The sequence below is a fragment of the Oryza brachyantha genome, chromosome 4 (assembly GCF_000231095.2).
Source record: "Oryza brachyantha chromosome 4, ObraRS2, whole genome shotgun sequence".
NCBI classification, from domain to species: domain Eukaryota; kingdom Viridiplantae; phylum Streptophyta; class Magnoliopsida; order Poales; family Poaceae; genus Oryza; species Oryza brachyantha.
Genome location: NC_023166.2, coordinates 9080776 through 9202035, shown reverse-complemented (window position 1 = coordinate 9202035; position 121260 = coordinate 9080776). Strand labels below are relative to the sequence as shown.

Sequence of the window (121260 nt, the reverse complement as noted above, 5' to 3'; positions counted from 1 at the left end):
AAGATCCGGTTGCTTCATGGTAAAAATGCCAAACATTTGTTGTCCCTCCCCCTTCCCAACAAGCTTGGCAATAAGCTTACTGTCCAAAGCCACCCAGAGTGCCATCGGGTTATGCCACCCCGACCAACGTAGATGGCCGCCACCACCCAATATGCGTCGTTCGCTGCTGCCACGACTGACGCTGCCCCGAGCACGGTCGGCTGCCGTACCGATCGGCTCTGTCCCACGGATGAAGTGAAGTAAAGTGTTACGTAGAATGAGTCTTGTACAAATATTATATTACTTTATTATTGGTAGGATTTTACTGTAAAAGTTTGGACTTGTATGGAGATGAAAATAATGTGAGGACATAAATATAAAAGATATGGGCTGAAATAAAAAGTTAGGACACTCACGGGACCACTACATTATGGTAGATTTTTCTAAGACATGTTGTTTTATGTTTAGATAGCAGCCATGTGGCACTTCATACTACTCGATGAGACAATTTATATTTTTCATGTTATGAGCACCATGTCAGTGCCACGTAGGATAAAGTCCTTGGGGGCTTTGTTATGCCCTGTCACATCAATGCTCGTTTAGCCCTATATAGCACCTAGCACAAGTTTGGAACCATAAAAAAAAAAAGATCGTTTCGAGAGTTTGGAGAACTGAACGGTACAAACGATTAACTTTAGAGATTGTCCATGCACTTTTCTTGATAATTAATTGTACTGAACTAAAAATTGCAATAACGCGTCCCACATTCCACTACCCTTAGCCATAGCTAGTTCGATTATTCCATGAAATTAAGGCAGTTCCTTTGGTACCTATACACATATATTAAACATTAAGATATAAACATATGGATCGACGGCGCTAAACCTTTTCCATCACTCCATGGAAAATAAACAGCCGCGATAACGAGGTCATCTTGTCGTCTTTTAACATAAAAAAACCAAACGACATATTTACAAACGAAAAATAATATGCAAACAAACTTTTATATACATATTATAGCGATATAAAAGACAATGCTGAAAAATAAACTATAACAAAAACCCTCAAAATTAACTCTAAATTTAATGTTAAAAATTTAATCTTTGCCTTATAATCCTGAGCAAAAGTTAAAAGATTAGGACGAATAATTGCGGCATGCACATACAAGAACGCTGAGACGTAGCCACGTACTTAGGCAGAGATTAGGCCAATCTCAATGGAAGCTTTATGGGTAATAAATAGGGTAACATGTAGACATTTTTGATGATATGACAAATTATTAATAAAGAGAGAGATGAAATGGGTTTTATGGAGATAAAACCTTCTGTGCACTGTTACCTAGATAATTTGTATTTTGCATGTAACCTAGCAAACAACAATAGATGAAACTATAGATGAAACTATATATTGAGAGTGGGGTGTTTTATTCTAGTTTCAAATTTTTTAGGTGACATGTCACTAGTTAATCGCGTAGTGTCGATGACATTGAGAATACATTCACTCATGGTCGAGCTAGCCAATGCGGCTCCAAAAGGCAAAGGTAAAGAAGATTCCATTAACATGCTTAATTGCTTATGCAAAGTGTGTATGTTTTTTAAGGTGCATGCACTGAGATGATGTCAACTAATACGACAAGTGCATGCATTCTCTAGATGGACCGATACATGCATGCATGCGTGTATGTGAGTTAAGCTGCATGCCTTTTGCATCCAATCGATCGGCGCCGTGACCTAAAAAAGCTCATGCAAAAAGAAACCGGAGAGAGAGATATATATATTCTTGGGTCACTAGCTTGATAGCTTCCCCTTTGGTTCTTTGTTTCTAGCTTATTGAGAATGTGTGTTTTGAATCCTTGTCCTATTGCTAATATGGGTAAAGTGTGGTAGTAGCAGGATATGGGGAGCGCCTTTGGTACAATATATATATGGGAGTTTTATTCTATAACTAGCAACTCTCTCCCTTTAATATAAGACACTTCGTGTTTGTCACTTGTCAGGAGAGAAGTAGAACAAAATATAGAGGATGCCACTTACTTGCTTTCTAGTATTTCCAACTGAGTTTAGAGGGGCAACTAAGTTTGTACTGAGAGGGGGCGCATATATGGTGAGAATACATGAACTCTAACTTAAAAAATTTTTTAGTCCGTGTGTCTGGAACCCCTTCATCACTTAGCTCTGCCTTAGTGTAATAATATTTAAATAAACAGGAGTGGTTGTTTGACTTTTTATGTAAGAAGACAAATAACACATTTGAAAACCAAAAATAAATTATGATAAAAATTTTATATATGTATTCTTAATGACCTAAAAGTCAATACTAAAAAATAAACTTTAAACCCTAAATTTAAGGTTGAAAATTCAAATTTTGGTTTATAAGTATAAGCATAAGCGAAAACACGGGATGACAATTAAATACTACATTTATTCCAGAATATAAACATTCCTAGTTTATTTTGTAGGAATAGGGCCAGATGAAAAGCTCGTGGCTGGCTGACTCAACTCGTTTCAATTTCTTAACGAGCAAAGCCATAGTTTCAGTTCATTTGGATTAACGAGCCATCTCGAGCTAGACAAGCTGCATAAAAGGAACTTTCTAAATTGCTTTATATTTGGGTTAAAATATATGCAGTCTTGATCATGAAATTATAAAGGAATGGAATTAAATTTAAATTGTATTTTTTTATCTTTATACTTCCATGAGCATATCTTTATACTTCCATGGACATTACAAATTTACACTACAAAAGATCCAACTAAATGGCAGTGATTTGCAAGCCTAACAAACTAACTCAACCTGGCTAACGAGTGGAGCCGAGCTCGGTAGCCTAACGAGATATAACAAGCCGAGTCGGCTCGATATCTTGCCATATTTTAAGGTTAAGATGAAAAAAATATATATCTACTAATAAATAATTAATGGATGATGGTAAAGCGTAGTTGGAAATAAAACAAAAGGCAATCGATAAGATAATTAATAGTTTACCAATAATTACATAAATATTTATATTTCTTTTACTAGATTTAATTTCCAAAAATAATTCTAGAATGCTGTGAACTGTTTCGTCGACGCATATCCTAGCACTAAAACTGTGGTAAATAAATAAAGCACACAAGTTAGGACACATTCCCAATGTGTACTTCATTAATGTTTGCAAACTACGATGCACAAGCTGCCTAGCTCATCACCCAGTTTCAACGAAACAGAAGCTTTCCCTTCCGTGTCAAACAACTTTTGAGAAAGAAATAAGGAGAAAAAAAAGGGGCCACCTCGTGGACAGCCATTGTCCAGCACGGCTCGACGATGACAAAACTCAAAAAAAAAAAGTTTATATAGATGGAGCAATTAATTAGCAGCTCCAGAAAATGCAGCAATCAACAGCATTTGGAAGTACTTACTGAATATAATTGGGATCGACAAGAATAATCCAAAACTAAAGGAAGGAACAATATCCTTTGAAAAAGGGCTGATGTGGATCGGAGTTTTAGTTCTACGAGGGGGAACCTCTAAAATGCTCCTACATATCTCTCTGATGATCTGCACTAGCTGCTGTTGGATGCACAAGGTGCCGGTGGTAAAGTGAATAGTACTGCATATTTACAAATAAAAAATAATTTATAAATAACATTTATATTTATATACTCTCTCCATATTTTTATATATGAGACTTTTAAGATTACGTTTGACCATTCGTCTTATTCAAAATTTATATTTAAATATGCAAAATTATAATACATATTTAAAGTTCCTATAATAATAAATCATATTATAACAAAATAATTAATAGTTATATATTTTTTTTAATAAGACGAATGGTCAAACGTGGACCTAAAAGTCAACGGCGTCATATAAAAAAATATAGAGGGAGTATATTCTTAGTGATGTAAAAGTCAACTCTGGAAAATAAATTTTGGTGGAAAATAATCTAAAACCAACTCTAAATTTAAGATTAAAAATTCAGATTTTGGCTTATAAGCATAAGCGGAGAAACGGGGTGAAGTATTCGTCGTTAGGATAAGTCAAAATACATGGTGTATTTTGGTTTCATTAGGATAAGAGTCTGATCAAAGATTACTCTGTTAATATATTATTTTCGACATAAAAGTATAATCATAAAAATGTTTTCCAATGCAAATCTAACTATATTAATTGTGTGTCATGAAACCTTCCAGATTTCCAGTAGAGTAATATTTGGTTAAATTCGTATCAAGTTTGAACTGTATTTTAAAATAGAGAGTATCCTATTAATTATAGCTTGATCATGAAAAACAATTCGTGCATGCATGGCATCTATATATATATATATATATATATATATATATATATATATATATATATATATATATATATATATATATATATATATATATATATATATATATATATATATATATATATAGCCAATTAAGTGCATCGTCCCTCTCTAGCTTGGTGAGACAGAGAAAGAGACATATTAGGTATCTTTAATTCCGTTGGAAGGAGGAATAAAGCACAGGACATATCATCCTTTGTCACTTGAAGAAAAGTATCCGCTTTAATTAATTTCAGTGATCGCGGAACAAGATAGCTACCTGGTTCAGCCATTGCCGGCTACAAAATTCGTGACAGAATGTCTAGAGATTAATTTAGTAGATGTTTGGTATATATCAGCTCAGTTCGGAAAAAAAAAGAGACTTAATTTTACCGAAGAATATGACGAGCGGTCAAAAGTATGATAAAAGGTTAACACCGTCATCTGCTGTACCGCAGGTAACGCGAATTAATTAACCATTGAGATTAATTATATTCCAATTAAGGGAACGAAGAACGTGCTCTCTTCCAATCCAATGTGAATCGTTGTGCAAGAATTTGCAGCCGCAAACGTTGACGAGGACCACATAAGGCATAAATATGGTGATGCCCCACCCGGCCGGAAGCTTTGAACCCAAAATTACACTGGCTAGGCTAGCTACCCTCTGTTTCATATTACACATCGTTTTGATTTTGAATTATTTTAAGTCAATTCTTTATAGGTTTGACCAATTTTATAGAAAATATAAAACAAGATTTTCTACATAAAATGGATATAAAACGAGAGTATATTCAATTACGTATTTAATGAAACATATTAGGTGTTATAGATGTTAGTCTGTTTTTTTTAATAAATTTGGTCAAATTTAATAATATTTGACTTAACTCAAAACCAAACCAACCAACGTGACTTGTAAAATAATATGTACGGACGGTGAGTGAGTATGTATAAGAACACGTACGAAGAACGGCTAGCCAATCTCGAATCAAAGGTGAAAAATGGTGCCAAGATGAGGACAGGACGTGCGGCAATGTCGCCGGCCGCCGGCCGGCGAGCCGAAAACTTTGAATGGAGCTCGGCGCCCGCCGGCTTCATTTTGACTTGTTTTTAGCTGCCACTGGATTTGACGACAATACCGATCGAGTACTATGAAAACTAGGAGGAGAAGAGTAATTTGTATGGCATGAAAATTAGCAGCGTATGATCGATCGGTGATCAGATGTACCTCGACTCGATATATCTCCCTGTCGATGTACGTACATGAACATGAACCTTGATCGTTTGGTTGGTTAGAGATAGTGAGGGCTCTGTCTTCGCATTTATACTATAGTAAAAAAAAAAGACAAAGCGTCTCATATATATTAATTAATGAAAAGTATTATTGTTGCGTGGATAAGAGGGCAAAGAGATAAAAACTTCTCTAGATTAATGAATGGCTGCATATATTCGAGTGGATGTAGAGGCCGGGTAAAAATACCCTTCTCTAAAAAAATAAAAAAAAATCAATGACACATATGAGTATATAAATTAGTATAATTTCAAAAAAATAACTCTACATGAACCGATCTATTTTAGACCAAGTTAGTAATTAAGTTCTAAAATTGAATGGCTGAAACAACCAACGGCCTCATATTTTCGATTTGTTCATGCTTATAAGTAGAGATTTAAATTTTTAACCTTAAATTTAATGTTTTATTATAGTTTATTTTTAGACTTGTATTTTACTTAGTAGATGCTAAGTAGAAATTTTATTAACAAATTAGCATTTGTCTACAAACATGCCGCCCTAGCCATATCTAGCTACAATGACAAGAAGACGACAGTTGCATGACCTCAATTTCTGTGTAAAGAATCACCTCTGCGTCCTTTTCTTTTTCTTTTTTTTTTCTATACTACTCCGTCCAAAAAACAATTTCTACGGTTTTCTAGATTTAGCGTTTGATATCTGTGTTATTTAAAAAATTTATTAAAAAAATCAAAAAATTAATAATATGTAAAGTAATATTCATGTTTTATCACGTAGTAGCAATAAAAATATTAATTATAAAAAATTTTCAAATAAAACGAAGAGTTAAAAATTCTATCAAAAACTCAGAATTTGTTTATTTTGGGATGGGGATGCAGCTAGTTTGTGCCTTTTTTTCAAGGCAACTGCAGATCAAAGGTCGATTTCTCCAGGAATCCTGCGTGCAGACGGCCGGGGCGAACCTTAATTTTACTTCGACTTTCGAGCACAGAGTTTGGCCTGCAAAGAGAGAAAAAGGAAGAGCTAGGCAGATGTGGTCATGTGCATATGCTTGCTTGCCACTGGGAACAAATTTAAATGGAATAAAATTAAAGCCTACTAAATGGCTATATATGCTCACTGTCGAATAGAGAACTCATGCATGCATCTACATGCACGTACCTTATTTAAGTTGAGGTAATTGCACAGGAGTGAATATGATTAAATTAAAGGCCTGCTTTAATTTTGACTCAGTGTGTGTGTGTTTATATATAATTGTTGTGCTGTGCTTGTATTATTTTAAGTTCCTGTAAAAATTAAATTTATAACAACTATAATTTGTTTATCAGATCAAATTATGATTAAATAAAATATGTTGTCGAAAACCTCTTATCTCTCCAAATTATTTTTATATTTTTAGAGCATAATAATATTCACGTAGATTACAAGAAAAAGAAACTAGGTCTTAGAAATGACGACGTTGGGGGCAAATTAGAAATTATTACGTTGGATAAAAATAAAATTTTTGATAAAGGGTAAAATCATACTATAATGACTAAATTAAAACCTTTAGTATGCTCCATCCCATTCCAAAGTGGGGCAGACCGTGGATTGAGTTCAGAAAAGCAAGGATAAAAATAAAAATCCTAAATAGGATAAAATTAATGTTAGATATCGACAAGAAATTGTCCCTGTTAAACAATAAAGTTATTATTAGAGGAATATGATCATAATTTAGGACAGGGGAAGTTGTAACTATTAGACTTCGAACAACTTGAAAGATAAAGATTTTTCTAATTTTTGTAACTGTTTATGATATAAAAATAAAATTAACTGATATAAAAATAAAATTAACTGAAGTTTAAAAATATTGTAAAATATAATGTGACAAATTTTAATATATATATATTTTAAATATAAGCTTAAGATCTGAGAGGAAAAAAGAAAAGACAAAAAGCTAGCGCAAAGAAGACATCCGGACACTATTCACATGCCCATTGTCAAGCATCGGTGTGCGTTGCGTAGCTAGGTTCGATTCATCCGCTGCACGCTCACACTCGGGCTCATCTTTTCATTTCTGATTACTCCGTATGGTTTAAATTAAAAATATTAAATTGTTAATCTTAAATTAAGGTTGATTTTAGATATTCCTTTTACAAAAGCTTATGTTCTAAGCTTAGTTATTAGATCGCTAAAAATACAATAGTTTATTATTAAAATGATTTTTTTATTTACCAATACTTGATCGCTAGATAGAGCGCTAACGTCATGTTTAGTTTCCAAAATTTTTTTTTAAAAAACATCAAATCGAATCTTTAGATATATAAATAAAACATTAGATATATATGAACATTAAAATTAATTATACAGTTATGAAGAAATTGTGAGACGAATCTTTCGAACCTAATTAGTACATAATTAATAATAAGTGCTACACTAACTAATATATGCTAATGATAAATTACTTATACTCAAAAGATTCGGTTTGGGAAACGAGTTGAGAAATCCGCGGCGGGCGGGCGATGTCACGACCGCAGGAGCACGTGGGCTGGGCTGGGCGCTACTCTGCTCCACTCCAGTACACGGTTTCACGTGCCTGCCACGACCGGGCCCACCCGCAAGGAGAGTGGGCCCGCCTGAGGCTAGGCCGTGTGAGGCTAGGTGGTCGGTCCTGCACGCTGGCCCCACCTCGCTGAATTTCCGTTTCCAATATTTAAAATTTATTTTACTTGAAAAAATTATTTTAAAAAAAGATAGTCACACTTAAGTTACTTTATCATCCATCCAGTAATAACGAAAATAGTAATTACCAAACATTTTTTAAATAAAATAAACGATCAAACGTTAAAACATACACTCTTTCTCGACGAGGGTAGAAAGACGAGGGTAATATAAGACATAAGTATATAGAGTTTATTTACATAAAGTAATTAAGAATATATTAAAATATTTGATTTTAGTTATTTTAATGGTTAATTTTTGAATATCATATTCTATTTCTAAACATCTAACTGATTTTGAAACTATTAAAATAATTAAATCATAAGAACATGTATAGAAGTGTATCTACAAAATTTAGATCCTACGAATACGTATATTCTAAGCCCATTACTGGATAGGTACAGGGTGATTATTTAGTTTTTTTAAAAGCCAAACGATATATTTGCAAACGAGTTGCAAAATTTGTGAAGCACACGAGTACCCAGTCCGTTTAAAATATAATAATTTTTAACATATTTATAACCTTAGTTTCTATTTAAATTTCTTACCATTTTACCTCACCTTGGTCACCTTCCACCATTTATTTCATACTTATATATTAAGCGACATCGAACTCTTTTCTTAATTTTTCACATCAATTATTATCAAATAATCTAGCTTGAAATATTTATATTTTGGATGGAGGGAATATATGTATAGTTGACAATACTGACACGTACTTATATTTATATATTCTTTCTAAATTAACAATGCTTGCATATGAATACTAGACGTACGATATTTCCTAGAAAAGTTAGGCATACATATTTTATACGATTATTAGGGGACGAAAAACATGCAGAAATTAATTAAGAGAAGGACAGGCAGAAAGAAAAAGATAAAAAGGGGGGGGGGGGAGATATATCTCCTGTTGTTTTCAATGCATATATGCATATTCGGTCAAAAAAAGGCAGATAGGGTAAGGGAAAAAAACATTGGTAGGGGTCAAATTAAGGGAGTGACTGTGGTAAACAGCATATTTGTAAACACAAATAATTAATGAAATATATGTGCTTTTAAGCCAGGACTAAAAAATAAACTACGATGAAAACTCTAAATTTATCTCTAAATTTAAATTTTGGCTCATAAACATAAGAAAAATGAAAAGACAAGGGTGTAAACATGTAGTTCCGGAAATAAAATGACATGACGAAAAAGTGTATTTATACAGTATACTAAATCAAACATTTTAAGCCTCTGATTAATTATTTAATTTGCATACATATACTTCTACCAATTATATTGACATATATAAACAAATTAACGTGAATCGGAAAAAAGCTTCGTCGTTGGTTAGATTGATCGGTGTGGAATCAACCCATCCATTCAAGTTTGGTCATATACGGTGAGTGCATTAATTAGTGGTCAAAACGTTTGCCCGTACCTAGATTAATTAGGCCTCCAATATAATCTTCTTACGTCTAATTTGTAATTGTAAGTATATGGATATATAAGTAAAGTAGATATTATGAACTTATGTAACAGATCGACTCGTCATAGATAACTCATCTTTATGGGTTGAAAATCTTTATGGGTTGAAACGTAATCTATTTGAGATAGAACTATATTTTTGTTGCATGCATACCATAATTTGTTTAATTCCATTTTTAACTTAAATCTCAAACTTATGAATTAATGAACCTAATTCTCTAGTGAAGTAATGTCACACATATTAAGTGAACACACTCCAATAAAGAGAAAACTTTGACTTAAATAGGCTTCGCTGGTTTAGGGTCACCATGTCCCCTATTTGACAAAGATTTGGTTATGAGCATGTAGAGAACATGTAACTCATCTTTAGACAAGTAGGAAAGCTAGTTGGCATGCCAATAGCCATTAAACGCGTAAATTGCATAGATGAACTACTCTATATATGGTTGCATGGTATGATGAAGAGAAAATGAAGCACCGTGGGTAAGTATATGGCACCTTACAAGATGAACTTGACCAAGAACATGATGAATCATATTATTCACGCTATCAAGGAGGAATATACTTTCACATGTCTATGGACCGGCAATCAAGTGCTAGTGTCAGCTCATGAAGTGGTTCAAGATGCCATTCAAATTTTCAGTAGGCTCACGTGGTCCTCTATTTTACTAAAAGTCAATCCAGTAACTATCTTATGTAATCACGATGCTGTAAAATTTCGACACTTATATAGGATTAGAGAGATTACATATTAAATCATATTATAGTGGTAGGTAGATATTTCATACTCTAGTGCACATTCAACTAGAATAGACGGACGAAGTTACCTTATACTGCCTATTCTCATTTTTATAATTCGTGACTTAAGGCAACAACAATTTTTAGAATATTTACTTTAGAAACAAACATGAAGACTATATGCATACATTAATTAGTGTTAGAAAAATACTTCAATAAAATTATTCGTGGATATTTTTATATATATTCTAATAAAATAGTATTCAAATTTATTTCTCGAAGACGGTACCTGTCTCTAAACAAACCAATGTTTTTAAACTGGACGTAGGCTAGCTGCGTTCTTGTGCCATGCCTAAGATTATTCTTATATTGTTTTTCTTAGCTTTTGTGAGCACCCATCCAGAACTGCTAAACATTATATTTTTTTAGAAAAATAATGATTTTACCTTTTAGATTAGATTTTTAACCTTTTAGTAATCGTTTATACTGGTAATTAGCTATCACAAAGCCGATATTAATTCTTTTATCTTTCAGCAACATAAGAACGCAACCGTAGTTTATTATACTCTAGTTCTCCAATAAAGTGAAATATGTCCATATATTACAATTAAGGGAGCACATTAATTACACTCCAATTAAGTTAGCTCTAGGCTAGTTAGGCAGATCAGAGACGACGACGATCGATGATGATGAGAAGCGTGCTAACTAGCTCATCCCTGTCGTCTTATCGTCTCTTTCTCCATCCCAAAGGACGACACATGATCGATCGATCAGGTACAAGTTAGGTGCCAATCACAAGTAACAACACACACGTGTAAGACCATCCAATATATATCGGTCTCAACACAACACACACGAGCTTTCATATAAGTACACACCGTTTCATAAAAAGCTACAGATTAGGCAAAAGCATGTTACTTGTTTTCCCAATATTCCTTTTGTCTTCAATATTACTCCCTCCGTTTCATGATTTAAGATGTTTGACTTTTTTGGTTATAACGTTTGACCATTCGTCTTATTAAAAAAATTAGTACAAATATAAAAAATAACAAGTCATGCTTAAAGTTCTTTTGATAATAAAGTAATCACAAGAAAAATAAATGATATTTTCATAATTCTTAAATAAGACAAATAATCAAACATTACAAACGAAAAAGTCAAACATCCTACATTATGAAACGGAAATAGAGGTAGTATTTTTTTTCTCTGCTTCGACAAAGGATGTGTGGAAAATCAAAAGATTAGTCATGCCTAACACGAAAGCTAGCTTAGTTATCTATATATGCTGCTGGCACTTTTAACATCTTTAATTCTGCTTGATCGAGTTCGATCGATCGCCTGCTAGCTAGCTGCCAGGTTGCAGTAGTAAAAAAAGAAGAAAAAATTGTGCGTGTCAAATTTTGATACTTGTACCCATCATGAAAGCAAAGGAAAAGAAAAGGGGGCAACACGTACCACAGCACCACATCGATCAATCACCCAGTGTGAATGTATAGAAAGATATACAACTAAATACTTTAATTGAAAGAACTATATATAAATAGGTTTCATGCAATATAATTAAGAATATATATGTACACCGGCCTAATGGAAACAAATTAGGTGTAATGATGCTCTTTGTTAATTACATCAAGGCAGATCGATGTACACCTTTTGTTCTCATAGGCCAAACCGTCAGAAATTATATTCAGGCACAGTTTAATTAACCACCAGAATAATCCGACAAAAATAAGAAGATATATTCATCGTGCTAGTGTGATTGTATTTCTTCTCACTCACATTCACATATATATAGCTGGATGCATGGACATATATATGTACTGCTATATAAAAATAATATGTAGATACAAAAAATGCAGTTGAATGCATTTGCTTTGGCATTGAATCGGTACATGCATCGACCATATTATCTTCTAGATGCACGGGATGGGGATGATATACTTGCATGATAGCTAGGTTCCCCTCCATATTTCGATCGTATCATCACATGCCGGCAACTTGATCGAATAAATCTCCACACATGGTACCAAATCACAAATCCACATACTCTAAGATTTACACTAAGAACTTAATTGAGATCACATATAGGAGTTAAAATATCTACGTGGCACATGCAGGTTCATGTCATTAAAAACCAGAGGCTAGCATGGTATATATGATACATGCTTAAATATATATACAAAAGTGATTTGGAAAAAGAAATGGATGACTTCAGCTATATATTTTTTTATTACTACTAAATATATATATACTTAGTTGTGGATAATCTTCATCATCTCAAAGCATCGTTGCAAAAGTAAAATGCCCTCACCAAACTGCAGCTTTCTGGTTCTCTCTAGATTATTCTTGTTACGGTTCCAACTTTAATTTTTCCTAAAAGTACATATGGTTGGAGTTTGAAATATGCTACATGCATTAAAGGCATCCATACCACTATGACACATGCTCAAATATAATTACATTTGAGAATGAGATAGGAGGATTAGCTAATTAAGTAGATGATAAATTGATAGAACAGATGCCCAATATTGCAACAAGTAATAAAAGTAGTCTGAACAAACAAAAGTCAAATCTTTTAATAAGAAGAGAAGCTAATAGAGAAGATTCCATTTTCTTTTCCAACCTAGTTAAATTTGATTGATACCCATCATGCATGTTACCAAACAAACAAAATGTTATTCCTAAAGGTAATCTAAAATTCATTTTATCGACGTGATTTAATTACTTTGGACATGTCCAATGTCTGCCAAAGAGATCACTCATCGAAGAAGCTTCCACTATAATCCAAATTAAGATGTAAACAAAAGGGGTCGCAATCATTCCGAAATTAAAAAAAAGTGTACTGTTTCATATCTAAAAAAAGGGGCATGTTTAACCAATAATTAAATAAGAATCCTCTGTCTTTGATTTAGCTGGACTAATTTGCACAATTAGTTCACACTTGAACAAAAGAGGGAATTAAACAACAAACAATTAGAGATTGTAGCTACTACATACCTAGCTAATAAGTACTACCTCCAAGAAACTAAAATGAACAAAAGAAGAGAATTTTCAGAGGAAAAAAAACAAAAGATGATGATCAAAAGGAAAAATTAATGTTCGTGTAATTAATTAATTAACCAGCAAAAATCACCAATTAACCACTTAGCACTTACCCCAATGCATATTGCATGCATTTTAGTCTTCGTACGTGTAGAGCTAAGCCTTCTTCTCCATTGATCATAATCTAAAATTTGTCCATCGATCGCCGACACACGCATGCATGCATCGGTCAGAGACGACGTCACGACGACGGGCCCTTCTTCTTGCGCTCCGGTCCGTACGGCCAGGCACCGGGCGACGACGCCGGCGTCGTGGACGACGTCGACGACGCCGCCGTCACGCCCGAGCCGGACATTGCCGTCGCGGGCGACGGCGGGCTGGCTCGGATGAGCTGCCGCGTCGAGAAGTCGAGTATCTGCGGCGAGGTCGACGAGGACGAGATCGTCGACGACGGCGACACGGCGCCGAACGGCAGGTTGACGCCGGCGCCCATCATCACGAGGTCCGTCGCCTCGGCGGCGCCGGCCTGCACCTCGGCCCGGACGCCGCCCTGCAGCAGCTGCGCGTACTGCATGAGGTCCGGGTACGGCACGACCGTCTGCTGCTGCTGGTGCTGCGTCGTCATCGGCGGCGGCGGCATTACCGCCGACGCCGGGTAGGCGCGGCGGTGGTCGGGGATGCCGCGGGTGACGAGGAAGCCGAGGTCGGTGCGCCCCTGGACGCGCTCGGGGAAGTTGAGCTTGGCCTTGGTCCCCTTGAACCTGAGCGCCGCCTCGTCGTAGGCGATGGCGGCGTCCTCCGCCGTGTCGAACGTCCCCAGCCACACCCTCGCCGCCTTCTTGGGGTCCCTGATCTCCGCCGCCCACTTCCCCCACGGCCGCTGCCTCACCCCTCTGTAGTGCCTCCTCCTCCCTCCTGCATGCACACCCACAATTCATTAATCCCAACCTTAATTAAACCCCACAATTAATTAATCATGTGTCGTCATGGATAACGTAACAGGAGACCGAGGAGGAGCCAGCCAGCATGCGTGTGCCGCAGCATAAAATTAGATGGATTAATTTATATATAAATTATAGATTTTTCGCATAGTTTTTAGCGTATCTTGCGGCACGAAATAGGCAGCGATTTGGGCGTTAATTAACGTGGTTTAGTTTGATTAAGTGGGTAATTTAAGCATGCATTGCAACGACGCAAGCTAAGCTAGCTTAACGGGGAGGTGGGGAGGAGGATCGGCATGGTTAATTGGCGGGTGCGAAGCTTCCAAATTATGGCGCGCGCGCGCGTGCCATGCTTTCGCAGTCAGGGTCAAGGGCGCGCGCGTGGCGCGGCGGAGGGAGAAAGGGATTAGTAACTTGTGCGGTGGTAATAACTTGGTTTACCTAGCTCCTCGTCGGCGGCGGCGGCGGAGGCGGAGGAAGAGGAGGAGGAGTGGCCGAGCCGGTGGTGGTGGTGCTCTGAGGACGATGCGGCGGCGGCGGTTGGGTAGAAGGCGCCGGGGGCGTGAGGACCGGCGGCGGATGGGGCCGGGAGCTGCTGCAGGCCGGGGGCGGCGCGGATGACGTGGGCTAGCGCGGAGACCATGGCGGAGGCGTCGTGGTCGGCGCGCGCCGCGTAGTAGTACTGCGCGTACGTCGTCTCCGGCGCCAAAGCCCCGGCGGCGATGACCGGCGCCGGAAATCCTCCCAGCTGGGCGTTGGCGAGCTCTGCCTCGTCCTGCTGCTCCTGCTTTGCTGCTGCTGCCGGCGCCGCTGGCTGGACTTCCTCCTCCTCGCCGGCCGGTAGGGGCCTCTTGCCATGCCTGACCCGTGGATCCACCTTACTCGATCGGCCGACCTGATCTCCCCGGCCGCGACCGACCACTTCAATTCTCCCGGTTGCTGCTGCCTCGACCTCGATCTCTTGCCGTCGTCGACGGCGAGAGCTCGCTAGCGAGCTTAATTGATCAGCTGCGCGCGGCGATGGAGTTGGACTTTGGAGGCCGAGATGAGGACGACGTGTAGTGATAAGAACAGCCAAGAGAGAGAAGAGAAGGAAGGGAGGAGGAGATGAGCTCAATGGCTTTATGGTGGCTTTATGGACAAAGCAAAAAAAAAAGTCTACCCTCTTGCATATATACTTAAAGTTATACCCACCATGTACGTATTTTTTTTTGGCCGTATATGAATTTTTTTAATTTTGCTTTCTTTTGGATCGAATAGATTTGGACATTTCGAAGGTATCACTTTTCTTAGTTTTTTCTAGAGACTAGAAGATGATAATAATAAGAATGAGTGTGCGTCATATTGTAAAAATATGGCTTCAATCATATTTTTATACTGCAAAATTATGTGCTATATCGATCGACCTGTGACTTAATATAGGGTGGTATACATCTATCTATAGTCTAGTCTACTAAGGGCTTACTTCTTTTCCACGGGTTTCTTAATCTGCTCTACAATAGGAGCCTTATTTCAAGGATTTTCTACGCATGCCTTATCCAGATGGGGTCATCATAAGAGGACCATTTATGAAAATCTATTTTCATACACGGCCCACAAGTAGGACTCTTTGGTATAATTCCACAAACACATCTTATTTTGGTCCACTGTGAATGAATAAATAAAGGCTGTGCTTCTCTGACATTTTTTGGCAGCATTCTATCTATCTTCAGTATAATTGTATAAGCAATCAAGATGTTTTGAGGATAAATGGATATGGCTCGAAATTCATTCTATGCTATCTATGAAATAGAAACATCCTAGAGCGGAAAATTTAACTTTTTGTCACTATTACAAGCAAGTGACATCAAATTTGCCACTCTCCTCTTGTGAGAGAGATTAAACTCTTCATGTAAAGAGTGGCAAAAAGTTAAATGTCCTGGCACGGTTACATTTCCTGCATTCAAGTGCAAATACAAGGATAACCCTTAATGATCTCAGAAACCTAAGCAAATCCACGCATGGTTCTGAGTTCTGATTGCTGACATATTGCAATATCCTTTTTTGTATAATTTTAGGATAATTATATACACTATGCTGTAGATGTATATTTTTGACTCTCCTGTTTCATATTAAGTACATAAACCAATACATGTACTCATTCACTTTCAGATAAGAGGCTTCGCATGGCCTGCAGTTCTTGTTGGCTTAGTTGCTCAAAGTGCTAGGTACAACCTATGCCCATTCGTTTCTTCTCTTCTGTTGCATTGGATACATTTTGTTCTGGAAAGTTCTATTCCCTTTGTCTGCAAATCTGTCATCTCTCCTTTCTTTGACCTTTTATTTTGCAAAACTACAGGCACATCTGTTTTGAGTCGCCTTAATGTCTACTTGTCATTGAAATATTTATATTGCCATTTTAACCAATCTCACATGGTCTACATATTTACATAGTTGTGATATTTCAGATAATAATAAACACTTTGAGCTCCTCTATTTGATTTCATATTACAACCACCTTGACAGGATGCTTTTCATATCATAGTATATGTTGTTACACACAGATTCGTCAGGTTACAAGTTTCACGTGCAATTGGCCATGTATGTGACGTGAAGCACAATGTGACTACATGTGCCTAATATGGAAAGAGCTATAGTTTAGTTTCTCCGTCTGAGATAACAAACAGTTCAAGTTGGACACTCCAACCATTAACTCCAAACTACTAGCTACGAGGATATGATATATACTTAATGCCAGACATACATACATCGACTCAATTATTATTTTCTTCGAAGGGATAGCAACTCAAGTTTAGCTTCAACATCTGCGTGTCTTACAAGAATTTTGCATATTTTTATATAGAGTATTTGACTTTGCCGTACGTACTCTTTTGAACTAAATTTTAACTATAAATGTTCTATTATCTTACCCATATTAAAAGTTACTCATCCATATGTCCCATAGGATTATGTTATATTTTATATTATAAGATGCACAGTATATATATTTAAGTACGAAGTAACACTACACTAGACATGATCACCTGTGACGGGCCTAAACCCTCACCTGTGACGGTTTTGGCCATGGTCAGTGATTAGTGGTCACTGGTGAGTGGAGTCACCTCTGACAGGTGGAAAGCCCTCAGAAGTGATTCACACCTCTGACGGGTACATACCTTCCGGCCCGTCAAAGGTGTTGAATCGCCTGTACCTTTCGACCAGTTAGGACCCGTCACAGGTAACACACCTGTGACGGGCCCAAAGGGTAGTGACCGTCATAGACAAGTCACCTCTGACGGTTCGTTAGCGAGAACACGTCAGAGGAGTTACTACCTATGACGGATTTTAGTTCTAACCCGTCAGTGATAAGTTAAATTTAGAAAAAAAATAAATGCTCAAAGTTGGCTAGCCTCAAGATTCGCTAGCCATGCCCTCTGAAGAATAGACATATACATAGCAGTAAAAATCACAGGTAAGTCACAAATACTCAAATATTGTCCAACTTTACATATTCTCTCCAACTTGACATATTGCCCAACTTCACATGTACCAGTAATTCCCAACATATTCAATTGAAATGCCATAAATTCATACCTTGTATATACAATTGAAATGCCATAATTTTGCCCAGCAAAATGCATGAAAGCCACAAATTCATATCTTTTATATGTATGACCTGTCGTATTTAAATTCGAGAAACAAATGGAATACTCCAACGTAATTAGTATTTGATCAAAAATGAAGAAAATTTAGCAAACAACCATAATATTATACATATAAGAGTAAATTACATTGCATTCATACCACAGAAATATAAAAACAAGGACAACTTGTATTGTGCTCAAATGTACATCACAAGTTTATGGTTAATTGTACATCACATTGAATTAAACCAGTTAAAATGTCTAAGTGGCGTGAAAACGTCCTTTCTTGTTCATTATTTCAGCAAGAATGAAGCCGCACACTTCTCCTCTCATAGCGCGGGGGGGGGGGGGGTTGATGGGTACAATCTTTGTGCTAGCTTTACCTTTTTGTTCAATAAGTCAGGGGTTAAAACGTTCAGAAAAATAAAATTGATACTGAAATGAGCTTATTTGCCATTAGAAACAATCTCAGGGTCGAAATCTTTCACCGCTCTTAGGAGTGTCGACATGTTGTGGCACACGTGGAAACCACATTGGTCTCTGATCTGTTGTGCGCATGCGAACTTGGTTTCATGATATAACTCGTTCTTGCCATCCTTGTGCCTACCACCCTTTGCCACATATGGGCCCCAAGCCAAATTTAAAGCCTTAATGATTTCAGTGAAATCATACTCTTTGGCCTTATTGGAGTTTAGATAGGCGACCCTATTCCATTTAGGTACGATAACTAACAGAACCCAATGTTGCCTGCACGGTGGATATCTAGCATTAGTACTAAGAACCTTAACTTCAGACTTAATATACACGAAGGGTACTGTGTTCTTACTGTTGGTTGTGTGTGCACATGATGTACTCCTTGTCTTGGTGGGCCCATAAACACTGGTTCACATATTCAACTACGTCGTCGAAGCTGTGTCGTAAATTTACCTCGCTGATCATCGATGGATCAAGGAACCCAACCAGGTTACCAAGGCGACGACTCTCAAGCCGACACAACCTTAAATCATGTACGTATTAGCACTAATCTACGTAGGAGACAGTTCATTAAGAAATGAGTAAGGATTGCACTTACAAGGAGTAGCATTTTAGAAGTCTGGTGTCCAACTTCCGGATCCTGAACAGGTCGAAGAGGTCATCAAAGCCTATAGTTACATATGTAGGCGATGACAGGAACGGCTGGTGGTCGTGATGTCCAACTATGGATGACTCCCTCATTTTCCGCTTGGCATTGCTCAGCTCCATGTATTGTTTATATAGCTCTCTGCAATAAATGCCCATCATGACTAATATATGGTCATCCACCAATGGCTTGCCCAATTCAAATTGGGCTGGCGCCTTCTCAACTTTCCTCGATTTGGTGTCTCCCGCTGAAGTTGCAGCCTTTCCCCTTTTGGGTGCCGGCGCCAACTCCTCGACCTTCCCCTTGCCTTTAGCGCCCCCACGGTCATGTTTGTGTGGTCCCTTGACAACTGGTGGGGAGCTATCGGCCTTTCTTGTGGTCTTGATCGGAGCCATGTTTTTAATAATATCGCCCAAATCCATATCAGGTGCATCCGGTGAATGCGGTAACGACATTGCTAGTCCACGCGGAGCCTCGATAGAAAGCTTTGACTTGGGAGACTTGGGAGGTGTGAGCTCCGTCGGTCGACTTGGACGAGGAGTCATCTTGACAACTATGTCTTCCTTAGGCCACTATATGAATGTCTTGCACGCATCACCCAAAGTCATGATTTCATCGTTGGGGGGCACAGGTAGTGGATAGACTGACCAGTTATCTTTTACTGAATTGATGGACACCTTGGCATACCCAGATAGTAGGGTTGCACCATGGATCTTTTCTGTCACGGAGGGTTTGAAAGCCATGCCCTCAGCGACTTCCTGAGCAAAATTTGGGTGGACCCTCACCAATAGGGCACATTGTGCTACGTTCTGCATGTGTAAAGTTTCAAATTAATATTTGAATGTGCAAAGGTGTTGGAGTACATTTGGATAGGAAAACATCAATTACCTCTATATTGTCCAGTGCCGCTAGTGCTGCGACAGGTACACCAGGGGCCAGCACCTCCGTGGATGCATAACTGCTCCTACCAGGGATAGGGCTTGCATCATGATGTGCCCGAGGAGTAAGGTGAAAAGCTTGTGGTGTGCCTCGGGGTATGTTCATGTCGGCCAGGACCTGTTTAAGCCTTTCTTCCACCTTGGTGTCCATGCTTGCCTGCAGCTCTTGAACACATCAATATCGTTGCCCGGTTGTCTCGGTCCTTGAATGAGCATGACAAGCATAATATACTTTCTTTTGAAGCAAACCCAAGGAGGAAGGTTATAGTTTACAAGAAGAACTGGCCATGTACTATGACGGCTGCTCAAATCACCAAATGGATTAATTCCATCTGTACACATGGCAAAATGCATGTTTCTTGGATCCTCTGAGAATTCCTGGTAAGTCCTATCGATTCTCCGCCATTGTACTGAATCTGCTGGGTGTCTAAGCTTGCCATCGACTTTTCGTTCTTCGGCATGCCAACGCACGAGCTTTGCTTGTTCCTTATTCGCAAATGTTCTCTTCGTGCGCTCCGTAATTGGGAGATACCATACAACCTTTGCCGGTCCTTCCCTCTTTGACTTACTTCCTTCACCTGTACTTTTTGCTCGTTTGTATCTACAAGCCGCACATACAGGGCAAGCATCCAGATCAGCATATTGCTTGTAATACAAAATACAGTCGTTCGGACAAGCATGAATTCTTCTAACTTCCAGGCCCAACAGACATAACACTTGCTTAGCTTTGTATGTCGTCTGGGGTAATTTGTTCCCCTCTGGCAACATGTCTTTTAACAGCTCAAGAAGTTCTGTAAGACTCTTGTCGGACCATCCATTACTTGCCTTAAGCTTTATGAGTTCCAACACACAGGACAACTTGGTGTGCTTCGACTTACATCCATCATATAAGGGCATCTGACAATCTTCCATCAACTTACTAAACTTCTCAAAGTCTCTGTCGTTGTTATCTACGTCTTCAATGTCATGCAACATTTAAGATAGACATTCAGTGTCGAAATCAATGGTATCTTCGCCTAACGGAGACGGTGCAAACATGTTTTCTGGAGCTGCGGCGACGTTCACTATATTTTGATCCGACACTTCTTCATCAGCATCAACATCATCATTAGCTGCCTCTTGCTCTCCATGCTTGCTCCAACATGTATAATTCTCCATGAATCCTCTCCTTATCATATGAGGAATACACTTCTGAACTATCAGGGATCATCTTTTTATTCTTACAGTCATTACATGGACACGATATATACAGGCTCATCCTGCTTTTTCTATCATTGTCCGCAAATTTAACAAATTCAGTGACCCCCTCCCTATACTCCGTGGATGAACGATGAACATGGTACATCCACTTTCGATCCATCTGCAATAAATAACATAAAGAAATATTATATGATGTTTGATTGAAAAAATATTATAAAATATTTCCATTATTTTTGGAATAAGACAAATGAATGGTCAAACATTGAAGGAAACAAAAGGTCAAACATCTTATTTTTACCTCCAATTTTTACAAAAATTCGCCTCCTTTGTCCTCCCAACCCAACTGTGAACAGTGCACTGGTCGGGACAGAAAACAGTTGGCAGTTAGGGGTATTTATAGCACGAACACACGCCTTAGACGGATTTAAAGAAATACCCGCCAAAGGTGGTGGGAGGTTAACTGTGACGGTTTGCAACTGGAAAAGCCGTCACAGGTGACGATATACCAGAAACAGCTTATTCTACGCGGCCCGTCACAGGTGATGGGATATCACCTGTGACGGCTTTTCACGTTGGCCTGTCAGTTGTATCGAACACCAGTGACGGGCCGCTGTTAGGCCGAGGTAGGATGCCACACTTGTGACAGATGTGGTTACAATCTGTCAGAGGTGAGGGATGGCACTGACCGGGCCGTTGGCCCGTCAGTGGTATCCCGTCACAGGTGTGACGTTCTGGCGTAGTGTAAATCTAACGGTACCGGTAGCAGCAAACCAATGTGGTAAAATCATGTTAGGCTGAGATTGATCGTCGTTGAAAATGAAAATTAGGCCATACACAAGATTCCAAGAGAGCCAAAAGCCAACCAAACCGAATATAAGGCCCACCTCTCCCAAACAATATATTCTCTCTTTAGGTTGCCAAACAAAATAACAGTAGAATTTAGAAATCATCAATAATATTGGCTAGAAACTAGAGAACTTCAGTTTTTCTAGATTCTCAGTCTTATTCTCATAATTGCCGTGGTTCTTCGGATATCTAAATTCTCATAATTTACTTACTACTTCCATCGCAAAATAAAACTATTTTTATTACTACTCCACACTTATATCCTAAAATGTAGCTATTTCTCCCATGTCCCTCATTTCAACCAGTCATGAGCATTCTCCATTAAACTTCTCTACCTACGTCTCTTCACAACCAATTAATGACAAAGCTCCATTCAATCATTTCTCCATGTTTCCTTAATATCCATACCTAACTCCAAAAATACTTATATTTATATTTTGAGATGGAGAGGGTAGTTTTTAAGAAAGTCATATCCGGAAAAAACAAGGTTTAAGTTATCCAGAAGGATGCAAGTTCAATTGTATAATGGTATTGGAGCATGTATACATACATGCATCTCATCCCGTCCAAGATGTATTCTAAATGCGGGTGTGACTGTTTGGTTTTTTTTTTAAGAAAATGCCAAACGTCATGTTTATAAATGAAAAATAATTTGTGAATAAAACTTTTGTAACTCAATGTGTTAATTCTATAATTTTTTATATAATTGTTAGTTCGTTCCAAGTATGGCTGAGATAGAATTTTATTATGAAAAAAATGTTCCAAGCTAGTGAGAGGACGCAATTAAGTAAGCAATAGCTAGCTAGCTAGTGTTTCCAGAGGATAAGTTAAACCGGTCTGAATAAATCTGCAGTTAAACTCTGGCACATGCATGCTAGGTCGATTTTACTGACGTGATCTCCTGCTTGTTACGTAACGTGACCCACGTTAATTAACCAAAGAAACTACTAATAAACAGAGCGTTGATTGGACCGTAGTTAATTATCCCCTTGCTCCTGAGCCAAAGGTACGACTGAGTTCTAAGCTAGCTGCAGAAAGTCCAAATCAGCAGGAGAGATTGAGACGAGAAACGCCAACTTTACACTTCTGCTTATGTTATCTGTTGAAAATCTAAATTTTCAACCGAACTAATTTTAAGAGAATTTTTTTTACCGTATTTTATGTTTCATCAATTTTTGCTTTTAAACTACCAATAATACATATATAAAAATTCTATGTATAAATTTACAGATATATAATTGGTAGAGAAAAACCAAAACAATTGGCTCCGGAAGATAGCGAGGGTGAGAGTGCGTGCGGCGGGCGGCGTCGCCGTCGCGGAGGTCAAAGAAGCGGCCCCGGAATTCAACGGTCCGCCGTATCGACGAAGGGAAGTCGCCGGAAGGGGTGATAACGGGCCAGCTCGCTCGGCTCGACTCGGCTCGGTCTCGGCTCGGTCTAACTCGTTAAAGAGAACGGGCTCAGTTCGTTATCGTAACGAGCTAAAAATCCAGCTCGGCTCGACTCGTTACAAAGCTCGAGCTGGCTCGTTAGGCTCGCGAACCATGCATGAAAAGTTAATTTAAACAATTTTTTAATAATTATATAAGCAAATTTTCAGTTCAAACATGCAAATCATATGAAATTGTATCTAAATATTAAAGTTTGAACCAACAAATCACATGGTAAACCTATAAAGTATTGAACACATGCTTTTCGGAGTAGAATCAATGAATACCGACGAATCACGTATCTTTGGTCTAGCTCGTTAGGCTCGCGAGCAGCTCACGAGCCAGCTCGAGCTGGCTCATTATGTCTAACGAGCTAAAATGGTAGTTCGGCTCGTTAGAAAAATGAAACGAGTTGAGCCGAGCCGAGCTAAGTTTGTCACGAGTCGACCGAGCTAACAAGCCACGAGCTTTCTGTCCACCCCTAGTCGCCGGCGCCCGTATTTGCCGTTGAAAAACCGGTGCTGTTTCTTCGGGGTTGTTTAGATGGGACTAAACTTTTTAGCCCCATGTCACATCGGATGTTTGGACACTAATTTAAAGTATTAAATATAGATTAATAAAAAACTAATTTCATAAATGAGTGCTAATCCACGAGATGAATTTTTTAAGCCTAATTAATCCATAATTAGAGCATGTTTACTGTAGCATTACATAGGCTAATCATAGATTAATTAGGCTCATTAGATTCGTCTCGCAAATTAGTCTAAGATTATGCATAGGTTTTATTTATAAACTATGTTTACTATTTATTTATAATAAGTGTCTAAACATTCGATGGAACATGTGACTCAAAATAAGTCCATTGACCCAAACACCACCTTCATCACCATCTATCGATCGATCCGTTGAGAAAGGCCAGTGCGTGCGTGCATGAGCGAGCTAGCCCTACTCCGTTTCGGCGAATTGATCACGGTCAAAATTACTCTGCCTCCATCTGATGGTGTAGACCTGTCACCCTCGTAATTTAGGGAGCTCAACCAAACGGTTTTAACACCATCTAAAACCAACGAGGAGCCAATGGGATCACTGGAGCGATATGAAAAAAAAAAAGTGCTAGCCTGCTCTACTCCAGACTCCGCTCCTATAGTATGGGCCACATGGTACCATTTTTGGAATGGTACCGAGGATATCAGACCTATTAATTACTCGTTAGGTATCCAACCCTTCCAAAAATATTTGGTATAATTCATATAGTTTTAGACAACAACACGAACTTCAAAACATATCTTTAACCATGATTTTCTATTGAAATATATACCAGAAATAGATTAATGTTTACTTTTATTGGAGTAAGTTTTAAGATTCATCTATTTTAAAAGTTATTAATAGTCAAAGTGTTATAAGTTTGTCCACATCATAATCCAAAACTTAAAAAAATCATCAAATTGAAGAGAGAAAAAACCTCCTCTAATTAATTGTACCCTTTTGCTGTCCTAGCTTTGGCTGGCTAGGATTGTTCATGCACCTTAAGAGAACAAAGTTTAGGCTTTGGTTATGTTGTGATCATGCATTTTAAAAATATATACAAGTATACCGTGTGGCTAGTCATAGATATTACCGGTGAGCTCTGATCGGATTGAAAGACTCTTTATATATGCCAGTAACTATCCATGTTTGTCTATACATTTGTACTCTTATTATGCAAAATGCTACATATATAGACAATCTATAATTCTATTATCTCAAATGCTACGTACGCAATAAGTCATTCTTTATCCTTCTCTACCCATATATGCTTCTCGTCACTTGCCTTGACTCAGGTGCTATTAAAAACATGCATAGCAACATTGTCTGTTGCGGTGCTATTTTTGTATACTATCTAAAAGCTACTCTTTATGCTTTTTTGTTGCTACCTTTGTGTCGTCGATAGTGTTGTTGAGTCCTCGTGTATGCTTGTACATAGTTTAAGCAAAGCCATTGCCGTTTTGTCTCCATGTCCTTGCTACTTTCTAAACAAGTTCTTTCATCACCTATTCCTCTTTCTTGCATCACGACGCTTAACAATCTAATTCGATGCTATAGCTTGATAGAGAATGAGTGAACATAAGAAAGGACCATATCTTCAATCCATCTATTAAAGGCTCAAAGTAAATACATATGGTTTAAATCACTTATATCCATCAGTTTTTCAAACCATGATCTGACTTATGTTAAGATTCTTACAATGTCAGAGTGGACGAGGAGCAAACCTAGCCTCTCTATTAAACATCACTTAAATTAATCCAACAACTACGAGGATTCATGACTCCACATGTCCAGTATTCAATTAATCAAATAGCAAGAGCAGCTAACGCTATATGCGTTGATTCCCAAACTTGACCAACACGTCCTAAATTTGCTAAAAAAAAGAGACCATAAGTACTCAATTAAAACTGTACACATTAGCTCAGTCTTAAGTTTGCTGTTGGTCTCAAACCAAACACAGTATCTGAAAACTGTCTAGCCATATACTCATATCTGATAGAGCTAGAAAACCAAACAAATCAACCCTCACTATAACTGTGCAGTACCCCAGTGTGAACTGTTGTGACCTCTGCAAAGAAAAATAAAACAAGATTAGTGAGCAGGCAACCCAAATAAATGCAGAGGAATTAGTGAGCAGTGGTACTGTTGACTGCTGCTACTGCTGTTGGTAGCTCGCCCGGGCCAGTTGTTCAACGGTCTGCGCCCCAAAACCGACACGGGAGAAAACGCACGTCGGACGCCGGCGGCGGCGACGCATCGATCACCGTGTGCACGCCGGCGGCCGGTCAAAGAGGGTGGTCGGTCAGCTAGCTCTACGCCGCATGTCTTTTCGTTTTTGTTTCTTAGGTTAAACCATAGTTTAAATTTTTAATCTTAAATTTAGTATTGACTTCGATGTTTTTTTATTAATTTGTATTTTTCAGCTTTGGTTGTTAGATATATAAAAATAAATATATAAAGTTTTATACATAGAATATTTTTTTATATAAATATATCGTTTATGTTTTCTTAAAAAATAAATAATCACCTCGTAGTCGGCAGAAATCATCGACGTCAATCACTTTCTGCACAGACGTTAGCTTTAGTGTCTGTAAACATGTGATCAGTCTCACTGCAACCTCTATTTCCAATATAATTTAATTTATAGATTTTTATGTCCAACGTTTGACCATTCGTCTTATTTAAAAAACTATAAAAAGCTTTAAAAAGTCACATATAAAATGCTATTTATATTTTATCTTTATACAATAATAAAAAATATCCATCATAAAATATTTTTAAATAGAACAATTAATACATTAAACGTTAAATATAAATAATATAAAAATATACTTATATAGGAGGGAGTAGCTCACATGCACGAAGAGGGGCTAGCTAGCAAGTCAAAAGTACCTTGCCTCCCTGTTAACTCTGATTGCGATTGATCCGTAGATGATTAATGAAAAACGTGTGCCTTGGGTCAAGATTCGTGCCTCCCCAACGATACTGACGGCACATTTCAGACAAGAACCCGAACCATTCTCTTACACAAGACATGTTCAATTAGACAAGACATGTTCAATTAGAGGTATACTTTTACAACAGGTAAGACAATAAAAAAAATCTGGTAACCTCTAATACATAATAAAATTATTTATTACTTCTTCCGTTTCATAATGTAAGACTTTTTTACTTTGCCTAGATTCGTATGGATACTAATGAATCTAGATATATATATATAAATTATATATATTCATCGATGGATGAATTTAGGCAAAGCTGAAAAGTCTTATAATATGAAATAAAAATATTATTATTATTATTATTATTATTATTATTATTATTATTTCACCCTCACAACTAATTTTCAGTTTTGTAAGAAGAGTTGTTGTAGAGCCGCTGTTAATAGTGTCAACAAATATTCCTAATTACTTCCCCCTATTACTCTTTAATTTTTTTTTAAGTTCTAGCTAGATTCATGTAAATACTAATTAATGCTCTAGACATATATATTTACCATTTACGTACGTACCATTATTTACCATCATATATACTCTAACGAGGTTTGCAATATAAGCCTTCTTGATCGAAAGCCAATGATATATGGAGTTTTACCCCAGGTTTAAATCATCATAATGTCCATGTAATTAATTGATGCACAACAGATCTATGTGCTTGAGTAGAAAAATATTTTTATGCACTTATGTTCATGGACATGTTATCCTAGCCTTTTTTATTTATAATGCATCCGGGGACTTACTCATACATCTGCTTGTCAGTGGTGTTACATGTTTTTTTTCATTTTCTCTGCAGTGGAAAAGAAAATAGAAGATTAATTAATATGCTCGGTGAGCCGACTGCTGTGTGCTGAAGCACAGTTTGTGGTTGTTATGCCACACTGGGTTGTGATTATTTCTCAAGTTGGTACGAATATGCAATTAACTTATTTATATTCATTACACTTGTTTTACATATCAAATAAATATTAGGCAAATTTTGAGTAATATGACTATCATGTGTCCACTAATTATTCCATAGTTTGACGACACAGCAATATTATTGATCGTTTGCAACATTAAGAAAATAATTTACCAACAAGAATTGTGTGTATTGATCTTAGCTACTATCTCTGTTTTATACTGTAATTAAGACTTTCTAACTTTCCCTAAATTCATCAATTAATAAATATAATATATATATATATATTTATTAGTACCTATATAAATATAAGTAAGACTAAAAAGAGTTATATCGTGAAACGGAGGGAGTATTTAGATTCCTACAGATGAAATTTGTCCATCCAGATCCAAAAGCAGGGTTCGACGTATGCCTTTGTATTTATGGATAATTATTTTTATCAATTATGAATAGAGAGATGCTCATAGAATAGGGTGCATACGTATATCTTCTCTCTCTCTTTTATTGTTTTTACTTAGCGGCCAGCCGACAGACCAATGAACCTTGGCGATTTTTAACAGCCAAGAAATTAAAATTATAGATTCTTGCAGTGATATTGAGTGTATGTGCAAATTATGGATGCTTGCGTCTAAACTATTCTCCCTCCATTCCATATTATAAAAGAGTTTGTAGATTTACCTAAATTCATACATATATTAATGTATACGTGTCTAGATTCATTAACACATATAGGAGTTTTATGGATAATAAATAGGGTGCCATGTAGATATTTTTATGAGTGATAAAGTATTAATGAAGAGATATTAAATGAGTTTCATGGAAGTGAAACCTATGTTTTGCACGTAACCTAGGAAACAATAATAGATGAAACTATACATTGAGAGGGGGGTGTTTTATTCTAGTTTCAAACTTTTTAGATGACACGTCACTCTAGGTAATCGTGTCCATAAAACTTATTAAGTATAGTCTTATAGTGTGAAACGAAGAAAATATTTCGTAAGAAAAAAAAAGTTAACCAACAATCGAAGTATCTAGAAACTGTACCTAAATAAAATCACGATAATTCACCTCAAAAAAAATCAAACGGAGCACGCATAACTTTCTAGCATAAACCAGTAGCAGGTTAGCTGCTCGTGTGGATTAAGATTATAATTCAAGTGGCCAGTTTTAGCGGTATTTTGCATATGCCGTGGTCTGTGCCAAGTCCAATCCTTGGGACCAAATTATAACACCCATCATTAACGCCACAAGCCATTACTCTGATTGGTTTTTTCCACGACTATTGTGTGGTTGGCTGGTTGCAATGACTTGCAAATTAAAATTTTAATTTGGCTTCTCCTTAATTAACTAATTGCTTAATTAATTAGCCAAGTCATGAAATTATATATATGTTTGATTTCTTTCAAAGCTTATGTGCCAAATTGACTAACCCGATCATCGAGCATATGATGCACGCAAAAGCATCTTGACCGGCGAGACAACATCACCAACCACTCTCTGAATCTCTGAAATTTCGTGCTATACGTATATATACTTAAGATCGACACTGAACTAATCGACATTATTGCACCTGAAGATTTATATAAGTACTGTGTAAGCTTAATTTGTTTTGAATGAGAGGTATTTGTAGTTCGGCATATTATATAGCATTAATTGGATCAGTAGACGACGGTCGACACCCTTAGCTAACTAATATAGCTAGCTGTACGCATCAGATGTTTGCAGTGTCAAAGTTTGTACTGCAACCAGAAGACCAGGATTTGTAAAATTTCTTCAGAGTCGCCTAAAAAAGCTAGCAATCAACCGATGACTTGGAATGACAAGAACCTGTCGACTGACTGTAGCTTTCGATATGTTCAGTCAGTCTCCCAAACGACAAGCTAACTATTCCATATATGCTGAACAAACCGCTTGTTTATCAGTAAGAGAGAATTTGATTGAGGTTTTAGCTCAATTAGGAAAAGAGCACATTCATCCTTCTGCTTCCACTTAAGCTTATAAACCAAAATTTAAATTTTTAACTTTAAATTTAGAGTTAACTATACATTTTTTTAATCAAAAGTTTATTTTTCAATTTTGGCTTTTAGATTGTTAAGAAGCACATATAATTTTATTCAAAAATTATTTTTCGTTTATAAATATATCGTTTGACTTTTTATCAAAAGTTTATTTTTCAATTTTGGCTTTTAGATTGTTAAGAAGCACATATAATTTTATTCAAAAATTATTTTCCGTTTATAAATATATCGTTTGACTTTTTTTTAAAAAAGACCAAACAATCGCTCCCGAGTTATCGTGCTCTTATGTCTAGATTCATATAATGATGTCTAATTATATTAGATATATTTGAAATTGTAGAGTATTAGATAAGTTTATAAAATATAATATATTTGGATGTTAAGTACTTTTTCACGGAAATTATACACGTATAGTTTTCTTAACTATAAGGAATTGAGAAGTTAATGATAGCCAGAGTTTCACACGTACATCGACTATATAACCAAATTTTATCATCAGGAACGTCAAATATTTATACGTACGTGAATACGACGTGTATACGTACCCAGGAAGAAGCTAGCTAGATGCATGTTATTAGGATAATGATGGATTTCGTCAGCCATGGACCATGTATATCTGTGTGTCTGACCAGGACAGAAGATTGACCAGCTCACCACCTTAATTAATTAGCTTGCACGTTGCTGTGTAACCTAGGGTTATCCACAGCTATAGCTTATAGTAATTGATTTCGTCTCGGCTCTGACATGTATCTCAAGTTGTAGTATAAATTACTATGTTTGATTTTTTTATTTGTAACGTTTAATGTTCGTCTTATTTAAAAATTTAGTATAAATATAAAAAAATAACAAGTCGTGATTAAAGTTCTTTTGATAATAAAATATGTCACCGGCAAAATAAATGATATTTTCATAACTTTTTAAATAAGACAAATGATCAAATATTGCAAGCAGAAAAATCAAACATCTTACATTAGGAGTAGTAACTATGACCGGCTAGCTAATTAATTGACTACTATCTTATCATAAAATATAAGATATATAAGATATTTTGACTATAAGATACCTAGCTAAAATCTCTAATATTATAGAAAGAAGATAATGCATACCTCTAAATGTACACATTAACTGTATCTTATACTCTATCTGTTCCTAAGTATTTGATATCATTGACTTTTATATATATTTGACTATTTGTCTTATATAGCTTTACATATTTTTTTTAAAAAAATGAATAAAACGAACAGTCAAACATGTGTCGTTAAAAAATCAACAATATCAAATATTAAGTAACGAATGGAGTATAAATTAGTCTGCTATACTGTATTTATGCATACATATAGGTTCGAATAAAAGCTTTTTTTCCCGACAAAAGCATAATGTTTTTCACAGCAAAGGCACTATGTGTAGCCCATATAGTAAAGAGAGAATTTCTCTGTAGTGCCGAATTGGTTTTTAGGTTGTACACCCACCCGATGAAAAATTAAGTGGTCCAAGCTTTTCTAAGCAAAAGTTGGTCAGATCAAGAAACTTCATAAGGCAGAACAATCAACTTTTGTTTAGGGATAAATGAAACATAATATAATGCGGAGTATCAGCCCAGATGAGTTTGAAAAGCCACAGATAGAGAGAGGGATGAAAGTACAACTTGCGTTGGACCGTGGTGAGATCAGAGCTAATAGAATATTAGCAACTAATCGACCCTGCTGCCGATGACGACCGCTCTCATCTTTTTGGTATTAGATAAAACTTCATATACATACATGTCATTAGTATTTAAAAGCAAAACTGAAAAAAAGGTAAAAAAAACCTTAAAATTTAAATTTTAGCTTATAATAAACGAAAAAACAGAGTATCTCTGGCTGATCGATCTGGAAGCTGCCAAGGTCGAACGCAATCGATCTACTGCCAGCTATACAGTTAATTAACCAGTATATACGACACTTGGTATATATGTAGAATATCTTATTTATCTTTCCCGACATCCTTATCCAGATCTGGACTGAACCGTGAGCTAGCTTTACTGATGACCAAAGAAGCTTTTTTCTTTCTCTGAATCTCTGCCCGGTTACGTTGCGTCGCAGAACTGCAAAAGATCACACCACAGTAGTGTCGATCTGCTGGTGCGTGCTAGCTGAGCTGCATGCATCAGGACCTCCTCTCCTCTCTCCTTGCTTTCTTGCTAGGGCTTGCATTCTCTCTCTCTCTCTGGTACGTGTTGCTCTGCGATTCGCCTGACCTGACGATAGAAGCAACAAACATTAAATTCATCTGATTAGCTGCATTATCGTGTCCTTCATTCATTTCTTCTGTGCAAGATGGGATCGTGGCCGTCTAATCAATCTTGGCCCCCTCTACAGCGTTATAATAATAGAAAAATTTAGTACTATACTAGACGTATCCCGTAAATTTGGATAGAGGGTGCATGATAATAACCGGACATGTCTAATCTAGAATTATGATTTTTTTTTAGTTTTAAGATATAAGAGGGTGAAGTAAGTATTATGCTAAATATTTGTCAGCAAAATCTAATCATATTCAAACTTAAATTTTGTAAATATCATACATTATCATAGTAGATCGTAGGTAAAACATAACATGCAACTTTTGTTTAACAAAATATATATGATATGATAATCTAAAAGTTATAAGTGGTCAGTCAAAACAATGTTAGTCAAGAATGGCAACCAAAGAAGAATGAGGGAGTATTATACTCAAGAACGAGAAAAAGAGAATAGCAATTGTTATCTGTCAATAGGATGATCCCTCTCTCCAAACCCTACCACCGGCACCACCATTGTCACCCCTTCTCATCTCCAAGCATATATCTGTCATCACCAGAGCAGTCTGTCGAAGCTTAGCAGGTAGCAGGGATGGTTGCGGTAGGGCCTTTCGCTCCTCGGGAGCACAACAACGAAGACTGCGACGGTACCACAACAGAGAAGACGGTAATGGTCAAAGCAAGGAAGCGAGGCACAACGGTGTGGAAGCAGAAGAGCAGTTGATGAGGCAAGATGAGGCGCAGTGGCGGTAGGACATAGAGCGAGGTTGACATGAAGGCGATGGGCTCAAGAGCACAGTCAATGCACAATGAGGACAGTTGGATCTAGCACCCTGTGGCCAAATCTGGTCTTCTCTAGTCAGCATCCGATGGCAGGCTCTACATGGCGACTGGCGTAGGTGATGTCTGCTTGAATCACATACTCGATCATTTGGATACTAGCGTCCATGGCATGAGGCGGTTGTAGGAAACCGATGTGAGAGTCGACAACGGCCAGTGCTGTGAAACGTATTATCAAGTCACTAAGAACGAAGAATCAAACACGTATTGTCAAATAGACATCAGTTGCATTCACCTACTAGCAGTACCGGCAGGGCTTCACTTCTATGAAGCTCCTCCCATCCTTAGTGGTGGCTTGTTGCACAACTAGTTATTGCAGCGACATTGACAAGAAAGACAAGTACAACCGTGTAGGTGGTGCATAACTAGATTAAGTTGTGTCAGGGCAACACGGTGGTGGTAGATAAGCTAATTCAGTTTCTCCCTTCGTCATATCCATAATAACATTAGGCAATAGTGGGTAACAACGGCAGCAAAATGGCGTTGGGGTGGCAAGGTGGGCTAGATCCATCTAGCTCTTCCTCTTGTCCTTGAGCACGTGTGGGGAGCTACTCTAAGGATGAAGAGTGTTGGATGATGATTGCTTGGTATGTTGGAAGAAGGTTAGAGAATGGTTGTGCTAGCAGTGGTTAGGGCTCACTACTGTTTCTATGTGACGGTTCATGAAGTAACAGATGATATGATTGATTTCTTTTAAGATCAAAGATTTTAAATAGTTGTCAGATGTGATAGGTTTGTTGTTGCACAAGGATCGAACAGGGACATAGAAGAAAATTTGATCCTTAGTTTTCTACTCCCCCATTCCCAAAATAAGATTATCTTTCTAATTAAAATTTAAACAAGGGCTCAAATTATAATTACTCATATTTGTAATACCTAAATATATCTAGAGGTGTTAATGGATCCAACTTTTTTACATATAAGATTTAAAGGTCGGATCTAAAATGAGGTGAGCTGAAATTTTATAGATTTTTGAATTAAAAATTTTTAATGGTTAAGTAGGGTTGTGAAAGGACCCAATAAGCTTGACCTATTCCCACTCCTATTTATATCCCACTTATAGTTACAGAGGCCGGATTGTTATCATTAGTTTTGATCTAAATGATTCTAAATTAATTAGGATGAAAATTACGCGGCACCAGATTCGGTCGTCGCCTTCTACACAGCATCACTTATAACATTATCAAATTCGAATGGGTGGTCTAATTAAATATGGAACTTGCTGGTCTCTTGCATGGTCAAACACAATATTTTTTGCAGGGATGCATATTACTTTGTTTGTTTCATCACGTTCCTCCAACAACGCTGCAGCAGGCAAATGCAACAATGAATGAATCAACCCATGGAACGACAACAACTCGCCATCTGACTATATTCCTGAGAATGAGAAAAAAAACAAACAGACAGACAAGATCAACAGGCACAAATATCTTGTTAACAGTGACACAAAGCCTAATTTAATCAGAGAGCATTCATGTGTGCAGTTGGAGAGGTTGGCAGAAGACTGAGCGAATCTTTGACCAGAAGAGGGTGGTTTGCAGCTGCAACATCACAGGCACAAAAAAAAAATCATCAGGTATGTTGCTCTTCGTATGTTCAAGTGAACGGTCCAATAATGTGTGCACTATTCAATTGGTCAACCTGTATTTTGCATTTCTTCTCCAATTAGATAGTGTTTGCACTATTCAAAGGGCCAACCTGACTCTGCATTTCCTCTCCAATAATGTCTGCAATATTCAAACCAACTTTGTTCTGAAATTTACATTGTGGTTGTTTGGTTGACAGCCGCAAGCTGCAACACTATTTGGTTAGTGTTCACAAGTTTGACAAGCTTTGTTTGTCATATTTCGGAGGTGATTGTTTGGTTTTTTAGAAAAAAGTCAAACGGTATATTTGCAAAAAAAATAAACTATAATAAAAATATTAAAATAATTTATAGAATTTTTTATATACATATTCTTAGCGATCTAAAAGTCAGGACTGAAAAATAAACTACAGTGAAAATATTTCAAAGTCAATTCTAAATTTAAGATTAAAAATTCAAATTTTAGCTTATAAGCATAAGCGAAAAATGATGGTGTTTAGATTTTATGTGTTAGTAACACGAAAAAGTATGACGTGGTTTCATTCCACTGGCTTCGATTTTGACACCCTCACCTTTGTTAAGCTTGGTAATGGTAAAACTAGACAACCAAAGGCATATTGTGAACTAAACAGCCCAATTCTGTATGTAAACTTCCCAAAAATTCTTGCTCAAATGAAGCCCTCCCTGGAGAAGGCCAGACTAAATTTTCCAACAAATTTTCAGGCCAATCTTTTGGCTTGTCGATGAATTAAGCCAAACGGTATATTTAGAAAAAATAATTTGTAAATAAAATTTTTATATACGTTTCCTTATCGATCTAAAAGCAATGAAAATAAACTAGGATAAAAAGTCTCAAAATTAACTTAGAATTTAAGATAGAAAATTTAAATTTTAGCTTATAAGCATAAGCAAAAACGAAAGATGGACCACGGCTGAACTGATTGTTGAAGTTTGAGAGGATTCTGAAATTGCAGGACATAAGGGGAGCACGATGCCTTATTAGAATCTTGACTCTCGTCGAAGTTCAGACTTCAGATAATACTTATGGAAAGAAATACTTTAGAAGTTCAGACTTCTGAAGTCCTCTGTCGAACTTGATGCCCTCTTGAGAAAGTACCAGATTCATGGGCTTCTCGACCAGCTCGGTACCCTGCTTGTGGGCACTGCAATGGGCTTCAGGCCCAATGATGTGGGTTGCACAATGGGCTAGGGTTCAGGTTCAGACAGAAGAATGGCAACAATTTCTGTATATTTTCGTCAGTTGAGAGTTTACAGTTTCAAAGTTTGATGCCTTTTGGTCTCCTCTAAAAGTTTGATCTTATACGGGCTCTGATGAAGGCCATCAGTTTTCCCTTTTTTTCCCTGGGTTAACCAAACATCAGAAATTGTCACAGCACTCACTCATTCGCAGCTTACACGCAAGTTTTACTACTTTCAAAGTTGCCTTTCTTTTCTGTATTTTCACTGATGCTCTTGCACATTTCAGTTGAGCTAACATCAGCAGGAAGGCACAGGGTTATCAAGAAGAGTGACAGCACATGATCCCGTGCAAGAACCAAACTCTGAATTTGCCATTTACTAGTACTTGACACAACAGCCTCAGTGAAATCAGTAGATGTGAAGGATCTCCATTTTACTGAGACAACACTGTTTCACACCGCACATTACCACAACTAAACGTGTGAAGAACAGGATTAGCTTGGCAGCCTAAGTTCTTGCAAAGTTTCCTTCTTGGACCTACCCCTTTGTTCAATGGGAGACAGAAGATCTATCTCATTGCTTATATCAGATTTGCATCATGTTATCATCTTTCTTGGAAGATTTCTTTCTCTTCCTCTCGCTGGAAGGCTCCTTGCCCTTCAGTTGTTGAGAAAATGTCCGCAGAAGGCCCATAAGATGCTCATTTCTATGCGCTGGAATTACATTGCAATGTTCACAGCATGTAAGATGCACCAAGTGAGAGGACTATACAGGGAATTTTAAAAGAGTAAAGTGCACCAGTAGTCTCTAAACTTGTGTGCATATGTCATTTAGGTCTCTAAACTCTCAAAATGTATCTTTGAGTCTCCGAACTTGTCTAGGGGGTCATATAGGTCCAAACAGGCTCCGATCCGCTCCATCCGCTGATGTGGCATGCCCCGGTGGCGCCTACGTGTTGGTGAAGCCATGTGGGTCCCACATGTCAGTATCTCTCTTCTTATTCTTTTCTCTCCCTTCTCGATTCCTCACTCCTTTGTTGTGCTATCTCGTTCCCTTCTCACATGTGCGCTCGCCTGAGCGGGAGACGGTTGGCGCGTGACGGCGCAGGCGGCGGCCGGGCAATGTCAGCGCCACATAGGCGCCACCGTGGCATGCCACGTCAGCAGATAGAGCGGGTTGGAGCCCGTTTGGACCTATTTGACACCTCAGACAAGTTCGAGGACCTAAAAATGCATTTTGAGAGTTCAGGGACCTAGATGACACATGCACACAAGTTTAGAGACCGCTGGTGCACTTCACTCGTTTTAAAATACCATTGTCTGAAAGTAAAGGTATTTTATGAAGCAAAAAAGAAGCTTTCTTTTGGGCATTAGCAGACGATGGAATCATAATGTACTAATGTACCTGTCAAGATAACATCTTCCATCTTGATGGATTTACGACCAGCATGTTGTGCAAACAACTCAACATCCTTAGCCAGCTGCTCTGCACATTACGAAAGTGATGTTAATTAGAACTAGCATGATTTCAATATATGAAAACCTAACAAGATCGAGATCCATTTATACTCTTATAAGTTCAGTTGAGCTTATAGGTGCTATATTTTCAGAGATGTTGCTTTTAAATCCACTGCCTCATTGATCTGATGCCTATGCTTTACTGTCATCACAAAATCACTCTTTTTTTTAATCTGATGAAGAGACCTGTGCTAGAAGATTGGGTGGCCATCCATTGCCTTCTATAATTCCATCTTGAAATGGTGTCGCTCAAAAGGTGATTCTTGTGTTTATGGACAGGAAGGGTTTGGTCTTTACTTCAACTTGATAACTGAATTAATTGCTATGCGATCTGCATCACATGCATATAGCACATTCAGCCACATATCACATAGTTTTTTTAAGAGTTCAGTTTATTTCCTTGAGTTTCAGCTTTTGGGTCGTTCCTATGAAATTTTATGTTTAAAAGTCTATTAGGTCCAGGAAATGTAGCCCCACATACTGCGCTGGTGGCAGCCTGGCAAGAAAGAAACACTCTCCAAGCAGGAAAGGGCCTTATCAGCTTATTCATATCTTACATATCCACGCATCCAGGATATGTATAGCTGGATCAATAAAGTCACATTAGGCAATTGACATACTGAACTAATATCTAACTTCCCCATCTTCAAAGACAACACTAAAATATATTGTAAATTTATTTGAATCAGGAGTTATTTAAACGCAGAACATGTCAAGAAGTAGATAACAGTTTCAGTTATGAAAACAAAAATCAGTGCCTTTCTTGGGGATAGGTGGTCAAATCATCAGCTATATGAATAAGAGCATGGGAGACAAACTTAAGCAACTTCCAACTCATTTGATGAATACAGCAGAAGCCTTCCTAAAGGCCTCCGGCCAATACCAATATACCATAAAACTTGGTTGATTGAGGAAGATGCATTAATGAAGGCCATTAGTAATGGAGTTATCGGTTATGAAGATATAGATTTCCAGTTTTTCAGGGAAAATGAAGCATGAATTTTATATCATTCCACCTGCACATCAATATCGACAATAATTACCGATTCAGCAGAGCTCCACTAAACATGGCGACCATCAAGAACAAAGACAGTAAGACACTAATACCGTCAAAGAAAAAAAATCTGAAAACTGTCAGAATCAATTATCCTCTACACTAAGTCACTAAGCACTGCAGCTAATATAATTGAAACGATCACCAGAGACATCTGAGCAATCTCTACACATGGAAATGATCAGTGAAGACAGACTAGCACAACACAAAGAGATCCCGAATTAATAAAAACTAAACCACACATTCGCAAGATTCTATGCAACGCAATTGAAACCAAAGACCATACACAATTGCCACAAGCAGTTGCTGGACACAGGAAAAGAAAAGAACACAAAAAAAGGTAGGGTTTTGGGGGAGATAGATCAGATATGCGTATACCTACGCTCTTGTAGGCCAGATCGGCGATGCAGGCGACGACGGGGTCGGCGACCTCCATTCCCGCCTTCCTGCCTGCAAAGAGAAAGAGGAGAGGAAAAATCGCACGCATTTGATTCTCAAACACCGCGCCACCGATCCCCGTTCCAAGAAACAAAGAAATGGTGTACCTTCGGAGGTGGCGATCTTGATGACGGCGAGGCGGAGGCGGTCGCGGAGGAGGTCGGCCTGCGCCTCCGCCTCCAGCCTCTCGGCCTCCCCGCCGTCGCCGGCGAGGAGGTCCGCGCCATCGGCGAGGGTTTCCATGTCCGCGTCCATGGCCGAACCCAGCTCGGGTCTCTCTCTCTTTTCTTGGGTTTATGTGGAAATAACAAACAAAATGAGGTCTTAATTGCAAAAAAAACAATCGCCAAATACTAGTATCAAAATACTCCTGCGTTTTACGATGTAACACTTTTTAAGCTTATTTAAATTCATATGAATACTAATAAATCTATATTAATTAATAAATTTAGACAAAGTTAGAAAATCTTACCACAACAGAGATAGGACTAGTTAAAAAGGAAAAGAAGCTTAAATCAATACAAAACGGTCTCCCCGTTAGCTTTTTGTTTGTTTCTGAACCTTCTGTGTGCAGGTGTAACGGAATAACCAAAACTTTTGCTCGTAGTAATACCAAAACTCAAATTTTTAACCTTAAATTTAAAGTTAATTTTAAATATTTTTATCAAAGTTTACTTCCAGCCTTGTTTTCTACATTGCTAAGAAAATGTATATAAAACTTTTATTTATAAATATATCGTTTGGTTTTTTCATAAAAAGGATAAACAATCACCTCGAATTTCTAAGCTTCTTGTACATGAATTTGGAGCATAATTTTTCTTCCTGCATGGTATCTAAGTTACCGGTTTCGCTGTCGCTGCACTCTAGGTTGTCATCCACTTGATATGGTAGAACAAACAGGCAGGGTGTAGCATTCAGCTCTGAAAATTAGGATTCCGCTATGAAAATTCAGCAGTGATATGAGCTATTAGCCAGGGGCGGGTCCAACATTGCTCGAGCCCCCGCTATCCCCGTTAAAACTATTGGAATCCTCACGAAAACCTTTATAAAATTTTATGGCAAAGATTAATAGAAGGGAGGCTGAAACTCTATCTAAAGTATTCAGACCCCCATAATCTCATTGGCTAGATCCGCCACTGCTATTAGCAACTTAGGGCATGTTCACCCATAGACGGTAGTTGTCTCTAAACATCTCGAATCTATCATATAGACAGTTTAAAAGATAGGTCATACAACCTAAAGTCTATTTCATTGTCTATAAGTTATTTAATGTTTTTTATAGTTAAGATCAACTATAAATAAATTATTGAAAATTCATTGTCTACAAGCTATATACAACAGTGTTAAATCCATCTCTTCTCTCTTGGAGCATGAGTCGTCATCGCTTGATGAGCAGACGGGATGGCCGGCTGCAAGGCATGCTGAGGGGTTTTTTTTTTACAAAAAGTGTTGTCTCCAACGCAAGCGTTGTACTTGCCCTTAGCGGCTTCTTTGAGTTCAGTCCAGGTGGAGCTAAAATAACTCAGTGACTCTAAAATGTATTTATTTGATCCATGAATAAATATTGATATGGCTAGAACACTTATAATATAATGTAGAATAAGTAAAATAAATAACTGTCTATAACGAAGATGAACTGGATTGATGAAAGAATGACCAGAATTAGGATGGTAAGACCAGCAAGAACTAGGTATTGGAACAATCCAGATACCCTGCACTCTGCAAGTGGCCTTGCCATTTTGGTGACCTAAAGGGGTGGTTGTTTGACTTCTTTTAGAGAACAAAAACAAATGACATATTTGCAAATACAAAATAATTATGAAAATAACTTTTATATACATATTCTTAGTGATTAAAACCAAGACTATAAAATAAACTATGATGAAAAAAACTTCAAAAAGTACTATAAATTTAAGTTTGAAAAATTAAAACTTAGCTTATAAGTATAACCAGAAGCAAAACGACGTCGGTGCTATAATTTGCATCAAAAATTAACGATCGAACATTAAAGTGCATTGTGATTGTATTGTGGTCTGGTTAAAAGCAGAAACTGAGAACAAAATCTAAGCACATGGATAACAAGCTATGGATCTGACCGAGTTCATATCGCTGTATCATGTCATCACTTTACATCTGTAGTTAATTTCTGTGAGTGAAAAAAAAAAACTAATGGTCAGTATTATTCCTGTCATAGGTGAATGCTTATAAACTGATGAGCTGGGATGTCATTTGAGGGCTCACATTTAAGTGTTGGAGAATAAAGGGATGATTATAAACTGATGAATTGGGTGCTGTTAGTATACTTTTATTCCCAATATAATATATCTACTTGTCATCTTGTCTACCAATGTACATGACATACATGACAAAGATAAAATTCAAGATCAATCAAAATAACCCCCCAAGGAAATTTCCTTTTATGGGTAGAGAATAACACATTTTTTTAGGACATATACAAGAAAAAGGAGATCAAACAACCGAAAGCCACTCAGAAGAAGAATCATGGAAAAGAAATAAGGGCTCCCATAAGCATATATTTCATTTAAGCCTTTAACTGTAGGCCTCAGGTGTACCTATCATCATCAACATCAGATTATTATTTCAGACTGATTGCTTGCCCCTAGAGTGCAAGACCTTCTCTAATCCAATCCTTTCCCCCTCCTTCCAGCTGCATGCCTTCATGTGAGCCCCATCTAAATTGGTATGCTTTTCAGACATGTTCTTTGAAAGTTTTTATAATTAGTAGTAATAAGCTGGTTAACAACTTCATATATTAATCATTGTTATTAGGACATTTGCAATATGACCATCAGCAAGCCATCATCCTTACACAAGGGGGGCAGTGCCATGTCATAGTCAAGAGCTGGTAGGGCTTTCTTGCACCACAGTAGTGGTGCCATTTTTTTTTAAATTTTAATCACATGAGTGCAAATGGATAGGGTTATGCTTCCTGCACTTTGAAAGGGAGGCAACTATATATCCATGAAAGGGGAGAAAAAAAAGACAAAGGGATGCTGTTATTGTTTAGTTGGCTTATGCTGTTCATGAACTTCCTCCTCCTCCTCCTCTTCTTCTTCTTTAGCTTTGGCCTTAGAGAAAAGGGACTTGTGCACCAACAACGCAATGGAAACCATATAGTTATGTGGTAGTGTGGTTGGATTTTGTTCCTCACTCCAATGGTGACATGGAGGGCATGCAACTGGTAGTTGGGACTTGGGACACTTACTAAAAGTTTTGTGCTGTTTGTGTCAAAGTGGCCACATATGTACTAGGGATTACTATGCCACAAAACAGGTAATTTTTGGCATATGAGAATCAACGTGTTTTGTAATGTGTATTTCGATTGAAAATGTGAAGAATATATTCATATACATGTGTGTGTGTATATATATATATATGTCTCGGAAGATATTTTTTAATATTTTTATGTTTTACAAATATATATTACCATGATGTAAATAAGTAGTCAATGAAACATTTTTGAGAGACCTTATCGATGCCCATCATGACATATTGTAGGACCCTTGGGGGGGATTGGGTCATGTTTCCAAATAAGTTGCTCGATAAAAATTTATCAGGAAGTAGAAAATAATTTATCTTTTCGCGAGGGGCTCCGATGGCTCTCTACAGATGCCCTCACCCACCACCATCCCTTCACTTCAAATTCCTAATCGATAATGCTCTATAAAATCCGAGAGAATTTAATTTATTGCGAGAAAATCGGGCTAGTTGACCCTACAATTGATATACCAAATCTCCTCTGATGTTGTCGATGACTATGGTAATGCAACCACTTTTCTTGTGGGGTTGTGGGGGTACAGAGAGGGTGATCCCCCCATGACCTAGGATTTGCACAAATCCTAATTATGGAGAGCTAGGAATCAAATCCCTCTCCACAGTGGACACGCCACAGTACGCACTAACACACTGAATGTTTTCCTTGTGTGATATACTGCTTTCTGCAGGCAACATATTTCCTATCTTACAACCTTTAGCGTAAATTCTAGTCATGCTTCTGGGAGTAAGCAGAAATTATAGGCTTAACACACCATGGTAATAGCGCAAAGTGGTATTCATTCATTTAAAAGTGAAGATCAAAATGCGTGGGTTAAATTTGTTCGGTCTTCGGTCATGACCAAAAATAGCTGATAGTTTTGGGAGATAAAATAGTCACACAAATTAGACTTAACATTTTTTTTTGGTTAAACCTCCCATCTTTTAGACATGTTTTGGCAGTTGAATATCACAACATATGTACCAATAGCAAACAATCACCCCCCCTCCCAATCTTTTCACTTCTACTTATGCTATAAGCCAAAATTTAATTTTTCAATCTTGATTTTGTTTTTTAACCGAAGTTTATTTTCCAGTCTTGTCTTTTAGATCGTTGAGAATACATATATAAAAGTTTTATTTATAAATTATATTTTATTTATAAATAAATGGTTTGATTTCTCCAAGAAAAAGCCAATTAATCACCCTCATTATATAACACACCAAATCACCAAGATAGCAGAATGTTTCCAAGTTGACATCAATGTTCACGCATCATACTTAATAAGCTTGAAATTTTGACAATTTCGATCATTTTAGTTAATCAGGGTTAATGACTGAACTTATTGTATTAAATTCGGTAGGTTAGAGGAGGAGACTGAATTTGTGACCGAAATTTGTAGTTTTGGTATCGGTTAGTTTTGTTCAGCCTTTTGATTTAGTTATATTTTTCCCACCCGTCTCTCGGAAAGCCCCTTGGATGCAGGGTGTACACTTAAATTTGGTCTCGTGGAAATAGCATAGTAAGCTTTCTCATAAGAGTAATTTTATTATTAAGAAATTTATATTTTTAACACAACTACACTTCCATACAACACAAGGTGATGGAGATTTGTCATGTTGGAGTTTGTGTCAATGGATATTCTTTCTCCCGTTAATACATAAGGGGATAAATAAAAACAACCCAGTTTTATCTCAAATTTACATGGCACCTTGAGAAATAAAAATATACTTTCACAAATATAATATGTACGTTTGACTTTAACATTTTTCCTCTTTGAAAATTGCTAAGCTCTAGCATCCATCAAACATTGGTTGAAGTAGCAATGAGTAGGGAGGGAGATTAAACAACCTCCTAACTAGAAAGTCATTGGCCTATTCACAACTTTGGAAAACCTTACTCATCTCCAAATTTTCAAATACATGGCAGTGCCAATAAACCCACTTGGAGAGTGTAGGGGGCACCACCAATCAACAACATATCCTCTCCCAAGATTGAGGCCCTACCAGAATCCTATAGGGCATTGCATGAGAGGCCAATCTCAACCCCATCTATCCAGTCATCAGTCATGGTCCTTCCTATGGGAAATGTAAGCATCCACACATCCACACCATAGGGGTTGCAATCTCTTCTTGTGGCTGAAAGGGCAGTGGCCCCTTTGGTCACACAAAGGAGTTAGGGTCCCAACAGGGGGGAGGTTGACATGAAAGTTACACCACAAGAATCAAGAAGTAGCAAATGTTGGAGTTCTCATACTAGTCACTCACCTATATCATCAAGATAGCGTGTACCATGATCGTTGTCCCTTCTGATCTCAATCCATTCTATCTGATGGCTGCGTAGACATGGAGATACATTTATATTGCATCAACTTCATGATCCTTTATTTTTAGAAAATATTTGCAACCAAAATAGGGAGAACCTGGTGTTACACAAGCAAACAACTCTCATATTTGATCTTATTTTTTAGTTGATATTTTAGAGCATTTATGGTGAAATATCTTAGACTTTAATAAATTTGACTTCTCAAATTTTATGGGTGCCATAAATTCAAGTGACATGAAATTAATCAAGTAAATTATCAAGGCCAACTCTCGGATCTAAAATTTTAAGACATTAAATAAAAAACAGTGGGAGTATCTTACGCCGCTGTAGCATATCTTGACCTACAACCAACCACTAAAAACTTAAAAAGGCATGCAAAAATTATATGACCAATCACTAAACAATTTCCAAGGAACCTTAAGTAAGGATGCATTTGTTGAAAGATATATTGGGGGCCAAAAGTTGGAAATGGACGTTTCTTGCCCCTCCTTCCATCCCATCCTCATTAAATCATTAATTGCTTTAGTGAGAGAGTGTCCCTCACACAATCTTGCCTGCAAAACCGGGGCCTGGCTGGGAATCGATCTGATGGGGCAAAATCAAAGCAAGAGAGGTCAGCAAAAACAAATTTTTGAAAGGAACACACAAAAATAAATTAAAACTCCGATCCCCTATCGTCCATATCTTCATTCATCAGTATAACATAATATCCATTGATGCGATAACATCATGGACCGATAATTATGCTTGTGTGATCATTATATCTGTTTATTAAGTGAGAAACATTGAGTAATTAGCAAAAATAATCCCCTCCAATTAACCATTTCCTTGCACTTAAGTCCTTCACCGTCAATTCACATTTGCATTGATGAACTGACCCTGATGGCAAAAACAAATGACCTGCATGTGTGTATAAACCTGTTCGTCAGATCAAAGCTTCATATGATTTCTATTTTCCCATTGAGCGTAAGCACAAGAGATACTAAGTTCTTCACAATAAAAACACAAGGGTGATTTCGAATATCAGAACATTCTCACTATATATTATTTTATACTGAAGAATGAAGATTTCCGAGCCTCAACTACTTAATGTTTCGCAAGGAAGGCCGAATTATAGAATCTTCAGTAGGGAAGATAATAATCCTAAATAAGGTGGAAGGTTGGACAAAAACCATGGTGGAAGGTTGGACAAAAACCATGAACCAAGTTGGGACCCCCTTGATGTTAGTGTAGAAGAAAACATTTTTCCTCAAATAGAACAAACAATGGTATTATAGAGAGACATGAACTTTATAATGGCATACAATATTTTCTCTTGCCAATATAATTGGGTGTAAAAGGGTATGCCATATTCGAGAAAATATCCTATGGGTGAGTTTAGCAAAATAAATCTTATATCTTCTAAAAAATAATGGACCCCAAACCATATGGCAAGACAACTACAATATTGTTAATACAGGAATTGGTACTAACCTAGAGAAAGGATCCGTGTTCCCAAGAGACCTTATCCAATTCATCCCATCTGGTTGTGACTTGGATGGGGTGGCTGACAGACTGGACAGGAATGTGACTCAGGGGCAGCCATGCTGGCCCATGCATACCTGGTTGGCTGTAGTAATCCCAGTTGTGCAAGAAATAGGGGCATTAACTGAAACTTTGAAAGAATTCCTCTTTGCAGGTCAGTTGTCCTCGTTCACCCTTGGGTTATTTAAGACCATATGCAAACAAATTAAATAATAAGAAGTTAAAAGTTTAGATTTTAAAACAAACCATGAAATTTCTATAAAGAAATAACTTCAGCAAAAATCATACCGTTTAATAGCTTGAAAAATGTATTAGCGGCAATCAGAGCACGAGCTAAAAGAACACCACCTCATTACACAACAATAGTGCCATCCGTGTCTCAAACACCATGCCCATACGTCCATACCGACCAAAGATACATACGGCCATGCCGATCAAAGATCCCTCCTTTCTGCTCCAGTGCCTGCCCTTACAAGTCCCTGTCACACTACAAACAAAGCCAATCTAAATTTCCAGAACGAAATAAAAATAACAATTTTGATGTGTTATTGTCTCCTAGTATTAATTTCTTTTGCATCTCTTGTAAAAGAAGAGAGAAGATTTTCCTTGCAAAGATATCATGGACAGAGAGCACCCAAAAAAAAGTGTCAAACTGTGCTTTCTCAACCCCAAGTTTCAAGTCCACACCAATGCCAATATTCCCCCTTTAGAATTATCATGCACGTAAAGGGGAGAAAAAAAAAGTCATGCATATCATATCACAACAGTGCTCTCTATCTTCTTCCCCTCTTTGGTTGCTGAAAAAACTGAAAACAGTAGGTGGTGGCTACACCCTACAACTCTCATTGGAACCCCCCAATCCATCCATCCATCCATCAACACCCACTAGTTAATCACTCCCATAAACTATTTAGCCCCTCCTCTGATCACACACACTAGTGTGCACTAACCTTCCCTTAATAATAATCCTCCTCAACCACTCTTGCCTTTTCCTCCCTCTTTGGGAAGAGCAGAGAGGAGTGAGAAAGGCACTAATCCTTTTTCATTATGGGTTAATTAGGGCCCATAATCTTGTGTTTATTTTAGCCATAATCATGGCCTGTCCCTCCTAATCCCCAGCTTAAGAGTTAAGCTGCCCCTTCTTCTTCCTCCCATCTTCTTACCCTATCACTGTTGCTTGCTGCACTCTCTCTCTCTCTCTCTTCGTGGTCAGCTGAGCTGCAGGTTGCGGCTGGCTAGCTAGCTCGCCGTCGCCGGCGGCATGTCTGGCGCCGGGGAGGGCGCCGGCGGGTCGGGGAGGGCGCCGCGGCTGCCGAGGTGGACGAGGCAGGAGATACTGGTGCTGATAGAGGGGAAGAGGGTGGTGGAGGGGCGAGGGAGGGGGAGGGGGAGGGGCGGCGGCGGCGGCGCGGCGGCGGAGCCGACCAAGTGGGCGGCGGTGGCGGAGTACTGCCGGAGGCACGGGCTGGAGAGGGGGCCCGTGCAGTGCCGGAAGCGGTGGAGCAACCTCGCCGGGGACTACAAGAAGATCAGGGAGTGGGAGCGCTCGCTGTCGTCGCCGGCGGGCGGCGGGAAGGAGGTGTCGTTCTGGGCCATGCGCAACGACGCGCGCCGGGAGAGGCGGCTCCCGGGGTTCTTCGACCGGGAGGTGTACGACATACTCGAGGGCCGCGGCGGTAATGCGGCGGCGGCGGCGAAGGAGGAGAAGGCGGCGGTGTTCGACAGCGGCCGCGCGGCCGCCGCCGCCGCCGGGGACGACGGGCTCTTCTCGTCGTCGGAGGAAGAGGATGAGGACGAGGAGGCGACCCCGCCGGCGCCATCTCCCGCGCCGGCGGCGGTGCCCCCGCCAGCAACCGGTGAGCGTGCTTGCTCCATTCTTGGACGTTATAAAGGTTGATGCTTTCTTGTGTTCTTTGTTGACAAGAGAAAAAAAAGGAAAAAAAGTTGCGAGTTTGTATTTGGAAGAACTGAATTTGGTGTATTTGGGCTAATTGGTGATCAAAATTTGAGTTTTTGGTTGCAAAAAAATAAATCTTCTTTTGATGGCAGCATTTATGTGATACATCAAATTTTTCTGTGAGTTCATCACTTGATGCCATCTCCCCTTTTCAGATAATTTCTGTTCTCCAGTTCTTTGTTGGGGGTCTGAACTCTGAATTCTGGAGAGTTGGAAGTTGTTGTGTTTTGGTCTTTTGTTGCTAAACTAATGGACGCTCTGTTGCTTCTGCTTCTGTCGAAAAAAAAAAATCACTGAGTTTCTTTTCAGTTTGGCAAGGTTTGTTTGGTTGGCTGATTACTGTTTTGCTCACGTGATTTTTGGTTGCAGAGAAGAAGACTGATCCACCCAGACAAGAAGCCTCAGAGCAAGGTATTGATAGTAATCGGATTCTGTTTTGCAGTTCCCTTTTTTTTCCTCATGTTTTGCATGCATGAGCTTCTGGATATCTTGAGTTCTTGACATTCCCACATTTTTACTGTTCCATTGCTTTGATCAGATTATTAGTTAAACATTGGTCACAACGTACTGTTTAAAATTGTATAAACAGAAATTAAGTTTTCATGGAATTGTAGGAGGCCTGATTGCCTGAATACAAAAAGAACTCTAATGGTAATTTTCATCCCGATAATAAGATCAAAATTCAATTCTATACTGGTTACAGTCCTGACAGTCCTGAGTATATGAAGCAATCTAGGACCCCAAGGACCTTTCGGTGAAAGCAGAAACATATTTCAACTGATTGATCACAGGCAGGAAAAAAAATTTGTGCCCCGTCTTCAATTGACAAAAAAAATGAATAACTTAGCAGTCAACAACTTAAGCAGAGTTACCACAGCTCATGTTCTGAAAATCGAAAGTTAAGTTTGGCTTTTGAATTTATTAACATTTCTATGTTAGCACCAAGAGTTTTACCAGGTTTGCGACACTCTGATAAATGTTCAGTTTCATGCAGTGCTGTTCCGGAATAAATGCCCAAAATGCAAATATGCTGACTAGAAACCTTTTGTAGTTAGTACCAATGAAACATTATCTGACCATCTAATTTTCTTGACAGTGGGGACGTCCAGAGCCAAGCAACCAGAACAAATTGTTGAGGACTTACCAGCTCAGGGTGCGCACAAGAGACAGCGCAGCGATGACGCCTCAGGAGAAGCCCCTGATCTGCAGGGCCAGCTGATTGAAATCCTAGACCAGAGCAGCCGGATGGTAGCGGCCCAGCTGGAGGCACAGAACATGAACTGCCAACTGGACAGGGAGCAGAGGAAGGACCAAGTAAGCAGCCTACTTGGTGTGCTTAGCAAGGTGGCTGATGCACTATACAGAATTGCTGATAAAATGTAGCCACCACTGTACATGTCTTGAGCACAGTAAATAATTACTCTGAAAGAAGGAAAATGCACAGCATATATATCAGAATGTACAGATTGATATAGGGTTCATTACAATTTAGTTTTTTCTTGCCGATTGGTTCTGAAAAAGAGAATTGACTTGTTTTTCAAATGTGAGAGTTATGAACTAATATCATTTAAACGATCTTTTATTTGTACACACGATGGGCAAGAATTGTGTTCTATGGTGACCCTGGAATCTTGAGGATAAATGCAAATGCATACCTGTAACACCAGGGACCAGGATCGTTCAGTTTCTCTGTAAGTTGATCTCTGAACTATAATGAACTGACAGCGATAGTAACCACTATTGTTGACATGAGAAGGAAAGAGAGATGGTTCAGTAAAGTCAGCTTACCAGTAAAAGTTAACATCAACACCCACAGTATCTTCCAGTACAAGATTAATTAAACAAAAGTACCACAGTAGTAATTAATAACTGGTTAGCTCAGATCAGAAGATCAAAGCAAAAGTACATCAACATATCTCAAGTTGCATAGCGACTACTTCAACATTGGGAACCTCAGACTTGTAATTTGTCTTAAAGCATACACTGAAATACAAGGATATCACCGGTTTTACTCATCATCAGTTCTACTTGATCTGTACCGACGGGAATTCACCTTCGTGTTGGTTTGGACCTGTGGTGTTGGAGATGCTTTAGGGTCATCTTCATCCATTTCACATTGCTCAGTTTCATCAGAGGCACCTGCCGCCAGACCAATGAGGGATGAGTTTGAATCACTGGATTTGGGACCCTCGTCTACTGTCATGACATCAACTGACTTTTTCCGTGGGATGAACATAACTGAACTAGGTATCTCAACAGGAGCCTCAGGCTCTGGTTCCATTCTCCTTAGCAGATCATGCAGGCCCGCAAAAGCCCTCTTGTTAGAATCATCATTACATTCTGGAGCGTCCAGAGTGTAACGTGTGTACTTTGTAGGATTCTTAACATAGTCAGGAACCCCAGGAGACATAGACGGAGTGGATGAGTCCTTTCCTATGACCAGATCCATGGATTGAGGAACCATAGGAGAATCTTCATCCTGTTCAGGCAGCTCTGCTGATTGATCTTTAACATCAGATGCAAACTTGACTCGTTTCCTTGGTTTTGAATCGCCTTGCTCCTCCTTCCTCTTCAGTATAGGTCTCACGTTAGTATCTTCGGTTTTCATTGCTTGTATCCCACCAGTTGGACATTCCTTTGTTTCAGGTGGAGCACAAGGGCCATCATTAGCTGAACTATCATATTCTTTGAGTCTTGCAGATGCGGCACTCAAATCTGCTCTAGGATCTCGTGAGAAGCGGTGGATCTCCTCAATGGAATCATCAAGGATGTCAGGCACTACAGTGTTGATGCTCATGTTCATGCCATCATCCATTATTTCATTCATGTACACACGATCTGCAGCATCCTCTCTACCCAATGCCTCTCTATCATACTTGTCCTCTTCTTCCTGAAAGATAAACATCTTGTAAGATAACATGCCGCATTAAAAAATCTAACCAACAGAAAGAAAACTTTCATCAAGAATCTGGTTCAAGATAATGTTCCATTAAAGCATATCACATTTAAGTTGGTTTCATGTGATGATTCTGTTTACCGCTTGTTGTACTTGACAGTAAAGAAAAGAAAATCACATTTCAAAGTAAACAACGAGGACATGGTTGTACATAAACTCTGAAAACGGAATTAAGATTTAGCAATTTAGTCATAGAGTTTCAGTAGACAAATCCCATTGCAATACTGAGAGAAGCGGGCATCCGAATCAAGGACATGCAAATTTAACATGAACAAAAGAATGAGAAGACCATAAGCCTCATCTGTTCGCTTATAATAAGCATAAAAGCTATGATATATTATATTAGCAATTAAAAAAATAATGGGTAAAGATTTTGCATATGTCTTCTTATCGAATTAAAAGCAAATTCTGTAAAATAAACTACAACGGAAAAAACCTCAAATTTTACTTCAATAAGTTCTAAATTTTAAATTTTAGCATATAAGCATAAGCGAAACAATGGCGTGAGTCGCGTGACTACAATACCGCCAGTCATCTCAACCTATTTCTGCATTTATGGCATGGCAAACCTGGTTAAGAGAATTGGTAAACAAACCTACAGTTTGAGATGTGAACTATAGGTTACATGAACGGAAGAAACAAGCCGTTGACCCCTCTTAATCCACGCCCAAAATCCTAATGTAGGGGAAATTTAACATACTAATAATTACGCTGTCAAAGAAAATGATTAAGGCTGTAGTACTAATCGTGCGAGTAAAAGTCCTGAGTGATTTGCGCCCCTTACCTCTCGATCCAGAGTCGGGTCGAGGCCGATGGAAACCCTAACACCCTCCTCCTCGTCCTCCTCCTGCTGCTTGCCGCCAGCCTTCTCCTCCTCCTCGTCCTCCTCGTCTTCGTCGAGGTCACCCTCGAAGTCCTCCTGCTTGCGGCGCCGCCGCCTCCCCCCGCGGAAGAGGCACCCGTTGGCGTCGTAGAACGCGGAGGCGCAGGGCGTGTCCCCGCGGTCGCCACCCCCGCCCCCGCGCCCCTCCTCCCCCTCCCCCTCCTCGTCCCGGGCCTCCGACGGCTTCGCCCACCGGTGCCGCTCCACGTCCCCGGCCGCCACCGACCACGACGCCGCCGGGAAGGACGACCCCGGCACGTCGTCGAACAGCCTCGACCCGAACAGCCGCTTCACCCTCTCCTCGAACCCCTCCCCTCCCCCTCCCCCTCCCTCCCCCGCCATCCCCACTCCTCCCTCCTCCGCAGCCCCAACCGCAACCTTCTCGAACCTTCTCGAAGGTTCGTCCCGTCTCGCTCTCGTTCCCCCTCCCCCTCGCTGCTGGGTATTTGAGCCGGAGGGGAAGGCGGTTTGGTTCGTCTCGGAGTGGGCCTCCGATTCGGAGACCTAATGGGCTTCCGGCCCATCTCACCGTTGATGGGCCGGGCCGCATGCGAAAGTGAAAGTAAAAAAAAAAAAAAAAGAGGTGGTAAAGATAAAGTAGGGGAAAAAATTAAAAAAAAAAAGGAAAAAAAAAGGAAAGCCGGTATAATTGGAGATAACGTGGGGAGTCGGTCAGTGCAGGCGGCTCGGCTCCTCCCTTCCCCTCCCTCTTATCTCCTCGTCGCGTCGCGTCCCCCGTTTCGTCCTCTCCGCCGCCGCCTCCTCCTCCTCCTCCTCCGCGTCGTCCCCGTCCCCGCCGCTAGGGTTGCCGCGCCCCCACGTCGCCGCCGAGGAGGCGAAGCGAGGTGAGGATTCTCTTCCCCCCTGTGTGCGCGCGCGCTTGATGGCTCTCCTCCATCCCTCCCTCCGGCCGTGCTCCCTCCTCCCCCCGGGTTTGCGGGGCTTGTCGGTGCGTGCGGGCCTTATCTGTGGGGTGGGTTGGGGGGGGGGCGGTTCTCGGGGGTGGCTCCGGTGACTCTGGGGTAGGGTCGCTGAGGGGGCTCGATGGGGGTGTGGGGGGGGGGGGGGGGGGGGTGGTACGGAGACGCCCGCCGTCGGGGCGTTCTGATGGTGAATCCTGGCGGGCGGTCGGGTGCGTGGGTGGGTGGGTCGGATCGGTGTGATGCGGATGGGGAGGAGCCGTGGTCTCATCGGAGGGAATGGGGGCGGGACGCCGTGCTTGGCTTTGATTTTTGTTTTTGTTTGTTTATCTCGAGTTGAGGTCAACGTTAGGCTGATTGGTGCCACGATACGCGGCGGCTTGTTCATTGTTTTCGCCGCGGCCGGCAGGCTGTTTGGCCGTGGGAACAAGTTTTTGCTGTCGTAGTTTCGGTTCATCTGTGGACGTTTGGTATGTAATTTCATCTGATCATTTTTGGTATTCCTGATTTGCAGAGATTAGATTGGATTGGTGGACAGGGGGGATCACGTTCGATAGGTCGACATGGAGGGGGCGCTGGTTCAGTCCGCGATTGCTCCGACCATATATAGGAGGAGCAGCACCGCACGGTTCCGTGTGCGTGCGAGGGCCACAATGATGCGTACCATGCCAACCAGGACCCTTACTCTTGGGGGTTTCCAGGGCCTGCGGCAGACAAATTTCCTGGACTCGAGGTCGGTGGTTAAACGTGATTTTGGCGCTATTGTAGCAAGCCAGATTTCACGCCACCGGGGATCTGCGTCAAGAGGAGTGGTCCGTGCCATGTTTGAGCGCTTCACGGAGAAGGCAATCAAGGTGATTATGCTTGCCCAGGAAGAAGCAAGACGCCTGGGCCACAATTTTGTTGGAACAGAGCAAATTCTGCTGGGCCTTATTGGTGAGGGCACGGGAATTGCAGCGAAGGTTCTTAAGTCTATGGGCATCAATCTTAAGGATGCCCGTGTGGAAGTTGAGAAGATCATTGGACGAGGCAGTGGGTTTGTGGCTGTTGAAATCCCATTCACACCTCGTGCAAAGCGTGTGTTGGAATTATCACTTGAAGAAGCTCGCCAGCTAGGTATAACCTCCCTTTGCCCAAAGGTTTAGCTAGTTTCATTCAGTTATGATTGGATACTATAATTCTTACTTTATGGCAATCTTTATCCCGAACCATTACTTATATGCCTCTGATTTCCAATCAAATCAGCACGTGCTTTGGTTTCATATTGCTATTACCTTGCCCTGAATTTTTATACTTCACATTAAGTAATAATAAGTATGCAAAATAATGGCGCTAAATTTGGTGAGAATTGGTATGTTCGAGTTAATAGCTAAACATGTGCAAATATGCTTCTTCTATGCATAATTACTGATTTAGAATGATGCTAGATGTTTGGGTATAGTGACCATCAGATCTAGCACTGCTTACGAAATTGTTAGTATGCATATAATTACTGATTACACTTATATACTGTAGAATTAGTATGCAAAAAAATGTGAAAAGATAACCGTTGCAGTATTGTTGACTTAATGCTATGTTCAATAATTCAGTATTTCTTGAGGTCAGGTTATTGATAGTTTGATACCTTATGATGTTCCATCAATCTACAGGTCCTTTGTATTCATATCAAGGTTTAGGCTAAGCCTTTTGGTTCTATCCACATTATAGTTTTGAGTTTATACCTTGTGAGACTTGTTATTAAAGAAATATGCATGATCTTCTCTCTAATATTCATTGTTATTCATTATTCAGGGCATAACTATATAGGATCTGAGCACTTACTTCTGGGCCTACTTCGTGAGGGTGAAGGTGTTGCAGCACGGGTGCTGGAAAGTCTTGGTGCTGATCCAAACAACATTCGTACCCAGGTAATTATTTTTACTATTATGTTCCTTAAACCATAGGCAAAGTTTTAAAATTATACAGGGCTGATATTTGACATTATGTTCAGGTCATAAGAATGGTTGGTGAAAGCACAGAAGCTGTTGGCGCTGGAGTTGGTGGCGGAAGCAGTGGCCAGAAGATGCCTACTCTCGAAGAGTATGGTACTAATTTGACTAAGCTGGCAGAAGAGGTATTTCGTCAAACTCATTTGTGCATTCTCTACTGCATAGATAAATAAGTAAAGACAAAAAACTCACCGTTTTGATCTGCAGGGTAAACTAGACCCTGTTGTTGGCAGACAAGATCAAATCGAGCGTGTAACTCAAATTTTGGGAAGGAGGACAAAGAACAACCCTTGCCTAATTGGAGAACCTGGTGTCGGAAAGACTGCTATTGCTGAGGGGCTTGCACAGCGTATTTCCAATGGGGATGTTCCAGAAACAATTGAAGGAAAGAAGGTTAGCTTAGACCATCCTGTCACACCACTGTTTTTTATATGTGCTTTCAAATCAGTGTCATCGGCCACTTTTACCAGGGTTGATACTCTTTTGGGTGAACTCACTAATTCCATTCACTAGACAAGTAACTGCAATTTTGAAGAATACTAGTTTTTTTTTTCCTGGATAGCCTTCTCTATTACATTTCCAGGCTTAATTTATGAATCGACTTTTTGCCCCATAGCGTATACTGATGCAACTAGTATCATTATTCCCTTGTTATTGGGTCCTGACCCGTTAGGACCCAAGGTCCTTGTCTGATTTGAATGAAACTTGCACAATTTATAAGATTTTGGAGTGGGGTCAAGCTTCTCTTTCTAATTATTGTTGTATTGTTTCTTAATACTGATTACTCTTTTTCTCTGTTAGGTTATTACTCTTGACATGGGGCTCCTTGTTGCTGGTACCAAGTACCGTGGAGAGTTTGAAGAAAGACTGAAGAAACTTATGGAGGAAATCAAACAAAATGATGACATTATTCTCTTTATTGACGAAGTGCATACGTTAATTGGAGCAGGTGCAGCTGAAGGTGCAATTGATGCAGCTAACATCTTAAAACCAGCTCTTGCGAGAGGTGAACTGCAGGTATATGTGCCAAATTTAAAGTTCTATTGCTTCCATGATTATGTTTATAATATTTATAGTTTAGTCTGGAGAATGCCTCAAAGCCTATTTGACTCCAGAAAGTAATCTTCCACTTTGCAAGGGGTCGATGAATTTATATAATTGTTATCTGTTGTTGCTCCCCCACCCCCAAAAAAATCACCTCATTTCCTATGCTTGTCTTCAGTGCATTGGTGCGACAACACTGGATGAGTACAGGAAACATATTGAGAAAGATCCAGCTTTAGAGCGTAGGTTTCAACCAGTTAAGGTTCCAGAGCCAACTGTTGATGAAACAATACAAATCTTGAGAGGACTTCGGGAGAGATATGAGCTGCATCATAAGCTGCGATACACAGATGATTCTTTAATTGCTGCAGCACAATTGTCATACCAGTACATCAGGTTTGCTATGCACTACTCTCTTAGCCAATATGTTTCTTCTTATAATTTTTTGGCCTTTGTTTGTGGCTATATCAATTGTACTTATTCTTTAAGAGCTATTCCTTGTCAATGGGCAGTTGGGCACCACTTTTAACCTTACTGAGAATTCTATTTCTCCTGTGCATAGTGATGTTTACTTTTTTAGAGTTTTTTTTTTCTCTCTAAGGAGTGTACTTATTTCTGAAGTGGTGACTAGGTGGAGATGTGGGAGTAGGGGACTTATATGTGGAGTAGGCGACTTGTATAGGTGCAAGTGCATTGTATAATAGATCCATGTGTAGTGCCTTGAGCCACTTCTGTTAATTTCAGAATGTGCTTTATGATTCCCTCTGGTCTAGACCTTTGCTCAAAGATGTTTATGAATGATCTAAGTACTACAATAATACTTACTGAGTTTCACCCTTTATCTGCTAGACTGCCAAAATGCGTAGGAAGATGGGCTGTGGACCAGAAAAAAAAAATTTATATTCTGTGCATGATGCTGACATGCATGCTGATTAGGATCCCTGCTAGAAGCAAATTTAAATCAGTGATATTTGAAACTGAACAACATGAAAGTTTGCCTTCGTTCCATTACAGATCCTGGGTGAGAAAGTATATACAATTATAATTGTGCAAATAAAAAGATATAGGGGATGTTTGGTTCACTACCCCACACTGCCAAACCATGCCACAGTTTGTGAGGCTATTGTTTCTTTCATTACTGCACTTGCGGCGTGCCACAATTTAACCTAGGATCCATGTTTTATGCACTTCTTTTGTTACCACCTCTTTGGCTAAGTTTGGCAAGCATGTTTCACAGTGTTAAGGTGTGCACCAAACTTGCCCCTGATTTTACAGAAAATTTGAATGGGATTTAAATTCTTGCCGGTTGAGATATATAACCATTTGATTGTCAATCTAACAGACTTCTTGTATTTCTTATATTTCTTCAGCGATCGCTTCCTGCCTGACAAGGCCATTGACTTGATTGATGAGGCAGGATCTCGTGTTAGGCTCAGACATGCACAGGTACTACCGTTGTATTGTTCTATGTTATAGTCTCCTTTGCTGCATTATTCCTGTCTAAAAGTAAAAATGTGATCTCTTTATGTTGCAGCTCCCTGATGAAGCCAAGGAGCTGGACAAAGAGCTTCGACAGGTGACCAAAGACAAGAACGAGGCTGTCCGTGGCCAAGACTTTGAGAAGGTATATAGATTTCCTGCAGAAATCGTATGAAGTTCCTAATGATCTGCTTTAGTAAATTTCTGTGCTATTACTTGCAAACCTATTGATTCATTTTGGGTATTTGCACTTTGTGTTGTAAAATGGCCCAGTGGCTCTAAATCATAGCTAGAAGACATCCTTCTATTCCTTTCTTCTTGTGTAACTAGAATGTGGTAATTAGCATCAATCTTGAATCAGCTCCATCCCTATCAAACTTTCTTTCATGTTATCTCATCATTATTATATCTTGACAGGCTGGGGAATTAAGAGATCGGGAAATGGAGCTGAAGGCCCAAATTACAGCCATTATTGACAAGAGCAAGGAAATGGTTAAAGCAGAGACTGAATCCGGTGAAGTTGGTCCTCTTGTCACTGAGGCAGATATTCAACATATCGTGTCCTCTTGGACTGGAATACCTGTGGAGAAAGTCTCATCTGATGAGTCTGACCGTCTCCTTAAGATGGAGGAGACACTCCATACACGTATCATTGGTCAGGATGAGGCGGTCAAAGCTATTAGCCGTGCTATCCGCCGTGCTCGTGTTGGCCTCAAGAACCCGAATCGGCCCATTGCTAGCTTCATCTTCTCTGGACCGACTGGTGTTGGTAAATCAGAATTAGCAAAGGCTCTTGCAGCCTACTACTTTGGCTCAGAGGAGGCCATGATCAGACTAGACATGAGTGAGTTCATGGAGAGACATACAGTCTCCAAGCTCATTGGGTCACCTCCAGGTTATGTTGGTTACACTGAGGGAGGTCAACTGACCGAAGCAGTTCGCCGTCGTCCATACACAGTCGTGCTCTTTGATGAGATTGAGAAAGCACATCCTGATGTCTTCAACATGATGCTTCAGATATTAGAAGATGGAAGACTAACTGACAGCAAGGGACGGACAGTTGATTTCAAGAACACACTGTTGATCATGACATCAAATGTTGGAAGCAGCGTCATTGAGAAGGGAGGACGGAAGATTGGATTTGACCTTGACTATGATGAGAAAGACACCAGTTACAACAGGATCAAGAGCTTGGTGACTGAAGAGTTGAAGCAGTACTTCCGTCCTGAGTTCTTGAACAGATTGGATGAGATGATCGTGTTCCGGCAGCTTACAAAGTTGGAGGTTAAGGAGATTGCTGATATTATGCTCAAAGAAGTGTTTGACAGACTCAAGGCAAAGGACATCGACCTCCAGGTGACAGAGAAGTTCCGGGATAGAGTTGTCGATGAAGGTTACAACCCGAGCTATGGTGCCAGGCCTTTGCGGCGTGCTATTATGAGGCTTTTGGAGGACAGCTTGGCAGAAAAGATGTTGGCTGGCGAGGTCAAGGAAGGTGACTCTGCTATTGTTGATGTGGATTCAGAGGGTAAGGTGATCGTTCTGAATGGTGGGAGTGGGGTTCCGGAACCACTGGAGCCTGCTCTGAGTGCCTAATTGAAGGACAACATCGTCGGTCTGGAATCCAGCCTTTTCTTACCTCTCAGTTGGCCTCTCATCATGGTAAAATTAGATGGCATAAATTCCCCTTCATTTAGGTGTTCACTTTCCTCTTCTTATTTTTCCAACAGAGGCTGTAGGAATATTATGGAAATGAATCAACACAGATGCATTTAGCAAACAAACTGTATGCTAGATCATGAGTTGCTCTATTTTTAAAAGGATGCCAGAAGCTTTACTCCTTCAAGTGCGTGTATTCCTTTTGGTAGCAGTAAGATGACGCTGCACTGTTGTACTTGTACATTACTCCACACCTGATGGCTTCCAATACTTTACACATGGCTGTAACTTATTGAAGTGTAGGTGAATGCTAGGCATCCTGGCCATCCAGCAGCTTCTAATATATAATGATGATCTGAAATAAGAGCGATGCTAGTTTGGTTTGTCAGTTGCAACTTTGGAATGTTTGTAGCTGCTCTGTTACTCATTTGCCGTTTTGCATTCCATTGAAAGGCATGGTGACCATAGGTAGTTTGGTCCCGTCAGACTTTTCTTTCTGTTCTTGGCTTTGTATCAGGGTTTCCGAAACCGTTGGTCCCATCAATGCCGTGGCATGGCGGAGCCCTGTTTACCGCACGGGACACCGTGATAAATTTGAATTCAAAATGTGCGGTTACCACGGTTTCGATCGAAAACGACAGTTGGTAATTGCAAATAAATTTTGAAAAGTCTGTAAAAATACAAGGAAAAATAGTATGTAGATATGACATTTAGGACATGTTATAGAGGGAAAAGAAAATTTTGGCATGATATTTTCCAAAATTTTGACATTGCAATAAATATAGAGACGATAAATGATATTTAATAATAATTCTTACAACCAAATATTACATACACAACTATTATATGTTTACAAACATATGACTATATAATTACATAGGTAATTTACCTTAGTTTGGGTACTAGAAATTAGCAAAAAGACTATAACAAAATATTATTAGCTTTCTACTCACAAATAGCTAATACAATAAAAAAAATTCGTCTCATGTATTAAATATCAACTATATAGTTAAATATGTGCCTTATGTATTAAATACATACTTAAATAGGTGTTGCGAACATTAAAAACATGCAAATCATGGTCAATCAATCAATGTCCTACATTCAACACCGAGCCGTGAAATCATCACGGTACCATGGTTTTGCAAGCGATTACCGCAGTTATTACAACTAAAAAAGGTAAGAAACCAAAGCCGGTTACCTCTTGAAACCGTGTGGCTTGTTACGCAAATCCCACGATTACCGTCCAAACTGCGTTGGTTACCGTTAAATTTTCCTCCTAGACAGTCCCGTTTGGTGCCGCCGCGGGAAACCGCGTGGTTTCCCCGCTTCTCTAGCCGGCTGCGGTGAATCTAGTGGCGACGCCTTCCTTGTCACCAACCGAAGAGCAGGGACCAGCTCCCCTCACCTCTATGCTCTCTGTCTGGGGGTAGGGACTGATATTTTGGTCCCCCACTTAATTTGGGCCATAATGGACCTGCCGTAAATAATATCTTTTTTATTTTACCTAACCATTTTTCAGTGCTGAATTTTTATTCATTCGTAAATTTAGTTTTTTCACTATTTTTTTTCACCAAACATCATTACAAATCAATTCTTATATCATATATTTTTTTCATAAATTTTCATATTTTTTAAGTTTAGGTCAATTTCATTTGACGAAACCATGACATGCCACGGTAACTATAACCATGCCCAACAGAGAGGCCGGTTACCCTGGTAACAGAAACCCTGCTCGGTATTCTTTAGATGAGATGATAATTTTATATGGCTCAACGTGGTTTGGATGGTCCGCACTTGTTAAGCGCATCGAAGGTGACGGGTGAAACCAAGAATGCGTGCATGCTTTATTTTCCTACTCTTGATTTTCTTCAGCTTAATAACAGGGTCATTGACTCATCGGTCTACTGCTCAAGTGCAAGATGCATTGCATTTCGTATAGATTTGTAGCGCGATCAAAGTTTCTTAATGGTATATAGATGGAACAAAGGGTGAACAGCAATTAACGACAAAGACGATAGTCCAGTAACACATTGCCCAATCTTCAGGCACCGAAGAAAACTGGTTGGCATGTTCTAACATTGTTCAACGCTAAATACGCCTAAGTAAAATTAACTGCAGCGAGAGTAGCAGGTAGAGAACTTGAAGTTTCTCGAAAAATTCTCAGATTACATCGGTGATGTGTGGAAGTTGGTATGAATATCTGATACTATGATAGTCCCAAACATTAGGGCGCGCTAACAGTGACCATGGACTGGGGGCTACAAAACCTTAATCAGTTCCAGCAGCAGAATCTCAGCCAAGGAAGTTCATGATCACCAAGTGGAGCACCAGATTACACAGAACAAAATCTGCAAAAGCTCTTTCTGGAGGAAGATCCTGCAAATTATATATGTGTTGGCATGCAAAGTTATGACAGAATGTCAAACATTAATGGCCCTGGCAAATGAGATTATAGGTAGAGTTACCTTGAATTCCTTGTTATCTTTGTTGACTTGAATACGTAGGCAAACTGCACAAAAATTGACAGTCATCTATCGTACAACCTAGGAAAATGTTAACTGGGGTTGAATAAGGGGTAAGAAATTCCTACCAGCGAGCACAGCGGTTCCTATGCATGAAAGGATGCCAGAAAGGAAAGAGTTGAAAGGAAATGACCCCACTATTCCCATGTAAACGACCTGTATTGTCAGAGAGTATATCAATAGTTTCCAAAATAGCAATATAGTAGTTTAGAACTGGTGGAAGAAAGGACTTGTGAATTGAACACAAAGTTATTTTCACTGAGCTTAAGAATCTTAAGGGTAATTTTGGGAGAAAGGAAAAGGGAAACAGATCACATAGAACTTGAAATTTTGATTAATATGATTTTTAAACAACTTTCCTATAATATCTTTTTTTTTTTGCAAAAAAGACACTGTTTAGCAGCTCAGGGAGCACATGGATAGAGAACAAGGGAGTTTTCCACCCTTTGTGCTTGAATCAAACGCAGCGTAACTGAACCCATTATTAGCACAGTAGCATCATGTTTTTAAGAAAACACACAGCTAATGTGCTGTCTATCAACCCAAACCATTGAGGAACATAATTGCACAACAACCCTCACAGTGACCCAAAAAGATCGAAGCTAGATGACAAAGGAGAACAAATCTCTGCAGAAAAAAGATAGAAAAAAATTCTGCATTAAAGACATCTCATTCCTTACCAAGGATAAGACTATCACTACCACTAACAATACTCGCTCTATTTCAAAATATAATCATTTGTAGGAATCAAAGTTTGTACACAATATAAGCATTTCAGGGGCACTGATTCCAATGTATGGAAATCCGTATATCTCAGCCTATTACTGGGAATGAACCTATGCACAGTTGTCCATATTCAAGTTGGTTGTCTAGATTTGCCCCCATAAGTTGATTCTTAATGGGCCGGAGGGTGTAGGTGCTTGGGAGGGGAATCTAAGTAATTCAAAATTTAACCACTAAGGTGACTACAGGGGAGTATTTTTCAATAACCTTAGTGTTTTTTTACTTGCTAAACAACTTAGAAATGTTTATGTTTTAGAATGGAGCAAGTAGGATGTTTTCCATCTACCGTAACATACAGAATTCGGCAAGCATCAAATTTTGATAGTAATAGTAACCATCTGCTGTGCACCGCCCCCATGTTATACTATAATTTGGTTGTCATACTCAATTTTTATCTCATGTTTGGTTTCACATAAAATCCCCAACAGGAAACTACGAAATATTATGAACTAGTAACTGATAAACTTACCTGAGTAAGGGCTGTAGCAACCGCAAAAACCACATAGAGGTCGATAATCTGCAGAAAAATGATCGATAATTTGCAAATGGCTGATGATGACAGCTTATAGAGAAGAAAAATGGCCAAAACATACCTTGAGATTTGTTGGTGTCGCAGCATAGGCCTTGCCCAGGGATTGAATAAGAAGCTTTGCATCACTCGTGGCCTTCGGCATCCTCAAAATCTTGTCTCTCCTACCTGGAGCAGTTAAAAAAAAAAATTACCAACAATGTTTTAAAACTTCTCAGGTGTTTCTCTTATGATCAACCCGAACCTGTGGTAGGTTCAGGTAAGAAGTGAGATTTACGACTTCAGTAGCTAGCCTGACAAGTATTGAAATCGGATCCTTTCAGCACCATAATAATGGGCATAAGAGGCTCTAGCATTCACAAATACAGAGATTATTGATACATGAAAATGCTGCCAGCTATCAGTACTGAAGAGCAACGAGGATGCAAATTGTACACAGCTGCTGGTTCCTGCCGGATACTGGGTGCAACAACTTCAAGTGCAAATCCACACGTTCACAAACTGGATCAACTAGTCCAGAACAGCTCCTTCCAAATTTGCTTCCCTACTTGGAAACGAACTGTTATCAATGGTGCACCACGCAAGCAACCCAAGAGCGAATCGAGACGAAACTGGAAGCACTAACTGGAGGGCGAGTAATTAATCCTTTTGGAGTTTGGGTGATAGTGTAGAAACGGCATGCGATCCCCGTACAATGTTTTTCTCTGATTCGGGAAACGTCGTAATTCGATCGATCGCAGAGCTAACCAAAACCACGCAATTCACCATATCATCACACTTCGAATCTCCCCGTCCAGAAATTCCAGATCCAAACGACAAAGCTAACGGCGGGTCAAGGCAGAGTGGAAGAATCTGCCTCCAGATCCGGAAGAAGCGAAGCTAAGGCGTTCCAGATCTCGAAGAAGAGGAGGAGCTAACGCGACGAGAGAGAGAGAACGCGCTTCCAGGCGCGGTCACGGGCGGGGCAGGATCGAGCCGAGGTTTAACGCAAAGAAAAACTGCTTCCAAGTGTGTGGAGAGAGACAGATAGAGGGGACGAGATGGCGATCACCTGCGAAGGGTGCGGCGGAAGCAGGCCGGCGCCGCTCGGCGGAGGCGGAGGCGAGGTCGACGGTGCGGGCGCGGAGAGGAGGCCGAGGGGGAGTTCGACGACGGCAGCGAGGAGGAGGAGATCGCCTGTGGATGAAGAGGCGTTATGATGGGCTGGGCTGGGCCGGGCTTTTAGATGCGTGGGCTTTCTCTACCCGCTGTGAGTGGGCCACGGCCCGGATGAAACAGTACGATATTGGGCCACCATCTGGAAACGGAATTACGGCCCACATTCGCGCAACCATGCAGCTCCTCAACCGGAAAGGGAGAAGTCCACTTGTGGTCCCTAAACTAATCTCGTGAGTTTCATTTTGTGTCTCTTTGCCAACGAAACCGGATATATAGGCTATAGGGCGACCCTCCACTTCAAATACCAGTGCAGATCAAGTTCAGATACCCTCGTCTTTGACAAAGGGTCATAGATCAAAAAGTCAACAACGTCAAATAGAAAAAAATTAGAGGGAGTATATCATTTACTTGTTGGCTTCTTTCTGTATCCAAAATTTAAATTTTAAAACTTAATATTAGTGTTAGATCTCAAGGTGTTCTTATTATTAGTTTATTTTTATTGCCTTTTAGATCGTTAAGAACATAAATAAAAAAGTTTTAATCATATACAATTTTATGTTGAATCGGTCCATTTTGTATTTATTTTCTTTATTTTAGTTTTAAATTTAGTGTTAATATTATTTAACAAAAATTTAAAGAGAGACTTTATTGCAATTTAACTCTTTAAGAATTAATGCATGGTTTACCACGTTACTGATGTTGTTTATTTGTCACTTCTCTTCAATATTACAAGTAGAAAATATTTAGCCTAAATAGTCCATGATGCTGGAGTCTTATAGGACCCTCAAAATTATAGAACCGGCCCTTCTACCTTCTTGTCTCAAATAACTTTGCCGTAAATTAATAATGGATCTCACCCGATCTGAACGCTGATCGAGGCGCCCATTGGCAGTGTGGCGCACTGTTTGTGCTTGGATTGCACGAGTTCTACATCCTAGCTATATATATTTTCCAAGAAACAATTCAGATTCCCACTTTGCCCGGACAATTTCGCACATCTCGATCAGCAGCACGGGCAAATACATCTCGCAGCTTGCACCCTCCGCTCGATCCTAGCTGGCTAGTAAGTAATTAAGCTTGCAGTCATGGAGGTCCGTCGTCTCGTCCCCGATGATCGGGGTGGCGCTGTTCACTCGAAGGAGTCCGGCAGCGGGCGGCCGGCGAGGAAGGCCCTGAAGAGGACGAGCGAGCGCTCCGGCTGGGAGAACGGAGCCTCGTGGGACGCACCCCTCACCGTCGCGAACGCCAGTGTCCCGCCGCCGCCGTACGCCTGCGTCCAGCCGCCCACCTGCCTCCCCTGGAACCACACGCGGTACGGCGCCGTCGTGTTCAGCCGCAGCCTCGCCGCCAGCCGCTGCACCAGCGTCCTGCTCCCCGTCAGCGGGATCACCGAGTCCTGGTCGCCGCTGCACGCCATTCCAACATCGTCAAGCCTATAGCTAGCTCGATCTCATACTGCATCTGCATGCATGCCGGCAACCTCTCGATCTCGATGTCGATCTCACCTGTAGACCAGCACCGGCACGCCGGACTTGACGAGGCCGCCGACGGTGTTGATGGTCGGGATCTGCAGGTCCAGCTGCCTGTACTCCAGGACGCTGCATTCATTCATTCATCCAGGAATTTAACACACGTCACTCACTCTACCACTTCTCTTGCTGAAGCAGCTGCTCAAAACAGTTTGCAGAAAGAAAAGAAACTAAACCGAGCTTTGCAATGCAACAAGCAGCACCTGCTGCAGACCGTCCACTTGGCCACGCCGCCGTCGAGGCGCGCGTGCATCGCCTCCTGCACGTCCTTCCGGTTCAGGTACCCCATCGTCTCATCCTCCACGCACACGTCCAGCTCCCTGCTCCCTCGCTGCCAAAAACACTACTATGTTCTTATATATTCTTAACGATCTAAAAATCAAGACTCGGCTGAAATAAATCGCGACGAAAGAACTTCAAACTTCTTGGCTTATTAAGCAGAAGCAGAACGACGAGACCGAAGGTTTCGGATCACCTGCGGGGCGAGGGAGAGGGACTGCATGGAGAGCGAGGAGACGCAGACGTCGAGGGTGACGTCGTACTTGTCGACGAAGCGGCTGGTCTCCGTCGCCACCGCGCCCATGACGGCGTCGCAGGCGGCGCTGAGGGAGCCGCGGTAGTACTCGCTGACGTAGCGGGAGTAGTTGCACACCGCCGTGAAGGAGCGGTACGTGGCGTCGGAGATGAGGCCGTGCGACCAGAAGAACTCCGCCCTCGAGTTGAAGTCCGTGGCGAACTCCAGCACCGGGTTTCCCAGCTGATTAATTATTTGATTTCAGTGGATCCAATGGTAACAATTGTGTAAGAGCATTTTTTCCATCCTTAAGAAAATTTGGTACTTTCAGTATCTTACTAAATTTTACATAGAAAACAGTGATACCTCTTGGTACCTCCTCAAAAATGAAGAGGATGCTAAAATTGCTCTTGTGTTAATTAGAGCAAATTCAATAGTATAGTCAACAACTGCTCTAAATTATCTATAGCCAATCTAATAACTAATTCATACAATAGTTATCTATAAAACATTAATACATACGAGAGCATGGTATACACACATTGCGTCTTAGAGCCTGTGCTACAGCTGATTACAAATTAGTAGCTCACTCCCCTTCTCTCTTCTCTCTTATATCTTTAAAATATATTTATAGATGGCTTATAGTCTGCTATTGTACCTGCTCTTAGAGCTATACACAAATCATAAGGTTCGAGTAAAAGGGATCGTTTTAAGATACTCTCAAATGATTTTAAGTCATCCGTTCTGTTGGATTCAGCAGATCTAGTTTTTATTATACTATATATGTAGTATAAATTTTATCAGGATAAAACTGGAACAAAAATATATAACACTACAATAAATTTATTTCACATATCATGTTAAAATAGGTGAATTGATAAATATTTTTTTACCAAAGTTTCAATTAAAATATTTAATAATTATAAAAATACATTGTTACATTTAAATTTTGCTACACTACTGTCGCTAATAGCTTGGTAGACGGTGATTGCTTACAGCAATGCCTTTCAGATTGAACAGCTTCTCTTTCTTGTTGAATTCCACCATGCGTTGTGCTAGTTGTGGAACATAGTGGCCTGAAAAACACTTAATTGGGCAAGTTAGTGTATGAACTAATAAAATTCATAATTGAGCAGAGCAACAAGAAAGAGTGATAATGTAGAGTGGCCTTAAATTACCAGCATAGCTCTCTCCTGTGATGTACAGGTCCCTGCCCTTGTACTGTGGAAACTTGGCAAACCAGCCTTGCAAGAACCTCAAGTTGTCCCTAGCTTTAGAAATTCAAAAGCCCCCCAAAATTTGTTTAAGAAAAACTAAAACTATGCACAAAATTGAACCGAAATTAGGCAAATTAAGACAGAATTCACCTGTCCTGCTGTCACCAACACCCCCATAGAAGGAAGGGTCAGTGGAGTAGGAGAAGCCCACTCCTGCAGGGCTCTCCAAATACATCATGTTGGCCTCTGAAAACTCAGACAACAGATGCCTTAGTTTCTTTTTTTTTTTCCCATTCCTCGCAATCTTTTCGCCGGAAAAAGGAACAATGGAGAGAAAAGGAAAAAAGGGACAGAATCAAAAGGAAAAAAATCTTTATTTTACTTTACTGTGGTTACGATGTACACCAATTTCTCACCTTTGTTCCAGCTATACTCATTTCTCACCAGCACATTGCCACTAGGCCTGAATGGCCCATTCTCTGAGAATGCTCCCACCCCCACTGATGAACAGCCAGGGCCTACACACATGCATGGGCACACCAAAGTTAAGCTTAATCAGCAAGGGTTCTAGTGTGAATTCCACCTTTGCTCCAGACTTCTGTTGCTACAAAATTCCCCCCATTTCACCGGCTTACCAAATCCATAGCAACATGCTAAAAAAAGATTATCAAATGTTTATGAAACAAATGTGATACTTCATCTGTTCCCCCTTCCCTCTTTTTCAGCAAGCAAGAAAATTACCCCCTTCATTTTTTTTCTCTAGGACAGTAATTAGGATTCATGTGAAATTAAAGTTAACATCTTTGTCTCTAGCCCCATTCACATAGAACCCAAGCTTCCTAGCATTTCTTGATTTCACATTTCCCAATTGATTTTTTTTGACACTGTTCTTGCTTGCTCGAGCGATCTCCCCAATAATGCAGCACTGCACACATGTGTAGGCAACAGAAACCTTTTTTTTTTTTGGGGTATCAGCTGACGAACTGAACGCAATTATTTTACCTCCATTGAGCCAGAGGACGAGAGGCTTGGTGTCCGGATCCAGCTCGGCCTCGGCGAAGTAGTAGAAGAGCTCCCGCTTCTTGGCGGCGGCGGCGTCCACCGTGATGTAGCCGGAGTACTGGGCGAAGCTGACGTTCGGCTGCCCCGGCAGCGCCCCGATCTTGTCCCGGTCCCCCTCCATGGCCGACAGCACGCCATTGCCGCCGGCGAGCAGCAGCACGGCGCACGCCGCGGCAGCGATGGCGCCTCTCATGTCCGGACAAAGAAGAGAGAATGAGACTGAGAGTGAGTGAATGCAGCAATGGTGGTGAGGGTGAGGTGAGGAATGGATATAGGTGGCAATAAATAGGGTATTAATCCAGCTTTCAGGAGTAGTTAGAGCAGCAAAAGCATTAGCTGATTTTTCTTTTTTTTCCGAATTACTAAATTACTAAATGATGTAATTTTTAAAAAAAATATTTATGTACAGAAGTTTATCCTCTTATCTTTTTAAAATAGATTTTAAGCTTATAGTAGTTAATTCTATCATTCACGCTACTAAATAGCTATAAAAACTCAGATAATATCTAAAAGCTAGAAAAGAACACGGCCTTGATTGGTTGCTGGTGTTTTTCTCTCAAAGGTAAAAGAAGGTAGGCAAAAGATGGTGTAAAGTTGGATTTTGTGCATGTTCCTAGCAGTAATCCTTTGTTTATGTAAGATAATTTTGAGCTTATGTTGGTCTAAAAATAGGAGTTTAGACCCCCCAAAAAAAAAAAGTTGTGCTTGTTGGGTGCAGCCATGCCTGTTCTGGTCTGGAAAGCTACTTTATGACTACTGCACAGTTAAGATGCGAAACTGTTTCTTATATTTTAAAATTAAATGAAAGAGACAAAATGGTATATGCACCCCTGTGGTAAGCTTATAGGGAGTCTGGACCGGTAGCACAGTGCAAAAGAAAAAAAAGTCTGGTTATATAATTCTTAACTTTTAGGAGATAGTTAAAATCAAACTATCAAATTATTATTTACTTTTTATGATTTGTTTTTATTATTAAGTAAACTTTAGGCATGATTTTTTTTCATATTTACGTAAAAAATGAATAAGACGAAGATTAAACGTGTACGTAAAAGTTAATGGTGTCAAACATTAGAAAAAAAGAACAACTAACTGTTAGGATATAAAACATATTAGGATATAAAACATGACCTATATTTGTGGATAAGAATCATTAAAAATACACATAATTAGATGATTTTAAAGAGAATGCTAATATGTTATTCTCAAAAGTCCTCTTGTGGGGCCATAATAAAAATTGCCAAGAAAAAGTATGAACCCTGCAACCCTCGATTGGAAGCATCAAGCGAGGCCCAATTCCGTGTATCATTTTAGGCATGCTTCCAAAAATTTACTTTAAGGGCATGTTTTATAATGAAATCCCAGATGAATAGTCTAGAGGGGTGAATAGGCATTCCTGAAAAACACTTAAAAATCACAGGGGCTGGACCGTTCGATCGGCACTCTCGGGTAACCCGAGAGCTCTGGCTGGACCGTTCGGGTATGAAAACCGGACCGTCAGGTTAGGCAAAAGGAGGATTTCGGGAATCCTTTTTTGCAGTGTAGTTCTTGGGACGTGCAGAGCAAGTGTGTGAAAGATGAGAGGAGATGAACACCAAAACACAGAGAATACGGTAAAGAGAAAGATAGTGACACAAGCGATTTTTTTACCGAAGTTCGGATCTTTCGATCCTACTCTCTGTTGAGGCGCTCAGGTGAGTGGGATCTCTTTCGATCTTTTTCCTCACTTGGCTTCCTCCCACGAGGCCAACCGGCCAGGGTTTTCAAGTCCGCGTCTTTGGGCTAGCGGATCCTTAATCGGCCACCAAGGTCAAGATCAAGTGATTTCGCTCAACCATAGGTTGCAACTCACTCTACCCAGCAGCCTCCTATGACCAAGCCCAAGTATCCACTATCAAATTACCTAATTTCCTTGCAGAGGCTAGGCAACAACCTTCACAAACCTTTTCAGGAGATCCACACGGATTGGAAGCTTGCAGGCGACGTCTATCCATCTAGGAGATCGCTCTGCAAGAGTAACAAGCCCAATCGACACCACATGCATCCATGATCTTCAAACAAACAACCCTCAAGAACTCACCAACCTAAACTACTATTCTTAACCTTGATTTTCTCTAATCACTCTAGGAGGTGTTTGGATTAGTGGGGAAGGTTAGAGGGGTGCTAGGTTAGCCCTAGGAACTTACTGGTTTGAACTGGCAGCCTTAGCAACGGCTAGATTCGTAGGTTTCAATTTATAGTGTTGTCACACATCATGTAACCGTTGGAAAAAGTGCCCAAGGCTAGACCGTCCGACCAACACTTAGGTTTTTGCCGTGAGCAGGGGCCGAATTGTCCGGTCCTGCTTCTATGGAATTTTAAAATCTATGCTTCTAAAAACAACTCGGCTCACTCATAGATATATGTAGCGACTCTTGTGACCCCCCTTGATAGTACATATATCTTACGACTCAAAATTGAAAATAAAATTGTCTTCAACTCCGTAGAATTCCGCCTTGGATCACATTAGTTAAACAATTTCACGCAATCCTTGATGAATCGACTTTCCTCCTCTGCATCACAATTTTATTAGTGCGCAAATGCCTAATTAGCATTGTCATTAATCATCCAAAACTTGCTAAGGGGCTAGATGCACTTTCACATACATTTATTGAACATGCTCTTAGGGCATGTTCAAAGGTAGAGTCTTGTATAGACACTTCCCCATTTACATCAGTAACAACAACTCATTTTATAAGTGCACGTACAGATGTATAGTTGGGTATGGTTTCTTCATTAATACTACAAAATATATTTTTATTACTCTTCTTTCCTTTTATGTACCTCATGCAACAAAATTTTCTTAAATAAATATGAAGAGTCGGCTCTAAGTTGTTGTCATGCATAACAATTATTTTCTCTCTTCTCATATTTCTTTTCTCCTTATTATCTTATTCGCTCATATGTCAACGGAGAGAGTCAACTAATAATTTGCGTTGTACATGCCCTTATGTCCCTATACATGTGTAACCATTGAATATGTGTTACAAAATTAAATGCTCTACCATATTTCTGCCTTTTAACTCGCCCGCAGTTTGTCACGGTCATCTAGTACGCCTTACAAAACCAAGAAAAAAAAGAAAAGAGCTGAAAACCACCTTATAATCTCTTAATCCGTACGGCTGAATGGTTTGATTAGGGGGAATCCGTAGTGTCAGCCGTACGTGTGTAGCCCTAGTAATTTCTCTGCCGGTGGGCCCATGCCGTATACGTCCCAAAGTTATATTGGATCTGGTGGCTACATGTGACCGGCCGGCCGGGCCCACATCCCCGTCAGTAAAAGAAAAAGATAAAAAAGGGAAGAGCTCACCGTCCGTAAAGTCGTCAGACAGACGACAGTCGAACTCGAACACAGTAATCGATCGTTTGCAGTATATTATTGGCTCTCGATCTTCAAAGAGCATCTTCAACAAAGAGCATCTTCAACAGCTCTCAATCCTATCTTTTATCCTTAGAAATAAAGAATGAAGGGTAAAAGTAGACATCCAACAAAACATCTAGCACATTTTTTATTTTTAGATATCATCTATACCAGAAGAAAAACTCTATATTTAAGTATTTTATCTACATCCTCTAAAAAGATATGCATGATGTTATATATGGATGATCTGTTAGAGTACTAAGGAATATAAAGGATAAAACTGTTTTAGATTATCGTCCAAATAAAGATGTAGATAACTAAATTTAGATAAGCTGTTGATGATGCTCTAGGGGAAGAGAGGGAAAAAACAAAATAACATTACTTTCATGATGAAAGATTGTATGGGATCAAAAGGGTTTTGGTTTTACCTTTTGACCATCGGGCTGTTCAGTCACATGCTCCTATATTTTCTCTTTTGTTTTATGTTTATATGCTAAAATTTAAATTTAAAACCTTAAATTAAAATTAATTTTGGAGTTTTTTCACTAAAGTTTATTTCAGTGCATTGTCTTTTAGATCAATATATATACACATATATGTTCTATTCATAAATTATTTTTTGTTCGTGAATATGTTGATTGACTTTTTTCATGAGAAACTCAAAAAATCACCCCCTCCAACTCACTGGATTCAACCAAAATTTAGCATGATCAAATGTGACTATGTCAAAATTTATCATACTAATATTGGTTAAAGTAGAATTATTTGTAGTGTTAGTCAAAATATGGGGTGGTTGTTTGGTTTTTTAATGGAAACATAAAAACGTTATTTTTGCAAACTAAAAAAAATTAAGGCTCGAATCTAAAAATTAATGTTGAAAAATAAAATACGATAAAAAATTTATAAGATCAACTCCAAATTTAAAGCTAAACATTTAAATCTTGGTTTATAAGCAAAAGTAAAATAATAAGATTGATAAACCAAACCAATATGATAAAGTTGAACCCGTCTTTTGTCCAAAGATTACCAAAATTTTACACCAAAACAAATGTTCAAATAACACTATTGGAATGACCAAATTCCGGTAAAGCTAACTTTAGCCTCAAAACAAAATTAACCGCCCTAAATAAGTGTTGGACAAATACATTTGATTTCAAAAAAGTGAAGAATGCTCTAATCTTTTTAGCTTTAAATTGATATGTATCAGATGTAATAAGAAAAAAAAAGTCTTCCTAGGACGTACGGATGAGTGTATTTGGCGGTTGGGATGTAGGTGGAAAAACAACGGTTAAGCAGTTTCTCACTTTTCATAGATAGAAGTTTCTCTCTATCGTTAAGGTGACTTTTTCAATCAAGCTAGAACTGTGTAATTTTTAGTTATTTGTACTTTAACTTTTATATAATGGGCGGTAACTTCTTTCGAAGCAATTAAACACCGAAATAAACTGCAATACCTTAGAAAAAAATGGAACATAACACTATGAGACCAGATTTAGCGACCTTAGCCTTGAATTAGGACGCTTTTGGTTGACGGTCAGAGTGGGATACGATATGACCCTTCATATTTTTAGCCATACGGTGGTGATTTAGTTTTCTGTTTGGTTAGATGAATGAGTATGTATGGGATAAGCATATTAAATTATTAATTATTATAGATCTTATCGTAATTAGTATAAATTAATAACAAAATATATCTATGATCACTAATTAACACTAATTTAAACTTGGTAATTACTAATTAATAATAAAATATGCTAATTGTCACTAAATAATCACTAATAATCCATGTTAGTGGAGCTGGATGAGCTCATCCAGCCAATTTGCCCGGATACATTCATCTAGCATATTCATAAAATATTCTCTTTCTGGTCTATCTTATCTAGCTTCGCCTAGGATCAAATGCATTAAAAAACTGAACGGTCATCTCCCATCCAAATATGTTTAGTCAACCAAACACACCCTTAGGCATTGTTTAGTTCCCAAAATTTTTTTCTAAAAACATCACATCGAATTTTTAGACATTTAAATGGAGTATTGAATATAGATAAACGAAAAACTAATTGCACAGTTATGTGAGAAATCTCGAGACGAATCTTTTGAGTCTAATTAGTCCATAATTAGCCATAAGTGCTACAGTAACCAACATATGCTAATGACGGCTTAATTAGGCTCAAAAAATTCGTCTCACGGTTTTCAGCCGAGCTGTGAAATTCATTTTTTTATTCGTGTCCGAAAACATCTTTCGACATCCGGTCAAACGTTCGATATGACTTTTTTTCAAAAAATATGCCATCCAAACATGGACTTAGTTGTTATTATCAAACGCCATGTGTACACACTTGGTCATCCAAAAGAAAAGATAGCACACTTGCCCTTCATGAATAAGATTGTTTGTTGGTCAAATATATCTTGACGTAGAGGCTGGATAGATTTTCATTACCAAAAAAATTGATATAAAACTGCTATCGGAAGCTAATTAACATGTGGGCTAAAGGTGCAGGTCAAAACTGAGATTCAAATCAACATATAGCACACTAGATATTTACAAAAAGATCTTCACGAAGTAACATAGGAAGACAAATTTACCCTTTTAGATTTTATAATGCCATGTAATTTTCCTTTAGCAGCGTGGATGTGCTTGTGTGGAGCAGACACACATCTTTTGAGCTGATGTAAATGCTTTGCATCCTCAAATACATCATTTTTCTTAATATAAAAATATGACTAAGAGCTTCATCAATCTAGAACTGGCGATCCCCCCACTACTTTGCATGATATATACTCATCTCTCCTAAAATAAGCGCAGTCTTCTTACTCAAATTAAAATCAAAACATCGCTATTATTTTAAGACGGAAGAAGTAATAAGGGTTTATCGGCTAGATGTTACTGCAGATTTCTTGTTTTGTCACATTCATTTTGACTAAATGTTACTTTAGCAGCAGGATCGAGCAGCAGGGCCAGATATATTGCATCCGAAATCCGGATTGCCTATGCACTTTAGGCCACTGGCTGAGAGATCGATCCTGACGTGTACATCATATATATCAACAACATGCTTTGGCTTGGGCCTTGCATGCATGCATGATGAGAGCGAGGTGGAACAATATGGGCACTGGCTGCTGCTAAAGGAAATTAAAGGCTGCAGCTGCAGTGTATTCCACTCTCGCGACAGCAGTACGCTCGGCAGTCGCACGAGTATTAAAGGATATGTACGTGTTAATTAGTCCATATGTCTATGATGGGATTCACAGAGCTGGTCGTCTGGTTAATTCAAAGAAAAGGTTAAATGTTATATTTGTGAATAAAAAATAATTTCTAGATAAAAACTTTTATATACGTGATCTTAGCGATATAAAAACCAAAGGTAAAAATTCCAAAAATCTACTTTAAATTTTAGGTTAAAAATTCATATTTTAACTTATAAAAGTAAGCATGAGCGAAAAGGTAGGACCATATATACATACGCAGCGATAAATCTATAATCTACCCTATAATACACAACTCAGTTTACTCATTTACTCGTTAGACAAATCTAACGGACAGAATCATCTGTATCCATCGAAATGCTCTGATCTATTTCCCGTCCTCCCATCTAGTTCATTCTCCATAGTTGGAAGCCGCGGTAGATAAAGAGGGCTTCGAGTGTTGAACAATTTGACTATACTCAACTAAAATCTTCTAGGTCTTCTCATTTACCATATTTAGCAGCGAGTAAAGTCTGATTTTTGCTGAGCTACAGAAATATACCACTAAATTCAGATTCTGAGCTTAAATGCAGGACTTGAGTTTATATAACAAAACTTCAGTTTCACATGTAGATATAGGCAATGCCCTTATTAAGTTTCAGAATTTTTTTTTTTTTGGGACTACTGGATTTGGTAGATATAGGCAATGTACTTATTAGGATCCTTCTCTTTCAACCCATTTGGAAGTCCGCAAGAATTAAAAGCCCAAAATCAAGTATCAGGATATATTAGAAGTTAAAAACCCCAAAAAATAAGGATTCCTTTTATCTATTGAAAAGTGATCATGGCTGCCAGTAAGCCCAGGAAAATACTGTGTTATTTTTAAGCATTGATGAATGATAAATGAATGCTAAGAGACACTATAGGATAGATGCATATCTAAAATTTATGTCCATACACACTGTCGTTGTTTTTTCTTTTCCCTTCATGTTGTCTCTCCCTAGGGAGCTTACATCATTTCTGTAATCCTGCAAGTGTAGTTTTTCTCAGGCTTAATTCCGACAAGTTTCTTCCATTTTATAGACTTGTTAGCTCTGATTGTTACATCCTCTATTATACCCACAGACCACAGTTGATCTGAGCATAGTAGTTGCCCTTTCAAATCATGAGCTTTCAGGTGTATTGATGTCACTAAGCTACACATAACTGGGGATTGATATAGGCTACGACATATATGTGTTGCAAATGGTTGTTGTGCTGGAAAATTCACTTTGTACCTCTACATTTTTAGTTGTTTTTAGCTTAATCTGAACCACCAGATGGAAGTTAGGTTGTTTTGCTTTAGCACTCCACTGTGATCCAAACCCACAGACAAAATGTGATAGTATTCAAAGCAATGACCCTCAAATTGGAGTTGGCTATAAGTACAAATTCTGGGAAATGAACGGTCAACAGCTCTTCATGGAATAATGACGAGAATTACATTTTAATCCACTGATGGAATTGAGTCTTGGGTATATATATTGAATCTGTTTTATATTTTTAGCTCCCAGTACACTATTGATTTTCAGTAAGCTGTAGTTGCGCCAAGCTAGCTGTTGTGCTATATTGCTAATGTTAAACGAGATAGCGTTCCTTATGTTGGAGTGAGTTTGTTTTTCCTGTGTTGAAGTTGGCAATGATCTCCCCGGCAACAGTTTTGCGTGTTCTGACATTCACAACTTCCTTTGATCCTTTCTTTGAAGGAACAAAAAAGTAAGAGTTTTAGTGCAGTTGTTTTCCTGTAGTGTTTTATTGCTTGATTTCTCCTTTTTAAGGTAGAAATGAACTGTTAGATCAGTAATCTCTCTTTTATTCTTTGATTGTTTGAGAGCTTTGTATATCAGTGTATCCTTTTATCTCAGATTAAATTTGTTCACTATTTTGCAAAGTACAAGTTACCGTGCCAACATATCTATATAGCGAGCGAAGTCTTTCTGCTTGCATGACTGAATTTTTTTCTTATTAGTTGTCTAACTGAATGTTTTAGTTTATGTTGGGTCAGAAAGCTATATGTAACTTAGAACGGAGGTCTTTAATATATTATGTAATTCACAGGAAAATTGGCTTCTTTAAAGCTACAACTTAGGAGTGATCACAACCTGTTACATGCATGTTTTTCCCAATAGCTAGGTCTAGAATCTTTCCTTTTTGTTGAGAGCCGGTGATGTCATTTGTACGTGATTCAAACAAAGACGATTCTACGGGCTACGATAAGGAATTCAATTGAACTAAGAAAATCATTGCTTATGTTGAAGCATGTATCTCCTTTCAGAGGAGGCTCATATTAGATTTTTGCTGAGTTATACCGTTGCATGTTCATGGCATCCGAGTGTTGTGTAACTAAATTCAAAATGTGTATGTTATAATGAATAAAATTGGTATAATCTTACGGTAGTTTTATATTTGGAAACTTGGATATACAATTACTGAGATGCCAACTACTTGGATATACAATTATTGAGATGTCAACTACAAGTAATCCTTGGTGACAATATAAAGATCTATGTTGGTTCGTAGTATGTTTATTGAAACGTTTTGTTCGACTTGCAGATGTTGTTCTGCTTGTGATAGTAAAAACAACTGTCTTTTGTATTGTTGGTGATCTCATGTCTAATTCTTGGTATTTCTGCTAGCTGCATTATTTAAAATCCTAAACAGCAGAGATACACTAGAAATTACAGTGTTTTTACCCTAACCTTTTATTATATTGGTGTACTCACTTAAACCAAAGAGGGTGTGGCTAGAGGAGTGGTAAGTGTGGAGGCCAAAGTAGCAGAGCAAAGGACCTTGTGATATACGACGGCGTCAGCTGGTTTCAGGGAGGAGGCATCAGGGCTCCTTTTTTTTTGAGCAGTGAGGGGATGAGACAACATTTTTTCTCCTTTGCTAGCCTGACCATATGCGATTTTCATAAACAATAAATTATATGTGACTTTTTGGGGTTTTTATATCACATATATATGTTCAGAATGGTATGCGCTTTTTAGTTAATTTACAGGGTAAAATCATGGATTATTTTTTATTTGAATTGTCAGTACAAATTATCACCGTGGCGTTAGCACGGATATATAACTAGTAAAATAAGTGTAGCTGTCGCAGCATGGCAATGCGAATGACAACGACAATGGCATGCAGCTCTCTGTGCTCATCCGCAGTGTAGTGTAGCTGTAGGGCATGTTGCTGTTGGCTGCAGTGGGATTCGATCGATCTCAGTGTCAATGCCGTCTCTCTGCTTAATTGCTTTTTGGACCGTTCGTGTGATCTGAATCAATGTGAGTGGCTGAGTTTTGGCTCTGTTAAATTGCTTGCTTGCTAGCTGAGAAGCAGATCAAAAGATGCGTCGTCTTGATCGATGCTGCCATCGGCTGGGGCTGCAGGCTGCTGCTGCTGAGTGCTGATGGCACATATAGGAGCGTTTGGTTTTCGTTCCTTGTTGTCCACATCGCGCATGGAGAGGTTATTGGAATATACTTATGTAGGTGTCGTTTACAGGTGAGCTTTGGCCCCCTTGTAACAGCGCGACCAGGGCCATCTCTACGCTATGGACGGCGGGGGCGATGGTCTAGGGCCCATGCCAGAAGGAGGCCCAATATCCTCTCTCCTGGAAAACATACAGTGCACCCCGTAATTTCGATTTAGGTGCGACCGCGAGAGTGGGAGTCTGTGACTATGTAAGTATCCTCACGGTGATGAACGACGATGATGGGTTATCGTGCTTTGTTGGATGACCAGCATAAGAATTTTTTTTCTATATTGACTACTTGAGATATACAATTACTAATTTACTTCACAATTTATATTTACTGGGTGCTTATATAACTACATATTATAAGTGAACATGTGAATGGCATGCCCAGTTTTCGCGGACCATTTCTGCTGGTGTTGGATGAGCAACCAGTGCTATTCGGCGCGCTCGGCTTACACGCCCTTCTTGATCGGTCCACGGCATTTCCCGTGTGCAGACCTGCTATGACGCGCAAAGGGACTAAGTGTAAATTCTTCCTTTGGTTCGCTTTTCAATGACGCTGCTAGACGGCTGACTTACTCCTTAGGCGCGGGATCGAGAGCCACTCTGTTTGCCCCATGTATGCTCTGGATCCTAAGACAACAAATCATACCATTCTTGACTATGTGTTCGCTAGACAGGTCTAGTACTAGGTGTTGACGGTCCTGGGCTGGGAATCCTTGTCTCTCCAAAGGAGAGATAGCCTTCAAGACTGGTGGCCATCTTCCAGAGCCTTCCTTCCCAACCTTTCGAAGACCGGTTTCGACTCCTTAGTCCTCTTGGTCTCCTGGCAACACTGGAGGAAGCACAACAGTAAGGTGTTCGACTCTATTATCTCTTCTACCCATTTGGTGCCAGAGTTCGTCCGTGCGGAAGGTCAGCTCTGGTGTTCAGCCTTTTGTTTCGTAGTCGCTGGTTCTAGTTATAATTTTCTCCTTTTCTAGCTTTGTCATTTTTTTTCTTCTGTTGTCCCCTGCATAGGACTGGTATGGCCTCATTGCATCGTGTATCAAAACTTCTTTTCTTCTAATATATTAACGTGCAAAGTATTTGCGCGTTCGAGAAAAAAAGATGTAGACACCCGATCTCGTGTACATAATTTAGCACTATTGTTTTATTTTGTCCTACTATCTATTAGCTATAATTTTAGACAGTAGATTATATTAACTATTGGCTATCTGAAGAGATCAATCGCCGGTGCACCTAGCTCCTGTTCGCCGGATCACCGCACTGCCGCCGAGCGTCGTGAGGCCGGCGATCGCCGGCGTCGTGCATGGTCAAGGAGCTAGGAGCTGGGCTTTGGGTGAACGGGCTTGGGCTTGGGCTGCTCTTGCTTCTTGGGCTTTTAGTCATGGACAAAACAGTGATTTTTTTTATAAAAGAAAGGTGTTTTATTTTCAGAGAGTAGGGTAGGGCAGACCAAAACCTTTTTTTTTCCTGCAGTCTAGCAACATCTCCAAAGATAAATCCCTAAATTGACTCACTATCTGTTAATTTTATTTTCAATTTGATATAGTAAAGCAATTTGAGCTTGAGCAGAAGGCCCCTCCTGTTAACCTGTTCAACTCTTTCCATGACTCTTTTTACTCTTGGAGAAGAAATGCCAAAAGGCAATGTGTTTTCCATCTCCTAATTATATGCACCATTCACACCAGCTATCTCACTTATATTTTGTTTACGTTGATCTTCAATAAGTAAATATTGTCACCATTAATTTACTGTCATAACGATAAACTCATGAAGTTTATCGTAAAAAGATAGTTGTAGATTTTTAACTATGTGAAAATATAATTGTCTTACCAAATTTCCCATATTACATGTGTTTTGTCACTACAAAACAATTATGCATATATTATTTTACCTTTTTTGTCCAGGTCATTGAAAATTTCGATTGTAAGAGTTTGATGTTTACGAATAGATGAAAATAATATTATAATGCATTAATGCAAGATATTATCCACCAATTGAAAATAAAACATATCTTTTATGATCACAATGGAGAAGCCAGCAGCAGCAGCAGTGAAACTTCTTTCAACCTATTTTTTTTGTTTGTTTCAAAGATTTTTTTTTGTTATGGAGTATTTTATTCACTCTGTGTATAAAATAATTTATGAATAAAAATCTTATATACATATTCTTAGCCTTCTAAAAGCCAAGGCTAAAAAATAAACTTCGCTAAAAAAACCCCCTAAAATCAACTCCAAATTTAAAGCGAATAGATAGGGTGAAAGGTCTAGAACATCCTCCAATTTTCACTGCTACTTATGTTTCATCCAACGGTTAAAATTGATTCTACCCTTTTTTGTCTTTACTGAATCCAATGGCTAATATTTATAGGATGTCTGGTTACATCTTAGATTTCAATTTTCACTAGTTAAGGTTTGCATTGCATGAGCTTAATTTCTCGCTGGCTAGTCAATGACTGGACATGAAAAAAAAGTGTAAAATCATTAGCAAAGAGAATTCTGAGTAATATATGTGATCAATTGGAAATAGGCAGCGGGCTAATTATGGGCCAATTTTCGGCCCAAGTTAGTTGGATTTCGGCCCTTCTCAGCACAACTGCTGCTTCTGAGTGCATTGTAGTACACCTTTTCTTTCAATTTATTTATTTATTCCATTTTCTTTCTTGATATATAGAGTATGCATTTTCTGGTGAAATTAAATCTCTCTATTGCCTACAATTATTCCTAGTTTGTTCTTAATTAGGCTTTATATATAGACAGAAAAAGGTTATCTCACTGGCTGCAATGTGTTGGGCTGGGGTGTACGTGGAGATACCCAGAAATTCAAGCTTACTAGATACTCAGAAATTTCTCTAAAAAAGGATATTCAGACAAAATAATTATCCGTATGATTTCAGAGGATCTGTGAGTGACAAAATGCCAAAAGTGAAAGACAATTAATCAGATTATTAGACATTTTTGCATGCCAAAACTTTACAGGACTTGCTTGACGAGGATGCAGTCACCACACGTATGAAATCATGAATTTCTTTCGGATCACTTAGTTTTAGTGCCTTTTATCAGAAACAGGATAATGTATTGTTGCTGGCAGCATCTTTTTTAGATAATTAAGTACAGTTTAGGCACCTATAAGATGTCTAGAATGCTCAGTTGTCTCCTGAAGGATACCGACACAAAACCAGGTTTACATAACCAAATAAAGATGAAAACAGAGAATAAGAATCAGGTGTGCAAGTAGCAGGCAGCATCCTAAGCAAACATATAGAAGTGAATGATGAAAGATGGTGAGATATTCCTTTATTTTCTAACATGAAAGGTGTTCCTCCTGGTAGCTTCTGTTTTCCTCTTTTTCAAAGTTCAGAAGCTTTCTAGTCAGACAAAGACTATTGCTCTATGACACCGTCATGTCTGGGAACAGAATCCCTGTGTGCTAAAGCGTGCACAATGTGGAGTTGATTTCAGCACTCTATTACATGTGGATTATTGCACATTAGAATCTCCTCCAACAATTGGGTGTTAATGTGTCAATTTTTCCTGCATCAGGAGTACGACTGATGGCCTCTGCATTTTCCTGCTTTCAGTCACCTGCTGCTGCACAGTTCAGGCGATTTTAATTAGCATGGTGTTATCCCTTTACCAAGGTACCCCTGTTCAGAAACATGCAGAGAAGGTCCTACCGAAAAATGAGGTGCCATTGTCAACATTAGTGTTTTGTTTAAGGGTGAAAAAAGTAGCAATATGTTCTCTGATTTCTTGCTTCAGATGTACTTATTGACAAGAGGGAATTGTTATGTTTATTCAATCAAGGTCAAGTACAGAAGTGGATGCTGGAGTGAAAATGGCAAATGCTTCTGAATCAAGTGCTTCAGAGCCCTTTGAGGTTCTCCAGCCTTAAAGCAATCAGATGGTCATTATGACGATATCTGGACTCTGCAGACTATGCCTGCACAATATGCTCTGGGCCATTGCATGGATTCCAAGCAAGATGGTGAACTTCTGAATCATCTCCTTCTTCAAATAGTACATGATTTTGACCAGTCATGGATAGAATTTGGTTTCTGCTTTATTATCTTCTGAAATCAGAAGCTTTCAAGGGATGCAATGTCTGACTACAGTGGCTTAAATAGCTCTATTTGTTTGAGTTTTTCTGCTAAATTCATCATTACGATTGAGCTTCCTCTTTCAACACGCGTCCGTTTTTTTTCCTTCAAGTCCTATTGGTTGTAACAAGAGAACTGGTGGTCTCTGTCTGTGATAATCAGTCTGAACTAAAACTGTTTGTTGCCCCATGCACGTTATCAGAGATCTTTTTCAAGCAGGTGCTCCAGTTAGTTGGCACATTTGTCATGTGTTGATTTTGATCATCCAAGAAGGAATCTTTCTTCACGCATTTGTTGCGGTCAATTGGTTTCCTGATAATTAGTTGTTATATAAACACACACACACACATATTTCTTCTGTAGCTTCATGGGCATTTCCTGAGCCTGAAGAGCACTGAACACTGGAAATGGACTGACCACTTGCCGGCCGCACAGTGATGCTGCCGTTGCATCTAAGGAGGAAGCTTCAGGAATTGAAATCCATTGTGCACAACTTGCAGTGCAGGAACCCATCATATACCTATATCATGGTCCATGATGTCAATCTTACCTGTGCTGATGCCAAATCCGGCAGAGCAAATGTAAGGCTAGCTACAATTTCAGTTTCAGTAATATTGAGTTGCGTGCACCAGCCAGTTTACTCCGAAAAACTTAACATGACGAGGAGAGGATGTGCAATAAACATCAACACTCAGAAAACAGCAACTGAGATGACAATGGCAGCATGACTGTGCAGTTATACTTAGTTTTCAAGGGCCCTTTATTTTATTTTTTTTCCCTTATGTACCACATATCCTCATCAGACTTCAGATAACAAAAATATCCTCATCAAGCATTGTTCTAAGTGAGTGTTTGTCAGTGAGCAATAGAGACTTAAAACTGCAGGCCTGCAAAAAAAAAAGAGGGGGGGGGGGTGGGGGGAGAGCTAGCACACACTAACAGCTGCAGCATTGTTATCATTATCCAGTAGAATAGTTCAGGAATCTTGGTTGTTCAGGTGTTCTTGTCAAAGCCACAAGCACCCCTGATAAATCAACCTGTTAATTTTTTGGTTAAACCCATACCAGCTAAGTCCGTCAGGAAGCCTCAGTGCTGCCTCCTGGGAAGCTCAGCTCAGCTCAGCACATAGGAGAGCTTAGTTTATGCTTAATTTGCCTAATCCCTGCACTGATCCCTTGTCTTTCTTAGCAGAAGTAGTGTGTACGTTGGACTGTCCCTTTGCGTGTATCTATTCCTCTGAAGTTGCTTGACCTCATCTCAGCATCACACTTGTCTCAACTCCTACTGCTGATGCTGACCTGCTACTGGCGCCTCTGCCCTATGTTGCAAGAGGTATTTGGTCACACATTGGCATCTCATGAGTAGCTTTCCAATCTGATTATTATTATTATTATTACTATTACTACTACCTTCCCTTGGTGTAATCTTTTTCCACTTTGCTGTAATCATGTAATTGGTTATGGAATTTTTACTTCTTGAAAACAGGGCGCTTTCTCATCCTTACTCCTGTTTCGCCAAAGCGACTTGTGGTTTGTAAAGAAACATTGTTTTGGAGATTTAGTTGTACTTGATGTGATGTGGATGTGTATTTATTTTTTTCCCCCACAACTTTTGTTACATGGATGCATGTCAGAATGGAAATTGTGGTGTTTTCCTAGAGGATGGATGGACCTGAAGGACCTTTAATAAGGTTCATCAGTTTACAGTCTGGAGTTGCTTTTCCATGTTTTGCACTGTGAACAAAAAAAAGTAGGAATCTGGCAAATTGTGTAAAGCAACAGAAATTCTGTGGCACAAACCTCTCAACTAAAATCAGCAGTTTTTCAGGGTTTAAGTCATGAACAAAAGGCAGTTTACAGTCCAGAGTTGCTTTTTAAGTTTTGCACTGAGAACAAAAGGCAGGACAACTGACAGATTTCTGAATTGATAGACAGATGCTTCAAAATGTGTAAAGCAACAGAGCTGCTGTGACACAAACCACTCAACTAAAAATCAACAATTCTTCAGGGTAAGGTCATGAACAAATAAAATGCTCAGTAAAAGGGGCTCAAATTTGCTCCCTTGAGGTGTTTTACTAAGGGGGAACATTTGGCTCTGCCTCCAACAACAAAGAACAGAAGCAAGCAGAAGACAACAAAATGTGACAGCTGAATTCTGAAATTAGTAAATCAGATGAACTGAAGGGGCCAAAATGGCTTGGAAGTTGCACCCTCCTCACAAATTTGGTCCAATCCTGTCAGGCAACTTCCAAGCTGTTTTCTCCCACAATTTCATTTGTGAGAAAACAAGCCGGTATACAAAAGGGGTGGACTAAGAAAACCGCCTCCGGTGCGCCGATGAATTTACCGCGACAAATGTCAGGGGGAAGAAATTAAAGGGAAAAAAAAATTCCATCCCACACCTTCTCTTCCATTCCACTGTTCATAATCATATATCAGTAGCACCGCGCGATCGAGCTCGAGGCGGTCAGGGATTCTCATCCATCATTCCACCTATTTTGTTTCTTGTCGGCCACCGTCACCGTTTTTTGCCGGCAAAATGGTCAGGAGAGAGGGAGGGGAGTAGAATCTACAATTCTGTGAGTGTCATCAGAGGAAGAAGAGCTGTCTACTACGGCCTTCTGCCATACTGCAAAACCATGATGTGGTCAGCGGTTGATACGTCCGGCACAAACGACGGTGACACGGCGTCTCTCTGGCACCAGATACTGTCACGGACATGCTGCAATGTCAGGATCGGGAGAAGCTGTCTCCCTCTGCATGTGATTTCCACCTGCATATAGGAACATCTCTTTTCAGTTCAGTTCAGTTCAGCATTGCCAGTGAAAAATTCAGAGCCCAGGCAAACAAACGTATCATTGCCACTGAAAAACTCATGAATTTGGATGCTAATATTGAATTCTGATCAGATCAACAAAGCAAGCTTCTGGTCAAGAAAAAGAAAAAAAATTAGAGAGGCTATTGTCAATTATATTACTATGCAAATTGCTTCTGGTGAGAGCTAGACAGTGATGTGACGATGGGCTTCTCCTTTCGGCAACAACAAACACATATATTGCAAATCTGCAGTGCAGTACACTACTACCACTGCCTACTGTGTCCAAATGCTCTATAAAGCTAAGTACCCATGCACGCCTGAACAAAAAGATGCACAGGCAGACAAAATCCAAGTGATGACTGATGCTGATGCCAGATTCCTCTGGTGGTTTGCAGTGATGGCATTTCACTAGCAGCTACCTTCTCTGACAGATGCCCCAACCAAACTTGCAGAGGGACGGTTAATGCTAAGCTAAACTATACTAAACGTGCTTGCAATTCACAAGCACAGATCTGATGAGATGCAACATGCATATACATTACTAACTTGCCTAATCACTCCATTAATTATTAATGAATCCAATGCATATGCATGGATCAATGCAGCATGCAGGCAGGCATGTACTTCTCCATTTCTCTTTTTTTTAAAAAAAAAACTAATAACTAATCACCCACCAGCTCAAGTCAATGAGTGTGTGAGTCACTAAAACACAAGTGCTCAGCTTGCCCCCAACACCTACCATAAACAACCAAACAAGAGAACTTCACATGTAATTGCCAAGCATGCATGCATGATGTAAGAACAGGGTGACTGATTTTTCTTTTTTAGATAAAGGAAGAACGGGGTGATTGATGGATTGATTACTCCTCAATTCCTTCCCTAAATTGTCAATGAGCATGCATTACAGCTTAGGTGTTCTATCATCTTCTTCCTCCTCCCTCCCTCCGGCTGTGTGTGTGTGTGTGTGTGTGTGTGTGTGTGTGTGTCCTACTACTTCACCAAACATATCATGCCATGCCATAGCATGACAGCAACTTCTGGCCCTACTCCTGATTATGATTTCTTGGGTGATAGCATTGCCACCGACATGGTAGTTGATCCGTGCAGCAAAACAAGACAGCAGATCATAGTACACTAAACCAAAAATAGACCTTGTGAAGCATATGCTCCCTAAATAAATAGCATCGCTTAAAAGAGTTAAACTAATTAATAACACAGATAATCAAAGGTGATAATTGACCATATAGCTAGCAGGGATGTGGCAAATTAACTATGTAGCATAATTGCTAAGTTCCAGATGCATGAATGGGGGGCATTATGCTTCACATGTTTGTAGACTGAAAGCCTGACCTAAGCTCTCAACCTCCCCTTCCATGTAGCAACCGACGCCAATTATTTTTGTTTTGTGGACAATCTTAGATAGGACATTATGTTATTCTTTTCCATGTCAGCGTCAATATATAGGAGTTCGTACTTGTGGGAAGATTATTTTTGTTTCGAGGTGGTTTAAATTCACAAACTCATTTCATAACAAGGTGTTTACTTTTTTTTTATGAACAAACTCCTTTCATTAATCGGGATTACTGCCTAACACAAGAGCATTCTCAGGTGATTACTGAATATGCAATAAGAACTGCACTCAGCATTTAAAGAGATTCAGTTTCTGCATCTTCCCTTTTCATTTCAAACAAAATCCTTCAAAATATGAAACCCCAAAAAAGAATCCTTCACATGTTCTGTTAACAGCCTTTCGCTAGGTGTTAGTTTATTCCGATATGGAAGAGGCAAGTTACATGATAAGAAATGAATCAAATTATTAATTTGACATATATATCGCCTAATACTTAATCAGTGGTCCAGTACGTATCTCATGGAGGCAAACAAATAAATACGAGAAATACGACATAACTACTACCTCTACCTTTAGAGAAGACCCGTATATATATGACCCTAGCAAGATCGTTTGATTTGTCAAAATGCTATGTATCAATTGCAGGCAGCTGTCTCATTCTCTGTACACCTAATTGGACTAAAGAACAAAACAAACCATCTACAAGCTGTCTCATGTTAATACAAAAAAAAAGTAGAGACACAAATTACTTGAGATTATGTCCTTGAAGGATGAAAGTAGATAGAACTCTGAACTCTACACTTACTGTGGATTAAGATATTTTCGCTAGAAGTAAAGCTAATGTTCAGACAACGTTTTTTAGAGAAATATTTTTTAACAAAAAAAAACTGCTCTAAAGTTATGATTTCCAATCCTAGAGGTGCTTAGACACATTTGAGTAGTAGTCCAACTACAAGCACAATGTTCAGGCTCAAGCCATATACACGGGTAGCAGATAGCACGGCAGAATTAACTACTCCTGACGAAAAATCAAACCTTAACTCGGCAGAAATTGCATATCTAGAGGTAAAAATTCATTTGCTATCTATGAAACCTAATTTACTGAGCGTTTTTGTTAAATGCTCTAGGCAACTTCAAATCCTGTAAACTATTGTTGATTAATTGTTTGCATCAGTGCATATATTTATATAATATATCATCAAATTGTGATCTAATTGTGCCCATTAATATAACAGTAGTACAGAACAGGATATCATCCTAAGAAATTTAATTTGAATGATTTGCAAAAAAAGAGGTACTACTTAAGATTCATTGGGACAAAACTCGGTCAAAATTTCCGCAAATGGAACCGGTGTTTGTTTCCTACAAGAAAGAACTACAAAGTGCAGTGAACAAATGTAGGAAAGGTCCATTCCATATTCTGAACCTTCAAAAACTGCCTGTTAGTTCAACGAAGCTATAGGACAATGATCAAAATAATATTAAACCCCTATTGCTAGATCTAACATGAACATGTGGGGGGATGCATTTTTCTACGCAGGATGCAACCCTCCACCAATCAAAAACAGCCAAAGGTGAGGAGTTATAAAAACCCTAATCATGCACCACACTAACAACAAAACAAAAGCAAAGGGGAGGGGGGAAAATACTATACTGGCAGGCACTGACACCACCAATCCAAGAATCTTTAGTCACATCGATCATGCACACATACATATGACAGTACGCATTACTAGACGTGCTCAACACTTTGGCAAATGAGCACATAATAACTATTTAAAGACCATCTCATCAGCACTATATAGTAATCTTAAAGGCCCTGATGATCATTATCATTAATTCATCATACTCTTTCCATTAGGTGTCAATTATATGCATGATCATGCATGATCGCATCAATCAATTGAGCACGAAAATAACTGGCTGAACTAGTCATATAATTAAATTGGTGGCTCATCATCTGATTCCTTTGGAAATGCTGTACTTTCCTCCAGGAGTTGTGTCTATACTATATACCCAGTATTTCTTAAGCTGATTTATATACTTGTCCAGTTTATATTCCCTTCAATTCCTAGCTAGCTAGCTCTGTCATCTACATTATTATTCTGATTCTGGCCTGTGTGTGACTGATCCCATGGCACTATCTGGCTACGGCCGGCCAGACGTCCAACATCCCTTAATTTTCTCCCAGCGTTTCATCAATGTGACTGACGAGCTAACTGCAAATGCTTACTGATCACTAAACAAATACTTAATGATCTTTTCCAACATATATGCTGTATCCAAAAATATATATTGCCTCTTGGAACATATATGCATATATGTACATTTCATCATCATCATCACACAAGTGCCCTGGTACTGAAGATGATGGGGAGAGGGGAGAGGAGGCCAATGAAAAGAAAGTATATATGGATGAATTGAATTGATGTGCTAAGTCCCAACCGATCCAATAGCCTTCATGGATGAGACTAGATGTAACACAGTTCACCATTTGTTGTTTGGGTGGTAGCCTTTGGCTAGCAAGTACCAAGGAATTGAAGGCTACATGCATATGCATGGATGGATGCATGCAAGCATCACCCTTTGCCCTAGGGAATACTTTTCAATGTGCAAGCCCACAAACAAGTACCCTGCAACTAACACCCAAAGTTTTTTTTTTCTCTCTTTTTTTCCTCCCTAATACTATAACACTGGCTAGTATAATGTAATCATGGGCTTTGTACCTTATCACAGAGAGGGGAAAAATAATCATGGCCTCTAATTTGGACTTGAGTTAATTAGTGATCAAGTAGTACTATAGCTTCATTAGCTTAATTGGGGATCAGGGGTAGGAGGAGGAGACGTGCATGCAATAAATGTTGCATTTGCATAGAGGCTCAGGTGTGCTTAAAATATTAGGTTTTGTTGGTGCTGCTGCTGTTGTTGTTGGTAGGTTCCTTTGCTGGAATTCCCTCTTGATTCCCATTGACAAATGGTAGGTGCACCAAGTGCATGCTTTTGCCTATACAAATATAATACTAACTAAGAACAAATCAATGCAACTTGCATTATGTTGGCCCCCAATTTAGCTTCTCCCTCTACAACCAAAAGAGCATACATGCATGCATATGGTCCCCTCCAGTTCATGCATGCATGAGAAGGAAATTAAAGTGCCAACTTAAATGGAGAGAATATATATAAGATATGCATGCACACTACAGCTCTTATTTAGCTAGCAATATTTCAGTGTGCATGCATGCCCTTCTCCCACAACCCCTTGTTTCAAGGGATCTAAAGTGTGATCAGTTGCTCCATTTTTAATTAATCACACACATACACACACACTGAGAAAGAACAGTGACATCAGCTGCTGGCTACGTCTAGTTCATGACGCATGCAACGTTGCCCATGCAAGAGGGAATTGCATATATGCAGCTGTGTGTATATTGTTTATTTGTTTGTCAGTGTGTGTGGTGTGTGTTCCTATATATTAGCTAGCCAGTGTGGTCCTTTTGGCTGCTGCTGTTGGCTATCCATCTATTAGTTCCTTTCCTTTGCTTCTCTTTCATTGTGGTGTCACACTGCACCCTCATCAACTTGGCATCACACACACACTCTCTCTCAACTTTCTTGGATGGCCCCCACTCCCATGCACACATTAATTTTCTTTCTCTAAATTAAAGCCAATTATATGGGCATAAAACTAGTGCTGTTATGGAGCTATTTCATTGGATAGCTAAACTAATTAAATGGGGCCATGGGGGCCACACACACATATATTCCACACAAAGTGCAGCACTTGAGGTTCTAAGATTTTTCATATGTCTAACCACACACACAACCAAATATATAAGTCATCTTAGCTTAATACCAATTAGGTTTGATGAAAGTTTTTGAGCATCTATCCTAGATTAATGTCTCTATAGCTAGCTACATCACGTTAGCTAGCTAGCTTGGCTTCCAAGGGGGTTCACAGGTAAGTGAGGTAAGCTCAACGATAGCATGACGCAGTAAAGCACATCATGGAAAGCCTCACCATTTGGCTCACGTATAGCCGCCTACTGGTACGTATATATTCCAACCAAAAAAAATCAAAAGGCGATAATGTTGCTCAAAGAACCTTTCTTTTTTATCTCTCTCTCTCTTTTTTATCAAAAAAAAAAAACTGATGCTCCAAGAACATTGTACCGGATCTAAAAGGGCAGGATGAGTGACCTGATCAGATCAAAACAGCAAGAACTTGGTGACTTTTATCTTATTCTACTCAACCCTGAACTTGTTATTTTGTTTAATTCTTCTCATGGAGATAGACCAAATTAATTAATTTGTTGGCCTATTAGAAAAAAAAAACATCATCAACGATACATCTCTGCCACTTACAATTCCCCGTCTTAAAGTTGTCTGTACTGCTGGCTAGATGCTGGCTACATTAAGTGCACGACTAGGATATGTAATCTAGCAAAATGTGGAAAAGGGGGGGCATCATGCATTCAAGGTCTCTGCTAGAGACAAACAAGAAAGTACAATTTCATACGCACATATAAAGTGCAAGAGCCGTTAGGTGGTGATGATGTGTTACCATACTGATATTAAATTAAAAGCATGAATATATAGATGGAATCTTTTGATTAGCTACGACTTGCCACTAAGCACACGCATTAATATACACACATATCCTAATTAAAGGCATGATCACATTCCATATTCTGTGCACATTTGTTAAATTATATATGCATGAGAGAAGCTCTAGCTAGTGACACATATTTCAGAGTAGCTAGAGCTAGTAGTAAAACCATCACAATCTCTTTTTCTAGATAGAGAAGAACCCTCCTCGATCAATTATTGTTAAAGTTTTAGGTGATATAAAAATCGGTTGGTAGAGACAAAGTTGACCAGGGGAAAATATATTTATTTGCATGGCATCTTTGCAAAGGAAATAGATTAATTAATTTTATGTGTGCATGCATGGAGTACTAGATGATAGTTACAAACTAAAGAAGAAATTAGCTTTAGGCCTCTCAAGTTGCACGCTCAGCCGATCGATCATTTCTAGCTAATTCTCAGTACGAAATCGTACGTGCACGGTGTTGGTTAGCGGATTAAAAAAACTGCCATGATAGGGGCTGGCCAGTGCTATTAAATACTAGTACGTATCTGAAGCAAAAGTATTTTTCTAGATTGTTCAAATAACTTTTTCTTGAAAAAAAAAGTTAAGAAGATTGTTAAAATAACTTTTTTTCAAAAAAAGTTAAGTGTGAATTTTAAAGTGAATTTATATGCGGGCTTTTTTGTTGGAAAATTAAATGCATTGTCAAGTTAAAATTTAGGTATATCCGTAGAAGCTGATGTATAGTACAGTTTGGAAGTGTTTTCTCGCGCCGCGGTTAATTAAAATAGGTGTTTAATCCAGCCTTTAAATTTATTTCGATTTTCGAGACTATTTTCGTGTTTACTGGTGGAACACCTTGGAAAACTAATCTATATATGCATTTTTTTTTTAGAATTAGCTGCCTAGCTAAGCATAGTTTTCTTACAGTACACTATATATATATGTGATCAATTATTTACAAAATTAGAAGAATGAAAAAGAAAAAAATGTTCTTCAAATGTTTAACTATGGAGAAAATGGGTTGTCTTAATTGTTTCGGTTCTGAAAAGGAAAGAAGCAATTTGGACCAAAATTTCACCTAACAAATCCTCTATGTATAGCCAAAGCTAAGACATGTCAGATCCCATTTTGCCTAGCTAGCTAGTCTGAAGTCCCAACCTGGAGCTATACCAGCTAATCTTCTGAGCATTTTTACTATCATAACCGGCTGCGCTAAACAAATTTCAGTAGTCCCCTACTTTCATTAGGAATTTAATCTTCTCTACATGTGTCTTGCTACATAGAATACATACTGGCCACTCCACAGTAATCTTCTGAAAATGCAATACAATCAAGTAAAATTGTGATAATAGAGATGGGGGTAATTAACTAACAAAACCCTCAATCCTTAGAGAAAAAAAAAACACAATTGCTGAAGATCCTTATACGTTCCTAGAAATTGTTTTTTTTGGGACGGAGGGAGTATTATATATATATATATATATATATATATATATATATATATATATATATATATACCTACTAATGTACCCATCCTAATACGCACAAAAACCATATAAACACAGGGCCTAGAACCATATAGTAGAAAAGGAGGCTAAACCTGGAAAATATGCACATATAGACACTGCTAGTTCTATTGTAAACAAAGGCACTTAGGATTCCCTTGGCAGTGTAGTGGTCAATGCACGTCCTAGGTAAGTATATATGGCCATTATTTCGACCCCTTAATATATATTTATGTAGCACTCATTAGTCTCTAAAGATCCTCTCTCTCTTTCTCTGTGTGTGTGTGTGGGATATATGCTGTTGCTTCAGGCCGGCCTGTGGTTAGCCAGTCAATTCCTACATGATCATGTAGAATATTTCACATGATAGTTTATTTTCTAGGCATATATGTGTGTGTCTATATATATATATAATAAATATATGTGCACGTATATATCTCCTAAATATATAAAAATCAATAACTCGGACCATAATGTATATACATTATTGAGGTTCAGGCAGAAACCCTACTGTATTTGTTGAGACTTCTATTTTTTTCCTGTATATTTGAGACTAGTGTATACGGACGGACATAACGTACGTGCGCATGTGCATGGTATTTCTACCAAGATCCATATATTTTCTAAGACCTGCGTAGATGTGTACCGTACATGCATGTCAGCCACCTTGAATGTTGCAGGCAGCCCTTTTCATCATGGGGCATTGGGTACGTCTACAGAATTAATATAAACATAATGGTGGCTAGTCATATATATTCCTTTCATTTTTGTATATATACGCATAAGATTCCAACCCATTTTGCATGGGATATATATATATCGATGAAAGGAAATGGCCAGGCAGAGTAGCTAGGCGACTAAAAGGGTCCATTTGATAAGAGAATATGTAGAAATTTAGATAAGTAAAACAAAGGAGAGGAATACTTTTTGGGGGCCATGCATGGGTGTGTCTGTGTGTGGACTATTGGTTAGTATAGATATATGGATTTTGTATTTGTGTGCTTTGTGTAGTGTTGAACAAAAAGAAGCCTATCATTGCAGTTACTGATAGCAAATGCAGGCTTGCTAGCCAGGCCTATTGAGTGCAAAAGGAAGCAAGATCTCCAGGTCATTATGGAAAGGATCCATCCCCAGTGATGGATGAGCAAGAAAATTTTGTGAGTGTACATGCATGTGTGTGTGTTTTGTTCATGTGTACATATACATGTACACACACAACACTCTGTGAGAGAGAGAGAGAGGGGCAAATGTACTCAAAAGCCCTACTTGATGCTTCCATATGGTGAGGATGGTGCATAGCTTTCAGTGATGCATGGTAGGTGAAGGAGGCTTTTTCTAGGGCACCATCTATGTCACTGAAGACTCACACTACTTTACACAAACACAGCCTCACACACTAGCTACCCCAGCTGGTGGTAGTAGTACTAGATCATGTACATGCATATATGTATGCATGCCTCCACTCATGTAGCCTATGTACAATATACAATTAAGTACATAGTATGTGTATAGCCCTGTAGCTATAGCTATGGTGCATGCATGCATTGCATATGCTCTGGCTTGCTCTTCCATCTGATGAGGCATTGCACGGGAAGAAGAAGCTCATAGCTTAGCTAAGAGCATGGCTAATAATATAGCCAACAAGTTGGCTATAAGACTCCTTGTAGTCTTTTTATAGCCCACCCATATAATGGTTAGCTTTTATCTTTAATGTATGACCCACATGTCTGTCTCACATGCTGTCTTGGTTCTTGTGCCTGAGCTGGCTATAAGCTTATAGCCAGCTTCTCCTCTCTCTCCTCCCTTTTTTCTTCCACATCAGCATTTAGCTAGCTTATAGTCTGCTATTATCCTTGCTCTAAAAGAGAAAAGGCCTCTGGGCAATGATGAGCTCCTTGGCCATTTCCTGACCCCCCCCCCCTCTCCTATGGCTGCATAGGAAAAGAAAGAACAGAAAGGTGTGTGAGCACTCTAGCTACTTCCCTAAGCTCTAATCTACATAGAGCTCTCTCTCTCTCTCTCTACACACACAGAGCAAGAGCCAAAGAGGGGAGCAAGTAGTAGCAGCAGCCTATCCATCACTAGCCAGTGATAACTAACCATCTATCTAACCCCTTCTCACTCTTGATTTCTCTTTCATTGCCTCCATCTCCATGTCTCTCTCTCTCTTGTTTCTCTCTCTAGAGGATGGATGGAATGGAATGGATGGAGAAGCTCTTGTCAAGTGGCGAGGGAGGGGGGGAAGGGGCTGATGTGCCACCCAAGACACACACCCCTCACCTACAACCACAGAGGGAAGAAGGGAGGAGGGGCAAAGGCTATAGATTGTGTGAGTGTGTTGTCACTCACACACTTAATAGTAGTATTTGCACAAACATGCCTACCTCTTGCAAGGATGAGTGCACACACACACATACACATAGTACACATATGTGTATATTTTTGCAGCCCCACATCCAGCATGGTACAACTAGTCCCCTTTCTAGCTCTAATGTTCCTTTCATCACCGATGTTGGAAAAAGCAAGCTCTAAGGGAAAAAAACAATACATGCACCATCACCATTGTAGACTTGCATTTTAGTAGTAGCAGTAGCAGTAAAAATAAAAGAGAGAGAATATAAAGCCACCACAACAAAAAGGAATGGGGGAAAGACACAAGCAAAGAGAAACACACAAGAAGAAGAAAAAAAATGCAAATTAATTAATGCTTCAAGAAAGGGAGCTGGCTGCCTTGATTGGGATTAGTGTAAATACCTCTGATTCATCCTCCAATCCAAGCTTGTTAACCAGGTACTTGGTCAGCAGCCTGACTGTCACCCTCCCATCCCTGAATTGAAGATCACAAACAAGAAAAAATTAAAATCATCACCTGCATTACAGTCTCATACACATGTGTCTGTTTGATGTAGAGAAACGGACAGATGCATGCAGAAACTGTCTGAAAATTCCGTGGATGTTGACAAAAACATGAGAGGATCCAAATGCAGGATGAGAAAATTCAGGTGAAAGGGTTTAGAGGAGGATGGTGATGAATAGAATAGTACTTGATCCGTAAGTAGCTCCTTGGAATCTGAGGCAAGAATGGCTCCCTCCCTCTGCAAAAAAACCAAAAAAAAAAGTAAAAATCAAACAATTAAGATACTAGAAGAAACAAAAAAGGAGTCAAATAAATCGATACGGCTATGAAAACTATATATATTTCGTTTCGAGCTAGTAGAATAAACTAAAGCAAACAAACAATCAAAAGCAAGCAAGCTTGGATCGATCAAAGCTTAGCAATTAGAACAGCATTAATCCGACAAGCTTGGTAAGAATCGGATTACATGTAGCAATGGTGATTAGTGCTCTGGGTGAGAGGATTAATTAAGAGGAAGGGGAGGTGAAAAAACACATGAAATGGTCGGCACAGTGAGTGGAGTGTGCTATAGCTTACTGGTGGGGCGCGGCCTGGAGCACGAACCAGACGCCGGCGGCGGCTGCCACGGCGGACGGCGGGAGGACGACCCTGATCGTGTCGAAGGCGGAGGCGGAGTTGCTGGGCGGCGCCGCGTAGAACGCGCGGTGCGCGAACGGGAGGAGAGGATGCGGCGGCGCCGCGGCCGAGGCGGCCCCGGCGACGGGGCCCCACGGCGGAAGCCAGGGCGGGGCGGCGCGCGGCATGTGCGGAGGTATCGACGCCTGCGGAATGCCGGGCATGGCGGGGCGGAGGAACGGCGGCCCCGGCGGCATGCCGGGGAGGACGAGCATGTCATGGTGGTGGTGGCGCAGCGGCAGCGGCGTGGTGGTGGTGGCGCGGTGGTCGGACGTCGAAGTGAAGAGGTCGATGTCGGAGCCTGATCCCGATGCGGCCGGGGATGCCGGAGCGAGGCTGAGGCGGAGCCAGTCCCTGGCGCCGTTGCCTCCTCCACCGCCCACGCCGTTGCTGGTGCTCCCGCCGCTGCTGCTCCCGCTGGTGCCGGCCTCCTGCTGGTGGTGGTCCCCGGCGCCGAGCTGCAGCTGGAGCCTCTGCGGCTGCGTCGGCGTCGGCTCCCTTCGGTGATCGTCCTGGATCCTCTCCTGCTGAGGCTGCTCCTGCGGCGGCTTGGGCGGGTCGTGGTGCTGCTGCTGCTGGTTGATGGGCTCCTGCGCCATAAACCTCGCGTCCGGCTCCGGCGGCGGCGCCGTCACGCCGACGTCGCAGCGGGCGGCATGGCCATGCGGCGCGTCGACGACGAGGTGCAGTCTCCGAGCCGGGACCATCCGGGCGGCAACCGGCTCATGCCATCCACCCGGCCGCCCCGGCCCAGCCCACCGCCACCCCCGCTCCCCTCTCTCCTCAAAACCCGATGAAGACGACGCCCGCCGACGCCGCCGACCCAGTCGCCGGCGAGCAAAGGAAAGCAGAGAGGGAGAGAGAGAGTATAGCTGCACGCACGCGCGCGCGGCCGCGAGAGGGAGCGGCGGGAGGAGTCGCAGCCGCAGCCGCAGCGGCAGCGAAAAGGAAAAAAGAGAAGAAGAAGAGGAGGAGGAGAGAGAGAGTGTGTGTGGATGTGGCTTTGGAGATCATCAAATAGTTTCGGCGACCGGGTAGAGAGAGAAAGCGTCTGGCCATGCTGCAAGGGGAAAAAAATTCCTATCTTCTTTTTCTTTTCTTTACATTTTGCATCCATCCCGACCTAGGCCCGGTATGGCATGACTAGGATTGGGCCTGAACCGGCCCGGGCCGACGGTTGGGTCATGTCTGGGTCGACGTCTTGGCACCGCTGGCTCGGCACGACCCGGTTAGGGAGGGCAATGGGTAAATATCTATCGGGTATTGGTACCATATATCTATACCCACCAGCAAAATTTTATACCATCAAAATACACATATCCGTAGAAAAATTTCCCCATACCTATACCCGCTTGGGTAAACCTTACCCGTCGGATCATCCATATACCCGCAACAGTTTAAACCAATCTAAATTGTATATTTTCCATATAGTATATTACACTAGACATCAGATGCTTAAGACATCACACATTTATATAGTGTGGTGGAAAAGGTATGGATGGTTTAAATATCTAGAGTTTTGGTTAATGGTCTAGGCTAATTTGATATTGGGCTATGACGTGCATTTAAACTTGTGGGGATTTGTTACCCACGGGTAAACGGGTATGGGGATCATAAGAATGTTTACATACCCGCGTACCCATCGGGTGAAGTAATTTGTCCAATTACGTACCCACGGGTGATATATTTAGTTTATATCCGTACCCTAATGGAGTAAATACCCATCGGATCTCGGGTCACGGGTCCTGTTGCCATCTCTAGATCCGGTCCAATGAGTATGGAAGAAAAATAGCTAAAGCCGCGTTCGTTTGGGTAGAGGTTAGTTAACTTACACCGGTGCGAAAACGTGGTGCTAGATTAATACATGATTAATTAATTATTAATTATTAAAAAAATATAAAATAGATTAATATGATTTTCATAAACAACTTTTCTATAGAAAATTTTTGCAAAAAATATATCGTTTAGCAGTTCGAGAAACGTGCGTGCGGAAAACGAGGGTGGTAAGTTAACTTGGAGGGACTGACGCACGTGGCCAGCCTAAGTGACTCAACATAGACATAATTTAGTCGTATAAAGCTCATCCTAAAGAAAAGAGATAAGTAAAGTAGAATTATTTTAATCACATAAGACAGACCAAGGAAAAAATGGATAAAAAATAGACTTATTTAGTGAAGAAGCGCAATGGGCCGTCATACCTTCGAGTTGGGCTGACACAGCCCGAGTCTTGCTGGGTCATGCCTAAACCGTCGGTGCAGCCCATAGACGGGTACAACTTCGGTTGTGCCTAAGCCGTGCCGGGCCGAGTGGCCTATTTGGCCATGTATAACCTACGTTCATAAAACCGATAGAAAACAGTCGGTACGACTTCATGTGATAGAAAACAGTCGGTACGACTTCATGTGATCGATAATACAAAACATCTAAAATTGAATTTTCTAACGAAATGTCTATATTTTTTTGGTTTATGGACATGACTTTTATTTTTCTCTTATGTTTATGTTTATATGCCAAAATTTGATTATTTTTTACCTTAAACTTGAAGTTTATTTTTCTGTTTTGGCTTTTGGACAGTTCAGAATAAGTATATATAAGTTTTATTTACAAATTATTTTCTATTTATTGTTTGTCCTTTTCAAACAATCACCCCCATGGATTTGTTTTCTAAATGTTTGTTCCAACCAAACGTTCGTAAAATAAAAAAAAATACTCCCTTAGTCTTAATTACCTACATCTACATTTATGCATTTATGCATTATATATTTATATATATATATATATATTTATTAGCAGAATATAGAAACGTAAACTTATTCTTATAATAAAGAACAAAGATAATATATTTTAAAAAGATAAAAAAATCTTATAAGATAGAATAGGCATAACATATTTCTAACATATTTCTAGTTACAAATATATTAAGGTCTAGACGGCAAAAGGATCCGGTTGTATATGGAGCTGCTACTCCCGACCAGGTCAGGAGAGCATACTACAAAGGCTGTTCTTTTGCTAATATAGGATAAAAGATAAAAATCAGTTGATAGTTATTTAATGGTATAATGATGTAACTAATCACTACGAAGTTAAAAATCAACTTTGAAAGAGATGAGACAATGAATTTTCATGTAGAAACTTCTTTAAAAAAGACATACCGTTTAATCGTTAAAAAACGTGCGTATAAAAGACGGGAAAAATAAGAATAATTTGAGTAAAAAAAAACACAGCCAAAGCAGTAGCACAGAATTTAGCTTGTGTGGCATGAGTATGCCTCCACTTCATTTACGACTTTAATACCGTGCTTTATTATCAATATTGTGTACTGAGTAAAGCAAGCAATGCACGTGTAAAATTTTGCGACCATATATATCTTCGTTGACAAAGAAGAAAAAGATTTTTTTTAGTCACAAAGATGAAAATTCGTTACTACTACCAAATATAAAAATTACTAATAAAGACACAAGAAAAGTAAAATGAAACTCGCGAGACGGTTTTATTTGTTTGGGCTGGACCACCACATTATAACCTTTGTTGGTGTGTGGCCCAGCCAAGGAATATGACCCAAAAGCAATGCTTAGCTACGCTAAATGACCTCAATAATCACCAAACTGGCTTCTCATCCAATCCTATCTTCCTGCGAGATATAATAAATCCCATTAGGTGTAATCTAAAAGATAGTATAATTTGATTCCTGGTCGACTCCACTCCAGTGCACCAGTCGAATTGAAAAGAAATTCTGCCAGAATTTCTTCAAACTTTCGCCCTGAAATATTCTAGAAATTAAATCTCTCTTGTGTCCGTCCTTCGATTTTTGCAGCTCTCAACTGTAATTCTCTTAATATTTCTTAATTTATTCCTAAACGAACTGGGGCCCAAATAATTACAACTAACCTAATCTTGAAGACAATATCTTCACTGGAAATTGTAATAATTCCAGGAAGATCATATCTTCCAGAAGATGATGTTTTCCTACTGGATCATACCGTAAGCAACTGATCGGTGTTACTACATTTTCGTCCATGTAGGGGTTTATTTCGACATCGCCACTTGATTTTTGAGGTTGACATTGTTAATATTGTTGTCAAGTGCAACATAATGCAACCAAAACCTGGAGCAGATGAACATCGATCATTGTCGTGAAATCCAAGTTGAGTGAAGTTGTTTACTTTCTCGGAGTCCTTTTATATATAATGCCGTGGAGTAACAATTTCCTCCACTAATTAATTAATTATGATTTGGGATGGCTTATAGCAAGCCCTTTTTTTTGTCTATATATACCCACACATATTAGTAACTGACTCGATGGTATATATGACGATTATAACATATATAACCTATGAAATGAACATTAGCATCCATATTTCCTAATATATAAGTTGATTTAAAAGGTACTTGCTTTCTGTTAAATTTAAAGTCTGCAAGATTAATTCAATTAATTAAGGTTCAAAAGACCACATTTAGGCATTCCAATTGATAATAACATTATTCTAGTTCACAAAAAAGATCAAGAACTTTATATCAGAATATATTCCATTCAAAATCGTTTAACTAATTATTCAGATTATTTAACCCATTGAACTCGATCTGCTCAAAATCCAATTTTCACCCTAAACTACTTAACCGATTATTTTAAATCCCTCAGACTTTTAAAACCAGGATAAAACATCCTAAAACATGTTTTTAGTGCATTTGTTTCAATTAAAGGAAGATAGTTTTCCTATTCCGTAGTCTTGTTGCGCTTTTTTAGGGGATTATTGCGCATTTGTCATTTCGATGCAGTAGATTACACTCCATCTGTCCCAAAAGGTTGCTACTTATATCCTAAGGCTACAAATTTGGATAGGAGCGCCACTGTCCAGATACGCATCATAGGTTGAACCCAGGGGTAATTTAGGGTCTTTCAATAAATAAACTAAATTTCATTATAAAATAAAATTTTGTTTATTTAGTTGAACTATATTTAACCCTAAATACCCATGGATCGACCTAGGACCATCATCTATCATCCCTAGATACGTGGAATGGAATTATAGGCAGCAACATCTTCGGACCGATGGGGTACTACTTAAGCAGATCGATCTACACCATGGTGATGCTGTTGAAGGTTCAAACAACGGTGCATGCAAAGACATATATACCTAGAAGATGCGCTTCATAGATTGCTACGTACCTAGAGGAAGCATTAGATTTCCAAATTTTTTTGAGAATTAATATTATTTTAATAAAAAATCACAAAAGTAGAGGTTATCCGGGGAAAATTGCAAATTTAGGAGTCTATCGAACGGTGGGCGTTTGATTGGGGCTTGTCGAATGGCTGCTGTTCGACAAGCTAAACTATCGAATGGAGGGAGTTTGACAGGACCCACCACCCGTTCGACGGCTAAGCCAGCCGGACCTGTCGAATTGCCGCACTTCGACAGGAGGAGCGTACAAACTGCCGCATGCGATGTGCCCTGTTGAACTGGTCGTTCGATAGTGCGCCTATCGAACTACACCCGTTCGACAGGCACCTATATTCACGATTTTCTTCGGCTGATGACTTTTTTTTGCGATTTTCCATTAAATTAAATAATATTAATTCTCAAAAAAATTCTTAGATTTCCTCTAGCTTAATTAGCTAGAACTTTCACAATTCACCGTACACTAAGTCAAAATCACGTCATTTTGCAAGTTGTTTCTGCAAGTGGATAGAACATCACCTGGACCATTATATTTTTAGATTAGATGGAACATCACCTGTAATAAACCCCTGCGGTACGTACCTGGCATCAATGCAATACATATGGCCCAAAATGTGGATCGTTCATGAAGGCTAGATGTCGGGGTGATTGTTTGGTCTTTTTATAAAAAAAACTATTGTCATATTTGTATGAAACATAATTTATGAATAAAACATTTATATATGTACTGTTAGCGATATTTAAAAGCAAGGACCGAAAAATAAACTATGATAAAAAAAACCATAAAAACTACTCTCTTTTTAATATATAAATTAAAATTTTGGCTTACAAGCGTAAGCAAAAGTGAAAGTTAGGATTTATATTATGCTACGTCGACCCTGCAGCCACTTGGAACTGATGGCTCGAAGTTAACTCCAGAAGATGCATCTCTCGTGGTGCCAACTTGACATATTTAGGAGAAAACACGTACACACCTCTTGTCAATACCAAATTAATGGAATTAAATCTGAAAATGTGCATGCCCACGTGTATTAAAAATATATTAGATATTGCATGCAGACAAACACTACACGACGCACAGGAATATACGTATCACCTAATTAAGGCTTTGTTCTTTATAACACACATTTTCTCATTTTACATACGCACGTTTTCCGAGCCGCTAAACGGTGTGTTTTTGGAAAATAAATCTATAGAAAAATTGTTTTAAAAATCATATTAATTTTTTTTCTTAATTTTTATAACTAATAAATAATTAAATACTAATCTATTATCATGTTTCTGTGCTGGTTAAATAAAACGAACGTGGCCTAAATCTACGTTTGCCTTTCCATTGGTACCTACTATAGAGATATGTGGTTTGAATTCGTCACATGGGTTGGATATGTAGTTTTGGGACCTATATACCAGTTACACACATGTTATGTTCTTTTTGTCACGACCGATAAAATTAGGGAATTGTCAACCTTCACGTGATGAAAAATCCAGATGGATTTAATTTCTTGGTTACAATTCGTGTTGGCCTCTTTTCCAACTCTAATGAGATTGTAGCAAACGATCGACTGGTGACAACTCAATCGGTTAGGTATGATGATCCCAAATATATAGTTAAATGGTTGATGCACAGAAACTTGGATATTAGGGAAGAATCTAATATCAATTGAATATGTAGAAATAAGACTTCAAACCCAGACTAGCTAGCCCACCATTTTGCAGAGCTATCCAGAAGACCACTGGTTGTTTCTCATGGTTGATGCACATGCACAGATCTTGAAATGTTCCAACGTCCTAGAATTCGTAGGATTAGGGGGGTGTATCAAATGTCAAATAGTGATTCCTACAAATTTATTGTAAGATGCAGTCTTTCCGCACTGAAAATGAATCAAATACGAGTGTTTCATTATGCTGGCAGTAAACTCGGAACCGTAAGTGGCATGGAGCAAAGTTAGCACTAAAATTTCTGTCTTGATCGGATCACTAATAGAATATAAAAAATGACATCAATTGTGTACCTATATCGATGACGACAAGTTAGGACCGTCTATTTTTACTTTTGTTTATGTTTATAAGATAAACTTTGAATTTTCAATTTTAAGTTTAGAGTTGATTTTAGAGTTTTTTTACTATGGTTTATTCTTCAGGCTTTGCTTTTAGATCGCTAATAATCTTATACAGGCTTTATTTATAATTATTTTTTGGTTTTAAATATATTGTCTAGCTTTTTTTCGTAAGATCTTTTTAACGGAAAAGCCAAACCATGAGTAGCAAAATAGTGTAGGTTCGTATGACGATGGCGTTTAAGACATTGACCTATACCAACTGTGGTTGATTGGAGAGAAGCAGTCGTACGCGGTGTGAGAGCTAGCTAGAGATGTTTGGCTGGTGGCAGAGCCAAAATATCTAGAACATAAGTAAAATCTACTACGTAATAAATATGGGAAAAAAAAGAAAACTAATACATATGGAATAGTGTGCTAGCTAAGGACCTAAGCCAGGTCTATAGCTAAGATATAGCTATTGAATAGTCTCACATTAGTTGTGGAGGGATAAAGGATATAGGATATAAGTGGGGCAACCTTTCACCTCGATGACTAGCTTTTAAGGTAGGAAAGACCCTTTATAATCTTATAATAGCTACAAATATTACTACTGTTTAAATATAAGACTTTCTAATATTGTTTAGATTTATATCAATGCTAATGAATGGCTATAAAACGGATGTAATAACATTCATGTTTATAATATTATTATGATCACTATATATCACGGTGAATGAAGTTAGTGGATGTACATACGCATTAATAACAAGAGGGAGTATATATATCCTAAGGCCCTATCCTTTCTAGACAGATTATTTTTTGTACTCATGCTTTCCGAACGGTTAAACTATACATTTGTTATAAAATAATTTCTATACAAAAGTTATCATCTTGCCTTTATAGAGTGAATAATCTTCAATAGACGCCTCTAGGTTTTTCCGAAGGAATAATTATTGGATGCACGCTAGGGACAATTGAAATCGGACGGCCAGGATTTAATGATCGGTTGTTACGTACATGTATATATACTTAACTTAATTAGAGTGCCGCCGAAGTTGGATCGATTTATCGATAGAGACAGCAGTAGTACAGCATCCCGCATGATGTGCACTCCCAAGCTAACCCATTTGGATCGTGGTTAATTGGTTGTATCGATCGTGTCGCACAAATTAAGTTTTAAACCCCCGTTTCGTTTAGGTTATTATTGCAGTCACGTTTGGTCTGAAACCTATCTATTGGTGTTCTCTTTTATGCTTGTCTAGCATTCGGTCACCAAAAAGTTCCCACAAATTTTAACCGTATTATTTTTAACGATCAAGGTTACATCAATATTTGTGGATGCCTCAATTATAGCACTGACCCCTCTTCCTCTCCTCCGTTTGACCACGGCTCCGGACCACGCCACCTTCACCGTCGACGTGAGCCATCAAGCTCGTTTTCCTCTTGCCACCAATTAACCTCACTAGCACATGCGAGGTCACCAACAACGCCATGCCCTCCCGACCTTCTTCCTCCTCGAGATCTTTTGTCTCCACCCTTTGGCCCTTTCTCTATTCCTTGGATCCATCATTGTCCACCCTACCCCACCTCACCTCTTCTATCTTCGGTGGCTCGTGCGCTGAATCTACTGCCACCACCATTACATCTAACCAGTTTAGCAACATTGCCACTCACCCTTCCTATCCTTCACCATCCCCCCTCGCCTTATGTCTTCATGTCACTTCTGCCGTCAGTGCATCCTTCCTCCCACCCCCACCCCACCCCCTTTGACCATTCCTCTAGAGCATGGGACACCCATAACTTTTACCTCCCGCAATCATTCTCTTTCTCCGGAACTAAAATTCATATGTGTCTCTGTTAGAGTTTCATTGTTATCACTACTGACAAGAAACCGCCGTCATCACCACCGTCGGATTAGGAAAAAGGTGACTAAAATAGATTTCAGTCATTTGGGGATTAACAATTTCCTTAAGTCTTATTAGAAATGTCTTGAGATATTTCCCGCATAAATTTTGAATGGTAAATGTTCTCTATATTTTTTGCAGGATGGAGGGAGCAGGAAATTCTTGTAAGTATAATAATGTTTCAAATGAAAGTATCGGTAGCTTTACGGTAGAGCTAGAATGGAACTAAGTCCTTGTTTAGTTCCTAATTTTTTTTCAAAAACATCACATCAAATTTTTGGACACCTAAATAAAGCATTAAAGATAGATGAACTAAAAAACTAATTGCATAGTTATGAAAAAAATCTTGAGACGAATCTTTTGAGCCTAATTAGCCAATGATTAGCCATAAGTGCTACAGTAACCAACATGTGCTAATGATAGATTAATTAGGCTCAAAAGATTCGTCTCGCGGTTTCTAGGCTAGCTATGAAATTCGTTTTTTCATTCGTGTCCAAAAACCCCTTTCGACATCCGATCAAACATTTGACGTGACACTTCTCCTAAAAATTTTCTCCATCTAAACACCACCTAAAGAGATGAGGAGGGAGAATAATGGACGGGGTGGGGCCGGCGGAGAACGTATAAATACGAATCGATGGATGCAGGGTAGTTGGTGACGTGTCGTTGTCTCGTATACGTACGTATGGAAATGGATGCATGCATGGTACTGTACATGTTGCCGTACGTATGTGGTGGCTCACTTGTACCGTACATACGTTGTACTATATATACGTACATGGCCCAACCAGATACGTACTCGCTCTATGTTTGTTTTTTATATGACATTATTGACTTTAATGTTTACTTTTAAACATTCATCTTATTAAAATATGTTTATTAATTATTTTGTTATAATTAATTTATTATTATAGAAACTTTAAGTATAATTTATATTTTTTATATTTGAATAAATTATTTTAATAAGATGAACATAATCATATCTAAAAGTTAACGACGTCGTATACAAATACATAGACTGAGTATGTACGTAGACCAACCACCGACGACACGTACGAGAGCGTCGATAATCGTCGTACGTACGTATCTCAAATACATACTCAGATCCAACAGTACAGTTATGAGAGAGAGAGAGATTGCTTTTGCTATGCTATGCATATGCATATGCATGTATGTCCTCACACCAATATAATCTCTCAAATTAAGCTTATAAAATTATACGACTTTTATAGAACAATATACTGTCAGTATGATAGGGGCTATAAGGTTCGAAGCAAGGCAAGAACGGATAATGGATAATAAAAAGAGAATTAATCCAATCACATGTATGGTTTATTGATCATAACAGACGTTTGTTTGGTACTTAATTTCTTTCCGCGACCGAAGCCTAAAAGAATGTGAACTACGAGTGACCGCATTATTTAAATACGATTGTTTGAGATAGCTGAGATTATATATATATAGAGAGAGAGATAAATCTCATCATATAAGAAATTTTCATACAAATCTTTGCATAAATTACCCTGTTTGTGGAGTTCATAAAACGCACCCGCAAAAAATCTAAATTATATACTTAAAAACAAAGCATAAAACCATCATGGGATTGTTGAGTTTTCAACACGTGTTACCTACGGCTCGGAGTTAAAAGAACTAATACGTGGATGTAGTCCACTGTAGCCTAGAGAGCCAGGTACCGTGTTTGGCCACGTAGGTGGCACTTGCAAAAGTCATATAGGACCTTTTGGTGGGACTAGCTCCGTCTAATAAATCAATTTAAAATATAACTTAACTAAGCCTACGGTCGGCACCCCTACTTATTTATTCAGATTCTCGCGTCAAGATTTCCGAATCACTAAATGTTACGGTTTTCACAGGAAATTTCTATAGAATTGTTTTAAAAACCATATTAATCTATTTTATAATTTTTTATAACTCATAATTAATTAATAATATACTAATCTATACTATATTTTCTGCGTCGGTTATATATCCAACCACCGAACGCAGCCTTATTCAACTCCACTTAAGAACGAGGCAAAGTGAGCTGAACTAATATTTGCAAGTATTAGTGAAATTCCATAGTTCTATAATTTCTCCATTCATCAAAAGAGGCCTCTAACTTTTATTTCTTTCCTTTTCTTATAGAACTTCTAGCTTTTTAGTTTAGGTCTCTTTTCTTTTTCTTCTTCGCTTATCTTTTCTACTACACACTCAACTCTTTTTCTACAAATCCTTCGGTCTCTACTTTTATTCCTGCAAACTTTCTTCGGGCAGCTTAATGACCTTTTTGATCATTCGGAAAAGCCAGATATGTATACACGACAACACAATTAAGCTAGCGAAACATTATGAGAATGGATTGTTCCTTGCCCAATACTAACTTCTGGTAAGGTGTTGAATTAACCAAGCATGTTTAATCCATTATATAATCAAATTTTATCAGGGCTGTGGTTGTTTTGGTCAGAGTTTTCCTTCATTTACCAACAAAAGTTGCTTACTAAACTTACGATTATCAAATTCTTTGCCATGTCTTAGCAAGCCTAACGGGATCCTATCATATTTTAATTTGGGTTTTTAAAGCGTGGAGACTACTTTATCAGAAGTAAATATTGCGGTAGCTGTGTAGGTGGTGTTTGAGAAAAGGGACTTATTTAGTCACTTGCTCCATCGAATGTTTGACGCTTATTATAAATAGTATTATAAATAGTAAACGTAGACTATTATTAAAACCCATCTATAATCTTGGACTAATTCGCTAGACGAATCTAATGAGCCTAATTAATCCATGATTAGCCTATACGATGCTACCGTAAACATGCTTTAATTATGGATTAATTAGGCTTAAAAAATTCGTCTCGTGGATTACCACTCATTTATAAAATTAGTTTTTTATTAGTTTATGTTTAATACTTCAAAATAGTGTCCAAACATCCGATGCAAAAAAGTTTAACCCCATCTAAACAACCCCTTAATAACCAAACAGCTACCAGTTTTGTCAAATTTATCAGGTCTCATCTCCTCGTCTTTTCACTTCTGGTTATGATTATAAGTTAAACTTTAAATTTTTAACTTTAAATTTAATTAGAGTATATTTTGGGAGGTTTAATCTTACTTTATTTTCCAGCACTTTTAAGTAACTAAAAACAAGCGTATAAAAGTTTTATTTACAAATTATTTTTTATTTTTAAATATGTCGTTTGAACGAGCCAAATAATCACCCATTTAAAGACGTTAAACTATGATAAAGCGTGGCTGATAATAAGAAAACAACTACTTTAATCTGAGGAACACCAAACAGAGCCCGAAATTCTTGTCGATTCGGTCCTCATGCGCCGTAGACTGCACAGTAGTGTGACTGCACAATTTTGCATGGCTCGTCAACTGCAGCATTACTGCTGCACAGGAGCAGCGATCAAGCAACAGAGACAGGATAGATGGATCGATGTGAACGAAGCTCACTCGTCTAGTATGTGCGCTCTCTCTCTCTCTTCCAAAACAAATCAACTTTTTATTTTTTAATATAATATTTGACTTTTCGTCTTATTTAATAATTTTTATTTTTATTAGATGATAAAATATTAGTAGTATTTTGTCTTAACTAATTTTAAAAATTTTCTTGAAAATTTCTCAAATAAGATGATGGTCAATCACTCGACACAGTTGGTTTTTTATAGGATGGAGGGAGTTTATATCATGCAGCCAGAGCTAGACCAATAGTAGCAGTGGAGACCAATAGTAGTAGTGGAGTAGTTGCCTTGGCTTCTCTTATATTTTCAGTTTTTTTTAAAACAATTGGTATTCTATCAGGAATCTATAGCTACAGAATAAAAAAATAAAAAAATAAAGTAGATACAAAATTTTAGCCTTGCCAAATTCTCATTACCTGGCTTACAATCAGTTGTATATCATGCAAGGCCGTGTTTTTTTTATCGGATTATTTTAGAGCTTATATGTTTTCGACGACTAAACGGTTTATTTTTCTTAAAAAAAATCATATGTAGAAATTTATCCTCTCACCTTTATAAAGCACATTTTTATTATGTATTAATTAAATTTATTGCATATACTATTAAACACTAACTATGTCCTATAATAAGTTTTTTTTTGGAATTCAAATTTCTTCTTGTAAAGAGTGTATTTATTGAGCACAGGTTGTTCCATTGATAGCCTCATATTCAAATCTCAATCCATTTTATCCATATATATCTCTCACTCCATACAATATTCTTATTTAATATAGGGTATGTAAGTTATTTTTTGTTGCAACTAATTTACCTATACAATATTAGAAATGTACTTATATGGAAAGAGTAGCTACAATTTCTTTTCATAATTTTTATGTTTCATCTATACGTGTGCAATCAGTCGATGGATCTACTATCTATCTATCGCTGGCACACGTGTGAATGGGGGAGGAAACGGAGTGGCACTATGAAACGTTAGTGGTCAACCTCGACATCACGTTCAGTACTGCTCCTTTCGCTGCATTTATGTTGTGTGCCAACTCGCCCCCGTATCGATCTCTCTCTTTTTCGATTCGTCATCCTCCCATCACCACGCTCGTCATGCACGTGTGCGCGTGGGGCTGTTTCTCCCTTCACAAACATTAGTTTATTTTGTTGTTCCAGGGCGTTGTTTAGTTGTAAAAAATTTTTAGCGAAACGTTTCACCTGATATCACTCAGAAGTTGTTTTCGAACATGAATAGAAAAACGAATTTCACAGCTCGCTTGAAAATCGCGAGACAAATTTTTTAAACCCAAAAGCAGGTTAGTTACTATATCACTTATGGCTAATCATGTACTAAGAGATTTGTCTCACAATTCCCCACATAAGTGTGTAATTAGTTTTTATTTTCATCTATATTTAATACTCCATTTAAGTGTCTAAAGTTCAATGTGATATTTCTGGAACTAAACAGAGCCTAAATTTATCTTTGATGGTAGTATTCTATTGTATATATTAAAAAATATTTAGTTTTATTAAAATACTCTTTACGAGTCATCACTCATCCGTGCACATTGTCTTGGTGTTTTTAAACTATTTTAAAATAAAATTTATTAGTAATCAAATTTTTGAAATTTTGATCTAATTGTTCAAAACGAGAAATGACCCTACAATAGAGATAACATATTATCTCTAAGTATTTTAAAAGACAACTTCTTTAATAGTCTAGCTCTTAGCAAATAACCCATAGTACAAATGACTTTACAATTCATTCTCACTTGATATTAAAATATGTGCAAGAGACTATCTCTTAATTAAGAGATAGCTTTTATCTCTCTTCTATTAATAAATTGTATAATAAATTGTATAGTATACCTTATAGATAAATAAGCTTATAGATACCCATTAGAAGTAGCCTAACCATTGAGTTGCTTAAATTGATAAAATTAGGGAGCGTTTAGATTCCAAAATTTTTTGAAACAAATATCACGTCAGACGTTTGACTAGATGTCGAAAGGGGTTTTCGGACACAAATGATTAAACAAATTACAGATTTCGGTAAGAAACTGCAAGACGAATCTTTCGAGTCTAATTAATCAATCATTAACACATGTTGGTTACTGTAGCACTTATAACTAATCATGGTCTAATTAGGCTCAAAAGATTCGTCTCACGATTTCTCTCTTAACTGTATAATTAGTTTTTTTTTTCTATCCATCCATTTATGTGTTTGAAGATTCGATTTAATGTTTTTTGAAAAAACTTTTTTAAGTAAACTACCACAGATACGCTATCCAAGCATTTGCTCCTGCCGCCCTAAGTACACGTGGCAGCCCTTGGGCCCCACGTGGCACCTGCACCGTGAGAGCCAAGCTTTTGGCACACGCACGCGTGCAGTGGTACGGGGTGTGATAGTCACGCGTGCAGGGCAGAGCATGACGACGACACAGCATCCATCTTGTCTTTGTCTTACTCTCCTTCTTTCTTTCTTTGACATTTCTGATGAAAGACTTTTTAAAAGCCACTACTATTTAACAGTACAAATAATAAAATTAGATGCTATAAAATTAGAAATCTATTTATAAAAATAAGATTATAAATTTTACATAAAAACTTTCGTGCAAAAATGTGTAACTTTTGTTAGATCGAGAATCAAAAGACTAGAAAAACAATCTAAAAAAACACTTATGGAAAGAAAACAGTATAGACAAGGTTTCAAGGAGCAAATGTGCTTATTTCTTTTTTACGTCGCGGTCGGTCTTTGACGTGACGTGGAGCTCCACGTCAGTCAATTCAAGGAGCTGTACACAGTGACCTGGAGGCGACAGGTGGCCATGCACGTACGGCATATCACCTTCGTTCGTACGAAGTGACTGCCTTGGCAGCCTATTTGGATTGCTAGCCGAGGAATGACCTGTTTTGTTTGCGAAAACAAAATTTTTAAGTGTGACTTTAGATATTTGTTTAAAGTTTGAAGATGTTTTTAGATACAGATGAAAAAAATAAATTTTATAGCTCCACTCAGAGATGAATCATCTAAGCCTAATTAATCTGTCATTAGCATACGTGAGTTATTGTAACGCTTATGGTTAATTATGGTCTAATTAGGCTCGAAATATTTGTTTCACGATTTCTTACATAACTATGTAATTAGATGTCTAAAATGATGTGATGTTTTTGGGAAAAGATAATTTAGAACTAAACATGCCCTGTTAGGATAAACTTTTATATGGTTGTATTTGGTTTGCTACCAATATATAGCCAAATTATAAATTTGTGGTGAAGAGTATTATAGATTAATACTAAATTTAGCATGGGTATTACCGGTACATTGGCCTCAGTTCAAAATAAAAATAGGTATTATTTAAACTGCCAAAACATTGGTAGGGAACATTTTGGTAGCAATCTAAATGGTCCCTTAGTTTTTTTTTTCTGGTAGCAAGTGACTTGTTTGTTCCTTACTCATACTACTACCCCATGTACCCAAATATAAAAATATCTTGAGACTACTTTTGCAGTCCAACTTGGCATAAAATTTTAAACCTTAAACTCACTTTGACATAATTTTTTTTTATCCATGCCTCTTCACCGGCTATAAAATCAGATAAGTTCCCCGTTGCAAATCGAGGTCGGTGAGCTCCTGGTCCTAGGATATTTAAGCATTTGCCACTCTTATATTTATCAACCCACACAACATATATATACACATAAGATGGTAAAATTTTTAAACGAGTTAGAGTAACAATCACAAATAATTAAATGTCTCCTTGGTCCCCTCGTCCTTGTTGCTAAGGCTTGGGAAGATTAGATACAAGCGCACATAGGGATGACCCATATATGGGTGAAACTAAGTGGCAGAGGTGAGTCTATCATGCCATCTTCCTCTTCCTTACCAACCAATGCCCTAACTACACCGTCACCATGTATCTCTTAGACCATCGCTGCTTAGTACAACTTCTAGTTAGCGCCATCGCTAGGTGGGGAGAGGAGGAGGAGGAGGAGGAGGAGGAAGAGGAGGCGATGAAGTAGTAGAGGGGGAATGGGGAGATGGACATGGTGAGGGATGGGGGAGAGGAGAAACAATTATAATTTGTAAAATCTATGGTGTTAGTGTAAACTTTGGTGCTTTGAAATAATTTGATAAAATATAAGAACTGAAATAGGTAAGAAAGAATGAAGCCACTCATAATGCCCGTTTGCGCTATGAACCAGATTTTAGACCCATTATTTTAGGCCCTGTTTAGGTCCTAAAGTTTTCCCAAAAATATCACATAGAATTTTTGGACATCTAAATGGAGCATTAAATATATATAAACATTAAAACTAATTACACAGCTATGGGGAAATTCTTTTGAGCCTAATTAACACGTGATTAGACATAAGTGATACAGTAACCTATATATGTTAATAGCGAATTAATTAGGCTCAAAAGATTCGTCTAGCAGAATATGTAATTTATTTTATAATTAGACTAAGTTTAATACTTATGTACGTATATTCCGTATGATGTTTTTTTTAAAAAAAGAATGCCCCTGTACAGCTGCTGTAGTAGTGCTCCTGTACCATCAGATTGTGGAGTTTCCATGGGCTTTGACTTTGGGAGGAAGGGGTTGGTAGTAGCCTGCCGTCTTTTCAGCAGCCTGGGAAGAAGGTTGACTGCATGCATTTTTTGGTTTTCTCTATCTCATCTCCCTTTGGCGATGTGACTTGACGTAGCAGCTTGGTTTCTCTCACGATGGAGGGAGAGAAGACGACGATGACGATGATGATGGTCAGGTGGTAGGAGGGGGAGCGAGAGCAGTTGTGTTGTGCGTGCATGCAGTAGCGGTAGCAGTACTCGATGGATGGATTGGATCGCCTGCGACTGCGACTGCCCTGAATGATGATCTGGTCTACGTGCAGTGCAGACACAGCCCACCCCTCCCTCGGTAAAGAAAACCATGGCCATGGCATCTGCCGCGCCGCTCAGGGTCAGGGATATTGCATTGCCCTGCCCGCCTGCCTGCCTGCCCCAGCGGTGGTTGTTCGGAACACCGATAATTTGTCCTAAAATATACCCTCGGTTTTCCAGTCCGTTCACTCTTTTATACACGTTTAACTATTCGTCTTATTTAAAAATTTTACATAATTATTACTTATTTTTATATCATTTTATTTATTGTTAAATATATTTTTATGCATAACATATTTTTTGAATATGACGAATAGTCGAACGTTTATAAAAAAGTCAACGGCGTCAAACATTTAGGGACGGAGAGAGTATGTATTTTTAAACGTTTAATTTTATAATATGGCATATATTTCTCTATATTGATTTAATTATTATAATTATTTTAGCACCAAATATTAGATGCATATATATATATAATCAATCCATAATTACAAAATTATTAGAGATTAAAAAAATTGACATCTCCTTAGCATATGTTAAACGGCCTATATCTTGAAATTGAGATAGCACTCTTTATGCTCAAAGTCTTTTTTTTTAAAACTTATTTTATAAATAGATATTTATTTCGTAAATGGATATATTTTCTAATTTAAACCCTAGATGTTGGATTGTTTTTTGGTTCGGAGGAAGTGTACTACCTACATTCCGAAATAAGTTTATTTTTCAGTTTTTAGATATAATGTTTTAACTTTTCGTCTTATTTGAAATTTTTTTGCGATTAATATTTTTATTGTTACTACATGATAAAACATGAATGGTAATTTATACGTGACTAATTTTTTTAAAATTTTTATATAAATTTTTTAAATAAGACAAATGCTCAAAAGTACAAGAACCAAAAAATGAACGGACGCATTTGAATCCATACTCCAGCTTCCGGCCTACTACTACTACACATTTGCAGATTGGAGGTGGCAGAGAAGATTCGCACGCCCCCCGGCCTACTACTACGTCGTCCCTAGCTGCCTGCACTGCATTTGATTGCCCATCTCTAGTGCTGCTTCCTCATCAGTAGAGTACTACTCCTACAGTAGTACTACTGCCCGCTCCACCTACAGCTCGTTTGGTCACCGCTGCTTCACCCCTAGCTTAAATTAGGCCCTATTTTGGAAAACAAATGTTAGCTTCCTACGAAGTCTTTAAAAGTCAGAAACTCGCTAACAGCATCTAGCCCATGTGAATCTGGGATCGCGGAATCCAGAAAACAAACTAGAATTTAGAAGCTAGAAAACTCATCTTTTCTAGATTTTTAAGAATTTAACTTCTAATGGCCAGTTGTTTGTCAGAATCTTATACTCTCCAAACCAAATCTGAGTCAGAGCAGGTACAATACCAGGCTATAAGCCAGCTACAAACATATTTTAAAGAGATAAGAGGGGAGAGAGAAAAGAGGTGGGCTACTAATTTGTAACCAGCTGCACATGGACTTCAAAACAAAATATATGTATAACATGTGGGACCATGTATTAATATTTTATAGGTAAGTATTATATGAATTGACTATAGATAAATTAGAGCTAATAGTTGGCTATACTATTGAACTTGGTCTCAGCTGCCTGCAGCTTCACGTAGAGATGAATGCACACGCACCACCAGCTGCTACTGGGCTACTACGGGTTCTTCAAGGTACGTAGGTACGCACTCGATTGTAACCGGCCGCGCGTGCGTGCGTGCCTCGTACAACAACATGCATGAACCACCAACATGTAGAGTTCGCAATTTTTTTTAAAAAAACATCGCATCAAATATACCAACACTTATTATTTCACGTTTATTATAAAATAAATTATAGATTTCATCAATAAGCTGCGAGACGAATATTTCAAACCTAATTAACATGTCATTACCACATGTGGGTTACTGTAACATTTATAACTAATCACGTACTAATTAGGCTCAAAAGATTCGTCTCACGATTTCCTCCGTCACTGTATAATTAATTTTAATGTTAATATATATTTAATGTTTCATTTAGGTATCTAAAAATTTAAAAATTTAATGTAATGTTTTTGGGAAAAAAATTTTGAACTAAACATGCATGAATACATATGCATGCCGTGTCCGTGGGCGTTCACATCACACAACTCCTTGTAGTATATCTTTTGCTCATGCAAAGCCAGAGATATTGGCATCGACGAACTTCTTGCAAAAGTTGCAACAATCACGTCGTCCTCCCCTCTCGCACAGTCACATGTACAGCTGCCTAGAGTACACTCGATCCAGGCATCACGTCTTATCACTTATCACTTTTTTCTTATACGATAGAATTTAAATTTTTAACGTTAAATTTAAAGTTAATTTTTTTAAAAAATTACTGAAGTTTATTTTTCACCATTGACTTTTAGACCACTAAGAATACGTATATAAAAGTTTTATTTACAAATTATTTTTCGTTAGCAAACATATATCGTTTGGCTTTTTTCCTATCAAACAGTCAAACAATAACTGCAATTTAAGTCACATTCAGTATTAAATTTATACTACATTTGTCTCAAAGTAATGTTGTTTTTAGCTATTCCAGTTTGTTCTAAAATAAGTTTATTTTTAAAATAATCATAGCATCGGAGTTTATGAAGGTAAGTAATAAATCCATTGAGAAAAGATAAAATATGGGATAACATTGGTAAGTGTACGATGAATGAAAAATAAAGTTATTTTCAGAGAGAGTACACACATGACAGATACTGTTCATGCACGCGATACACTTTTATATACCTAGCACTCGGAGCAGCAAGCAAAGATCGATTTTTTGCTACGTTTTGGCATGCATATATAGCAGCTAGCCGTACGTACGTATTGGAACTATACCCTGTCGATCGATGATGATCGAGCTAGCCTTTCGATCAAGTGAGATGATTGATATCCCGTTTTTGTCCCTTCTCTCTCGTCTTCTTCCTCCGCTCGATCCATCCATCCATCGCGCGACATGATCGATCGAGCGACCGACCCTAGCTAGCAGCATGCATTGATCTTTGCATGCAGCCATAGCTACTGTGAACTCCTACTACTTCTAGAGAGAGAGAGAGAGAGAGAGATCTAGAGACCTCTTTGCTTCACCAAGCTAGCTAGATGAGCTGAGCACCACGGATTGTAGGATTTGAATTTTGGTTTTACATGTCTCATCCGTGGATTCTCATTCAAAATTCTCTCGGGGTGTTTAGATGGGGAAAATTTTTAGAAGAAGTGTCACGTCAAATGTTTGATCGGATATCGGAAGGGGTTTTCGGACATGAATGAAAAAACGAATTTCACGGCTAGTCTAGAAACCGCGAGACAAATCTTTTGAGCCTAATTAATCCGTCATTAGCACATATTGGTTACTGTAGCACTTATGGCTAATCATGGACTAATTAGGTACAAAAGATTCGTCTCAAGATTTATTCCGTAACTGTGCAATTAGTTTTTTTGGTTCATCTATATTTAATATTTTATTTAAGTGTCCAAAAATTCGATGGGATGTGTTTGGAAAAAAATTTGGGAACTAAACAGGACTTCAGTTTCACCTCTAGCTAAAGATAAACAGAAAACAAAAGGACCGAGACAGGAATCGATCGATCGTAAAGAGACTTTTTCACCTCAAAAGATAGCTATTAAGGTGAGCTGCTCCTCCATTTATATCTTAGGTCATTTACTCTTCCACAACCAATATAAGACTATTCAACAAAAATTCGGTCATCTATTCGGTCTTAACTTTTAAAAGATTGAATTTATTTTGGTCAATATGGCTAGTAAACGGGTTAATCGGAAAGGCAGAACTACCATAATTTATTTCGAAATATCCTTGACCCTGTTGATTGGCCAAGGAGTGCTCCTCTGTGACCACGCCTCCTCCAGATCCCCTGTTATAGGGCTGGGCAAATAGCTCGGACTCATGAGCTCGGCTCAGGCTCATCTGGCGCGGCTTAATTGGCTCGAATCTTAAACAAGCCGAGCCTGAGCTTAAATTTTAGCTCGTTGGTGAACCAAGCCGAGCCCGAGCTAGTGCACGAGTAACTCACGAGCTTAGTAGGCTCTGTTTGAATAGATTGATTTCTGACCTAAACCCAACAAAGCCCATCGATTTCTAGCCCATTACTTCTAAAGTTCTAGTTAGGGTTGTCACCATATTGATCCTAGTCCTCTCCCCTGTCCTGTTCCCGTATGCCAGTACACGGTAGGGCCACACGCCAAGTCCCAATATACCGACGTCGCTCCATCCTCTCTTGTCTACTGGCCGAGCCTGGCTCATGAGCTACCTTGAGCCTATCCACAAGTCGACTTGAGCATGGTATATAGCTCGGTTTGAATACCGAGCCGAGCCTGATATTTGGTGAGCTTTCACGATCCGAGCCGAGTCTCAGATCGGCTCACTCCACCCCTGCCCTGTTAGCCTACCAGCGACCGCGCCTTCTCCGCTCTAGCTGCAACTAACGACCGTGGCTGGGAACCACCTCCTCTAGATCCAACAGACTAGCATCTGGGCTTTTTCTTGTGATATTTTTGTTTTTTTTTCATGTTTTCAACTGATTTTTGGTCGTGATCGGGACCGATCGGTCTCAAGTTCTTTTTTTATTATTTTTTGAGATAGATCGGTCTCAAGTTCTTTTTTTATTATTTTTTGAGATAGATCGGTCTCAAGTTGGTGATGACTGAAATTTGCTCAAAGAAATGACTGAGACGAACGCCCACCCCTACTTTTGGTTGCCATCATTCTTCATATTATTTAGGGGTATTATAGTCTTTTTTTAGTCGTTTTTCAAAAAAAAAAAACTCGGAATCTCTTATATTCTAGAACCGAGTATGTATGTAGCCTCTCTTTACACTTGATTAATTGCTGATTCATCATGATCAAAGTTTTTCCATTGGTCGTCGTCCTCTCATGTCAGTGTCTTTTTGTGGAATCCCACAGGAATCATATCATGGCATGCTCGATCCAGTCTACGCTCCACTCCATGCAAACACGACAGACCACCAATTTTCGGATGTGCAGCAGCAATGCATGCATCTTGCTGAGATCTAGGGGCCGGATTGATCAGGTATAGTGCAAAAAGGAGGATGATGCATGAGAAAATAGGGCCCATGCATGCAAGATGCATATCCATGGCTGATCGAGATCGAGAGAGAAAGAGAGAGATGCTCTCTGATCATTATCACTGGCTACCTTCTTACCTAAAGCGAGTAGCGAACGGTTGGATTCTTTTACACAGATTATTCTTATATATATATTTTTGGGTTTTTTCGCGCACGCTTACTGAGAAGCTAAACGATATGTTTTTTGCAAAGAGTTTTTATACACAATTTCATCGTCTTACCTTTATAAGGCATACATGTATTGTATAATTTAAAATAGCTATAAAAATCGGATAACATTTTATCTTTCATCCTTCAACCGTAAAACAACACATCCTACTTCACCTACAGACACTCATACACACTCTCTCTCTCTGTATGGTGATCTCTAGTCCATTCTCATCATCATGCAAGCTTCCCCAAATGGCTCCTTGCTGAAATTATAGATAGTGGGGTTTGGCAACCTAGCTTTTGCTTTTCAAATTTATGGCCTGGAGCCTGCCCTGGACAACTGCTATACTCATTTATCATCACTGTTGAAGCTTAAGAATTGGTGCCACAGGACCACAACAAGAACATTATACTCCCATGCATTGCAAACATGCATGCTCTTAAACTCCTGGTAGAATTAGGAAGGTGTGTTGGAGTTTCATGTCCTTTTGACCCTCTTTTTTAAGTACTACATGTAAAGGTATGGCTTTTAAGCAAAAGAGAACCCGTGTTGCATGGCTCGCAAACGCATGCCACCTGCATACATATGACCTGCTTCTCTCACACTTCTCTCACATACATTAATTTCACGATAGATCGTGCTGCAGTCGGCTATAAATTTATAGCCTATTTTTTCCATCTATTCTTTTCTCTATCAAACTAAGCATATATTTAATGTGTCCATAATTATACCTCTCCCCCTATACTTTTACATCTTGTTACTCCCTCCGTTTCACAATGTAAGTCTTTCTAGCATTGCCTAGATTTATATAGATGGTAATGAATCTAAACATATATATAAACTATATACATTTATCAATGAATGAATTTAAACAATGGTAAAAGGATTTACAATATGATACAGAGATAGTATTATTTATCGCTCCTGTAGCTAGCTATGTATACCACCTCCTCTCTGCACTCAGGTACGTATCCGTGCATGGGAATTGAAGTGTGCATGTACTACTCATCGATTCATCGATCTTAACCCGACGAGTACCACCTCATTTATAACATTCGCGTGTGCATGGAAGAATGTGCATGTATTCAACTCTGTCAGGGTAATAGTAATTGTGCAAACACAATATATATAAGAACAAGGTTAATAATATAGTCAACAAGCTGGCTATAAGATTTTTTTAAGTCTTTTTATAGCCCCTCATATAACTATAATAGTTAGCTTTTCATCTTTAATGCATGACACACATGTCTCTCTCACATGTTGTCTTGGTTATTGTGCCTGAACTGACTATAAGCTTATAGCCAGCTTCTCCTCTCTCCCTCCTCCCTTCTCTCTTCCATATCAGCATTTAGTTGGTTTATAGCCTGCTATTATACTTACTCTAAAGGTCGCTCTCGTGATAAAATGTTTGAAAATTTTAATTCCATCGATTAAATCCGGTCGTTGTTGTTGGATTATAATTTGAAGGCATGCACGCAAGATAAAAATCTCATACATGCCCTCCCCCTCTAGGCCCCCATGTATTACACACGTATTTGACAGAAGAAGAAAAAAATCAACGTTTGATCAGTAGCAAAAATGTACATATAAATATAGTCCTAATATTTTACTGCCTCTTCTGAAAATACTTTATCTCTAGTGCAAATTTGATAAAGCAGAAAACAAATATATTGATATTTGAGAAAATAGGGGGACAAATATTGATGTTTGAGAAGGAATAAACCACATTCTGGCCATTGTTGTTTTGTATAGGGGTAAGTGTGAGATAGGCTAAAAAAAAGTTATTTTGAGGAAGAGTATTCCTGAAGAATTAATAACTGCTTGCACACATGCACATACCATGATCATATCGTGGTAAAGCAAGCAGCGGGCAGGCAGGGAGACGACAGGATTGCGATGGCCTGGAGAGAGAGAGAGAGAGGTTTGTGCTGTACATTCATTCATATGTACAGGAAGCAACACTGCAGCATATGAGAATGATGGCTACTCTGTGTGTGCCCCTTGATTTGTGCTGCTGCATGCATGCCTGCCTGCCTGCCCCTCTCTCTCTCTCTCTCTTTCTCATTCATTCCATTGCCATTGCCACCCTCTGCACAACCGCACTGCATGCAGCATGTACACACACATGCAACCATGTTCTCTCTCTGGACACCAAGTGATTGTCTGGCAGAGGCAGGTAGCACAAACACACACAGGAAACAGCAAATGCAGCAGCACACACACAGAGAGAGAGAGAGAGAGAATGCAAATGTATGGATGTATGCAGATGCAGTGCACTAGTGCAGGACAGC

At 39.0% G+C, this 121260-nt stretch overlaps 8 protein-coding genes and 1 long non-coding RNA gene across 9 annotated transcripts; 2 read left to right on the top strand and 7 right to left on the bottom strand.

Moving 5' to 3' along the window:
- Positions 1 to 13266: 13266 nt before the first annotated feature.
- LOC121054245 (ethylene-responsive transcription factor ERF113-like) lies at positions 13267 to 15521 on the bottom strand. The gene is made up of 2 exons (XM_040523460.1): positions 14846 to 15521; positions 13267 to 14378 (listed from the first exon to the last, which is right to left on the bottom strand). The coding sequence occupies exons 1-2, from the start codon at positions 15045 to 15047 to the stop codon at positions 13705 to 13707; spliced, it is 876 nt and encodes a 291-aa protein (XP_040379394.1). The 5' UTR covers positions 15048 to 15521; the 3' UTR covers positions 13267 to 13704.
- Positions 15522 to 36127: 20606 nt separating this feature from the next.
- LOC102716399 (protein MHF1 homolog) lies at positions 36128 to 39224 on the bottom strand. Its single transcript, XM_015836232.2, has 4 exons — positions 39021 to 39224; positions 38854 to 38925; positions 37309 to 37389; positions 36128 to 36617 (listed from the first exon to the last, which is right to left on the bottom strand). Exons 1-4 carry the CDS (start codon positions 39166 to 39168, stop codon positions 36490 to 36492), a joined length of 429 nt encoding a protein of 142 aa, XP_015691718.2. The 5' UTR covers positions 39169 to 39224; the 3' UTR covers positions 36128 to 36489.
- A 5510-nt stretch (positions 39225 to 44734) lies between these two features.
- LOC121054272 lies at positions 44735 to 46438 on the bottom strand. The gene is made up of 3 exons (XR_005811686.1): positions 46325 to 46438; positions 45986 to 46210; positions 44735 to 45412 (listed from the first exon to the last, which is right to left on the bottom strand). It is a non-coding gene; the product is annotated as an uncharacterized LOC121054272 (long non-coding RNA).
- Positions 46439 to 46832: 394 nt separating this feature from the next.
- LOC121054157 (trihelix transcription factor ASR3) lies at positions 46833 to 49734 on the top strand. The gene is made up of 3 exons (XM_040523034.1): positions 46833 to 47892; positions 48363 to 48404; positions 49090 to 49734. The coding sequence occupies exons 1-3, from the start codon at positions 47298 to 47300 to the stop codon at positions 49374 to 49376; spliced, it is 924 nt and encodes a 307-aa protein (XP_040378968.1). The 5' UTR covers positions 46833 to 47297; the 3' UTR covers positions 49377 to 49734.
- Positions 49735 to 49826: 92 nt separating this feature from the next.
- LOC102716118 (cyclic nucleotide-gated cation channel beta-1-like) lies at positions 49827 to 52222 on the bottom strand. The gene is made up of 2 exons (XM_006652167.3): positions 51734 to 52222; positions 49827 to 50883 (listed from the first exon to the last, which is right to left on the bottom strand). Exons 1-2 carry the CDS (start codon positions 52172 to 52174, stop codon positions 50002 to 50004), a joined length of 1323 nt encoding a protein of 440 aa, XP_006652230.3. The 5' UTR covers positions 52175 to 52222; the 3' UTR covers positions 49827 to 50001.
- A 328-nt stretch (positions 52223 to 52550) lies between these two features.
- LOC102715843 (chaperone protein ClpC1, chloroplastic) lies at positions 52551 to 59307 on the top strand. The gene is made up of 10 exons (XM_040523033.1): positions 52551 to 52677; positions 53267 to 53868; positions 54544 to 54659; positions 54743 to 54865; positions 54948 to 55133; positions 55542 to 55757; positions 55963 to 56180; positions 57155 to 57230; positions 57319 to 57408; positions 57681 to 59307. The coding sequence occupies exons 2-10, from the start codon at positions 53316 to 53318 to the stop codon at positions 58857 to 58859; spliced, it is 2757 nt and encodes a 918-aa protein (XP_040378967.1). The 5' UTR covers positions 52551 to 52677; positions 53267 to 53315; the 3' UTR covers positions 58860 to 59307.
- Positions 59308 to 60902: 1595 nt separating this feature from the next.
- LOC102715567 (dolichyl-diphosphooligosaccharide--protein glycosyltransferase subunit DAD1) lies at positions 60903 to 63912 on the bottom strand. Its single transcript, XM_006652165.3, has 6 exons — positions 63811 to 63912; positions 62824 to 62927; positions 62700 to 62747; positions 61516 to 61603; positions 61391 to 61434; positions 60903 to 61301 (listed from the first exon to the last, which is right to left on the bottom strand). Exons 2-6 carry the CDS (start codon positions 62902 to 62904, stop codon positions 61218 to 61220), a joined length of 345 nt encoding a protein of 114 aa, XP_006652228.1. The 5' UTR covers positions 62905 to 62927; positions 63811 to 63912; the 3' UTR covers positions 60903 to 61217.
- Positions 63913 to 64598: 686 nt separating this feature from the next.
- LOC102715291 (serine carboxypeptidase-like 45) lies at positions 64599 to 68477 on the bottom strand. The gene is made up of 9 exons (XM_006652164.3): positions 68180 to 68477; positions 67594 to 67695; positions 67328 to 67423; positions 67139 to 67231; positions 66957 to 67036; positions 65922 to 66203; positions 65650 to 65777; positions 65423 to 65515; positions 64599 to 65323 (listed from the first exon to the last, which is right to left on the bottom strand). The coding sequence occupies exons 1-9, from the start codon at positions 68430 to 68432 to the stop codon at positions 65047 to 65049; spliced, it is 1404 nt and encodes a 467-aa protein (XP_006652227.2). The 5' UTR covers positions 68433 to 68477; the 3' UTR covers positions 64599 to 65046.
- Positions 68478 to 84268: 15791 nt separating this feature from the next.
- Positions 84269 to 97025, bottom strand: LOC107304007 (protein LAX PANICLE 2-like). Its single transcript, XM_015835947.2, has 4 exons — positions 96133 to 97025; positions 95744 to 95794; positions 95454 to 95526; positions 84269 to 85207 (listed from the first exon to the last, which is right to left on the bottom strand). Exons 1-4 carry the CDS (start codon positions 96936 to 96938, stop codon positions 85046 to 85048), a joined length of 1092 nt encoding a protein of 363 aa, XP_015691433.2. The 5' UTR covers positions 96939 to 97025; the 3' UTR covers positions 84269 to 85045.
- Positions 97026 to 121260: the final 24235 nt, after the last annotated feature.

What these genes read in the sequence shown, in the direction of transcription:
- LOC121054245 (XM_040523460.1), bottom strand. Translation starts at nt 15,047, where the DNA reads ATGGTCTCCGCGCTAGCCCACGTCATCCGCGCCGCCCCCGGCCTGCAG. An exon ending in CGCCGCCGACGAGGAGCTAG is followed by an intron (nt 14,379 to 14,845) that starts GTAAACCAAGTT and finishes GTGTGCATGCAG; the next exon opens with GAGGGAGGAGGAGGCACTAC.
- LOC102716399 (XM_015836232.2), bottom strand. Translation starts at nt 39,168, where the DNA reads ATGGACGCGGACATGGAAACCCTCGCCGATGGCGCGGACCTCCTCGCC. An exon ending in TCTGGCCTACAAGAGCGTAG is followed by an intron (nt 37,390 to 38,853) that starts GTATACGCATAT and finishes CGTAATGTGCAG; the next exon opens with AGCAGCTGGCTAAGGATGTT. An exon ending in GGAAGATGTTATCTTGACAG is followed by an intron (nt 36,618 to 37,308) that starts GTACATTAGTAC and finishes ATGTAATTCCAG; the next exon opens with CGCATAGAAATGAGCATCTT.
- LOC121054157 (XM_040523034.1), top strand. Translation starts at nt 47,298, where the DNA reads ATGTCTGGCGCCGGGGAGGGCGCCGGCGGGTCGGGGAGGGCGCCGCGG. An exon ending in GGTGCCCCCGCCAGCAACCG is followed by an intron (nt 47,893 to 48,362) that starts GTGAGCGTGCTT and finishes TTTTGGTTGCAG; the next exon opens with AGAAGAAGACTGATCCACCC. An exon ending in ACAAGAAGCCTCAGAGCAAG is followed by an intron (nt 48,405 to 49,089) that starts GTATTGATAGTA and finishes TTTTCTTGACAG; the next exon opens with TGGGGACGTCCAGAGCCAAG.
- LOC102716118 (XM_006652167.3), bottom strand. Translation starts at nt 52,174, where the DNA reads ATGGCGGGGGAGGGAGGGGGAGGGGGAGGGGAGGGGTTCGAGGAGAGG. An exon ending in ACCCGACTCTGGATCGAGAG is followed by an intron (nt 50,884 to 51,733) that starts GTAAGGGGCGCA and finishes TTTATCTTTCAG; the next exon opens with GAAGAAGAGGACAAGTATGA.
- LOC102715843 (XM_040523033.1), top strand. Translation starts at nt 53,316, where the DNA reads ATGGAGGGGGCGCTGGTTCAGTCCGCGATTGCTCCGACCATATATAGG. An exon ending in TTGCGAGAGGTGAACTGCAG is followed by an intron (nt 55,758 to 55,962) that starts GTATATGTGCCA and finishes GCTTGTCTTCAG; the next exon opens with TGCATTGGTGCGACAACACT. An exon ending in GTGGCCAAGACTTTGAGAAG is followed by an intron (nt 57,409 to 57,680) that starts GTATATAGATTT and finishes ATATCTTGACAG; the next exon opens with GCTGGGGAATTAAGAGATCG.
- LOC102715567 (XM_006652165.3), bottom strand. Translation starts at nt 62,904, where the DNA reads ATGCCGAAGGCCACGAGTGATGCAAAGCTTCTTATTCAATCCCTGGGC. An exon ending in TTGCTACAGCCCTTACTCAG is followed by an intron (nt 61,604 to 62,699) that starts GTAAGTTTATCA and finishes CTGACAATACAG; the next exon opens with GTCGTTTACATGGGAATAGT. An exon ending in AAGATAACAAGGAATTCAAG is followed by an intron (nt 61,302 to 61,390) that starts GTAACTCTACCT and finishes TATAATTTGCAG; the next exon opens with GATCTTCCTCCAGAAAGAGC.
- LOC102715291 (XM_006652164.3), bottom strand. Translation starts at nt 68,432, where the DNA reads ATGAGAGGCGCCATCGCTGCCGCGGCGTGCGCCGTGCTGCTGCTCGCC. An exon ending in TGTTGGTGACAGCAGGACAG is followed by an intron (nt 67,232 to 67,327) that starts GTGAATTCTGTC and finishes GAATTTCTAAAG; the next exon opens with CTAGGGACAACTTGAGGTTC. An exon ending in CCCTCTCCCTCGCCCCGCAG is followed by an intron (nt 65,778 to 65,921) that starts GTGATCCGAAAC and finishes TGTTTTTGGCAG; the next exon opens with CGAGGGAGCAGGGAGCTGGA.
- LOC107304007 (XM_015835947.2), bottom strand. Translation starts at nt 96,938, where the DNA reads ATGGTCCCGGCTCGGAGACTGCACCTCGTCGTCGACGCGCCGCATGGC. An exon ending in CTCCAGGCCGCGCCCCACCA is followed by an intron (nt 95,795 to 96,132) that starts GTAAGCTATAGC and finishes GTTTTTTTGCAG; the next exon opens with AGGGAGGGAGCCATTCTTGC. An exon ending in GATTGGAGGATGAATCAGAG is followed by an intron (nt 85,208 to 95,453) that starts GTATTTACACTA and finishes TCCTATATGCAG; the next exon opens with GTGGAAATCACATGCAGAGG.